General features: G+C 42.0%; 1 protein-coding gene across 2 annotated transcripts; it reads right to left on the bottom strand.

Moving 5' to 3' along the window:
* Positions 1-19,393: 19,393 nt before the first annotated feature.
* On the bottom strand, positions 19,394-112,128 carry CSF1R (colony stimulating factor 1 receptor). Of its 2 annotated transcripts, XM_033926910.1 has the most exons (21): positions 112,027-112,128; positions 97,915-98,172; positions 89,270-89,533; positions 88,268-88,401; positions 85,616-85,775; positions 76,533-76,722; positions 71,230-71,345; positions 70,060-70,171; positions 59,647-59,834; positions 58,803-58,915; positions 56,717-56,843; positions 53,956-54,060; positions 48,766-48,876; positions 45,990-46,152; positions 45,406-45,476; positions 44,736-44,845; positions 40,359-40,481; positions 34,259-34,370; positions 28,137-28,236; positions 22,353-22,464; positions 19,394-20,101 (listed from the first exon to the last, which is right to left on the bottom strand). In XM_033926910.1, exons 1-21 carry the CDS (start codon positions 112,073-112,075, stop codon positions 19,964-19,966), a joined length of 2,856 nt encoding a protein of 951 aa, XP_033782801.1. In that variant the 5' UTR covers positions 112,076-112,128; the 3' UTR covers positions 19,394-19,963. The 2 variants fall into 2 exon arrangements, with proteins under 2 accessions (XP_033782801.1, XP_033782802.1); XM_033926911.1 differs by lacking the exon at positions 89,270-89,533.
* Positions 112,129-115,338: the final 3,210 nt, after the last annotated feature.

Here is a 115,338-nt window from a genome sequence, read left to right as displayed (position 1 = left end):
CCCTTATGAAATGTGTAAGGACGTAAGAAGACTTGAAGCAGTCCAGAGGAGGGCGATGAAAATGATATGAGGCTTGCGCCAGAAGACGTATGAGGAGAGACTGGAAGCCCTGAATATGTATACCCTAGAGAAAAGGAGGGACGGGGGAGATATGATTCTGACGTTCAAATACTTGAGGGGTATTAACATAGAACAAAATCTTTTCCAGAGAAAGGGAAATGGTAAAACCAGAGGACATAATTTGAGGTTGAGGGGTGGTAGATTCAAGAGCAATGTTAGGAAATTCTACTTTACGGAGAGGGTGGTGGATGCCTGGAATGCGCTCCCGAGAGAGGTGGTGGAGAGGAAAACAGTGACTGATTTCAAAGAATCATGGGATGAACACAGAGGATCTAGAATCAGAAAATAATATTAAATATTGAACTAAGGCCAGTACTGGGCAGACTTGCATGGTCTGTGTCTGTATATGGCCGTTTGGGGGAGGATGGGCTGGAGAGGGCTTCAATGGCTGGGAGGGTGTAGATGGGATGGAGTAGGTTATGACAGAGATTTCAGCAGTTGGAACCCAAGCACAGTACTGGGAAGAGCTTTGGATTCTTGCCCAGAAATAGCTAAGAAGAAAAAATGTAAATTGAATCAGGTTGGGCAGACTGGATGGACCATTCGGGTCTTTATCTGCTGTCATCTACTATGTGTACCAATGTGAGGTAAAGCATGAGATCCTCCAAACTCACTATGGAATCCCATTTTATACAATTGTACATTTGTTCAGCTTACCTACCCAGTTTTATCCCATGGCAAGGATACATGCCTAATGAGAAATCTGCCCCAGGAAAAGGAGGGATGGTAACTTAAAGATTAATAGATTGAGTGTAATTGTGCAGGCCTTCTCTACAGGGTGGTGAAAGAGGTCTTCTCACTCAAGAAGATATTTGGAAGTCGAAGTGTGGTTTACAATTCTTGGCAATTTGTTTTTTCTTTGGCAAAATTTTAGAAAGAAGTTATCAGCATGGGCTGCTGTTACGACATGCTTATGTTACTGTTAACTCTAGTATTAGTAACTAGGTCTCGTTGCCCTAAACTTGGCTCAATTTATTACATATTGCAATGATTTAATTAAGGGGGGAAGTTATCAACATGTGCTACCATTAGCTGTTAGCCCCAATGAGACCTGTGCTAAAACAGCACAAATTACTTTTAAAATAATATGGGTTAATGATAACTCATCTTGATAACTACATTTCCACTGTCTTCCTTCAATGTGCTAATTCTTTTTGAGCCATATTATCAAGACAGTATTGTTTCACATTTTTTAACCATTTTTTAACGTATATATACGTATCTTCAGGTCTTCAGAAATGTCAGTATTAGCCAAGTGTGTTCAATGGCTAAAATATTCCTTTTGCACTGGCCTCGTCATCAGACCCATTTTAATATTTTAAACAATTATAAAGTTCTATGTGCTTTGTGCTCATTTAATTTGTATTTATAAGTTAAACTTATCTTATCTTTAAAATTACTCGTATCGGGAAGAGATAGGCTGTATCAAGAAGAGTCCCTTGCAACATAAATCCATATCTTAAAATATAGAATTCATCACCTTATGAGTTTTGTTAATAATATAAAAGAGTAAAAAAGCAAATTATGATTTAAAAGTGGAAATTTACCCCTCTGTAGCTTATTGTAGCTTTTTGAGCATCATTAACAAATATCAAAGGAAGAAAGTCTCTCAGCTGTTGGTTTCGGTTTAGAGGATGGTGCCAGAACGGACTGGAGATAGCAGCTAAGGCTAAGATCGTGATGTAATGCTTGGTCTCCAAGCTGGATGAATGATCATAGGTTCAGCCTTCCAGAAGCCTTCTCAGCTGTTCTGAGGTGTGAGCATGGCTGGCCCAACCACTATGCAGAATAGTGGTCTGTCTAGAGTGGCACAATTTGAGGGTGTAGCAATAATGCAGCAGTTAGTGTAGCTGCAGAAGAGTCATTGTGGCTGGCATAGAGCCTTGCACATATCTGCATGCTCAAGGCCTATGCTTCCATCCCCTCTGAACTTCCTGTTTTGCAGTGTTTGGGACCCAGAAGGTCTTGAGCATGTATGCGTACTCAAAGCCTTGAACCACCTGAAGTGAGCTTTCTTTAACTAGACTGACTGCCATGTTGGTGTCACCCTGTTAGGGAAGGGAAGTCACTGAACACCTCGAAGGAGGGAAGAGGAAAGAAGAGAGAGAGACAGATTCTGGACATGTCCAGTGAGGGGAAATTGGGAAGGGGAAAGCTACCGGACACCTTAAGGAAGGGAGGTAAAGAAGAGGAGATGCTGGACACATTGGTGGGGGGTGAGTAGGGAAATGGAGATGCTATGCCATGGGGAAGGGCTTTGAGCCACCCCATTGATAGGGATGTGCAGGTGTGAAGTTTTGCCTAGAGTATCAGAAATCCTTTGGCCAGCCCAGGGCAGAATTGTGGGTTTAGCCTGCAAAGGGTGATGTAGAGGTCTCTAGAGGAAACACGTAGTACCCACAACTGGTGATTGAAGGACCTCCAAGGACTGCTTTCTCCAAATGGAATATGTGGCCATAACTATCCCATACAGCCCACCATTAAAATACTGGGTGTAACTCTGGACCAATGCCTCACCATGAAAGATCAGGTGGACTCCCTAATCAAAAAGAGTTTTTTCACCCTCTGGAAACTTAAATCCATTAAAGCATACTTTGTTAACTCTGCCTTCAGAATCTTGGTACAATCCCTCGTATTAAGTCAACTCGACTACTGTAACATTGCCTACTTAGCAATCCTCCAAAAGAATATGCGACGATTACAACTAATGCAAAACACTGCGGTCAGACTAATCTTCGGTCTAAAGAAGTTCGATCACGTGACGCCATACTTCAAACAGCTACACTGGTTGCCGATGGAAGCTCGTGTAAAGTTTAAATTTGCCTGCCTCTGTTTTAAAGTTTTCTACGGTCTAACCCCTAAATACATCACTGACCTATTCTCCTTCTCAGCCAACAAACACAAGAGAAGCTCCCACTCGCACTTCGTTTCTCCCCCGGTTAGAGGATGCAAACTAAAAAAACACCATGAGCATCTTCTCTCACATCAGGCTGCCCTATGGGGTAAAGACCTAGAACAACTCCTATTGCCCACCACTTATGAGGTATTCAGGAAACGCCTCAAAACTCACCTATTCCTGAAATACCTAGACAGCTGACCCACTTCCCTCCTTCCCCTCTCTTGCCCTTTCTCCCCATTGTTCCCACATCCCTTAAGTTAACTCAACTTGTACATCAACTCAACTTGTACCCCACTAATCTTCTGTAAACCGCATAGAACTTAACGGTATTGCGGTATATAAACTGTTATTATTATTATTATAAGTGAGATAAAGAATCATGGATGTGATTGTATGAATTCCTCAGTGTATCAGAGATTTCCTCTGTTTAGTAGAAAGAACATCTGCATTAGGCACCTTAACCCGGTCTTCATTCATCCTTTATCTGTTTATCAACAGTAAAGCACAAGATACTCACATGGGTAAGAAAACTGCCAAGTCAATATCTGAACCCTATAATTAGTGTTAGCTGTAGAAGCAGTGGCATAAGAACATAATTGCCGCTGCTGGGTCAGACCACTGGTCCATCATGCCCAGCATTCTGCTCACGCAACGGCCCTCTGGTCAAAGACCAGTGCCCTAACTGAGACTAGCCCTACCAGCGTACGTCCTTGTTCAACAAGAACTTGTCTAACTTTGTCTTGAATCCCTGGAGGGTGTTTTCCTCTATGAAAGACTTCAGAAGAGCATTCCAGTTTTTTACCACTCTCTAGATCAGTGGTTCCCAAACCTGTCCTGGGGAACCCCCAGCCAGTCAGGTTTTCAAGATATCCCTAATGAATATGCATGAGAGAGAGATTTGCATACCTGTCACTTCCATTATATGAAAATCTCTCTCATACATATTCATTAGGAATATCTTGAAAACCTGACTGGCTGGGGATCCCCCAGGACAGGTTTGGGAACCACTGCTTTAGATGAAGAACTTCCTTACGTTCTATACGGAATCTATCCCCTTTCAACTTTAGAGAGTGTCCTTTCGTTCTCCCTACCTTGGAGAGGGTGAATAACCTGTCCTTATCTACTAAGTCTATCCCCTTCAGTACCTTGAATGTTTCATAGTAACATAGTAGATGACGGCAGATAAAGACCCGAATGGTCCATCCAGTCTGCCCAACCTGATTCAATTTAAATTTTTTTTTTTTTTTCTTCTTAGCTATTTCTGGGCGAGAATCCAAAGCTTTACCCGGTACTGTGCTTGGGTTCCAACTGCCGAAATCTCTGTTAAGACTTACTCCAGCCCATCTACACCCTCCCAGCCATTGAAGCCCTCCCCTGCCCATCCTCCTCCAAACGGCCATACACAGACACAGACCGTACAAGTCTGCCCAGTAACTGGCCTAGTTCAATCTTTAATATTATTTTCTGATTCTAAATCTTCTGTGTTCATCCCACGCTTCTTTGAACTCAGTCACAGTTTTACTCTCCACCACCTCTCTCGGGAGCGCATTCCAGGCATCCACCACCCTCTCCGTAAAGTAGAATTTCCTAACATTGCCCCTGAATCTACCACCCCTCAACCTCAAATTATGTCCTCTGGTTTTACCATTTTCCTTTCTCTGGAAAAGATTTTGTTCTACGTTAATACCCTTTAAGTATTTGAACGTCTGAATCATATCTCCCCTGTCTCTCCTTTCCTCTAGGGTATACATATTCAGGGCTTCCAGTCTCTCCTCATACGTCTTCTGGCGCAAGCCTCCTATCATTTTCGTCGCCCTCCTCTGGACCGCCTCAAGTCTTCTTACGTCTTTCGCCAGATACGGTCTCCAAAACTGAACACAATACTCCAAGTGGGGCCTCACCAATGACCTGTACAGGGGCATCAACACCTTCTACTGACTACGCCTCTCTTTATACAGCCCAGAATCCTTCTGGCAGCAGCCACTGCCTTGTCACACTGTTTTTTCGCCTTTCGATCATGTCCCCTCTCAATTTCCTCTGTTCGAGGGAGAAGAGGCCCAGTTTCTCTAATCTTTCGCTGTACGGCAGCTTCTCCAACCCCTTAACCATCTTAGTTGCTCTTCTCTGGACTCTTTCGAGTAGTACCTCTCGCCGCAGCCCTTCACCCTCTGCCTCCTCTTCTGTCCCTTCTGCCTCCTCTGTCCAATTCCTCTTCTCTCCCTTCTGCCTCTCTCCTCAGCCCGACTTCTCCTGTTTGCCTCGATCTCAAGAATAGCTGGCAATATTCAGTTGCTAACAGTATAGCTAAGTATTTTAACATATGACAATCTTTCTGATGCCTAATTAGAACTCTTAGCTATATGGATAATAGCTGAATATCACCTCCTGTGTGGATAGTTAGGCAGAACCCTCATTCTACCTTGGCACCAAAGAGAACTTTAGTGGATTATAATATTGCACAAGTTCTTTAGAGTTATTACTTCTGCTAATGTCAGTTTTGTTTGGAACTTTGATTTTATTTGGTAGGGGGTGGGGACGGTCGTTTTTCCATAAGCACTGGATTATTCACATACTCTCTGTGGGAAAATTTCTGCAAAAGGACAAAAAGAGGAACATCAGCACCCAGATAAGTGACAACTTAAATATATTTATAATCCTTGCAAATTTATTTTTAAGTTATTGACTTAACATCTATTCATTGGGTTTAGGGAGGAAGGTGATGTACTGTAGATCTCACTGCTCATTCAGAACTTAAAATATCAAAATATTAGATAATAGAAAGTGAAATTTAAAGATAACATTTATAAGTGTATATGGTTCGGGATTGTTTATATTTACTATTTGGACAATACCAGAATGGTATTTTTTTAGTACTATTTGAAAATGGATGGGGGGTGGGGGCTAATCCATATTGTGGCAGCTGCTATAGAGGCAGTTCTGTGAAACAGGTGCTAATAAACATACTGTTCCCCCCAACCCGGTGTTCAAAGTTGCACGTGTAATTTAATTGGAGTAATTAGTCAATTGGCACCAATGCTAGTTGGCAACAATTGCTTTTACGCATGCATACATTTTTTAGGGCGCAACTGAAATGGGAACATGGCAATGGGAGGGTCAGGGGTGTTCATTAAAGATGCATGCAACATTTTTTTATTTTTGTAATATGTTTATTGATAGCCAAAGAAAGTATTAGAACATAAGAACATAAGCATTGCCTCTGCTGGGTCAGACCAGAGGTCCATCGCGCCCAGTAGTCCGCTCACGCGGCGGCCCATCAAGTCCAGGACCTGTATAGTGATCCTCTATCTATACCCTTCTATCCCCTTTTCCTTCAGGAAATTATCTAATCCCTTCTTGAACCCTGATATCGTGCTCTATCGTATCACACCCTCTGGAAGCTCATTCCAGGTGTCCATCACCCTTTGGGTGAAGAAGAACTTTCTAGCATTGGTTCTGAATCTGGCCCCTTTTAATTTTTCTTGTAGTTTTCAAAAGTCTGAAGAATCTGTCCCTCTCCACTTTCTCTATGCCTTTCATGATCTTGTAAGTCTCTATCATGTCCCCTCTAAGTCTCTGCTTTTCCAGGGAAAAGAGCCCTAGTTTCTCTAATCTCTCAGCATATGAAAGGTTTTCCATACTCTTTATCAATCGTGTCGCTCTTTTCTGAACCCTCTCGAGTATCGCCATATCCTTCTTAAGGTACGGCGACCAATATTCGACGCAGTACTCCAGATGCGGGCGCACCATCGCCCGATACAACGGCAGGATAACTTCCTTCGTTCTGGTTGTTGTACCTTTCTTGATAATACCTAGCATTCTGTTCGCCTTCTTAGAGGCCGCTGCGCACTGTGCCGACAACTTCATTGTCTTGTCCACCAGTACACCCAAGTCCTTTTCTAGGCTACTTTCACCCATTACCAGCTCTCCCATCGTATAGCTGTACATCGGGTTTCTGTTTCCTACATGCAAGACTTTACATTTCTCTACATTAAACTTCATCTGCCATCTTTTCGCTCACTCTCCCAGTTTGTTCAGGTCCCTTTGTAAATCTTCACAGTCCTCTTTAGTCCTAACCCCACTATAGAATTTGGGAGATCCACCCAAGGATTTATACCAAGTTTTAGTTGGTAGAAACCCTATCACCCAGAGTTGGGTGTGGATACTGGCTCTACTTGCTGATTTGTAAATGGCACCCAATGGAATAGCGCTCTGCTCATTTTTTTTTTCATTGTGAGAAACATATGAACCCGCTAGTGACAGAGAAAATACATGCATATAGGAAGAATTCTACAAATGGCATCCAGTTAGGCAGTGAGAAGATCCACACTAAGGCCCTCTTTTATTAAGCCGTGATAGAGGTTTTTATCGCGGCCCTGGGTGAACGTAGTAAATGACGGCAGATGAAGACCCGAGCGGTCCATCCAGTCTGCCCAACCATACATGCTCCCTCAATTAATTAATTAGTTTAAATGTCCCTTTTTCTTAGATATTTCTGGGCCGGAAACCCAGAGCACTTCCCAGTAGTGTGCTTAGGTTTCATCTACTGGAGTCTCCATCAAAGCTCACTCCAGCCCATCTTAATCATCTCAGCCATTGAAGCCCTCTCCAGCCCATCCTCAACTGAATGTCCATATACAGGACACAGGCCGTGCAAGCCTGCCCAGTAGTGGTCTTAGTTCCTTCAATGTATACCAATGCTAAATGCTCCCATACTCATAGGAATTCTGAGCATTGGAGCATTTAGCGTTCTGGGCTAAGGTAAAAAACCTCTATCAAGGCTTAGTAAAAGTGAAGTGGGGGTGTTAAATAAATATTCTGTAAAGGGCACTCTGCACAGGGCAACCTTTATAGAGGGGTTTCCCAAGTCAGCCTTGGAGTACCACCTTGCCAGTTAGGTTTTCAAGCTATCTTCAGTGACTACTTTATTCTGATGGTGTAAAGTAAATCACCACCCTTAAAGACCTTATCTTTAATTACTTGGCCCCAGATCCTCAGAGACAACACACTAGGCTCAAATTACAGCATGCAAAATTGTCATTTATATATTTATTGCTTTTTTATTTGGGTTTGAATAGGGAAGTAATTTTTGTTTTTTTATTGCAGGGATTTGTTGTCTTGAAAAAACATAACAGTGAAACATGTCAACAGTATACTTATCCCTAAACTGACCACAAAGCTAAGCTAAGTACAAATATCTTAAAAATTAATAATATAGTGAATATTTGTGAAGTAATTAGGATTTAGAAGAATTGAACACAGATTATTTTGATCCAGTGACGAAGCGACATGCTTATCACTAGGTATATGAAAAGTTTGAGCCTAGTGTGTTGTCTCTGAGGATCTGGGGCCAAGTAATTAAAGATAAGGTCTGTAAGCATGGTGATTTACTTTACGCCATCAGAATAAAGTAGATTATTCTTGGACCTTTTTCAATACAATTAGTGCATAAGTCATCAATTTGATCCACAGTGACTCCTAAGTGGGATGTTGTGTTAAACTTTCAATTAACTAGAGTTGCTACTTTAACTTGAAATATAACAAATAGTCCATAGTAAATGACGAGGTTCTATCTTTACTGTAGATTTCAGACTTAGAAGACCTCTATAATGCTCTTTGATATGACATTGAATGCAGAATGAATATTCTTAGAGGAGACATGATAGAAACCTTCAAGATCCTGAAGGGTATAGAAAAGGTAGACAGGGACAGATTTTTCAGATTATGGGGAACCACAAGTACAAGGGGGCACTCGGAGAAATTAAAAGGGGACAGGTTTAAAACAAATGCCAGAAAGTTCTTTTTCACCCAGAGGGTGGTGGATACATAGAACGCGCTTCCGGAGGCTGTGATAGGCCGGAGCACGTTACAAGGCTTCAAAGAAGGTTTGGATAGGTTCCTAGAGGATAAAGGGATTGAGGGGTACAGATAGGAGTAGCGGTAGGTTATAGGGATAGTCTGGGACCATTGCTCAGGCAATTGGCCTGATGGGCCGCCGCGGGAACGGACCGCTGGGCGAGATGGACCTCTGGTCTGCCTCAGCGGAGGCAACTTCTTATGTTCTTATGTTCTTAATATAGGAGTGTTTGTCAGCTGAGCGGCTTGATTGATGAGGAACATTCTTGCTGCTGTTTAATTTTAACAAGGCTGATAGATGAGCCAAGGTCAACTTCCCTTCTGAGGTTAGTAACCTCGCATGGTGCCACAGAAGCTGGATACAATGAAAGGGAGGCAAGTACTGAAACATTACTTCTGCTCCAAAGGACAAGGAAATTATTCAGCTGTTGTACAGTATATAAAAGAGGGGGCTGATAAAGCTGTTTCTTAGTTTACACCAAGGCCTTTGAACGGCACCTCCCAAGTACACATTGGTCGAGGAAATCATTGCTGTAGAAGTTATTAGCAGTAAAGATTTTTGTTGGAACACTGAAGGGAGATTGCAAAACCTAGCAGTGGAATTTGCACTTGCTTGGCTAGGTTTGAAAATTTCCCCAGTAGATAACATAATTCACTCGGAGGTGTTTATTGTTTATTGAATGCTTCTATACTGCTGCTAATGACTGGGTGGGGAGGGGGGGGTGGTCAATTCAGAGCGGTTTATATGAGCTTTGTAATGGTGTTATTTTTTAAATTAATTAGCTGCATTAGCGTGATCAATTACTACGTCATTAATTGAAGTACTTAAGGTTAGGCACAGATTTTAGTTCGGGCACCTAACTAGAGCACCATTTATAGAATCTGGTCCTAAAGGACTCCCTTGCTAATTAGCTGGCATGCAGTAATGTAGCTGGGCTAGTTGATTAGTGCAGAACATGACTCCCAAATATGCCCCCAGGGCTAAAACATAAAGAGCATTTTTTTTAGCACTTGAGAAGCGTGTGCAGATGCCAGAAATGTGTCTTTGCTGTAGTGGTTTTTAATCTGTGATAAGCATGCATTAGTGCTCACCACAGCTTACCCCCTCTGCAAAGAGCCGTACTGAATGGCCCGATCTGCTCCCGATGCTCATTGAGTTCCTATGAGCGTTGGGAACAGCGCGGGCCATTCAGCGCGTTCTCTGCACTAAAAAACACTAGCGCGGTTTCGTAGAAGAGGGGGGGTGAGTAAAACGGCCCTATAATTACATGCAGCCCATGATTATTTTTTTAATGCCTTTTCCCAAAAAAAATTGTTACTACCTTAAAACTAGCCTAACTTTCTTAAAAGCAAAATGACATCTATTTGGGTTTCCTTCCCCAGGACTGGCAGAATTTAATTGGTTAAATAAATTAAATAAATATATTTTAATCTTCAGTATACGAGAAAAGAGACACAATTCATGCTTTGTTAATAAGGTTAGTTTATTTTTGCTATTAAACTGCTATGTAAGTACATTTGGAAAATGTCATACATTTAAGTGATCCATATAATGTTGGAGAACTAAGAATACAAAATACGAAATCAATGATTAACATATATATATACTGTATATAAAAAGCTCAAGCTACTGAAACGTTTGCTACCTTAAAGTATCTCGTGTTTTAAGTAGACATACATAATCTGCTAACAACGCACACCACGTCAGTATACTGGTCCCTATAAAGCAGTCTATTAAGGTTGATGCAACTAAACAACCTGGGCCTCTTTTCTCCAACCAATCTCATCCCAAATTACTGAGCACACTCAAACAATCAGGCAAATTCTCTATAGTGTGCCTGGTTCAAGCATTTGTAAAACCTCCAGGAACCTAGTATCACAGAGTCCTGCATCTACCCACTCACTCCTTACCTTCTGTCCCACCCCCAAACACTATTCAATTCTTCATCATCCCCTTCTTTGTTTCTATTCCAAGCTTGCTGGGATTCTGTCAGTTTTGGTTCCTACTGGTAGGTAGTTCCAGGCATCCAAACCCTCTCATTTCCTCAGGCTACTTCTTTCCAGCTTCTTAAGGAAAATACCACTATTTTATACTTTATTGAAATATCTTGGCATTTCCCTCCTTCTAGGCTTCTAATCACTGATGATGAAACAATACTGTTATGGAGGGCTTGACATGTGATCTAAATTGCTTAAACATATGCTTAAAAATAAAATGAAAAGACGCATTGGCATTCAACATTGCAATATTGTTATGCTTATCAGAGAGGCAATAGTCGTGGTGAATGCCGCAGTGTTATCAATTCAATAAAAGCCATTACACAGATTTAATACTATTTCTTGAGAAAAGCTGCCTTGTTTTAAATCACATAAGATTCTTATTGGCAAATTCTGTATAGTGTGCCTAAAGTTAGGTGCCTACGAGGGCCCACTGAAAAGTTCTCAGCCCAACCAAGAAGAGAATGATGTGGAGCCAAGAAACTTACAAGTTGATCCACACTTCTCTTGACACTTTTCATTTCAGTGAGGCAAATGCATCTAGTAAATGGGCACAGGTATAGGGAAACCAAGCCATTGTGACATCACCGATGAGGTTGGCTCTTAGGCATTGGTGAAATGAGGCATTATGACATCACAATTCAAGGAGCTGCTGAAAAGTTCTCAGCCCAACCAAGAAGAGAATGATGTGGAACCATGAAACTTACAAGTTATTCCACACTTTTCTTGACACTTTGTTTCAATGATATGAAATGAAAAGTGTTGAGAAAAGTGTGGAAATACTTGCTTCATGGTTCCACATCATTTTCTTCTTGGTTGGGCTAAGAACTTTTCAGCAGCCCCTCGTATTGTGATGTCATAATGCCTCATTCCACCAATGCCTAAGAGCCAACCTCATTGGTGATGTCACAATGGCTTGGTTTCCCTAGACCTGTGCCCATTTATTTATTTAATTCAATGTATATCCCGTCCTCCCCAAGGAGCCCAGAACGGGTTACAAACAGCAAACAAGATACGTAACAATTAACAACTGGATGCATTTGCCTCATTGAAACAAAAAGCGTCATGGAAAGTGTGGAATAACTTGTAAGTTTCATGGCTCCACATCATTCTTTTCTTGGTTGGGCTGAGAACTTTTTAGCGGCCCCTCATACATTGGCACGCCTAGTTGATGTAGGGACCTAACTTAATTGCTTAATAGACTTAATCGGCACCAATAATTGACAATCAGTACCTTGTAATTGATATAAATGGCACTTAATTGGATGTAAGGCACCTAACACAAAGTAGGCATAGATAGTGGGCCTGTTTTGTATAGAGCAGTGGTCTCAAACCCGCGGCCCGGGGGCCACTTGTGGCCCGCCAGGTACTATTTTGAGGCCCTCGGTATGTTTATTATAATCACAAAAGTAAAATAAAACAGTTTCATGATCATATGTCTCTTTAGCTATAAATGACAATATTATTATTAAGACTTAGTCAAAAGGAAAGATTTATAACTATAAAGAGTTTTACCTCATGCAAAATTGTCATTTCTTTAATAATTGTTTAAATAATCACAGCTCTAATATATGGATAAATCCTATATAACTATTATCCTTATTATAATGAGAAGTGCTCAGACCTTATAACCAGTGTTTTTAGTGTTATCACTATAGCGAGGTTAACAAGGGGACCATCATCGCCTTCATTGGTTGAGTGAATCACACTCGCTTGAGGATTTATGATACACAGTATTGATTCATATAAAACATTTTGAAGGAGATCTTTTTAGATTATTGATTCAGAAGGAACAACGTTTTATTTACAATTGGCAAACTCTTACCCCAGAGGGTTTAAATTCTGATATAGAATGGCTATTAGTATAAAGGATTGTAATGATGTCATTCCTTTCTGTTTGATCTCATATCCGGTTCGGTCTAACATAGCTTTTCCGGTTCCCTCCTTTATAAACCCATTGTCCTGGGCTCAGGGCTTCAGTTTTCCCAACACTTTGGTTTGGTCCAGTCCCAGTGAGCCAGTAATTGGTATGTAAATTTATTGATTATATTTGTAATATTTTTCATGATATAATAGAAGTAACTACATTGTAACTAATTCAGACCCCTTTAATAGTAGTTGAGTTAAAAATATGTTGTTTTTATGAATTTCTTTCAGCATCAATGTCCCTCCCTGACGAAGACACGAAACCTGGGACAGGGACTATAAGTCGAAAGACACATAGTGAATGATTTTAAGCTCACATCACACGGTTTTTGTTTTCTTCAACGAGGATTAACATTACCAACAACCACCTGGCAAAGATAAGTACATCATATATTGTAGCAATTCACGTGGAGTGTTTTGTTTACATGATAAAGGTGGTCTGGGGATGGTGAAGGCGATGATGGTCCCCTTGTTAACCTCGTTTTAGTGATAACACTAAAAACACTGGTTATAAGGTCTGAGCACTTCACATTATAATAAGGATAATAGTTATATAGGATTTATCCATATATTAGAGCTGTGATTATTTAAACAATTAAAGATTTTCATCACAGAATATAGTTATTTATTCCTCCATTGATTGGTTGGTCATTTCTTTAATAAGACATTAACTATTTTTTTCTGAGGCCCTTCAAGTACCTACAAATCCAAACTGTGGCCCTGCAAAGGGTTGGAGTTTGAGACCACTGGTATAGAGGCACTTAACTTAGGTGCATGCATTTAGACCAAGAAAACCCTGGTATGTATAGGGTGTGCCTACATTTAGGACACCTAGCGATGCCTAAGGTGGCACTAAACATGGTTCTATAAAGTGCACCTAACTTCTATAGAATTGCACTTAGTGTAACACTAGTCGTTAACTAATTTTTAGATGCCATAAATAGAATCAGACCCTTATTGTTTCATTCTGTTCTGGATTTCTATAGCGTACACTACCTGAAGCTTTTGTATTCCTTTTCAAATGTCCATTAAGAACTTAAAGAGAAAGATGTGCTAAATCTAAAAATAATTTCTATTAGTTTTCAACACATAAATTTCTGGTTTGACTTTCAAAGATAAATGCACTTAGTTTCATTTCTTCCATTATGGGGCATATGATTGTAGGGTATTCCACACCTTTGAAAGCATTTGCAGATGGAGAAATGGGATGAAAGCTCTTTCACATTTCTCACACAAAGATTCGTGTGTTGAAACAAATAGTAAAAAACTTCTTGATCCATTATTTGTTGCTAGTCATTTTTAATATCATTACACTACATAAGAACTTAAGAACACTAGAATTGCCATACTGAGTCTAGCCCCGTGTCCTGTTTCCATCACTGCTCAAGCCAGGGCACAAGTACCTGCCAGAGTCCCCAAAATATCAACATTTCAAACTACTTAACACCGGAAGATAAGCTGCGACTTTTCCCAGGTCTGCTTTAATACTGGTTTATGGACTTCATCTCCAGGAAGTTATCCAAACCATGTTTAAACCCAGGTAAATTGCTTTAACCCCATCCTTTGGCAATAAGTATCAGAACTTAATTAACCCATGAATAAAAAAACATATTTCTCCTATTTGCTTTAAGTGTATTACTAGACAATTTTTCTGGCATGTCCCTAGTCGTTGCATGTTTTGAAAAAGTATACAAGCAATTCATGTTTACCCTTTCCACTCCACTTAGGATTTTGTACATGGGGGGGCCTGATGTTCAGCCGGCATTATACCTAGAAATTCAATGTCAGGCCTTGTCTGGGCTGCAGTGTTGAATTTCTGGGTTTATGGAGCTGACGAAACCACAACTGGTTAAGTGCAATATTCAGCACCGATACGGCAAAACCATATTAAGGTCCCGTTTTGCAAAGGTGATTATCGCAATGGGGGATTCAATGGGTGCTGGAGCGTTTGCCGTGTGGCAGCCACCACCATGTCTTTGTAAAAGCGGGGGAGGAATAAGGTCTGACTTTTATGTGCTCCTATTTATGTGGTTAACATAAGAACATAAGAACATAAGCAATGCCTCTGCTGGGTCAGACCTGAGGTCCATCATGCCCAGCAGTCCGCTCACGCGGCAGCCCAACAGGTCCAGGACCTGTGCAGTAATCCTCTATTTATACCCCTCTATCCCCTTTTCCAGCAGGAAATTGTCCAATCCTTTCTTAAACCCCAGTATTGTACTCTGCCCTATTACTCCCTCTGGAAGCGCATTCCAGGTGTCCACCACTCGTTGGGTAAAGAAGAACTTCCTAGCATTCGTTTTAAATCTGTCCCCTTTCAACTTTTCCAAGTGTCCTCTTGTTCTTTTATTTTTCGAAAGTTTGAAGAATCTGTCCTTCTCTACTCTCTCTATGCCCTTCATGATTTTATAAGTCTCTATCATATCCCCTCTAAGTCTCCTCTTCTCCAGGGAAAAGAGACCCAGTTTCTCCAATCTCTCAGCGTATGAGAGGTTTTCCATCCCTTTTATCAAGCGTGTCGCTCTCCTCTGAACCCTCTCGAGTAACGCCATATCCTTCCTAAGGTACGGAGACCAATATTGGACGCAGTATTCCAGATGCGGGCGCACCATCGCCCGATACAATGGCAGGATAACTTCTTTTGTCCTTGTTGTAATACCCTTCTTGATTATGCCTAGCATTCTATTTGCTTTCTTAGCGGCTGTTGCGCACTGTGCCGTCGGCTTCATTGTCATGTCCACCATTACCCCCAAGTCCCTTTCTTGGTTGCTCTCATTCAATAATATCCCTCCCATCGTATAGTTGTACCTCGGGTTTCTGTTTCCAACATGCAATACTTTACATTTCTCAACGTTGAACTTCATCTGCCATCTCGCCGCCCATTCCCCCAATTTGTTCAAGTCCCTTTGCAATTCTTCGCATTCCTCTTTAGTCCCAGCTCCACTAAATAGTTTTGTATCGTCCGCAAATTTTATTATCTCACACTTCGTGCCTGTTTCTAGATCATTTATGAATATATTAAATAGCAGCGGCCCTAGCACTGAGCCCTGCGGAACACCACTCGTGACCCCCATCCAGTCCGAGTAGTGGCCCTTCACCCCTACCCTCTGTTTCCTTGATCTTGCACCTGGGTGCACCAATTTACACCTGCCATTAACATGGGCGTACCAGTACTGACTTAAACCAGTATTCTATATTGGTACCCTACCTTAATGAAGCTAAATTAATATCTATACACTCCTAAACCATAACTCACATCGTTATACATATATGAACCATATCATTTAAATAATTACAAAATTGTTACAAATAGTTATCAAATTTAATCTCAATAAACCACTTTACTCATAAATCACATTCACTTTACATTCCCTAAAACTTCTTAGGAAGTCAGCACTAAAATGTGCCAACTGCTTGAGCAGAGTCCTTAAACTACATCTAGCTGTCCCTTTGTTGTGTAAACAGCAAACAGTGCAATCCGGCAACCATGCAAACTTATCACATTCAATAACTAACCAGCATGTTCTCATAAAAGTCATATACAAGTCTCTCAACCCCCACAGAGGTCATGCATCTCTTCCTCATCCTACGTTGAATGTGATAAGTTTGCACAGTGACAAACTTAAAGGGTCAGTAGGCCAGTAGGAAACAGGAGGTATTGATGCCCCTGTATAAGACTCGGGTGAGACCTCATTTAGAATATTGTGTACAATTCTGGAGGCCACACCTTCAAAAAGATATAAAAAGGATGGAGTCGGTCCAGAAGAAGGCTACTAAAATGGTATGTGCTCTTCATCATAAGGCCTATGGGGACAGACTTAAAGATCTCAATCTGTATACTTTGGAGGAAAGGAGGGGAGATATGGTAGAGATGTTTAAATACCTAAGTGGCATAAATGCGCATGAGTCGAGTCTCATTTGAAAGGAAACTTCACAATGAGAGGGCATAGGATGAAGTTAAGAGGTGATAGGCTCGGGAGGAATCTAAGGAAATATTTTTTTTACAGAAAGGGTGGTAGATGCATGAAACAGTCTCCCAGAAGAGCTGGTGGAGACAGAGACTGTGTCTGAATTCAAGAGGGCCTAGGATAGGCACATGGGAGAGAGAAAGATAATGGTTACTGCGGATGGGCAGACTAGATGGGCCATTTAGCCTTTATTTGCCATTATGTTTCTATGTTTCTAAGGTTGATAGATTGCACAGTTTAGTGTTGACATCCTAAGAAGTTTTAGGGAATGTAAAGTGAATGTGATTTATGAGTAAAGTGGTTTATTGAGATTAAATTTGATGATAATAATCATCTATACCAATTTTGTAATTATTTATCTAAATGATATGGTTCATACATGTATTGTGATGTGAGTTATGGTTTAGGAGTATGTAGACATTAATTTAGCTTTATTTAAATAGGGTGCCAATTGAGGTGAAGATCCTGGGTAGTGTTTCCCTATATTGTATTAATTAAGTATTCTATATTGGAGTCAGTGGCGTAATAAGGGGGGGCAAAGCACCCCGGGCACTGACTTGGCAGCATCTCTCCTCCTACCAGCGTATGAAGGGTATCTCTTAAATGCATTCCCCCCCCCCTAACTGTATCTCTTCTAATTGTCACTAGCAGCAAGCAGGTTCTTCCTCCTCCCCCACATTGCTCACGCCATCCATTCTCCTCCCTCTGATATCACTTCTTCACAGAACATAAGAACATAAGAATTGCCGCTGCTGGGTCAGACTAGTGGTCCATCGTGCCCAGCAGTCTGCTCCCGCGGTGGCCCCCGGGTCAAAGACCAGCGCCCTAACCGAGACCAGCCCCACCTGCGCACACTCTAGTTCCGCAGGAACTTGTCTAATTGTCTTGAATCTCTGGAGGGTGTTTTCCCCTACGACAGTCTCCAGAAGAGCGTTCCAGTTTTCCACCACTCTCTGGGTGAAGAAGAACTTCCTTACATTTGTACGGAATCGATCCCCTTTTCAACTTTAGAGAGTTCCCTCTTGTTCTCCCTACCTTGGAGAGGGTGAACAACCTGTCTTTATCTACTAAGTCTATTCCCTTCATTATCTTGAATGTTTCGATCATGTCCCCTCTCAGTCTCCTCTTTTCAAGGGAGAAGAGGCCCAGTTTCTCTAACCTCTCACTGTACGACAACTCCTCCAGCCCCTTAACCATCTTAGTTGCTCTTTTCTGGACCCTTTCGAGTAGTACCGTGTCCTTCTTCAAGTACAGTGACCAGTGCTGGACGCAGTATTCCAGGTGAGGGCGCACCGTGGCCTGGTACAGCGGCATGATAACCTTCTCCGCTCTGTTCGTGATCCCCTTCTTAATCATTCCAAGCATTCTGTTTGCCCTTTTTGTCGCCGCTGTGCATTGCGCGTACGACTTCATCGACTTGTCGACCAGTACTCCCAAATCTCTTTCCTGGGGGGTCTCGCCGAGTACTGCATCAGACATCCTGTATTCGTGTACAAGATTTTTGTTACCAACATGCATCACCTTACACTTGTCCAGAAAGTGATGTCAGAGGACAGGCTCAGCCTGCAAGAGTCATGGATAGGAAACCCTGCTCGCTTCCCCCACCTCCACCCCCACCATGGGTGAGGATGCAAGGTACCCCTGCCTCCACCCCGGGTGCCAGCTTCCCTCAGTATGGTACTGATTGGAGTCTTGGTACAAATGTGCCATTATTAACTAGAACTAAGTACACTCTTATTATGGCACTTTGACTGAGATGCCCATTTATAGACTGGTGCCATGTTTTATCGCATACAGTGGGCACACTTATTTCCTTTTTCTAGACCTAGGCTTTTGTCAATGAAGAGGGGTTTTTTTCCCCCTCCTACAGGCAGAGAGCATCTCTGCAAATTACACAAAGACATATCCCTCTCACCAGGATCAGTGGCATAGCGAGGGTGAGTGGCACCCCTCTCTCCTACTGCGCACATCCCTTCCCTGTACCTTTTTAACTTTGGCACTCTCTGACGTCACTTCCTAGGTGTGAGTCCTGGAAGTGATGTCAGAGAGAGAGCTGAAGCGGGCAACAAGTTGGTAGCTGCTTGCACTGATGTTAAAAAGGTTTGGGGGAAGGGAAGGGGCTTGCATGCGGAAGAGGGTGCTAGCGCCACGAGCTCGATGGTGCCTTGGGTGGACTGCCCCCTTGCCTCCCCCTTACTATGCCACTGACTAGGATAGACTCTCACTAGAATTACAATTTTAAATAAGCCCTTAGAGATGCCACCATTATACTCCATTGTCGTTTCATAGTATATGGCTTTACGCATCAGGTCCTCGTCTGGTCCATTTGTTTAGCAATGCTTCCAATAAATAAAGTGAACCCACATTTTTCAAAAATGCATGAATTATTTTAAATATTTTGGTATAACTTACCGAGTGGTCGACATATGGGCAATAGTTATGAAGGGATAATAGCCTTGAAAAAAACCCCCAGGGTGAAACTAAGCTAAGTATTTAAAATAATTCATACATTTTTGCAAAATGTTGGTTCACTTTATTTATTGGAAGCATCGCTAAACAAACGGACCCGATGAGGACCTGATGCATAAAGCCATATACTATGAAATGACAATGGAGTACAATGGTGGCATCTCTGAGGGTCTTTTTAAAATTGTAATTCTAGTGAGAGTCTTAAGGGATGATCGTATAGGATCGTCTTTGTACTGTGTGAATTATAGACCCACTCTCCTAATAATATTATTGGCGAAGCACACTGTTGGAGATTTTCTACTACCTTGAAAACCAGTAGCTAAAACCACGGAAGCACCTCCTGAATGAGCCTAAAAAAATGCTCGTTAGCCTAGCCAGGTAGAGTACAACTTTGGTGTGTTAAAACAGCAATGTTGAGAGAACTTGCAGGAAGCAATTTGCTTCTAATGCAAAGGATGAGTCATTCAAGTCAGTACAGTATTCATGGCGAGTTTGCTTTCCAGTGAAAATGCTACACAATCCATTACTTAGTCAATTTTTAAGTAGCTTCATTTAAAAATGCCCCTTTCAGCCAGGAGGTCTTAAGCTCTCAGACTCCAAAAGAACATGCAAAGAGATTTGCACCCCAAGAGTTTTAATCAGGATGCACAGTCACAGAAACTCCGGCCCGCAAAAGAGACGGATAAAATCCAGGCTGATGCTGAAAGTTTTTCTTGTAGATCCTTTCGAGCTAACAGAACTGATAATTGTTGCTTTTCTGAATGGAATGACTGCACTCTTGTTGGTCACAGGATTCTTCCCCATACTTTGCAGCTTTACGTTCCTGGTTTTGCTCTGCCACTTTCTCACTTGATAGGTTTTTGTAGTCCTGAAAATTAAAGAAGACCAATTTTAATCAGTTGGAAAGCTTGTGCAATGAGCTAACCCACCCGGACACTGACCTAGGGTTACTGGACATCTGGATTTACCTGGACATGCCTTCTTTTTAAAGGGCATGTCCAGGCGTCCGGATGGCTTTTCAAAACCTAGCACTTTGAGTTTTAAAAAGCAGATTGGGTCGGGACGGGCTTCTGTGCATACGTAGAAGCCCTCCTGACTGAGACGAGCAGGCTGAGGGGGTGAGGCTGGGGGCATGGCGTGGCCGTAACAGGGCAGAGCTGGGTGGAACTGGGCGGGCCTGGGGGTGGGCCTATGGGTCTAGATTTTACATACGTAAAATCTGATAACCCTACACTGACCAGCTAGTCTTGCCTCTCAAGTACCTCCTAGCATAGGGCTTCGCAAGCTGTCCTAGAGTTCCCACTGCCAATTGGGGATATCCACAATGAATAGACATTAATAAATTTGCATACACTGAAGACTCAGTGATGATATGCATGAGAAAGTTTGCATACCATGGGGGCAGCAGGACCGTCCCATCCTGGAAACATGTCCTGTACGACACACCTCTTAGAGCTCCTAGCCCGACCACTGCATTGCCTCAAAGCAGGGAAAGCAATGGGCAGGACCCAATTTTGGAGTCCCTGACTCCCTTGTGCCCTGCCCGCACATAGCTTGCTACGGCCCTTGGTAGTAGGCCTGAAAATTTTTCTCTCATGTATATTCATCAGGGTTATCCTGAAAACACGATCTGTTGATGAAGACTAGGAGGCTATTCTGTTATTGGCTGTATACTGGCATAAACCCACACGGGTGCACTCAGACGTGCTCAGAAACACTAGGTCAATGGCTGGTGTAAACTGGTGTGCCTAAGTGCACATGTTACATATGTAACTTACAGTATTATGTAAGCTATGCACATAAATAATAATAATAACTTTATTTTTATATACCGCCAGCTATCTTGCGACTTCTAGGCGGTTTACAGTAAAAGAGATTGTGAATACAATAAAAGAAAATGTAAATACAATAAAGAGAAGCTTTACGTACAATGAATTAAGGAGTTTAGCAGTGTACATCTCAATACAATAAAGAGAAACTTTACGTACAATGAATTAAAGAGTAAAGCAGTCTACATCTGATAATATTAATAATGTTAACAACAGTTTGTGTGTTGCAAGGCCCGGAAGTGCCAAGCTGTTTGCTCAGAAGTAGAAATATTCCGTGACTTGAATAGAGTGTTCGTAGTTAGTGATTAGGGGTTGGGGTTAACAGTTTGCAAGTTTAGTTATGTGATGATGTTGCGAGGGGGTTGATGTTCCGGTTCGTTGCCTAGGTGTTTCAAGAATAGGTAAGTTTTTAGGTGTTTCCTGAATTCTTCATAATTGTTTGTGTGTGCAATGAGTTTTTCTAGGTCTTTACCCCATATGGCTGCTTGAGACACACCTATGTCACTACCTTATAGATATGGCTATCTTTATTTAATATACTGCCTTTCCTCTGCAGCTATCAAAGTGGTTTACAATACATCGAAGAAGAAGCAGTTACTCTAAGTATTTTCCCTATCTGCCCCAGCAGGCTCACAATCGAACTGGCAATGGAGGGTTAAGTGACTTGCCCAGAGTCACAAGGAGTGGTGCTGGGATTGAACCCATAACCTCAGGGGGCTGAGGCAGCAGCTCTAACCACTAGGCCACAGTTACAGAACTGCCCTTCACGGGAACAAAAAATTGTTACAAGTAAAGTGTTCATTTCTAACTTGCTGATCTACCTGGCTAGGGGTTACCAGATTTTCCTGAAGGAAAATCTGGACCCATGGTCACGCCCACAGGCCCGCCCAGTTCCACCCTGTTCCGACTGCGTCACACCCAGTTCTGCCACCAGCCCCACCCCCCCAGATGGAATCCTTGCATGCGCAGATGCAACGTGATGATGTCGCCACGGATGACCTGATTTTTACAGGAAGCTTTTCAAAACCTGGACAAAGTGCTGGGTTTTGAAAAGCCGTCTGGACCGCTGGACTTGTCTGGGGAAATCCGGACATCTTGTAACCCTGTACCTGGCTGCAATGATTTTCACTGAGATAACATTTCTGTTGACAACAAACTTGATCGACTGGGCTTGACTGTCCATAGAAGGCAACTGGAGATGCATCGGCATGCTCTGGAAAATGGAAGAAAACCTGTTCTTTGTCACTTTCACCTTGCTCCCCAAGTATCTTTTGGCATTTGTATTCTCACCTGATCTTTGTCGTCGCCTATTTGCATTTCCTTTTGGATGAAACTGCAGATCTGGTCAAACATAGGGCGCTGGATGGGTTCTAGGCTCCAGCAGGTCTTCATAATCTCATAGCTTAAAGAAAAAAAGGAACCAATTCTTATGAATTACACAGACTCATTTACATAAAGAAACAACTGTTTCACTCCATTCCCTGATTAAGAGGATACTTTTTATCATGGGTGGAAAAGGAATGGGTGATATGCATAGTGCAAAAACTTCCCAGATCGGTCTTGAAGACACCACCATCATCTGGGAATTTAGGGTATCTATCATGTCAGAAGCATCCCGGGGGGGGGGGGGGGATTTCAAATCTCTTGTGGACCAATGGTCCTGAAACATTCTCCAAACCCAGATTACTGCCTTTCTCCCCAGATGCTCCTTTGTATTTATAGCTAAATTTCACAGAAAACAGCCTACTTATTATTTCTGATTGTGAGGGAGTCTATAGGGCACTACCATTCCCTCTGCTAGATACTCCTGCACAATGCCAGAGCCATCTTAATATAGGTAGCTCCTCCTTAGGAGGAAGTGACATGGGAAGGAGGAGTCAGGGGACAGGAAGCATAAGAGGCCTGGCCAGAACTAGCTAGAGGGGGCCCAGGGGAAAGAAGGAGGAAGAGGTGATTCCTGTATGCATCGTGATAGCTTGGCTGAGGTAAGCCAATCTAGTTTTTGTTGCTGAACACCTGCGATTTTGCTGAGGTCTGCCTGGGGCCAGACTGGGGAAAAACTGTTGAAAGACTCTGTATGGAGTGTGGTAGTTACAAGCCATGGCCCATGCTTTCGGTCCTGTCAGCTACAGGCCCCTCTCAGATCTTTTTTTGGACAAAAGACTGTTCTGTGCATGCCTGGTCCTGTGAAGTAACAGGGTCCAGGATTTCCCTTTTCGAGTTAATAAAGAAAGGGTTGCAAGTTAGATAGTCCCTGCTCATAAAAGCTTACAAACTATAAAATGTCAAAATGTAAAGCGTTGCCTACGCCTTTCAGCGCTATATAAGTGATAAATAGTAGTACACTTCTCCCTCCGTATTCACGGTTTCAGCAGTCGCGGTTTCGATTATTCACGGTTTTTAGATTGCCGGCTCCTCCCACCAAATTACATCAGCTTGCATAGAGAAATCACCGATTCCCAGCACTTTCTTCACCGTGTTTTGCCTCTCCTTCAGGAACAGGCCAGGTCTCCCACCATGTTATTTGTGGTTTCACCATATTCACAATAGTTTTTAATAGAAAACAGCGAATGACATATGAAAAAGTTATTTGCGGTTTTTCTGTATTTGCGGGTCTGTTAATCCCCTATCGCAGCGAATACGGAGGGAGAAGTGTAGTAGCCCTGCCCTGTTCTGCCCCCAGCCGGACCTCCTGCCTGCTTCCCTGATGTCTAGAGGGACTCTGCACATCTGCAGACATCAACATGATGATGTCATACGCATATGACATCATTGTGTCGGCATCCGCGCACGTGCCGAGGGACTCCAGATGTGGCCCTGAGCTTGAGGACTTCCAAAACCCAGACAAACTGCCAGGTTTTGGAAATCTCTCCGGACACCCGAACAGTCCTCTAAAAAGAGGATATGTCTGGCTTTTCCTGGATGTCTAGTAACCCTAAATAAAGAAGTTTTCCTTTACCTTCTCTGCTTGTGTCTAGCTGTTTGTGCACTGGCCCAGACCCCACCCTGCTTGCGCTATTACACTGATCTTACACAGATACCCCCAGATTTGATAAATTGTGCCTGGGTTTGAAAATGATCTTGAGACACATGCACAAAAAAATTAGATAACAAGCCATTATCAATTAGCAGCTCCTTGTGACTCTGGGCAAGTCACTTAATCCTCATTGCTCAAGGTTCAAAGTAAGTACCCATATATAATATGTAAACCACTTTGATTGTAAGCACAGAAAGTCGATGAAACCTCCCATGGGGGTGGGTTTCTGAAAGCTCGAAAAGAAGAGCAGCCAGAGTGCCGCGAGTGCAGGAAATCACTCGCGGTTCACTCCGACTGCCTCTTCCTGCATGAAGTAGGGCCTTATACAATCAGGAGCTGCATGTCAAAGCAGAACTAGGTGGCGGCAGAGACTTGGGGAGGGCAGGGAGATAAAGACAAAGAAAGAAAGGGGGCAGGCAGGGAGACAGAAAGAAAGAAGGGAAACAAAGAAAGAAAGGAGGGACAGGGAGCCAGAAAGAAAGGGGGCATGGAGAGAGAGACACAGACAGAAAGAAAGAAGGGGGACAGGGAGAAAGAAAGGGGAGGGGGCAGAGAGAGAGGAAGAAAAAGTTGAGGGAGGGAATGAGGTCTGGAGGAGAGGAAGCATACAGGAGGCTGAAAGAAGGGAAGAAATATTGGATGCACAGTCAGAAGGAAGTACAACCAGAGACTCGTGAATCACCAGACAACAAAGGTAGGAAAAAATGATTTTATTTTCAATTTAGGGATCAAAATGTGTCAGTTCTGAGAATTTATATCTGCTTCAATTAAGAATGTTAAGTCAGTTTAAGGAACTCACTAATCAGTTAAAAGCGTCTCTCTAAAGGAAACTTTTTAGTTTTGATTTAAATTTCTCAAGATTTTTTTCTTATCTGAGCGGGTAATAAGTTCCACGTTTGGGGGAGCGGTAACAGAGAAAAGTGTGATATGTCTGGTATGTATGGTTCGTAGGGATAGAACAGTAAGTAGATTTTTATCCTCAGAGCGGAAAGGAGAATACGGAATGATAATGTAATGTAATGTAATATATTGAATTCCTTGATTCAGATATCTTGACGCGTGGGTGCTGAAAAATTCTCAGCTCAAACAACTTCCTAAATTCTGAGCGTTATTTTGCCACTAACTGAAAAGTGTTATTTTATTTTGCAAAGTGCCAATTTTCAGAATCGTAATACTATGTTTTGATGTTGTTTCAAATCATTGATTGAACCATATCAACAAAAAGTACGGCATTTTCAAGTATGGAATGCCAAGTCATCATGAAGTTCCTATTCCTCCAGAATAAAACTCAAAGGAAAGCCATGAATGTATGTATAATGCAAACATTAAGTGACACATGCCCATCATACTCCACAGTGAAGAAGTGGTGTGCAAACTTTCAGCAAGAAGATTTAGAGACTGAAGATGCAGCAAGGTCTGGGAGGCCTCAAACTGTCAATTCCTGAAATTATTGATCATGCCCATGATCTGATTTTGGCAGATCGGCGAATATCAACTAAAATAATTGCTGAGACACTACAGAAATCCAGGGAACATGTTGAGTGTATAATCCACAAGCAGCTGGGTATGCAGAAGCTGTCAGCCAAGTGGGTGCCCATAGGTTTGAATGCTGATGAGAAATGACATTGAGTGGACACTTCCAAGTTGATTTTGCAGCATTTTCAGCAAACTGGTGCCAGCATTTTGGAACAGCTGGTTAGTTGATGAAACATGGTTATATCACTATGATCCTGAGACAAAACAACAGTCCATGCAATGGCAATGCAATGGTTCTCCAAGGCCAAGGAAATTCAAGACCCAAAAGTCAGCAGAAAAGGTCATAGCCACAGTGTTTTGGGATCAGGAAGGTATTGTAACGACTGACTTATCTTCCAAAGGGCCAAACAGTTAATGCGGAATAGTTCTGTAAGTTACTGTGCCGATTAATGGAGGCATTGGAAGAAAAAAGGAGAGGGAAGCTGTGGAAAGGAGTTCCCTTTGTGCAAGACAATGCACCTGCTCACCAGGCTGGCAAAACGATTGGAGTTTCGGTACATAGACTATCCACCCTAATCACCAGATGTTGCTCCATCTGACTAGTTTTAAAAAGAGTTTTAAAGGGCAACGATTTTCGAGTGATTCGGAGGTGATTGCAGCAGCGGAGCAGTATTTCAGTGACCAGCCCTCAGAGTATATTTTGGAAGGGTTACAGAAACCTGGGCTCTTTCCAACTATTCCGAAGACACCTGAAAACTTGGCTATTTTCATAAATGTCAATTTCCGCTTCCCCCCCACCCACCAACTCCCACTGTACTTCCCTTTTAATTTTTGTAAACCGTGTCAAGCTCTATATTTATAGAGAAGATGCGGTGTATAAGCTTACGGTTTTGTTTAAGTTTCAGACACAATGTGCCAAGTGTGTTGAACTTAAGGGGGAATATGTGGAATAACTCATACGTTTCATGACTCCTTGTCATTCCTTTCTTGGTTGAGCTGAGACCTTTTCAGCATCCCCTCGTATGTTTAGTAAGTGTGACTGGAACAAATTGGATCTGTTTACCGATTCCTTGATATTCAGCCTGCGCTTGTCACCAGTTCTTAAAATGACAGCCACTTTGTATTTTTATACCAGGATCTTTCAGGTTTCTTTCTTCTTTTTTCAAGCTTTTTTTTCTTATTTGATATTCTGCCCATTGACGCAACTATCTGAGCAGTTTACAAGGGTTTACAATCTAGTCAAGTACTGTAAGTATTTTCCCTCTTTGCCCCAGTGGGCACACAATTTAACTATGGTACCTGGGCGAATGGAAGGTTAAATGACTTGTCAAGGGTCATAAGGCATGGTGCTGGGATCAAATCTGCAACTTGAATATACAAGGCAGGAAATGCTATTTCTTTGCTGCGGATTCATTGTGGATATCCTGTAATCCAGATAGGCTGTAAGTATTCTAGGACAGGATTGAAAGCCCCTGGACCTGATGTCACAGCTTTTCTAACCTTTGAAGAAACTTTGAAATAAGTCTCTCATTTTTGTTGTGATTTTCTTTCTGTGAAAATAACCTTTGCATTGCACTAAGTAACATCTAGCAATGTTGTAGCAGAAGTCCGAAGACCCTGTGGTCAGTGGCAAGCACAGACAATTTTCACTTCTGCTGTCTTGGTCCTAGCTGTAGGTAGAACCAATGAAGCATGCTGCCACTTTGTAGCATCAGCATATTCAGTTCAGCTTTTTTTGTTTTTTTACAAGTGCTGAACTTTGGTTCCTAAATAAATATGGTCTACTCAATACTTTCTACTAACTAGACTAGTTATACACTGCATTATAACTGTATAGTTAATACACTGCATTTGTGACACTCTGCCAACAGAATAGTGGAAATTTGTACACTCTAATGATGAGCCAAACAACGCATGAAATTGAAAACTCCAATGCAATTATAAACAATAGGGACTAAGCTAACTGCTTTTACCAAATCCACATGTACTAGTACTTGGTAAAAGCAGTTAGCTTATCAGGGTTTAAAAAAGGTTTGGATAATTTCCTAAAAGAAAAGTCCATAAATCATTATTAAGATGGACTCGAGGGGAGCCTAAGTGCCATTACTGAACTGGTGCTAAGCACGCCTCACTAAGGAGCCTAAATCAAGGTGCCATTACTGTGTAAGAACATAAGAGTTGCCATATTGGGACAGACCAAAGGTCCATCAAGCCCAGTATGCCCCTTCCAATAGTGGCCAACCCAGATCACAAGTACCTGGCAAGCTCCCAGCAGCTTATCCTAGGAATGAGCAGTGGATTTTCCTAAGTCTATCTCAATAATGGCTTATGAACTTTTATTTTAGGAAATTATCCAAACCTTTTTAAAACCCTACTAAGCTAAGTGCTGTCACCACATTCTCCACCAACAAATTCCAGGGTTTAATTACACGTTGAGTGAAGAAATATTTTCTCTGGTTTGTTGTAATATTTTTGTAAACTGTTTTGGTTTAAAACAGTATATAAAAATTTTTAATAAAATAAATATCTGTATATCCGTGGATCTCTAAACTTGTACTTACATTTCGGGAGGAGAGAAGTCTGGTCTGGCCATCTGATATCCCTGCTTTACTAGTTTATAAAATTTACCATCCACAATTATCCCTGGGTATGGACTCTTACCTGGAAGCGAAAGAGATTGGTTAGTACCTAACTTTCTAAAGCAAACAACCTTCCCAGAAATAAATTTCAGCTTTGGATAAATATCTGCAGATCTGAGATCTTTCTTGAAATCCAATTTCTCAGTTAGTGATACCTCCTCCACCCTTGCATCTATTAGGTTGGTGACATGGTGGGCAGGTACTCACGAATGATCTTATAGGCAGATAGCACTCTGGCATTGACCATTTCCTACGCTTCCGCTTGTACTCGGGGATGGAAAAAGATTCCTAGTGAATGTATCAATCATTGGCATAGTAAGGGGGGGAGGAGCGATCTGCCACTGGTGCTTTCATGGTGCAGTCGCTGGCTCCCCTCCTCCTTTCTACCCCACCATCTCTTCCCACTCCTCCACCAGCCCCCGCCACGCACGCCCCCCTTCTTTTTCCTTGTACTTCTAGTTATTCACTCCTGCGAGCAATAACTTTAGCGTGCGCCTCGCGACCGCGTCGGCTCTCGCCGATGTCGCTTCTGGGTGCCACACATAGGAAGTGATGTCAGAGGGCAAGCCGACATGGTCGTGAGAAATACAATGAAGTTGTTGCTCACAGCGGTGAACAACTAGAAACATGGCGGCAGATAAAAGCCAAATGGTCCATCCAGTCTGTCCATCCACAGTAACTATTATCTCTTTCTCTCTCCGAGAGATCCCACGTGCCTATTCCAGGCCCTCTTGAATTCACATACAGTCTCTGCCTCTACCACCTCTTCCGGGAGACTGTTCCACGCATCTACCACCCTTTCCGTAAAAAAATATTTACTCAGATTATTCCGGAGCATATCACCTCTTAACTTCATCCTATGCCCTCTCATTGCAGAGTTTTCTTTCAATTCAAAGAGACTCGACTCATGCACATATATATTTTGTAGGTATTTAAACAACTCTATTATATCTCCCCTTTCCTCCGAAGTATACAGATTGAGATTTTAAGTTTGTCCACATACGCCTTATCACGAAGACCACACACCATTTGGTTCATAGACAACCCCACGAAAGACAAAGGCGCGCGCCGACAACTGAGCGCAAGACGGAGGCGCGCACCAAAGAAAATTACAGTTTTTAGGGGCTCCAACAGGGGGTTTTGTTGGGGAGCCCCCCCAGTTTACTTAATAGAGATCGCGCCGGCGTTGTGGGGAGTTTGGGGGGTTGTAAACAGGGAAAAAGTGAAGTTTTCAGTAAAATGTGGGGGGTTACAACCCCCCACACCCCCCACAACACGGTGCAATCTCTATTAAGTAAAGTGGGAGGGTTACCCCCCCATACCCCCCCCCGTCGGAGCCGTAAAAACTTTTCTGTGGTGCGCGCCTCCGCGCTGTGCTCAATTGTCTGGGCGCGCCTTTGTCCTGGCGCGCTTTTGACCTGACACCCACCATTTTAGTAGCCTTCCTCTGGACCGACTCCATCCTTTTTACATCTTTTTGAAGGTGCGGCCTCCAGAATTGTACACAATATTCCAAATGAGGTCTCACCAGAGTCTTATACAGGGGCATCAATACCTCCTTTTTCCTACTGGCCATTCCTCTCCCTATGCACCCAAGCATCCTTCTAGCTTTTGCCGTCACCTTTTCAACCTGTTTGGCCACCTTAAGTTCATCACATACAATCACACCCAAGTCCTGCTCTTCTGTCGTATGGCGGAAGGAAAGGGGGGCATGCAGCGGGAGGTGGGGGGGTGAAGGAGCAGGGGTGGGGGCAGAAATAAGGGCGGGGGAGGGACACCACCATCTCGGGCGCCTCTCACCCTCACTACGCCACTGGCATCAATTGCTCACTGCACATGAGAAATTTTTTTTTTATTTTTTTTTTCAATAAACCAAATATTAGTCAGCCTTTAGCTCCTTTCTGCCTTTGTACAGTGAGGAATTCCTGATGTGTACCGTAATCTGTTTAAATCACAGAGAGATTCTGTCCAGTTTATGGGTCTGAGTCCTCTAATTAATGATCTTACAATTGACCGAGGAGCCTGAAGGCAGGTTATTGACCAACCAATTCATCGAGGCAGTGGCGTACCAAGGGGGGGGGTGGGAGGGGTGGTCCGCCCCAGGTGCCAGCCCTGAGGGGGTGCTCCCGGCCTTGCCGTTCAGTCCCCCCCACCCTCGAAGGACCGCTCGCCCCCCTGGCCTCCCTGCACCACCTATGAAGCAGCTGCAGCAAGATCGCGACGTCAGCGATCCCTATGCTGCTTCGGCGCTGCTTCCTGCGCCGCGATCCCGCCCCTCCTCTGACATCAGAGGAGGGGCGGAACCGCGGCGCAGGAAGCAGCGCCGAAGCAGCGCAGGGATCGCTGACTTCGCGATCCTGCTGCGGCTGCTTCATAGGTGGTGCGGGGAGGCCAGGGGGGACGAGCGGTCCTTCGGGGTGGGTCGGGGCATCAGGCCTTCAGGGTGGGGCGGGCGGGCAGGCAGGCAAGCAGGCAGGCTTTCAAGGGGGAGGGGGGTGACAGGCAGGCAGGCAGGCCTTCAAGGGGGGGGGGAACAGGCAGACCTTCAAGGGGGGAGGCAGGCCTTCAAGGGGGGCCTTCGGGGGGTGTGCAGACCTTCAAGGGGACAGGCCTACAAGGGGGTGGGACAGGCCTTCAAGGGGGGACAGGCCTTCGGGGGGGGTGCAGGCCTTCGGGGGGGGGTGCAGGCCTTCGGGGTGTGCAGGCCTTCAAGAGGAGGGGACAGGCCTTCAAGGGGGGGATAGGCAGGCAGGCCTTCAAGGGGGGGGACAGGCAGACCTTTAAGGGGGGACAGGCCTTTAGGGGGACCCTGGTTTAGAATTACACGGAGGGAAGGGGGTGTTCAAAGAGACGTGCATATGCCAAACTTTGGGGGGGGAAGAAATAATGGGTCTGAAAATAGATGAGAGGGAGAGAGATGATGGACCATGGGATTTAGAGAGGGAAGGAACAGAAAGGGAGAGAAATTGGACACAAGGGATGGTGTGGAGGAGGGATAGAAATACTGGATAGGAGGGTAATTGGGAAAAGAAAGAGAGAGATGGTGGACCCTGGGGTGGTGGGGAAGGAGGGAGAGATGCCGGATGAAAGGGTAGTTAAGAAAAGGTGGATCTGTGGAGGGAGATGAAAAAAAGGAAAGATACCAGACTTCCTGGGGAGGGAAGGGAAATGGAAAGAGAGGACAGAGTTGGTAGATGGATGGTTAGCATGCAGAAAGAAGGAGACCCTGGCAAGCAAGTTATCAGAAGAAAACCAGAGCCTTGGACCAACAAGATTTGAAATATAACAAGACAACAAAAGGTAGAAAAATTAATTTTATTTTCTGTTTTGTGGTTACAATATGTCAAATTTGAAATGTGTATCTTGCCAGAGCTGGTGTTGGACTGCAAACGTGAGCTAGGATTTAACAGAGAGAAGAAAAGTCCTTTTTGTTTCTTTATTTTATTTACACCACAGCGCCAGTGTGGTTAGGAGAAGCCAAAGGGGGTGGAAAAGCTATAAAACCCACCAGGAGTTTTGAAAAAAATCACCCAACTGGGCAGGAAAATCGAATTGAAAAACCAATTCAATAGGCTGAATCGAATCGAAATTTTTTTTCCTGAATCTGGCAGCATTAGTTTGCGCTATTGTCTTAGACTTTAGGACCTGGGATTGGGGAGAGATGGCATCCTCAGTACTTTATAATGCAAGTGAAACGAGGATTTGGTCAGACTTTTGAAGGGTCTGCAGAAAAAAAATATTGTATAGGCCGGGGACATGAGACAGCAGGAAATGGGAACTTTTCTTCCTTCTATTTTTGTGAATGGAAAGGCTGAGGATGTCAGAGAGTTCAGTTAAAATATGTGCTTTATAAGAAAATATAATAATGTGTTTTATAAAGTTTATAGCATTACTGGCCTACCCAGTGAGGTGTTCCTAGTGGTGGTGGTGGCAGCGTGTCAATGTGTTGAGAGGAAGAGGTGGTCTGGGAAATTCTGCTGAGCAAACTCCGGGCCCATTTCCACCCCCCAGTTAGTCCACTCCACTCAACTGGTTCACACACTAAGTGGATCTTTAGGTGTTGTTTTGGAATCTCTTCCAGTGGTTTATCAGTATCTCCTTCTGGTCCAAGGAAGGAAACTTTGTTATCCTTAGCATTGACCTACAGAATATGTTTGTAACAGCGCTGCTTGTGTGGCATTAGGCTATGTAGTGATCGAAAGAAAAAAACAGACCTTTGCACATTTTTGCACTATATGGTGGGTGTATGAGGAGATTCACATTTCCTGCACAGCTAAGTCCATGTGAAGTTACCTTGTGCTGTATTTGACATCTAGCAAGGTCTCTGTTTGAAAGGAAAGATCTAAACTTAAAAATGAAGTGGCCAGAAGTTATGGTAAAAGCAGATAGTGTAGCTGGTTTTAAGAAAGATTTGGACAAATTCCTGGAGGAAAAGTCCATAATCTGTTATTAAAACACGGGGGAAGTATCTGCTTGCCCTGGATCGGTAGCATGGAATGTTGCTACTCTTTGGGTTTTGACCAGGTATTAGTGTCCTGGATTGGCTACCATGAGAATGGGCTACTGGGCATGATGGACCATTGGTCTGACCCAGTTAGGCTATTCTTATGTTATGTTCTCAACTGTAGGGGCCTTTGTTTTCACTTCTTATTTTAATGTATTTTTTTTCTGGGAACTTATCAGTGTTTTTTATAATGGGAACAAAAATGGAAGAGGATTAATGTGTGTGGGATGAGGGGGTAACTAATTTTTTCAGCTAAATAATTCAATCCACCTCAAACAGACATAGGAGAACTCACGCACCATTCACACACCCTCCAACCAAAAACATCAAAAGAAAAAAACTGTTCGACAACCTCCTAGCCATTCGAGCTGCAACACTCGACCCCCCACTCTACAACCAATTGACATCGACCACAGACTGCAAAACCTTCAAAAAGAAATAAAAACCCTTCTATTCAAAAAACACATAAAACCGAACTAACACAATCAGAACTGTCCCAAGCATCACCTGCAACTACTCCATATGTACTTCTGATGTCATGACAATTCAGACATAATTTATGCTATGTTATGTTTGGAATATAAGAAAATTTTCACTGCCTGTTTCTATTCTGACCATTTATTCCGTTTCATGGTCATTACAAAAAATGATGGGCCCCGGGTGCCACATACCCTAGGTACTCCACTGCATTGAGGTTTGAGTTTCTGAGGATCTGACAACTGCTTTGTAGGTCTGGTGTAGGGTTACCAGATGTCCAAATTTCTAGATGTCTGAATTTCCTTGTCGAGGACATGTCCGGGGGTCTGGACGGATTTTCCAAAACCTGGCAGTTTGTCCAGGTTTTGAAAAGCTTCCTCTATCGCAGATGCCTTCCTGCCCTGAGATTATCTCGGAGAGAGCGAGACCAGAAGGCTTTGAGCATGCGCAAATGCTCAAAGCCTAGTCCAGCCCGGCGCAGGAAGAAGGAGGATCTCTCTCGCACCGCACCGTACCGCCCAACCCAGCCCAACCCAACGAGGGAGGATCTTCGGGCACTGGCACTGGCACATCCTGTGCATTGGTGCCGGTGCCCAATCGGGTAAGAGATGTTTTGCGGTGTTGGGGGGGATGTAGGATCGCGGGGGAGGGGGGGGGTGACGCGAGCGGGGGGGAGGATGCCGGTTCGCAAGGGGGATGCCGGATCGGATTGAAAAAAAAAAGTTGTAAAACGCACTCACACGTATAACGCGCACGGTTATGCATGGTTTGTAAAAATCGTGTATAACGCACGCGTTATATGTGTGAAAATACGGTAGTCAATTAAGGTTTGAATGTAACTAGCAACATTCTATAATCTACGCGTGCTAAGTGGGAAAATGTGTGTGCAAGATTACAGAATTAGAAGGATGGTAATGATAGCAGAGTAAAGACCAGCATTGTCCATCTAGTCATGAGGTCCACTTGTCGGGTCCTTGTTTAGAGCAGTACCAGCTGTTCTGGGCAGATTACAGTGTTCTGTGCCGTGGTTTGCAATTGGTTCTTTATTGTTAGTGAAACTTACCAAATGAGAAGATCTCCCAGAGGAGAATTCCATAGGACCAGACGTCACTCTGCACTGTGTAAATACAGTCAAAGATACTTTCCGGAGCCATCCATTTGACTGGCAGACGGGCCTGGAAGTGGAAGAAACAAAGATTCTGCAAGACACAGCTTATTTCAAGCGCAAGTTGGATGCACATCTTCTTGAAAATCATATTGAGGGATACGAGAAAACCGGGTCTCCTAAAAGGTGAACTTAAAAGGGCTGCCGCGTGCGCGGTTCGCCGGACAAGATGGACCTCGGTCTGATCCGGTGAAGGCATTTCTTATGTTCTTATACCGTCTAATTTCTAGGCGGTTTGCAATATATCCACATATATAGTACTTAAAAACAGTACAAATGAAAAGCAAAACATCAAAATTTAAATTCACAGTTAATCTTCGCTCAGGACAAGTAAGACCCTATATAAAAAAAGCATTAATGAACAATTGTGTTTTGAGAAATTTTTTTCTGAAAGTTCCTCTGTCAGCACATTTCCTTAACTTCCCTACCAGCGAATTCCATAATTTTACCCCAGCACAACAAAAGGTCATTGCACTAGTTTCTCCATATTTCAGAATAACATTGGCCTTTAACAGAGCAGAATTTTCAGCACGCAACAATCTTTTAGGCTGATAAATGGTCTTCTTACTCTTGAAATACTCTGGAACAGGGCTGCCCAATTCCAGTCCTCGAGATCTACTGGCAGGCCAGGTTTTCATGCATGAGAGAGATTTGCATACCAAGAAGGCAGTGCAGGCAAATCTCTCTCATGCATATTCATTGTGGATAACTTAACATAACTTTATTCTTCTATACTGCCATAATCAGACGATTTCTGGGCGGTTTACACTGAAGAGAGATGAACAATCAGCGAAGTACAAAATACAAATAGCAAGAATACAACAATTTCCTAAGAATAGTCAGAGTAGAATTATTGTTAATATAACTTCTATTTAGGAAATACATTTATCAAACAGTACAGTCTTAATTTCTTTCCAAAATGCGCCATGGCTCCACTGAAAACCTGGCCTGCCAGTAGATCTCGAGGACTGGAATTGGGCAGCCCTACTGTGGAATCTCACCATACAAAAATTGATGACAGATCATCACAATCTTATGTTGTACTCTAAATGCTATTGGCAGCCAGCGCAATTGCCAAAGACAAGGTGTAATATGAGAATATTTTGATGCTCCTGTAATCATTATCATTACAGAAAAGATTAGTTCCGAGAAAGGAGCATAGTGTGCAGTGATTAATGTCTGCTGTGGATATTTTGCGGCAGGGCATGGCTATATTACATTACATTATGGATTCCTATTCTGCCATTACTTTGCGGTTCAAGGTGGATTACAAATGGATTGTCAGGACATTAGAAGTATTTAGGGAGTAGTTTGTATATTTCTTTGAGTTGCTAAGGATTACATTTGAATTGTCATGGTATTAGAAGTACATATGGAGTAGTTGCAGGTGATGCTTGGGACATTTCTGATTGAGTTAGTTTGGTTTTATGTGTTTTTTGAATAGAAGGGTTTTTATTTCTTTTTTTTGAAGGTTTTGTAGTATGTGGTCGAGGTCAATAGGTTGTAGAGTTGGAGGTCAAGTGTTGCAATTTGAGTGGCTAGGAGGTTGTCGTACAGTTCAATATGTAACACAATTGATGTGTCTGGTGCATTTGACTCTGCAGATTTAGATCTGCTGCTGAGGATATTGAAAAGTTTAGGATTGGATGGTATGCTATTACACTGGTTCAAATCATATTTGTTTGATGGTACTTTCCAGATATATGATGGTATTAAGGCTTCAAAGGATGGCACAGTGGGCAAGGGTGTACCTAAAGCATCTGCATTGTTGGCATTTTTATTTAATGTTTATGTGGCATCACTTGGAGAAGTGTTTGCTCAACTGCAGGTTTCCTTTCGATGATACGCTGGTGATATTTTATTTTTCTTCCCGGTGCATAAATGGGGAATGGATTTGTAACAGTTTAGGAATCAATGTATATTAAGGATGGAAGGTTGGATGGGTGATCAGGGATTGTACTTGAATGTGGGAAAACCAGAGGTGATGATTGTCGGAAGGAGTGGGGAAGATTTAGGGCCTGATTCCTTAAGTGTATTAGGAGTGACATTACCTGTGAAGAAAGAAATGACTGTTTTAGGGGTTGTGTTGGATTCAGGCTAATAAAATGGAAAATAGCTACAAAGGCATATTTTAGCCAACTTCACATGCTATATCATTTGAAATCATTGATCTCCCCCTTCTGACTTTAGAACTGTTGTTCAGGGAATGGTATGGTCGAGACTAGACTACTGTAATGCTCTCTATCTCGGAATTTCAGAAGCAAGAGGGAAAACATTGTAGTTAGTACAAAAGGCTGGGTATGGGTGTTGATAGGATGGTACATATGTCCTTTTTGAAGAAATTGTATTGGCTGCCAGTTGCATTCTGGGTTCACCATAAGGTGATTTCTGTGATTCATCAAACTAAAGTAACATGCCGATTTTCCGAACTCTGATTATCTAGATGCCCAATTATCTGGATTGCTTCAGGGGTCTCAGTTTATAGTCGAGTTTCTCCTGAAGTACCATTCCTATCAATCTCCCTCACACTAGTGTTCCTTCTCTGCTTCTTCTGCTGCTGCCATCAGCCCAGCCAACCCCTTACAAGAAAATAGCTTTTGAGACTTCCAGCAGCAGTCTCGTAAGGCTACTCATAGCAAGTTTTTCAAGTTTTATTAAAAGTTTGATGAATCGCTAAATCGTAATGCAAAGCGATGTATAAGTCTAAAAACATATAAAAACATTTTGCAATTCAGGGGGGCAACCTGATTGATATACACTGAACAATAAACATGAACAGACCCAGAGGTGAAAATGGGGGAAGAAATGCAATATGTGATAGGAAAGCAAGACGAAAAGGGAAAGAACGATAGGGAGGGGGAACGATATGAGACTGCCGCTGGAAGTCTCGGCAGCTATTTCTCATCGGTCAAAGAGCATGGGCAGGAGTGAGTGGGAATCGCTCCAGTCCCAGCACACCATTAGACCACCAGGGAAACAAAGTAAGCCTGGGGTCCTTCCTCTGGGTTTGGGAGGGGGTTAGTGGTATTTGTAAAGGGAGGGAGAATTTCTCTGGTGATTTTATTTTTCTAATCATCTTTTCCCAGGCTCTGGTTGCTCTTAACTGTGTTTCCAGGGTCTTATCCATTTAATGTTTTCCTCTCCTTCACTTTCTGCCTTACATCCATCTTTGGTATTAACTTTTAACATTCAACTTCCTTCAATTTTTCTACTTTCTTCTCAAAATCTATCTATTTTTCCATGTCTTAACTCCCCTTCTCCTCCATCCCTGTGCACCATCATCTTCTCCCTCTCTCCTTCCCCTCCATCCCCATGCACCATCATCTCCTCCTTCCCTTCTATTCCCTGGTTTGGAATCTGACATTTCTTCCTCCCTTCCTCCTTTCTGCCTCTTGTAATGCAACATCTCCACCCCCCCCCCTCCAGTCTATATTTCCCCTGCTCTCATCCCTCCCCACCCCATCCCTGACTACCTTAATACAGCTCTAGGGGGCTCCACTGTCCAGTCATTTCATCCCCATCTGCCTATCTCCCTTCTCCTCACCTTTCTGGTCTCCTTTCAAAGTCAAAATCTTATTTTTCAGAGGAGTCCTGGCGCAGCAGCCATTCTCACAGGCTGCCGGCACTGCCCCGAAGCTTTCCCTTTGCCACGATTCGTCCTGGTGGAAACAGGAAGTTGCTTCAGAGGGAAGTGGATTGCGGCAGATGGAAAGCTTTGAGGTGGCACCAGTAGCCTGTGAGAATGGCTGCCACGCTGGGACCCTCTGGAAAATAAGATTTTGATTTTGAAAGGAGACTGGAAAGGCAGTGACGTACCTAGTATATTTGACACCCGGGGCCAATCATTTTTTAACACCCCCCCCCCTTTATATGCTCATCCTTTGTAAAATTAAAAAAGCGTTGTTTCTTCCTCCTTTTAAAAAAATTTTTGCAATGGGTCTAGCCCCAAAATACATTACAGACCTCTTCTCATTCCCAACCAACAGACATGAAAGAAAAACACACATGAAGTTTGTCTCCCCACCGGCTAGAGGGTGCAAATATAAGAGACACCATCAACAACTGCTATCATATCAAGCAGCCATATGGGGTAAAGACCTAGAAAAACTAATTGCGCACACATACAACTATGAAGAATTCAGGAAACACCTAAAAACTTACCTATTCTTGAAATACCTAGGTAACGAACCGGAACATCAACCCCCCTCGTAACATCACCACATACCTGAGCTTGCAAAATGTTAACCCCAAACCCCTTAATCACTAAATATGAACACTCTATGAACTTACGGAATATTTCTACTTCTGTGTGAACAACTTGGCACTTCCTGGCCTTGCAACACACAAACTGATGTTAACATTATTAATGTTATCAGATGTACACTGCTATACTCTCTAATTCGCTGTACGTAAAGTTTCTCTTGATTGTATTTACAGTTTCTTTTATTGTAAACCGCCTAGAAGTCGCAAGATTGTTGGCGGTATATAAGAATAAAGTTATTATTATTATTGTGCATAACTGAAAGGTTACTAGTTCCTTTGTTACATTCTGAATGCATAAACTTATAGCTACTTGGTTTTATCCTGCAACTCACTATTTGGTTCCATGAGCATTTTGCCATGTGTAACCTTGATGGAAAATCACCATTGTTTTAATCACCCACATATGGAAAACTGGTTCTTTACTTAATGCGTCTCTACATGCGTGTATATATATGACATCATATATCATTATTTGCATACACATATTTATTTATTTTCTCTGTTCAGTTTATGTCTTCACAATATTGGCACACTGTAGCTCATGCACATGTCTTGATACCTTGACATGTTTTACATAAGAATTGTCGCTGCTGGGTCAGACCAGTGGTCCATTGTGCCCAGCAGTCCGCTCATGCGGCGGCCCCTAGGTCAAAGACCAGGGCTCTAAATGAGTCCAGCCTCACCTCCATACATTCCAGTTTAGCAGGAACTTGTCTAACTTTGTCTTGAATCCCTGGAGGGTGTTTTCCTCTACAACAGACTCCGGAAGAGCGTTCCAGTTTTTTTTAATGTCACATATTCCTGATAGTGTCCCCTGAGGAAGGCATCTACCACACGCCGAAATAAGGATCCTTGTTGGGACTATTTGCGTTGATCATTGGTTGAAAAGACGCCTCCCTTGCCTTTCTCGCTTGTTTGCTGCACTATATCCTGGAGCAACCTGCCTGGATCAGTAGGCCGGGCTCTACCTTTGGCGGTATTCAAATCCAGGCTCAAAGCCCACTGTTTTGAAGCTGTGCTTAGGTCTTAACCCTTCCAACTTATAATACACTAGATCTGTTTCTCATTCCCGCTGTAGACCCTACCCTCTCTACCTCTTCATCCCTTTCTATTTCCCTTCTTGAGCAGCATATATTGATGCACCCTTTGTCCTGTGTCTTGTGTGTCTGTTATATTTAGATAGTAAGCTCTTTTGAGCAGGGATTGTCTCTTGCGTGTTTAATGTACAGTACTGCTTGCATCCAGTAGCACTACAGAAATAATAAATAGTAGTAGTAATAATATAGTGTGAACTATTGATGAATGACATTCATGTCAAACAATAGCCTATCCCTACTCCTTATGTGCTAGCCTTGTATAGAGCTCTTCTTATGTCTTTAGATTAGCACGTACAGAATATCTGCCAACTCCTCTCACATGGGCATCTCACAAAAATCCATGGGCCCCTTTTGCAGCCATGACCAGCAGTGCATCACATTCGTTGCATCAACAGAGACTCCATGAAGGCGATCGTAATGCTATCATTGCATATACAGTTTTAGAAACATTAGCAGAAATACTTTGGATTTTACATAGAAATTTGTAGCTTATAGAAGAAGAAATCCTCACTATAGTTAGCTTGTAGCAAATACAATTTCTTAGGGATGTTATCAAGCTATAAATGAGAATGATTTATGCAAGGAACTAGGATTGAAGGACCCTAAGAAGATTGAACACATGGTTTGAGATCACTTACATTGCCTTTGACAACATAGTTTGAATCATTCATGATGTCTCTGGCCAGTCCAAAGTCGCAGATTTTGGCAACACGTCCATGGGTAACTAAGATGTTCCTTGCTGCAAGATCTCGGTGGATGCACTAGATAGAACAGAAGCCAAACAGAATCCAGTTGCGAGTATGAATGTACAGAATGCTAGCATTTTCATAAGCAGCTGTACACTTACATGTATAAGTGGAAGCAAAGCAGCTAAGCATAAGAATATAAGAATTGCCATACTCCTGTTTCCAACAGAGGCCAACCCAGGTCCCAAGAATGTGGCAGAAACCCAAAGAGTAGCAACATTCCAGAGCTCAGATTGTGATGCCATAAAGCCTTGTTCCACCAATGTCTAAGAGCCAACATCATCAGTGATGTCATAATGCCTTGATTGTTCTGTACTTGGCTCACATAGGAGTTGCCATAGGAATTGTCATACTGGAACAGATCGAAGGTTCATCAAGCCCAGTATCTTGCATATTTTATGAGCATTTTTATGCTGCTGATGTAATGGATATTCCTTTATGTTTGTTATTTAGTTTATAGCAAATATATAAAAAAGAGTTGCCATACTGGGACAGACCAAAGATCCATCAAGCCCAGTATCCTGTTGAACCTTTGTTTTAGGAAATTATCCACACCTTTTAAAACTTACTAAGCTAACTGTTTTTACCACATTCTCCGGTAACAAATTCCAGAGTTTAATTATACATGCTGACTGAAGAAATATTTCCTCTGCTATGCTTTAAATCTACTACTTAGTAGCTTCATCACATGCCTCCTAGTCTTAGTATTTTTGGAAAGAGTAAACAAGTGATTCACATCTACCCTTTCCACTCCACTCAGTATTTTATAGACGTATTATATCTCCCCTGAGCTGTCTCTTCTCCAGGCTGAAGAGCCCTGGCCTCCCTTTTATTATTAACAGAGAAAAGGGGGTATAAAGGATAATTTATGATATTCACTTTAAACAATCTTCTTTTGCACATCAGTGTCAATTTGTTTATATTAATATTTCATTCTTATTCACCCACTGTCCTAATCATTTAGATAATACCCTAATTGAACAATAGAACTCATCTCCAGATTTTATAGAGAGGTTGAAGTATCATAAAATATCCATTGTTCTCAGTAAAGAGACCTCATAACTTAGATCAGGGGTGTCCAACCTGTGGCCCGAGGGCCGCATGCGGCCCCGGTCGAGGGCAATGCAGTGTTTTCCTCTGCCACCCCCGGGTGTTTACCATCTTGCCAGCTCCCTCCCCTGTCTTGCTGCAGCATTTGTGCGGCCCCAGAAACATTTTTTTTCAACCAATGCGGCCCAGGGAAGCCAAAAGGTTGGACACCCCTGACTTAGATGTTATTTCAAGTCCTCATCCTGAATGCATGTGGTATAATCATTTACTTCAAAACCTTAATTATTCCTTCATTATTTATTTATTAATTTTTAATTAATTAAAAGAGCGGTCTAACTAACTGGGGGTGCAACCCTTTAATCAATTTTTTAAAATATTATTTCATTTATTAATGTGTTATCAAACCTTAAAATCCATGTATTAAATCATATGCTTCTAAATGTATACTTTATAGAAGAGCAACAACACTTATCTTAGTGGCCTTTCAGCCAGACCAACGTTGGGGGACCATGAACTACCCAATGCTCAAATTAATCTTGGAGCATTTCAGCTATCAAATAGCCTTCATCAGGGGACAATATTATTGTTGTGCTACTTCCAAGTTTGTGAGCCTTTTAGACTAAATAATAATTAAGGTTAGGAAGGAGGTTTTGAAGTAAATGATTAAACCACATGCATTCAGGATGAGGACTTGAAATAACATCTAAGTTATAAGAGGTCTCTTTACTGAGAACAATGCATATTTTATGATACTTCAACCTCTCTATTAAATTTGGAGAAGAGTTCTATTGTTCAATTAAGGTACTATCTAAATGATTAGGATAGTGGGTGAATAAGAATGAAATATTAATATAAACAAATTAAGACACTGATGTGCAAAAGAAGATTGTTTAAAGCAGGGGTGTCCAACCTTTTGGCTTCACTGGGCAGGCTGCATTGGCTGAAAAAAAATGTTTCTGGGGCCGCACAAACTTTCAAACACTGCAGCAAGACACAGGAGGGAGCCGGCAAGATGGTAAACACCCGGGGGCAGCAGAGGAAAACACTGCATCGCCCTCGACTGGGGCTGCACAAAATGGTTGGACACCCCTGGTTTAAAGTGAATATCATAAATTATCCTTTATATTCCCTTTTCTCTGTTAATAGATATATTCAGTTGTGGGTTGGATAATCTAGAAGTTGATTCGTGTGTGTTGTTGTGAGCACCATTTTATTATTGACATCAATCTTCTTTGTACCTTTTCTAATTTCACTAGATTTTTTTTGAAATGTGCTGACCAGTATTCAAGGTGTGGTCGCACCATAGAGCGATTATAAAGACATTATAACATTTTCATCTTTGTTTTCTATTCCTTTCCTGATAATTCCTATCATTTTATTTGCTTTCTTATCAGCCGCCGCCCTCTGAGCCGAGCGTTTCAATGTATCCTCATTGATGATACCTAGATCTTTTTCCTGGGCAGTGCTTCTTAACATGGAACCCTGCACCATGTAGCTATAATTCGGATTCCACTTTCCCACATATATCACTTTGCACTTGCTCACATTACACGTCATGCGCCATTTTGATGACCAGTCTTCTCCACTGACTGATGGAGGACTCCCACTCAACTTTGAGGGAACGCTGGTCAGAACTGCAACCTAGTGACTGAGATGTTCTTCTCCCCATTGTGGGAATCTTGTATCCCCTGCTCAAAATCTCTGATTGCAGGCCTCACATAATTGTACACTAGAGGAGGCTGTACCGGCTTGCTCGGAAATGGAATAGGAACAGTTGTGAAAGGAGTTGGGGGGAAACCAAGGTTTAAAATAGCCTAAAAATATGGAAGTGAAGCAATCTGACTCATCATGTCCTAAGAAAGCCGTCAACTTCTGGAAGCATCAAGAAATGATTTCTGTTCCCCTTTTCTGCTACAGCTTGGGGATGGTGGGCCACTGAGCCATTCTCCTCATTCCTGATCAGTAGCATTAGAGCGATAAGAGGATCTGTTTGTTTAGTAAAAAGATGAAACACGAAATGCAGTCTATGGAGAGTTTGATGTATCTCAAATTGCTCAGGTCTCTGGAGACTGACTGGGGAATATTTGGGGTTGGTCAGCACATTTAAAAAAAAAAATATAGTCGGAGAGTGTAGTATCCATATATAGTGTCATCTGAGACCAGGGGCATTGTGTTCAGTTTTGGAGGCTGTATCTTGCTAAGGATATATTAAAAAAAAAAGCAGTTTAGAAGAAAGCAATTGAAATTGGTATACGGCTTGTACCAAAAGACGTATGAGAAGAGTCTGGGAAATCTGAATATATATCCCCCTAGAGGAAAGGAGGGTTGGAGAGATATGATACAGACGTTTAAATACTTGAAAGGTATTAATATAGAAACAGATCTTTTCCAGAGGTTCAGAAATGGTAAAACTAGAGGTCATGAATTGAGGTTGCATGGTGTGGTAGACTAAGAAGTGCGGGGAAATTATCTTTATCCCTATCTCTATGCTATCAACATTGTAGCCCTGGAATATTATTTTAAAAATACAATATTTGATGGAAGCCAGGTGAGGTGAACAAAAGAGGTATAGAGGGACATGTTCAATATAACATCTAAATCCAATTTTGGGAAAAAATATCCAAGAATCCAGTAGAGAAAATGGCCATTTGCTAGACATTGTTGAGGTCAGTGCAACTATCTTTTAGGACCATTTTTGGGACGCCCCCCCCCCCCAAAAAAAAAAAAGGAAGATACTGCTTGTACAGGCAGATGTTTAAGGAGGTATTGGGGGGAGGGGGAAGAGGAGAAGAGATGCAGGTGCCCACAATGAAGATGGCATCCTTAGAGGTCTGCCTCCCCCTTTACTACACCACTGAATAAAGGCAAATTTATCTCATGCATATTTATTGTGGGTATCCTGAAAACTGACTGGCTGAGTGTGAGCTGGAGACTAGGATGAGAACCACTGGTATAAACTGTCATGGATTTAAGGGTAAACTAGATGCATATCTCCTTAAGAGTGGCATAGAGTGATACGGGTATGCATATTTCCCTAATGAGAAGCATAGAGTGTTATGGGAACCAAAACTATGCCAGGGTACTCCTGGCGGGGCCTTCGTGTGTGCGGATCTCCGGACTTGATGGACCTAAGGTCTGATCCGGAGATGGCAATTCTCATGTTCTTATGTTCTTAATTCATTTTATGTACTTGTGTATGGTCATTTTCTTTACACTTACATTCTTGGAAGCAAGGAAGGCCATGCCTTGTGCCACTTGGCTTGCGAAGTGTAGCAGATCATAGAGGTCGAGAGGGAGGGCGTCCTCATTCTCCTCATCTTCAATCAAGCCTGAAAACAGAAATGTCTCGTAAGCACAGCTGGATTTTCAGCTGAAAATTCCTCCATGCAGTCGCTTAATTCTAAGGATCATAATTTAAGTGCGCAATTTGTTTGCCTAGATTTTGACACCTACTTTAGGTGCTAGTGCAGGGGTGTCAAAGTCCCTCTTCGAGGGCCGCAATCCAGTCGGCTTTTCAGGATTTCCCCAATAAATATGCACGAGAGCTATTAGCATACAATGAAAGCAGTGCATGCAAATAGATCTCATGCATATTCATTGGGGAAATCCTGACAATCCGACTGGATTGCGGCCCTCGAGGAGGGATTTTTACACCCCTATGCTAGTGCTAAGAATAAAGGGCTATGTGCCTCACTTTCTTCCCTGTCAAAGCTTCTTCCTCTTCTAGCCCACTTTCTAGTTGCCCACATGCCTAATGGAAATAATGTGCAAGTTTCAGAATTTGGGCTTAGTCAAATCAAAGGAACCAATTTAGGTGCCTTATTCCTTATCTTACACACCCAAAATGTCTTGAAAACTGACCCAGAAAAGTTGCTTGAATATTTCTTACCCTGTACCATGCTGGATTCTGAAAGGACAGGCTTCATGTCAACATAGTTGTCTGTACACTCGCTGGATAATCTGTCGTGAGGGATCCATAGAAACAAAACCAGGGCAAAAAAAGTTCACAACAGTACATCAACTTATAATTTTAAATACCATTTCTGGGAAGGAAGGTTGCTCTGTCTTAATGTAAACCACATCTAGCCCTCTTTTGCAGGGATAATGTGGTATATAAAATGAAGGATTAGATTAGATCTTAGATTTGTCAATGAAATGTGAAAAGCTGCACCTTTACTGTGTCTATCTTCAGAACGAGCCCTTAGTTTTCTAGTCGTTTTTACTTTTTCCACACTTTCTTTCATTCTTTTTTTTTCTCTTCTCCAACTGTTTCCTATCTATAAAGAGTTGGTTATGCCAAAGAAATACATGTCCACAAGAAGATAAAGGAAGAAAGAAGAAGGAGTGAGCAAAGGATGAGAATAAGGCAAAGGACAGATAGGATAACAGAATAAAGTAAAGAATTAAGAAGATAAAAGGGCCAAGGGAAAACGGGAGAAAAAAAAGAGGAAAACATGGATCTTCTGATTATACCTTTTGGTGTACTTCTTATCTAAACAAACATTCTTGTAATTGAGGTGACTTTCCAAAATGGATTCCTTCACTGGGTCCTTTATGACAATGGACTCTGCCTTCGTCCTCAAGAAATTGAGCAAGTCTCCATAGCAACAGTACTCCGTGATCACCAGGATTGGTCCTATCAAACAGGAACAGCACTGTTACCATTTGTCATATTTATGACATACTTATCGTGGGATGATATTAACTGCCAGGAATTCCATAATATTTTTCCTGCATTTGAACTCATGTAGGTTTTTCCGTCTCCACCTCTATATAATTTGTAAGCATGGTGTAAGGGCAAGTTTTTTTTGTTGCCCCTGGTGTACATATTCAGAATTATGCCCTATGCCCCCATTCCTTGACTTTCCAGTGGCTGTTCAAGCACTGTGCTCCCTCCTTTGTTGATGAAGATACTACTGACCCTCTGGTGGCAGCAGCTATGTCATAGTACTTTCTCCCTCTCTCAACTCATACCATCAAAGTGGCGCCTTAATTGGCATTTGGGTGTGTAAATGCACCAAGTTACCTGCTATTCTATAAAATATTTTGACACCTATCAGACAGGGTTTAGCAAAGATCTAGGCTTCCTTTCCCACTACAAAGACATTAAAAACTGCTTTGTCATCTCTCTGTCTCCTGCCTCCCCCCCCCCTTCCTATCCCTGAAATGCTTTCATGTTTTCCTTTTATATACTAATAAATGAAATGATGTGAAATTGGGGCATTCAATGCATTAGGTTCTGGAAGAGTTGATTGCTTGATGTATATTTTATATTTTGGATGTCGATTGTACACTGCTTTGGTTTAAAGTGGTATATAAGTTTATAAATCGGAGGTGTGTATGTGTGTGTGTATGTGCCGCGATCACGCAAAAACGGCTTGACCGATTTGAACGAAACTTGGTATGCAGATCCCTCACTACCTGGGGTGATATGTTCTGGGGGTCTCGCGGCCCACCTGCACACGTGGGCGGAGATACAAACAGAACATCAGATTTCACCCATTCATGTCAATGGAAAAAATGTAAAAAGCTGCCATTATCACAGTAATTCAAAACCGGCTTGACCGATTTGAACGAAACTTGGTATGCAGATCCCTCACTACCTGGGGTGATATGTTCTGGGGGTCTCGCGGCCCACAACTCTATGTTGCTTGCTCAAGGCTGGGTTCACCCAAGAATTTATATGTTCTTGCTCCAGGAGGTGAAACTAAAAATGTTGTTTATAATCACGTTTTGCGTTAGTTGTATTGTATTCATTTTGTCAAATATTTCACATTATAATTTGAATATTGTACTTTTTATTAAGCTGTAAAAAAATAATTTCATTCACCACTATAAAGTATCTTTATTTGAATCCATTTACAGTGTTATTGCTATAATTAAATACCCGTGCAACGCCGGGGCATCAGCTAGTAAATAAATAAAACAAAATTTTGGCAACATTTGCTTATTTCTGATCTGAATAAGAAGGGTTACTTTCGAAAGTTATATAGTAACATAGTAAACGACGGCAGATAAAAACCCGAATAGTCTATCCAATCTGCCCCACCGTACATGCTGTATAAATTAATAATTTAGTTTAAATGGTCCTTTTTATTAGATATTTCTGGGCCGGAAACCCAGAGCACTGCCCAGTAGTGTGCTTAGGTTCTAGCTACTGGAGTCTCCATCAAAGCTTACTACAGCCCATCTTAACCATCACAGCCATTGAAGCCCTCCCCAGCCCGTCCTCAACTGAATGCCCATATTCGGGACACAGACCGTGCAAGTCTGCCCAGTACTGGCCTTAGTTCCTTCAATATATACCTATTATTTTCTGATTAGAGATCCTCTGTGTTCATCCCATGCTTATTTCCTCTCCACCTCCCTCGGGAGTTCATTCCAGGCATCAACCACCTTCTCCGTAAAGAAGAATTTCCTAACATTACTCCTGAGTCTACCACCTCTCAACCTTATTTCCTTTGAGATTTTATGTTTTATTTCTATATACAGCAAAACCTTGGATTGCAAGTAACTTGGTTTGCAAGTGTTTAGCAAGACGAGCAAAACATTTGATTAAATTTTAATCTGATATACAAGCAATGTCTTGCAATACAAGTACATACAGTATACATGTGTCACATCATCACAACTGAGCCAATGGGTCTTCTCTCTCTCACTGATGCTGCAGGAGTGTAGTGACTGTTCGAAATGAGCGAGGTCTTGCAATACATATAAATATAGTATTTTGTATTAAAGTTTTTGGGTTGTAGAACGAATCACCTGATTTTCCATTATTTCTTATGGGAAAATTTGCTTTGATATACGAATGTTTTGGATTGCAAGCATGTTTTCGGAATGAATTATGCTCATAAACCAAGGTTTTACTATATTCTATAAGGGAGTGAATAAGTACCATAGTATGTAACTGGAAGGGGATGTACAAGGCATTGGAGCATAGAGAGGACATGGGTTTGTTTCCTACTTATGCACATATGTTCACGTTATAAAATACACTTAGGGATGTCAACTTATGTCAGCTATAGACCTGGGCTAACTGGACATGCCTAAATGTAGATGCATCAATGCCAACTTATGCAAGTGTTCTAAAACAGCAAAAGTAAATAAGATACTCCTCCCCCCTCCCCCCCCAACTACTTTAAAATGGAAAGAAATTATAAAACCTGACCTTCCAAATGATAGAGAAAAAAAGCCCTGCATAATCTTCCAGAGCCCTGCTAAGGAATGACCTCTCCCTCCAAGTGCTCACCTCCATACGTGCATGCTCCCAGCAGGTTGACGATATTCTCATGGTGGCCCAGGTGACTCATGATCTTCAGCTCAGACATGAGGGCTTCTTTCTCATCTACATGGGCGCTTGCTAAAGCAAAACAGGGGGGGGGGAAAGTCATTTAATTTACAGCCGAGTGAGAACAAATTTGAGAAAGCTCATCTCACAACCGCAAGGGACAATTTTCAAGTTGTTCATGTTGGAAGAGAGACCACGAGCAAGTTTAACAATGGTGGTAATTCTATAAGATGGGTACTAACTTTTAAGCACCAAATATGCACATTAATGACCGGATTACTGGCATATACATGTGTATATACACACATACACATAATTTAAGTGCGCTAACTTCTAGGTAGGTAATCCATATTAGAAACAGGAACACTCAAATGACAATTTTTTTTAAATCTTTATTCATTTTTAAACTTATAATAAGTGTGATAACATATCCATACAAATAACCATAAATATATCACTTAATAATCAACAATGATACATATAACATTCTCTTATCTCCCCCCCTCCCCACCCTTATCTATCATATAATCAATACTTATACAACATGTACCAATAAAAATACCCTCCCTCCCACCCCATAATTGAACTTGTAAATTTAAGGGAAACAAGATTTTTCTAATCATTACAATACTTTGTTAATGGCTCCCAAATATCTTGAAATTTCCTGAAACAACCCTGTTGTATTGCAATAAGTCTCTCCATTTTATAAATATGACATAAGGAGTTCCACCAAAAATTATAATTTAATCTATTCCAATTTTTCCAATTATATGTACCGTATTTGCCGGCGTATAAGACGACTGGGCGTATAAGACGACCCCCCAACTTTTACAGTTAAAATATAGAGTTTGTTATTTACTCGCCGTATAAGACTACCCCTTCTTCCGATTCGCGACCCCCCCCCCAAGCCGGCAAAAACAGCTTTGCACCGCAGGCCCAGCCGCCCAAGACGAGTCGGAGGCCCCTACCCGCCGCATCCTGCACGTGGGCAGACTCAGCACAAACGCTGCTGATGGCCCCAATCGACACGCTGACCTCCACGCGCACGCTGACCATCTTCTCTCTGCCTGCACTTTCCCCGCGGCCCTCTTCGGCGACTCAGCAGGGGCAGCGATCAAGACAGGCTGCAAACGTCGGGACCTTCCCTCTCTGAGTCCCGCCTATTTTGTTTCAACTTCCTGTTTCCGCATAGGCGAGACTCACAGAGGGAATGACCGCCTGTCTTGATCGCCCAAGGCTGGGAGGAACAGAAGATTTCTGCAAACACCATCGGGGCAGAAAATTTAACGGGTCCATCTCGCCGGTCCTGTGCGGACCGGCAGGAATTTTCTGCGGACCGGCACCGGGTGATGTAAACAGTACCCGGCGTATAAGACGACCCCCGACTTTGGGGAGGATTTTAAGGTACTGAAAAGTCGTCTTATACGCCGGCAAATACGGTAATTTGTTGAATGGCAACCCCAGTCATTATAAGTCTCAAATGACAATTATAGAATCTCTTTTAAATACAGCTTAAGAAGTTCCAAAGGTGATTCAAAAAAAGTAATGGGAAAATTCAATAATCTTAAATTATAGGCCCTTGAAAAATCCTGCAAAGACTTCACTCACATATGGATAGAAAGACAGTCTTTAGTAGTAGCAGAAACAGCTGATTGTGTAGAATCTAATTGAGGTAGAAACAACGAACAAGCAAACAGTGGAGACTTTCAAAACACACGTGTACGCGTTTAATTCAGAACTCTGTTTATTTGTGCAGTGGCTCGACACGTGTGTGTTTCGGCCTAAACGGAGCCTTATTATTAGCACAATATATTGTGCAGAATACAGCGTATTACAGGTAAGGGCAGAATCGGAGATACGCCTATGCATTCCCCCCGGAAGGTCCCTCCTCTCAGACACCGCCCGCAAACGCTCCTACAGCCACTTCATTTCCCATCTCTGGAACCAACTCCCCCCGCAACTCAGACTACAGAACTCATTAATGACATTCTGAAAAATGGTAAAGACCCTCCTCTTCAACTAAAGGTCACCCTCAGTCTACACCCCCCCCCTTAAGCCCCACCTCTACTCTTCTCTCTCCTGTCTATCTTCTCTCTAAATTTCAGTATAGTCCTCTCTCAGTCTGTACTCTAATAAATTGTATTTAAACTCAAATAACTTGTATTTAAACTAAACTACTTATACTTAAACTCTGCTCTTAATTTGCTGTATACTCCCTGTATTTAAACTACTGCACAGTCTTGTATGTCCAAACATTTAAATCTATTGTATAATCTTATATGTCCAATTACACTCCATTATGTATGTTTACTTGTAGACCGTTCTGAGCTACTGGGAGGACGGGATAAAAATCTAAATAAATAAATAAAATAAAATTCTCAAAGGACACAATCTCTCTGGAGGAACAAAACACATGGCCAGGCTAGGTTCCGACCTGTTCCAATAACATAAATCCAGAGACTGTATCCTTTCCAAACTGTTTGCTGTGCTTGTGATAGAGCATTCAATTAAGCAGAGTGTGTGTTTGAGGGAGCTCTGTTTAGTCTGCTTATCATATCTCCGACTGCTTTCTCAGAACAGCCCAGTCAACATGGAATGAGGCAGGCCATGTAGGCCGAAACACGTGCGTGTCGAGCCACCACACAAATAAAGCAGAGTTCTGAATTAAATGAGTACACTTGTGTTTTGGAAATCTCCACTGTTTGCTTGTTCGTTATTTGATTGTGGAGGCGACCCGCCTGGTTTTTCTTGTCACATTCACTTTGGAATCTAATTGAGGCTCCGTATTTTCTATCTGTTGCTCTGATACTAGCATTTTAGATTCCTGGTCTATTAAGTTTGCAACAGTTTGCTCTTCGGGCAGACTGGAATAGGCAGGTTTTTCAATGTCCAATGACAAAGGCTGACCATCTCACAGGTCCTTGCCTAGGTACCTATGCCTAGTCTATTTTATAAAGAGGGGGAAGGACAAAGGGGTCTTATACACATATCTTATAATTAGAAGTTCTGATATTCAGATAGTTATATATCATTAGGGAAATATATATATAGGGGTCCATAGTTATGTATATAGTGGTCCATCTTGGGTGAATCTCCATATATAGGGGTCCATTTTGGGTGAATCTCTTCATAAAGGTGGTTAATAAATCCCCAATAAATAATAATTATAGAAAATTAAGAAGGGTCGATATTCAGCACTGGTTATCCAGGTACCTGCTTAACTAGCATTCACTGGGCCAAATCCAGTACACTCCTTGATAGCATCACTGAAAATTTGAGCAGACCACCTCAGCACTTTCTGGTTAGTGCCAGAATAGGCCGGGAGTGGAACTTGGAGTTTTCTGGGCACCTCTGATATTAGTGGTGGTACCTGGGTAATCCTGGAGTCTATCATGTCTCCAGATATCCAATGCTGATGGAAGCCAGCATTTAAAGAAACACTTTCCACCCCGACTGACAATCAACCAGATCATTTCTATTTAAATATTCAGCAGTGCTAGCTATACACTGTTCCCTCTAAGCTGAGCAGAGGCCCTTTACCTACAGTCCTGCCGGGAGAGGGGTGCTGTTTCACCATCACATTTTCAAAAGTGAGGGGCCAGAAAGCTCTGTAGCACTCCAGGGAACCTCCCTGTCCCTAATGATTGAAAACATGCCACCTCCTACTGGTAGCAAAGTAGTTGGAAAACACCAGCTCAGCTTAGAGCAGTAGTCTCAAACTCACAGCCTGGGGGGCCACATGCGGCCCACCAGGTACTATTATGAGGCCCTCAGTATGTTTATCATAATCACAAAAGTAAAATAAAACAGTTTCTTGATCATATGTCTCTTTAGCTATAAATGACAACATTATTATTAAGGCTTAGCCAAAAGGAAAGATTTGTACACTGTAAGAGTTTTACTTCATGCAAAATTGTCATTTCTTTAATAAGACATTAACTACTTTTTCTGTGGCTCTCCAAGTACCTACAAATCCAAAATATGGCCCTGCAAAGGGTTTGAGTTTGAGACCACTGGCTTACAGTTAGTGTACAGTGGTAGACACCTACCCTGTTTCCCCCAAAATAAGATTTACCCTGAAAATAAACCCTAACATGATTTTTAAAGATGCTCCTAATATAAGCCCTACCCCAAAAATAAGCCCTAGTTAAGATCAACCCCTGAAGCAACCCCGACACTACCCGACTCTATCCCTGACACCAGTGTTGCCCAATTTGCCAATCATCTTTCCTTCCTCTCTTCCACCCCAATTCTTCCTCTTTCCTTTCTCTCCCCCTCCATGTGCAGCATCTTTCCTCGCCTCTCAACCATCCCCTTGTGTAGCAGTTCCCAAGCCCCCATAAAACAGTGGCAGCGCTCTGAACGGGCTGCTTCACTGCCTTCCCCACCGGGCCTTCCCTCTTCCGCATCACTGATGACTTCATCAGTGACAGGGCAGAGGGAAGGCCCCTGCAGGGAAGGCAGCAAAGCAGCCCGTTCAGAGCATTGCTGCTGCTGTTTTGGATTCTTTTGGAATAGAGGTATGTCAGGCTCATAGTGAGAGGGTCAATGGGGCTTTGCTGCACAGATGGATGGGAGGGATGAAAGACACTGCAGAGGGAAGGCCCGGTCTTGGTGGGGAAGGCTACGAAGCAGCCAGTCAGAGTGCTACTGCTGTTTTGGAGGCCTTGGGAGCTGCTGCAGAAGGGAATGGGTGAGAGGCGAGGAAAGATGCAGCACATGGGGGGGAGGGGAGAGAGGAAGAATTGGGGTGGAGGAGAGGAAGGGAGAGATGATTGTTGTACAAGAATAAAAATAAGACATTCCCCGAAGAAAAGTCCTAGTGCGTTTTATGGAACACAAATTAATATAAGACTCTGTCTTATTTTCGGGGAACCATGGGTATGTACCTTTGTAAAATACCATGAGCAAAGCAGTAGACATTGCACCTAGATTGAAGCCATGCACATGTATGAAGGGTGTAACATATGCACATGAGATGGAGGTAGAGTAAGTCAGGAAGATTTTAAAAAATAACAACATTGTTCTGAGAGAAAGACTGAAAATTACTGTCCCAACTCATGCCAAATCAAGGTGCCTTGAAACAAAATAATACTTAACTCAGCAAAAGAAAACTTCTTTGAGTTGTATGGAAACATCCCAACAACTTACATTTCAGCATCTTCACAGCTACTTTAAGAACAGATTCTTCCTTCCCAAGGCCAAAGGCAGTGGCTTCCAGCACCTTCCCAAATGCTCCTGCTCCAAGAGTTTTTCCTGTAAATATTCATTTAAATTAACATACCATACTATCCTATGGAATGATTCCTTGCATGTGGTGAAACCATTTAATGAACAGATGTAAGAATTGATCAGAAATGTTGCATATTAGCTTTTGATCCCTTCTATCCTAAAAAAGAATACAGTTTTCTTTAGTAAAATCAAGATGACAGGAACTTTGGCCAGCATTTGTTAAAGCTGAAAAGCCTCTGACAGACTAAGGGCCCCTTTTTACAAAGCCATGGTAGCAATTCTCCAGCAGCAAATGCACCGAAGCCCATAGGAATGGGCTTCAGTGCATTTGCTGTGGCAGAATCGCTATCACAGCTTTATAAAAGGGGCCTTAACAGTTTATGCAAGTGTTGAAAAATAGTCTTTTAGGCTATGATCACTTAAGCATTGCTTTCTCATTATGTAAAAACATAAGGATGAGCTGACAAGAATCTAACACTGCTTGGATGGACAGTAGGGACTTCGCTGGAGAGATCAGAGACAGCTCATCACAAAATTTGGATCAAGTTTCAAACAGTGCTGCTTAATTTCCTTCCCTAGGATTACTGTCACATCTGTTATTCCAGTGAAATCACAATGTCTTAAAACTAGCAAACAAAGCTGAAAACACAATTTGGAATCTGACGAACTTGGACTTCAGAAATGATGAGCAATTTGTTGCTTGGAGATGAATGGATTGCTCAGTGGAAGGATATATTTGACAAGAGAACACTTGAAATAGGATGCAGTCAATTTATTGATTGTGAGATAAAAGTACCTAGAAGAGACTGGATCCAAGATGGCCGCCGGCTATCTGCACTGAGTAACACACCTCAGAGCATTTCTTCTACTCTCAATCTTTTTTGGAAGCTTAATCGCTATTATCTGTTTGAACGATGCCAAAGAGAAGAGGCCAGAGTGCGGCTGATGCCCCGGATCAGTCAGCTTTGGCAATATTGAGGAACTTGTGAAGCGGATGCAAAGTATCTCGAAAGCATCGGTGGCTAGCCCACTGGAGATGCTGATGAAGGGCGGGACTGAATCGAACACCCTTGGCCTGAATACAACCTTGAGCCCCGACGTAGGAGCGCCACCCCTGCAGCCTCAGACTACCAGCTCAGAAAACCTGGAGCTTGGGTTGTTCCTCTCTCCGGAGACAAATGAGGTAACAATGAGGAGTCTGGAAATGGGCTTTCCTCAATTGCAGGAAAGCCCTAAAATGGAAACAGGTTTTTTCATCCTCGAGGAATGGACAACTTCAGAATAAGGAGCAACAGGAAGGACAACAGAATGGTGAGCATTTGTCTACAATGCAACAACAATTTTTTCTAGCTAAACCCCCATAAGTGACACTTGAATCTTTGTGGGATCTTGTGGCTAATTTGGGTAAGTCCATAAATCCCCATTTTCAATTTAAAGACAAGAAACTTAATGAACATACTGAAGAGATTAAAAACTTAAAGCTGGAAGTGAATGCCTCTAAATCGTCTATGGAAAAATCTGAACAGAAATGAAGGACTCTTAAACAAGTTCAAGAGACTTTAATAAAAGATAATACAAATTTAAGAAGAAAAATTGAAATGTTAGAGTATAATTCTCGAAGTAATAATTTGAGATTGATTAATTTCCCTAGGGTTACTACTGTAACGCCTAGGGAGATGTTAAAAAGATATTGAGACAGGTAAAATGACTTTCTGCTGTGCAGGAGTTAAAATATGGAACTCCCTTGCATTCTTCTAGTTAATTGCCCTCCTTGGCAAAGCTGATGAACTGTTTACGACCTTTTTTAACATGGTTTTAGTTTGTAGACATGATTTTTGAGGATTATTTGTATGTCTATGTTATGATCTAAATCTAATCTAATCTAAATCTTGGGTTTATATACCGCATCATCTCCGCAGATGGAGCTCGACACGGTTTACATGGTTAGGGAAGGAACGGAACTCCAGTGGAATTATATAAGTATGAGAGAAGAGAGGTTGGTGTGAGAGTGCCAGGAGCGGGACGGGGTGATGATTTTGGTTTTAAATTATGTATGTAATTCTGTAAATCGTTTAGTTTTAAACGGTATAGAAATTTTTTAAATAAATAAATACATATTTGTTGGAAATCTTAGAGGTACCTGAAGAGTCTATACCCCCGTTTTCACAAATGTATTACATACCAAACAAAGATCAAGATAAGCAACAGATTATAAATCAAGAACAATTGAATATCTCAACTTTGTTGGAAATGTCTGATAAAGAGACAGCAAGACCCGTTACGATACTCACAGTGGCCTTTTGAGGACATGCCTGGGGGTCCGGACAGCTTTTCAAAACCCAACACTTTGTCCGGGTTTTAAAAAGAAATTGCATCGGGAGGGAGCATCTGTGCATGCGCAGAAGCAATGTGGTGATGTCACGTGTACGCACGCATGCGCTAATGCCTTTCTGCCTGATGAAAAGGCAGTGGGGGGAGGGCAGAGCTGAGGGTGGAGATGGGTCACAACGGAGCGGGGATGGGTGAAACTGGGTGGGCCTGGATTTTAGTTCAAGTTTCAAGTTTATTTATAATTTGATAGATCGACCATGTAAAATCTAGTAACCCTAGTCATATATCAAATCCTTTCCCTGACCCTGATGTTGTAAAGTCAGTTATGCAGGGAGGGGCCTTCTCTTACCAAAGGTCAAGTTGGTTCTGGGGAACTCCCACTTCTCATTGTATGGTAATTGTGTTGGGTCAATGATGATATAATTGTTGCCTCCACTTGAATCAATGATTTGCCAGCGGGTTTCATATTTTGGTTTCTGTTGTGAGAGAAATTGAACACTGGATGAAATGCAAAGTCATCTTGTACCATTCTTGTTATTTTAATTTAGCTTAAAATTAATTTAAAACAGTATTTATGACTTTCCATTCTTAGCACAAAAACAATATAGAATAATTATCCTGGTTGCTGAGAAGCCAATGAAACATGCATAAAACAATGGCATTGCCATGTCATCACTGTTGTTAGTGTCCAGAGAGTGCCGGTCTGTAAAATTAAAGCAGTTTTGATGCAAATAAAAATAATTGTCTGTAAAACTGTACCATGCTGGCCAGAATCTATTCAGTGGCAGTTACTCTAGGACTAGGGGACATGCAATGAAGCTACTAAGTAGTAGATTCAAAACAAGCCAGACAAAATATTTCTTCACAGAACACATAATTAAACTCTGGAATTCGTTGCAGTAGAATGTGGTGAAATCAGTTAGCTTAGCGGGGTTTTAAAAAGGTTTGGATAATTTCCTAAAAGAGAAGTCCATAGGCCATTATTGAGATGACTTGAGGAAGTCCATTGCTTATTCCTAGGATAGGCAGCATGGAGTCTGTTCTTCCATTTGGAATCTAGCTAGTTACTTGGGACCTGGGTTGGCCACTGTTGGAAACAGGATACTGGGCTTCACATTTTAATTAGTTTTAAATGATGCGGTCATTTACTGTGCCGATTAAAGCCAATTAAACCAAATAATTTAGACAGTGGTAGGGTGCCCACTGCCACCTAACTTACGGCCTATTCATAGACCTCAGCGGTATAACTCTGTGTGTAGTAGTCTCCACACACAGGTTAGCAACACCAACCTCTTCATCGGTCTAATATTCTTTTTTTATATATATATTTCAAGCTATTTCTTCTTCTTTTAAAGTGCTAGTGCTTAATAGTGCATTTAAATTTTTAATAAATACTCATAAACATGGCTAGGGGTACATATTCTGACATAGGACTATGTTTCACCACAGGCTATTTCAAGGAAATCCCCCTCTAGATTGCCGGTTCCATGTTACCCATATCGTTATGTTCTATCTGGAAACGATCATGAAAACACACTTTCACAAAAACCACCTTAGCTCAGAGATGAAAACAGATATCAACAAACAGGAAAAAGGATGTTACTCGTGAGGTTTCAAGCTACTCAACGACACCTAGCGTGTCTCAAAAGAACTTCCCATTGGTGCACAATTCAAATTGTTCTGGAATTTTTTGAACAGACCTTGTTTAAATAAATAAGAACATAAGAATAGCTTTACTGGGTCAGACCAATGATCCATCAAGCCCAGTAGCCCGTTCTCACGGTGGCCAATCCAGGTCACTATGTGCCTGGCCAAAATCCAAGGTGTAGCAATATTCTATGCTACCAATCCAGGGCAAACAGTGGCTTCCCCCATGTCTTTCTCAATAATAGACTATGGACTTTTCCTCCAGGAACTTGTCCAAACCTTTCTTAAAACCAGCTACGCTATCTGCTCTTACCACATCCTCTGGCAACGTGTTCTCCGAGTGAAAAAAAAAAAAAATTTCCTCTTATTGGTTTTAAGAATATTTCCCTGTAACTTCATCGAGTGTCCCCCTAGTCTTTGTAATTTTTGACGGAGTGAAAAATTTTGTAGACTTCCCTCAACTGTCTCTTTTCCAAGCTGAAGAGCCCTAACCATTTTAGTCTTTCCTCATACGAGAGGAGTTCCATCCCCTTTACCATCTTGGTCACTCTTCTTTGAACCTTTTCTAGCGTCACTATATCTTTCCTGAGATAAGGAGACCAGAATTGAACGCAATACTTCAAATGAGGTCGCACCATAGAGCGATACAGGGGCATATAGGAATAAACTGGAATATCTAGAGTAGACATCTTTAATTATTCCCATGCCAGTACAGAATTAATCTGACCTCGACTGTTCATAAATACCTTTGGTGTGTGAGAAGCCAAATAAAGTGAGCAGAGACTTACTTGCTTGTATTTGTAAAGCAGCACGATGAAGAGAATGAGAAATAATACAGTTGTTATTACACATCCTATGAGGACTGGGCTAAAGAGCTCATTTGGGATAAGGCGAACTTCTCCTAGAGAAAAAAAAAACCCACACAAAATAAAATCAGAACTAGACAGAGACAGCATTAATCTTCATCGTTTCTGATTCAGAGCTATTTTCAACCTTTTTTGGATACAATGGTGTGGTAGCCATGTCAGTCCAATGTTAAAGGTAATAAATAGAAATAAGGAAAACAGACTGGCTGATATTCAACCCCATGAGAGAGATCTGAGCTGCTCACAGGCTGGTGGGTAGGGGGCAGGGAGAAGGGAGTTTCTTTAAATCTAAAATATAGTTATGTGGGTACCAGCGATATTCAGTGCTGGCACTTGCATGGCCAAGCAGGAACGTTACAGAGGTATGGGGGAAGAGAAGCGGTGCACACGCACAACAGTGGATGGGGGTCGGGGGCAGGGAAGGAGTAGGGGTAGGGACAGAGAGGAGGACGGGTGCCTGCACCCTCACCAAGACAGCGCTCGGGTCGGACCTTACTACGCTACTGCAAGCGCTGGACTATCAACTAGAAACATGGAGAGCTGAGCATTTTAACGTGTACCCATGATTTTCTGTTCTGATGTCATCAGGAATTTCCTTGTCTTGTCTAGATTTTTCTTAATTTTTTTTTTTTAAAATGGAAAAATTGTTTATTTCTGTACATTAGTCAACTGACCCAATTTTAATTGTATCTCGCTTAGTAGTTTTTGATAAGCGAATGTATCAAATTTTTAATAAAAACTTTAAAAAAACTTGAGTACAGCTTACCAAGAACCACTGGGCTGAGTGTCTCTGAGTGGTTTCCCACACTATTGGATGCCACACATCCATAGGTAAGATTGTCCTTGACCTCCTTGAGAGCGAGTGTGCTCCTCACGGTGACCTTTCCAAAGGGGATCTTACTCAACACCTGGACATTGGTATCCTCCATTATCAGCATGTCATCTTGATCACAACTGAAGAAACAAAGAAGAACATTTTTAGAAAATGGTTATCCAAATGAGGCATGACCGATGTACCTTCATCTTTGCTTATAAGATCTATTTTAGAAACAGTTAACCTATTTTTCAGGCTTTTATGCTTTGATACTCAATCAGAAAATTATTATGTATAAAAACACACTTTATAAAATATTATGTTTATGTAAACTTTATATACCGCCTTTACTGACAAGCAGGCCAAAGAGGTGAATGGAATCTTTTATTAACAGAGATTTCCTGACGAACATTCTTGAATTATACCTTGCGTTTGAATACATTTGAATATTTATTTATTTTTATTTATTTTAAAAAATTTCTAACCCACTTAATCCTAAACGGTTTACAAAATACAAGCATAATCATAATCTGACATACAAAAATTAAAACAAACGCAGCATAACATCTAAAATTCATCTCAACCAGTAATAAACGTGAAGATTCCATACTGACAGATTAAAAGTTCAGAATCACGCTTTTGGGGACTTACAATGTACTGTAGTGTTCTATAATCTAATAATTTGGACCTTAAGGGGTGGAGATTCAGGTTCTGACACAAATGGAACAGTTCTGGAGTTTGAAACACAAAGGTCAAGATGGAGGGAATTCCATAAGGTAGAGGTAGTGACCCTAATGCAGGAAGATACTATACCATACCATATTGTTTCTTATTCTCCCCAAATGTCAACTAGGAATCATTGCGACTTACATAAGATTAATAAGGTTAGCAACATAGACATTATGAATCATAGCAAGACTTTAATGAAAACAAATGTGATTTTAGCACCTTCCTAAACTTAAGATAGGAGGAGGTCTGATGTAAGCAGGTTAGGAGGCAGTTCCAAATTTTGGGCCTTGAAACTCGAAGGTGGATTCGAAGAGTGATTTCCTCCAAACTTGACGTGAAGAGGGAAGAGGCAATTTATAGCACCGAGTCATTCTTGAGTTATAGAAGGAGTGTGAAACTTGGATGGCTGAAGTTAGCTCAGTCAAGCTTTCTCTATATGTAGCCCCGTGAACCATACATGCAAGATCAGGCAGAATGTGATTGAATTTGGAGGTGAGAGGGAACAACTAATAGATGGCGAGAAGAGGTGTGAAGGAGGCGAATTGGAGTACATGGAATCGGAAAACTGTCAAGGAAGGGCAGAAGTCCAGAATGAACAATTTGGTGAACTAGAAACAGAATCTGAAAAGACATATGCTAGGAAATAGGGAGCTGTTGCTGGTACATGAAAAGTGGGGAAATTCATTGCCTCTTACCATTACAGTAGTGGTTCTCAACCTAGTCCTCTGGGCAAACCTGACCAGTCAGGTATTTAAGATATCCGCAGTGAATATGCTTGAAAAAGTTTTGCATGTACTTCTATGCAGATATATCTCATCAACATTCATTGTGGATATCCTGAAAACTTGACTGGCCGTAAGTGACAACCCTAAAAAAAAATGTGAAATGCTGTGGGTATGTTACTCATTTCATTGAATGTACCAAACTGATAAATATTGCTCAGAGAGTGAATCACTTCCCCTAGCTTCAACAGCAGACTTCAACTCCAGGGTACACTACTTCTCAAATCTAACCTATCAGTGCTTACTTTTGGATCAAGTTTTGAACAGTGTTGCTTAACTTCCTTCTCTAGGATTGCTGTCACTTTTGTTGCATGTGCTGTTAGTCCGAAGTCTTAAAACTAGCAAACAGAGCTGAAAACCACAACTGTGAATTTGAAGAATTTTGACTAGAAATCTCTCTCATATACTTTTACAATGATTTGGAATGGGATTCCCTCTTGTGTTAGAACTCTTCTCTCCTTCCAGATTTTCTGTAAATCTATAAAAACACTGTTATGTCAACAATTCTTAGAAAATTGTTCTAAGGAAAATTAGTTATCTTCTCTGTAGGATGTTGGATGAGGGTCTTCATTAATAAGTTATTTTCTCTCTAATCTAACTACTTTTATTTTGATTATTGATTTTTATGTGAATCGAGTCGAGCTCCTTTTGGCGAGATGACACGGTATATAAATCCAAGATTTAGATTAGATTAGAAATGGTAAGTGATCTGTTGCTTGGAGATGAATACATTGCTCAGCAGAAGGATATACAGTAAAACCTTGGATTGCAAGTAACTTGGTATGCAAGAGTTTTGTAAGACAAGCAAAACATTTTATTAAATTTGAACTCAATATACAAGCAATGTCTTGCAATACAAGTTCATAAAGTATACACGCATCACATCATCACAACTGAGCCGATGGTTCTTCTCTCTTTGATGCTGTGGGAGTATAATGACTGTTCTAAATGAACGAGGTCTTGCAATACAAGTACATACAATATTTTGTATTAAAGTTTATGGGTTGTGGAATGAATCGTCTGATTTCCATTATTTCTTATGGGGAAATTTGCTTTGATATACGAGTGTTTTGGATTATAAGCATGTTTTTGGAATGAATTATGCTCGTAAACCAAGGTTTTACTGTATTTTCATTTAGGTGCTTAGATCTTTTGCATGCCACCCTCTCTATTTTGACTTTGTTTATACTTATTGGCATTTAGAGAAGTTCAGAGCAGTATACAGTTTATTTCTATCGGATACTCTAAGTATTTCCTGTATCTGCCCCAGCAGGTTTACAATCCAACTAGGGTACCTGGGGCAATGAAATGTAGAAACATGATGGCAGCTAAAGGCCAAATGGCCCATCCAGTATGCCCATATGCACCATCCACTATCTTCTCCTCTCCCTAAGAGATTCCACATGCCCCTCCCAAGCTTTCTTGAGGGTTAAGTGACTTGATTATGATCAAATGGAGCAGTGATGGGATTGAACCCATAACCACAGGGTGCTGAGGTTGTAGCTCTAACCACTAGATCACTTCACTTCACAACCAATCAAGATAACCTTTATTCTATGCAATCACTGTGGTGCTTTAATTCCAAGACATACTATTTGGAGGCTTAAGGCTTGCCCCATCTGTCTTCAACTTGCCAGTATTAAGGAGGAGCTCTGCAAACTTAAACAGGAATTGAATACAATTAAAGCAGCTTCCATCACTCCACAAAATCATACCAACTTACCACCTCTACCTCAAAGAATAAAACAGCCCAGGAATAAATGGGTCACAGTAGGCTCAGGAAGACTGCGACATATAACACAGAAACATCCACCTTCACTAATATTACCTCTACAGAATTCCTTCGCTCCACTAGTGCACTGCGATACTCAGGAAAACAGAAGGGAGGTGGGACTTGAACCAATGAAGGAAACTCAAGAGAACAAGAGCACCCTAAGTACAAATAAAAAAGCCAAAAACAGAAAACTGTTGGGGGATTCCATCATCAGAGGCATTAACCTTGGAACACAGGGCGAGGAGACCAAAATAGTGAAATGTCTTCCAGGATCCTCAGCTACCAGGAGTTCCAGGCAAATACTGACTATAATTAAGGAAGAAACTAAGGATTTTAACACTGATGTTGTTATCCATCTGGGAACAAATGACCTGGCCAACAACTCCACACTTGCAGCACAGAAAGCTTTTCGGGAGCTTGGTGAGGGCGTGAAACCTTTTGTAAAGACTTTAGCTTTTTCTGAAATACTGCCTGCATATGGAAAAGGAGAGCAAAGAGTGAAAAACACAGAGGACTTTAATAGATGGCTCAGAGCCTGGTGTCATCAAGAAGGCTTCAGGTACATAGGAGGATGGGGAAATACATGGAAGGACAAGAAGCTATATTGCACTGATGGGCTACATATTACTACAGCAGGAAAAAGAAACCTTGCAGAGAAATTTAGACAATATTTTTCTAGGCATTTAAACTAGAAGGTGGGGATGGTGTATGTACTAAGGACAATTATAGAGACCACCCCCGGCAAAAGAAAAGATGTGATAGTAGTAAAGGCTGCAACATAAGCAATATCAGCAACTCATTTCTTAATATTGCAACAGAAAGTGAAACGACACAAAAATCCATACGAAAAAGGAGATTATTGCTGAAAAATAGCTGGAAAGCGATGACCACAAATGCTCGCAGTCTAAGCAACAAAGTTCATGATCTGCAAGCCCTGATATTAGAGGCAGATCTAGATATTGTTGCTATCACAGAGACATGGTTCAGTGAATCACATGGATGGGATGCAAACATACCGGGATATAATCTTTTTAGGAAGGACAGAGATGGTCATAAAGGTGGAGGAGTAGCTCTCTATGTAAAGATCAATATCCAAGCGACCGAAATGCAAGGGACCTGGGGAGAGGAAGAAGCGATATGGATTGCTCTGAAAAGAGAAGATGGAACTTCTATCTACGTGGGTGTAGTCTACAGACCTCCGACTCAATCGCAGCAAATTGATAAGGATCTGATTGTGGATATCCAAAAGTTTGGAAGGAAAGAGGAGGTTCTGCTGTTGGGAGATTTCAACCTGCCGGATGCGGACTGGAATGTTCCGTCTGCGGAATCGGAAAGAAGTAGGGAGATTGTGGATGCCTTTCAAGAGGCTCTGCTCAGACAAATGGTGACGGAACCCACAAGGGAAAAAGCGATATTGGATCTGGTCCTCACAAATGGAGAGAGTATCTCTAATGTTCGAGTGGGTGCTCACCTGGGTAGTAGCGATCATCAAATGGTTTGGTTTGATATAACGGCTAAAGTGGAGAGCGGCCGCACGATACTTAAAGTCCTAGATTTCAAACGTACGGACTTTAATGCAATGGGAAAGTACCTGAAGAAAGACCTGTTAGGATGGGAGGACATAAGAGAAGTGGAAAGACAGTGGTCTAAGCTGAAAGGAGCGATAAAAATGGCTACGGACCTTTATGTGAAGAAAATCAATAAAAACAAGAGAAAAAGGAAGCCAATATGGTTCTCCAACGTAGTGGCTGAGAAAATAAAGGCGAAAGAGTTGGCGTTCATGAAATATAAAAAAACCCAAGAAGAGGAAAGCAGAAAGGACTACAGGGTGAAACTGAAAGAAGCCAAGAGAGAGATACGTTTGGCGAAGGCACAGGCGGAAGAACAAATGGCTAAAAATGTAAAAAAGGGAGATAAAAATTTTTTCAGATATATTAGTGAAAGGAGGAAGATAAAAAATGGAATTGCTAGGCTAAAAGATGCTGGGAACAAATATGTGGAGAGTGATGAGGAGAAAGCAAATGTGCTAAACAAATACTTCTGTTCTGTGTTCACAGAAGAAAATCCTGGAGAAGGACCGAGATTGTCTGGCAAAGTTACACGAGAAAATGGAGTAGATTCTGCGCCGTTCACGGAGGAGGGTGTTTATGAGCAACTTGAAAAACTGAAGGTGGACAAAGCGATGGGACCAGACGGGATCCATCCCAGGATACTAAGGGAGCTCAGAGAGGTTCTGGCGAGTCCTATTAAAGACTTCTTCAACAAATCTCTGGAGACGGGAGTGATTCCTGGGGATTGGAGGAGAGCGGATGTGGTCCCTATTCATAAAAGTGGTCACAGGGATGAAGCAGGAAACTACAGGCCGGTGAGCCTCACTTCAGTTGTTGGAAAAATAATGGAAGTGTTGCTGAAAGAAAGAATAGTGTATTTCCTTGAATCTAATGGGTTACAGGATCCGAGGCAACATGGCTTTACAAAAGGTAAATCGTGCTAAACGAACCTGATTGAATTTTTTGATTGGGTGACCAGAGAGCTGGATCGAGGACATATGCTAGATGTAATTTACTTGGATTTCAGCAAACCCTTTGATACAGTTCCTCATAGGAGGCTGTTGAACAAACTTGAAGGGCTGAAGTTAGGACCCAAAGTGGTGAACTGGGTCAGAAACTGGCTGTCGGACAGACGCCAGAGGGTGGTGGTTAATGGAAGTCGCTCGAAGGAAGGAAAGGTGACTAGTGGAGTCCCTCAGGGTTCGGTGCTGGGGCCAATCCTATTCAATATGTATGTAAGTGACATTGCTGAAGGGTTAGAAGGAAAAGTGTGCCTTTTTGCAGATGATACCAAGATTTGTAACAGAGTAGACACCGAAGAGGGAGTGGAAAATATGAAAAAGGATCTGCAAAAGTTAGAGAAATGGTCTAATGCCTGGCAACTAAAATTCAATGCAAAGAAATGCAAAATAATGCATTTGGGGATTAATAATAGGAAGGAACCGTATATGCTGGGAGGAGAGAAGCTGATATGCACGGACGGGGAGAGGGACCTTGGGGTGATAGTGTCCGAAGATCTAAAGGCGAAAAAACAGTGTGACAAGGCAGTGGCTGCTGCCAGAAGGATTCTGGGCTGTATAAAGAGAGGCGTAGTCAGTAGAAGGAAGAAGGTGTTGATGCCCCTGTACAGGTCATTGGTGAGGCCCCACTTGGAGTATTGTGTTCAGTTTTGGAGACCGTATCTGGCGAAAGACGTAAGAAGACTTGAGGCGGTCCAGAGGAGGGCGACGAAAATGATAGGAGGCTTGCGCCAGAAGACGTATGAGGAGAGACTGGAAGCCCTGAATATGTATACCCTAGAGGAAAGGAGAGACAGGGGAGATATGATTCAGACGTTCAAATACTTAAAGGGTATTAACGTAAAACAAAATCTTTTCCAGAGAAAGGAAAATGGTAAAACCAGAGGACATAATTTGAGGTTGAGGGGTGGTAGATTCAGGGGCAATGTTAGGAAATTCTACTTTACGGAGAGGGTGGTGGATGCCTGGAATGCGTTCCCGAGAGAGGTGGTGGAGAGTAAAACTGTGACTGAGTTCAAAGAAGCGTGGGATGAACACAGAAGATTTAGAATCAGAAAATAATATTAAAGATTGAACTAGGCCAGTTACTAGGCAGACTTGTACGGACTGTGTCTGTGCATGGCCGTTTGGAGGAGGATGGGCAGGGGAGGGCTTCAATGGCTGGGAGGGTGTAGATGGGCTGGAGTAAGTCTTAACAGAGATTTCGGCAGTTGGAACCCAAGCACAGTACCGGGTAAAGCTTTGGATTCTCGCCCAGAAATAGCTAAGAAGAAAAAAAAAAAAAATTTAAATTGAATCAGGTTGGGCAGACTGGATGGACCATTCGGGTCTTTATTTGCCGTCATCTACTATGTTACTATGTTACTCTTCCAATTGTACCTCACAGGTTTTTATTTTTTTAATTTAGCATTTATCTCACGTCTTTTCAGTAATAGTTCAAGATGCATTACATTCAGGTACACTAGGCATTTCCCCATCTCCAGAAGTCTTGTGATCTAATTCTGTTTCTGAGGCAATGGAGGGTTAAGGCCCAAATTCTATATATGGAGCCAAAAATCAGTGCCTGAAAAAAAATGAGCACTAAGCTTTATTCTATAAATGGTGATCTGAGCTGGGCGCTGTTTAGAGAATAATGCCTAGCTCTGGGATCTGTGCCAAACTTTTAGGCGCAAGGATTTAGGTCAATGGAAACCTGGGGTAAATCCCCGATCTAAATTACAAATTCATGGAACCCACATGACCTGCTCATACCCATAAACTAAACTAAACCTTAGGTTTGTATACCGCACCATCTCCATAGTCATGGAGCTCGGAACGGTTTACAGAAATTGTGGTGAGAAAGGAACTCCAAGGAAAGGATGAAGATCAGAGGAAAGAAGAATGTTTAGAGCAGTGATTCCCAACCCTGTCCTGGAGGAACACCAGGCCAATCGGGTTTTCAGGCTAGCCCTAATGAATATGCATGAGAGAGATTTGCATATGATGGAAGTGATAGGCATGCAAATTTGCTTCATGAATATTCATTAGGGCTAGCCTGAAAACCCAATTGGCCTGGTGTTCCTCCAGGACAGGGTTGGGAACCACTGGTTTAGAGGACTAGAATGTCAGAGGAGGAGGGAGTGTTAGATTTTTGAGAAAAGCCAGGTTTTCAGATGTTTACGGAAGAATTGGAGAGAACTCAGGTTCCGAAGAGGGGAGGTAAGGTTGTTCCAGAGCTCGGTGAATCTGAAGGGGAGGGAAGTCCCCAGCTTTCCTGGGTGGGAAATGCCTTTTAAAGAGGGGAAGGATAGTTTCGATTTTTGGGTAGGTCTGGTGGTATTAAGATTTGAGGAGTTCCAAGAAAGTGGAATTAATGGAGGAAGGATGCCGTGGAGGATCTTGAAAGTTAGGCAGATGCATTTGAAGTGGACTCTGGAAATTATCGGAAGCCAGTGAAGCTTGGATAGGAGCGGTGTCAATCCCATGTCAATCAAAGTACAGGCTCGCAAGAGGCACAAAAAGAGGCACAAGGGGTCTTCAAGTTCTGAGCAACCCAATTTCTATTTATTGATGGACCCAACACAGGCTGCGTTTCAGCATATCTGCCTGCGTAAGGGGTTGTTTAATATAATCCTCATGAGAAATCAACAAAAACAGCCGATCAAATCAAACCAGGATAAAGGCTTTAGAGTTGCTGAAATGAAAGTCTGTTCTCCCTCCCCCTCCTATGGCCATGATCCATTTTTCATATCTACGCATTAGAATTTACATGCACATCTTTGTAGAATACGCCTAGTAAGATGTGTGAATAAATTCTAATTGTTGTCAATTAGCGCTGATAATTGATTATTAGCGCCTAATTTTTTGGCATTAATTGGTTTGCTATTCAATTAAATTGTGCATGTAAATTGGGCACATGTCCAAATTTGTGTGCACAATTTTATGAGGCCTTATATAGAATCTGGGGGTATGCGATTTGGCTGAGGTCAAAAGGAGCTATGGCATGATAAGAACACATTAGAATTGTCATACTGATCTCTAGCCAGTGGCGTAGTAAGGAGGGGCGCGGTCCACCCTGGGCGCTGACTAGAGAATGACACGGGGACAAATTTTCCCCGCCTGGCAAGTTCTTTTCCTGCCGCTGCCCCATTCCTGCGAGCTCCGTCCTCATCTGCACAAGCCTTAAACACTTTAAAATCATAAGTAGCAACATTCTAGAGCTCAGACTGTGATGTAATAATGCCTCATTCCACCAATGCCTAAGCTCCGTCCTCATCTGCACAAGCCTCAAACACTTTAAAATCCTAAGTAGCAACATTCTAGAGCTCAGATTGTGATGTCATAATGCCTCATTCCACCAATGCCTAAGCTCCGTCCTCATCTGCACAAGCCTCAAACACTTTAAAATCCTAAGTAGCAACATTCTAAAGCTCAGATTGTGATGTCATAATGCCTCATTCCACCAATGCCTAAGCTCCGTCCTCATCTGCACAAGCCTCAAACACTTTAAAATCATAAGTAGGAACATTCTAGAGCTCAAACTGTGATGTCATAATGCCTCATTCCACCAATGCCTAAGCTCCGTCCTCATCTGCACAAACCTCAAACATTTTAAAATCATAAGTGTCCGAGGCTTGTGCCGTTAAAGCAGAGCTTACAGGAATGGGGCAGGGACAGTGACGGCAACAAAACTCGCAGGGACGGGATGGGGAAATTGAGTTCCTGCGGGAATGGGGAGAAATGTGTCCCAAAGTCATTCTCTAGCGCCGACTTGGTGGGAGTGCTGGCACCCCTCCTCCTCTCTGTCGCCCCCCCTCCTTCCCCCTCCCCCTCCCGCACCTTCACTTTCCCCCTCCCCTCACCGTACCTCTAGTTCTTGGCCGGCAAGAGCAGCAAGTCCAACCTGCTGCTCGCAACAGTGTCGGCTCTCCCTCTGATATCACTTCCAGGTCCCGCGCCTATGAAGTGACATCGCAGGGAGAGCCAACGCGGGCAGCAATTTGGTGATGCTGCTCACGCTGGGGAATTTAAAGAAGTAGAATGGGAAGGGAAGGGCGTGGCATGGGGGGCTGGGAAGGAGTTTGAGGGGGCAGGGAAGGGGGCGCTACTGCTCTGGTTGCCTTTCGCTCTCGCTATGCCACCGCCCCGGCTTCCATTGATTCGCAACCCGCTGCTCTAACCACTAGGCTGCATCTCTACTCCGCAAGTGCATGGTCTAATTATAACTGAGATATTTACAGTGGTGCCTCGCATAAAGAACGCCTCGCACAGCGAACGCTGCACACAACGAACTTCATGTCATGATTCATACAACTAACTTCGTTTCACACAACGAAGTCGCCCGAGCTTCCACGATCGCTGCCGATGTATTGCAGGCACTGCAGGCAATCGTTAGTCACTGCGCTTAACGCGTTTCACATAACGAACTTTTCGCATAACAAACTTGCTCCTGGAACGAATTAAGTTTGTTGTGTGAGGCACCACTGTATTTTTATTAGACTAGAAGATAACAGAGGAAATGGTTCTCTTACCTATCTACCTGTCCAGGACACCGATACCATCTTATTTTTGCAGCAGGGTAGCCAGATGCTTTACAGTGAATCTCATATGAGGAGTTGAAGCTCATAGAAGCAACAGGAGGCTCTGAAACAAACAGGGACATAAAGGTCAGTTCCTGTTACACAGCTCTGATTATCCAGTGGCTACCTGTTGAGAAGAATCAGAAATAATTGCTATTCACGTCTAGTTCTGTGGTCATGTAAACAGATTTCCAAAATCACATTCGCACATGCTTGGAGGCCCTCCAGATGTGGCCCCGAGCTTGGGAAACCCAAACTATCAAGCTTTGAAATAGAGAATGACACGGTGACTGTTTCCCATGGCTAGCCGCGGGTAACCTGCAGTAACAGCAGGGGGTGGGGGGAAATCAACTGGTTGCTGCGGGTACGGGGACAAGGCTTTTCACCACCCATACCTGTTATGCCCCAGTCCTGCCTCCCCTACTGCCTGCTCTCGTCGGGCAGGAGGGCATCCTTGCACCCGCCCAACGGTGATTTCGTAGAAGCTTTTCAAAACCCGGACAAAGTGCTGGGTTTTGAAAAGCAGTCCAGACCACTGGACATGTCCTCAAAAGCCCTACCCATACCAGAACCCGTAATATCAAGACTAGAATGCCAGATATAGCCAATCTTTTCTCCAAACTATGTACCATAAGCATATGCCTACACAAACCAAATTATCTGTGTCATGAACCCTTTTGAAATAACATAATCCCTGGATATGGTCAGGCTCTTCTAAATGATAAATCACATTGAATTCCTTCTAATCTAGTATTTCTGAGTCGCCCTATGCCTAAACGGGATCAAGGTGACTTACAATATGAGGAATTACAGAACATATATGCTACATTATAGCAGTTTGAGGAGGGCATAATTATGAATGAAATAACAGGGAAGAGAGAATAAATACTAATGCATTGTAATATGTAGGTCTTTGTCAGTTACTAATTGTTGCAAGTGGATTTATTTTGGAAGGAACCGATATTCAGATCAGCCAAACATACTGCATTTGGCATGGTTTAGAAAGGAATGTGAAGATGCCTTTGTTATTACCTCCAATGTCCTCACCATAGTCACCACCTTAACATTATGCTTTTTTTTTTTTTTGCCTTCTAGAGCCCTTCACCTTGACAAAAGACTTACGAAGTAGGGAGACATTGTAAGTAATCGAAGCATTGGTTTCAGAGTTTTCAGCATAAAAAGTGTACAGTCCACTTTCAGTATCCTTCAACCGATTCAGGAGGAGGCTGAACTCATATCTGAAAGGAAGAGAAATGAAAACAAGAAGTTCCCTCTAGTTTTACCATTTGCTTTTCTCTGGAAAAGATTTGGTTCTATATTAATACCTTTCAAGTATTTAAATGTCTGTATCCTATCTCCCCAGTACATATTTAGGTTTCCAGGTTATAAATTGTGTCTCTACCTGACCCCACCCCCTGGCACTATCTCAGTTGCATTTTTCCAGGTGACAGGTGCTACTACTCTAATGCTTTCACCTGTGTTCATGCTAGATACCTTTGCTTGGATGCAATGGAGTAGCAAGGGTAGGAGGCACTTGGGACAGTGGCCCATTCCCTCCTCCTCTCTGCCATCCCCAGCTCCTTTCGTGCCCCTCACACCACACTTGCGCTCTCCCTTCCCACCCCCATACCTCTTTAAATCTTCACCAGCAGCTTTTTCGGCCTGCTGCTTGCGCCGGCTTTTCCTCTGATGTCACTTCCTGGGCCCCACGACCCGGAAGTGATTTCAGAGAGATCCAGGCCAATGCGAGTAGCAGACTAAAGTAGTTGCTTGCGCTGGTGAACATTTAAAGAGGTATTGGGGGAGGGGGCAGGGATGGGAAGGCACAAGCGTGGCATGTGTGTGAGGGGGGGGGCGGAGCGGTGATAGCGTCCCCATCAAAAAGATACCCGGGATGGTCTGCCCCCCCCCCCCACACACACACACACACTTACTCCGCACTGTTTGGATGCTTGTACAAGGAGCAGGTACAAAGTACACATGCCACGTGAAAGTTAACATGCACATGTACTGTACATTGTACCTGCTCCTTGCGCAGGCATCCAAACAAGGGTATCTGGCATGAACAGAGGTGAAAATCAAATGGCCAATAATAAAAACCAATAGAGTAGCAGCACCTGTCACCTGGAAAAATGCAACTGAGAAAGTGCCAGAGGGTCGAGTTAGTTATAGACACAATTTATCGGATTAGTGGCCGTTTTCGGGGGCTGAATATCGTCGTTATTGGACAGTGCTTGTACCTCTATTCTCCCTTTCCTCGTCACCCACTTGTCTCAATTATGTCTTTGTCTTGTCATTAACTTTCCCCTTAGCTATTTATGCAATTTTAAATATGTTACTTTTTTTTTTTTTTAATTATTGTAACCCGACCAGATACTTGTGATGGTCGGTATATCAAATTACAAATAAACTTGGACCAAATTCGGCAAATAGGGCTCAAAGATAGGTGCCGTTGAGATCCACGCTAAGCGCCAATTCTATTAAGGTCGCGTAGCATTAAATAATCTTTTATAGAATAGAGTTTAGAGCGGGATTCCCGCATCCTGGACTGAGGACGTATGCCTGCTGAAATCAGGTGGAAATCTCGGTGCCCAACTGATAAGTAGTCAAGCATGCAAATCCAAGTATTCCGTAACATCACGCCTAACTTCTGGGAATGCCCCTGCCCCACCCATGCCGCTCCCAGGGCCTCACCTCCTTTTGAGTTGCACACTGAAATTTAGGTGCCTATGTTATAGAATAGTAACATAGTAGATGACGGCAGATAAAGACCCGAATGGTCCATCCAGTCTGCCCAACCTGATTCAATTTCAATTTTTTAATTTTTTTCTTCTTAGCTATTTCTGGCCAAGAATCCAAAGCTCTACCCAGTATTGTGCTTGGGTTCCTACTGCCGAAATCTCAGTTAAAACCTACTCCAGCCCATCTACACCCTCACAGCCATTGAAGCCCTCCCCAGCCCATCCTCCACCAAACGGCCATACACAGACACAGACCGTGCAAGTCTGCCCAGTAACTGGCCTAGTTCAATCTTTAATATTATTTTCTGATTCTAAATCTTCTGTGTTCATCCCACGCTTCTTTGAACTCAGTCACAGTTTTACTCTCCACCACCTCTCTCGGGAGCGCATTCCAGGCATCCACCACCCTCTCCGTAAAGTAGAATTTCCTAACATTGACCCTGAATCTACCACCCCTCAACCTCAAATTATGTCCTCTGGTTTTACCATTTTCCTTTCTCTGGAAAAGATTTTGTTTTACGTTAATACCCTTTTAGTATCTGAACGTCTGAATCAGATCTCCCCTGTCTCTCTGTGTTCATCCCACGCTTCTTTGAACTCAGTCACAGTTTTAAGACATAGGACATAGGACAGATGCATGCATAAATCCTAATTACAGCCAATTAATCTAATGTAGTATTTCTGAGTCGCTCATTGCCTAAACAGGTTCAAGGCAACTTACAATGTAAGGAATTACAGAATGTATAGCTACATGAGGAGGCTAGAGTTAGGAATAGAGACCTAGGGACAAGAGAAAGGAAATCAGGTTGGGCAGACTGGATGGACCATTCGGGTCTTTATCTGCCGTCATCTACTCTACTGGTATAGCACTTGAGCAGAGCGTGGCATTTAAGGGCAAATTCTATAAGAAGCGCCCAAAAGTTAGGCGCCGAATTAGGCACCGTTCAGCGCGATTCAAGTAAAACTGGGTGCTGTTTAGTGAATCGCATCGAGCGGCACCTATTTCGGAGGCACAACCTAAAATTTAGGCGCCTATGCGAGCGCTTAAGCACGCTTAAGAGCAGCGATTCTGTAACAAGTTGCCCAACACAAAGCCACGCCCACGCCTAACATGCATAGCGTCTATTTTTTTGAAGGCCGCCTAAATTTTTTTAGAGGCGCCTTGTTACAGAATCGCTCTTTCTTGATAGGCGCTTATGTTTCAATTAGGGCTGATTAAAAAGTTTAGGGAAGGGGTAAAACGTGGACCTCACAGACCTGACGGACCTTGCGGGTCTAAACCTGCACGTCCTTAAAATTCTGAGGTCCGTGCCGATTGTACTTATTTTCTGGCTCTGACAGACCTCAGTGACAGTTTAGGGCAGACGGATCCGTCTCAGCCTATGCTGAGGGAGGGAGGGAAAAGTATTAGGATCCGTCAGCGCTACAATGCCACCGAGGTCTGTCCGAGCCAGAGACTAGTGCTGGAGCGGCTCTAAAAGAATCCTTTAAACTGGTTTCCTGTAGCCCCAGTAAATCGGCTCTGACAGACCTCGGTGACATTGTTCCGCTGACGGATCCTAATACTTTTCCTTCCCTATGCTGAGACGGATCCGTCAGCGCTAAATTGTCACCGAGGTCTGTCAGAGCCGGAAAATAAGTACAATCGGCACGGACCTCAGAATTTTAAGGACGTGCGGGTTTAGATCCGCGAGGTCCGTCAGGTCCATGTTTTACCCCTTCCCAAAAGTTTAATTGAGTTTGTTATTCAATTTAAATAGGCGCTTATCTAGTTGGGCACCTCCAAAATAGGTGTCTAACATTAGGCACCGGTTACAGAATTTGGGCCTTAGTGACTAGGTATTTTGAGTTAGTTGTCTATGGCATGTATGCTTTCAAAGAAGAGAGTTTTTAATTAATCTGTTGTAGAATGTTTTCATCTTAATGTCAGCCGGGAGATTATTTCAGATCTTGATGCCAAGATATGTGAAGAGCGAGTCGAATACACATTTGTATTTAACCTCTTTGGGAGACAGGAAGAGCAGCGGAAGTGATTTCAGTTTTCTGGTTGACGTAGACCAGGAATTGACGAATATGTTTATGAACAGTTCTGCGTTGTTTGTGTTTAGGATTTGGAACATTATGCCTGATAGTATGAAGGTGATACGAGTTTTGATAGTTTGAAAGTGATACGCGTTTTGATAGGCAGCTCTTGTACGTTTTTATAGTCATGGGGGACGGAGTCATCTGCCATGATGAAACATACGGAGTTCTTCCTCTCACTGTGACCCAACAATGAAGACTATGGCAGTCCAGCAGCAGATTCAGAAACGTCGATGTATGAGCTTCACAAGAACCCTGATCCAACCTAAATTCTCTCCTTTGCCCTTCACTCTATTTCCTTTTTGGAGAATAGATTCAATTTTCACCAAATAAGAAATTTGGTCTCTGTCTTCAGTTCCGCCACATCTATTAACTAGATTGGAACTTGTTCTAAAGGGAAAAGACAGTCTCTCATGTGTATGTGTAAACTTTGTTACTCCATATAAATGCTTAGTAGTAGTAGTGAGTTTGAACATTTCTTTCTAAGGGGAAAACTATCAATGTGGGCTACTGTTAAGTCAAATTATTTTATCTCAAGTTGGGCTATTTTAACACAATGTCTCATTTTATGCAATAAGGCCTAAAATATTTCAATTTAACAGTAGCCCATATTGATAACTTTCTCTCTAAGTGCAGCGGCATACCAAGGGGGAGGGGGGGGGAAGAGGTCGGTCCACCTCGGGTCCAGATCATAATGGGGTGCTCCCGGGGTCAGCATCATTGTCCGGGAACTTCACTCTCTGCCAGCATTGGGCCTTCCTCTCTGCCGGGTCCTGCCTTCGCGGAAGCAGGAGGAAGGCCTGAAGCCGGCAAAACAGTGAGTTAAGACTACCGACAGTGAGAGAACGCTCTGAACAGGCTTCACTGATGATGCGGCAGAGAAGCCCTGGTGGAGCAGGCCACAAAAAATCTCACGGTGGGATGGGGCCGGTTGGGTCTGGAGGTGCTGCACGGGGATCCCCCCTGGTGAGCGAGTAAACAGAAACCTGAGCCTGGGACCAACACGATTTGAATAATAAAATGACCAGACAACAATTTTATTTTCTATTTTGTGATTACAATATGTCAGATTTGAAATGTGTATCCTGCCAGAGCTGGTATTAGATAGGGAGTGTGAGCTGGGACCTAAAAGAGAGAGGAAAAGTCTTTTTTGTTTATTTTGTTTACACCACAATGCCGGCGTGGGGTTGGAGAAGTTGTAATACTGCGAATGCTAAACTGTAACCTATTCTGAGCTCTCTGGGGAGGACGGAATATAGTATGGCGTGTGTGTGTGTTAAAAAAATGATTGGCCCCGGGTGTCACATACCCTAGGTCCGCTACTGCCTATGTGTATCATATGGGAGGGGACCCTATGTGATGCCCTCTGTCTTTACAGTAAAGTCCTAACCACAGGACTCGTGATAGGCTTCTGCAGCTATCCATAGGTCTTTTCAATGAGGATTTCCCCCATTGATACCAGGAAAGAAAAATGCTTCCTATTTGCAAGTAAGATACTTAGCAATATTTAAAGATTAAAAATATCTCAGAGTGCTTCATTAATCAGCAATATTTCATACAATTAAAAGAAATAAGCAAGAATTCAAACCAGTGAACTGGTACCTGTTGTCCTGAACTGTCTTCATTATCCCATGCTCAGATATATCTGTGTCCTCCAACAGAAGTTCATGTCTCCAACTCCAGTTGATAATTTTGGGGTATGCATCAATACGTACTTTCAGTTTCAAGCCCTCTCCCACCTTCACCTCCTGGGTTTGGTTCTGCACTGCATAGACATGTATATAGCCTTGATCTGAAGGACAGATAAGAAATAGGTCACGAGTGGCTCTGTTTGAGATGAACGCTTGGAGTGTGAAGAACTTCGATGGGCTCGGATCTTCTCGTTCCATCAGACTAGTCAACCTTTTAAAAGTTACACTAGTTCAGCGTTATATTACCAAGAATTCCAGTGACCTTCTTCCAGAGAATTTTGTAGTTCTGGGTTAATGATGTTTAGAACTATTAAAAGAAATGCACAGAATTCTAGAACTGAGGATGAACAGCCCCCTGCATGGGGTTAATAATATTTAAAAAAGAAACGGGAAAAACCAACACCACAGACACAAATATGTGATGTGTCAGCAGACAGCATTCGTTTTCCTCGTGGCATGACACTCTTCTTTGATTGATTTGTGGTCAAATTCATCATCATTAGTGACTTTCAAGACTCCTGAGGCAGGCCTGATGGCCGAAACATGCGCATGTCGAGTCAATTTGTCAATTTGATGTTTGAACAATAAAGATCATCATTTCACCAGACGAAATGAAGGGCACTTCTTTAGTACACATCATTCTTTTTTGGACAATTCCACTCTGGTTGCTGCATGTTAATAATATTTAAACATGTGTCTATAAGACTATCTTTTTGAAAGCATTTTTAAAAAATATTTGCTCAGGTAAATAAGGAGTCAGGGGTTTACTGCAGAGTGGTATCACTGGGGTAGGTGAAAGGCAGAGCTAGCAAGAAAAGCATGGAGGATTTCATGTTTACTTTACAGCGTAGACTTTGTGCTTGCACAATTTGGGGTTAGTAAACTATTCTTGCTGCTGCCAGTTCTGGAATTTTCCAAAGGGAAACTTCCTGCTAGTAGATCCACAGGTACAAAGCCCGGCTTACAGTACATTTTTAAAATGATTCCATATAACATTAGATCGCTGGGACAGAGCTCATGAGAGAGGGTGGCTCTGGAGTTCTAACCTAGCATAAGCAGGACGCTCCAGAGAGTGGCTTCCAAGGCAGGCCAACAGCAGCAGGCCTACCTCACTGCTGCTGTCGGCTGGCCTTAAGATTCAATTTCAGCCAAGTCCAGAGGTAGGTGAGGGACAGGGCAGACAGGCTAGGGTTCCAGAAACTTTCTCCCTGGACAGAGGAGGAAGCCATCTGGACACCCAGGCAGTCCTTTAAAAAGAGGACATGTCTGAGTAAATCCAGACTTATGGTAACCCTAGACCAGATATTCAGTGTTGGGCTGTATCCGGCAACAGGCATTGAATATCTGGTTTAATTTTTGACCATGCAAATTAACCAGTTAATCCAATATTCAGCACTAAACAGTTAAATGCTTAGTGGTTAAAGGTAAACCGCATAAATAGCAGGCCTATCTTTAACCATTAAGCACTTATGGTTAGCGTTGAATATTGGCTTAACCGATTAAGTTGCCATGGTATATAGTCAACTCAATAAACATTAATATTAATTTTCAGTAAACCTACTCATGAATAATAATCCCCAATAAACCCACTTTGAAAATATCCCTCATTATAGTGGATTTTCATTCAGTGCAATATTTGCATCACTGTGGGACAGATATTAAAGCCATGGCTGCCCTATGGAATCAAGAGTTACGGGTCTTAAGACCAAGAGACTGTCTAACTATAGGTCTGCACGGGAACGGGGATTGCGGGAATCCTGTGGGTCCCGCAGGAATCCCCCCTAACCCACGGGACTCCCACGGGGACCCCCCTCTGGCCCACGGGACTCCCACGGGGACCCCCCTCTAGCCAACCAGACTCCCACGTGGATGGAAGGCTTTGGAAGCAGGGTTCATCCATATAATATAATGGGCACATCAGCCTTAGTAAAAGAGGGGGTTTATAAGTTAATTACCTGAACAGAAAACAAAAAAAAGGGTTCCACCAAAGAGATTCCACAAAGAAAACAGCAGCGCAAACACAAAAGAAACTGTGGAATTGATGATCCTGTCAGAAGTAATTGCTGCTTTTTATGGGGACAGGCGGGGATGGAAGTAATTCCTTGCAGGGACGGGTGGAGACGGAGAGGATCCTGACGGGGACGGGCGGGGATGGGTGGGATTTCTATCCCCGCGCAACTCTCTATGTCTAACTACAGGAATGCGTAGGACTACAAACTGACTGTAAACCAAAGAACTATTTAGTTACCTGGGCATGAAATCTAAAACCGCACCTGAAACAAGGGCAACAAATAATTGGGACTTTTAGGTTATAAGTCTTTGTTGTAGGTTAACTGGATTAAACTGACAATTACCAGCTTGCATGTCCAAAAACTATTGTGAGGCTGGAACCTCCCCAGGCTATCTGTAGTGGTGTTGATGTTTTTTAAAAATTCGATATACTCCCATAGTTTACAACCGATCACAGCGGTTTACTAAACAATAATAAAATAAAAAAAGAACTCATATGCTGAAAGATTAGAGAAACTGGAGCTCTTTTCTCTGGAGAAGCGGAGGCTTAGAGGAGACATGATAGAGACTTACAAGATCATGAAGGGCATAGAGAGAGTGGAGAGGGAGAGAGAGAGAAATAGAGAGAGGGAAAGAAAGAGAGAGAGAAATAGAGAGAGATAGATAGAGAAAGATTGGAGAAAATGAGACTCTTTTCCCTGGAGAAGCGGAGGCTTACAGGGGACATGATAGAGACTTACAAGATCATGAAGGGCATAGAGAGAGTAGAGAGGGAGAGAAAGGGAGAGAGAAAGGGAGACAGAGAGAGAGAGAGAGAGAGATGGAAAGAAAGAGAGAGAGAAAGGGAGAGAGACAGAAATAGAGATAGATAGAGAAAGATTGGAGAAACTGGGACTCTTTTCCCTGGAGAAGCGGAGGCTTAGAGGGGACATGATAGAGACTTACAAGATCATGAAGGGCATAGAGAGAGTGGAGAGGGAGAGAGAGAGAAATAGAGAGAGAGAGAGAGATGGAAAGAAAGAGAGAGAGAAATAGAGAGAGATAGATAGAGAAAGATTGGAGAAAATGAGACTCTTTTCCCTGGAGAAGCGGAGGCTTACAGGGGACATGATAGAGACTTACAAGATCATGAAGGGCATAGAGAAAGTGGAGAGGGACAGATTCTTCAAACTTTTGAAAACTACAAGAAAAATTAAAAGGGGCCAGATTCAGAACCAATGCTAGGAAGTTCTTCTTCACCCAGAGGGTGGTGGACACCTGGAATGCGCTTCCTGAGGGTATGATAGGACAGAGTACGGTTTTGGGGTTCAAGAAGGGATTAGATGATTTCCTGAAGGAAAAGGGGAATGAAGGGTATAGATAGAGAATTACTGTACAGGTCCTGGACCTGATGGGCCGCTGCGTGAGCAGACTGCTGGGTGTGATGGACCTCTGGTCTGACCCAGCAGAGGCATTTCTTATGTTCTTAACTCCACAAAAACGTAGGATAGAATAAAATCGCAATCAAAAGAGCACAGCCAATCTGGAATTTTGTTGTATCTAAGAGGAAAAACCTTGATTATTTATTTAAAATTATTTATAACCCACCTGTCCCTAAATCTAGGCGGGAAACAGAATAACTTACAAAATACGCTAAAAACTATCAACAAGTGCATATCAGCAAGATAAGCGCAATGTAAGAAAGAACAGAGCAACTCAAGCATTCTCATGGCCCAAGCCAAAGAAGCGCTCAAATAGCAAAGGTGCGTTAGGGCCTTAACGTGCGGAATAGCATGCGCTAAAATGCCGCGCGCTAGCCGCTACTGCCTCCTCTTGAGCAGGCGGTAGTTTTTTGGATAGCGCGTGCGCTAAAAACACTAGCGGACCTTTGTAAAAGGAGCCCAAAGATTTTTCACCCTTTTTCTAAAATGCAAAAGCATTATAGTATATTTTTTAAAAAATTCTTTATTTATAAAGTTTTCAAATAAAGATTGTGGTTCATCCCCCTCTCCTTTTGTATCTGTAATTATTTGTACGTATATACTGTACATTTATTTGTATAAAATTGTTTTATTTTTTTGTCTCCTATCTTTAAATTGTCATACGCATTGAAGTACTTGACATTGCGTGTACAACAAATTTTTAATAAACTTGAAACTTGCAAGAATACATCTTGCTACAGAAAATCAGGGAAGAAACACAATTAAGAACATAAGAAGTTGCCCCTGCTGAGTCAGACCAGAGGTCCATCTTGCTCAGCGGTCCGCTCCCGCGGCGGCCCATCAGGCCTAGTGCCTGAACAGTGGTCCCTGATTAATTTTGTAACTTACCTCTAATCCCATCCCTATAATCTACCTTTACTCTTATCTGTACCCCTCAATCCCTTTGTCTTCCAAGTACCTATCCAAAGCTTCTTTGAACCCCTGTAGCGTGCTCCTGTTTATCACATCCTCTGGTGGAAACAAAACCTCCCTAATAAAGAAAAATATTTTTTCACCCTTTCTTAGGTCACTACTTAGTGGGAGAGTCAACTTTTCAAACTGAAGAAAATAAAGATAATAACTTTTAAAGAAAAGACTTAATATTATGGCAGCTGCTAATAATATCAAAAACCCTTCTCAATTAGTCCTTAATGATTTTCTTAACATGTAGGAATTCCTTAAGATGTTCCTGGGTAAAAAAAAAAAAAGGTAAATTGGATTCCCAAATACTTTACCAAGCATTTGCAGGGGTACGCTAAAAGAAATGTGGCACCCAATTTGATTGTATCTTGTCGAAAAGAAAGAAAGTCTTTCCTTCGCTCTTGCATTGTTTTTTAAACATCAGGATATATCCATACTTTTCGATCTCCAAATAATTTTTGAGCATGCTTAAAGCAGAACTTTAAAATCATGTTAAGATCCTGCTCAAAGACCAGGGATACCACCAAAGTGGTTCTATCGGAATCAGATGTTATAGTTTGTTCTAATAGAGCAGTTAAGTTACCAAGATCCGTCTGTTTGGCATTTCCCGTGTTTTCAGAGGCAATCTTTTTGTTTGGCAGGAAATATATATCTTGTAAATCGGTGGTATTTCCTTCTCTGAAAGGTATTAAAAGTACTGGGAAGCTTAGTAAATCTTTTACTTTTAAATTGGTGAGAATTTGGAATAGACTTCCAGATTCTCTAAGACTGGTAGATCAAATATTTCAGTTTCAAAAAAGTTTAAAAACCTGGTTGTTTTCATAATTAGTTAATCTGATTTTAGCTGTGGTACAGTAATTTTAAGCAATTCAACATACTTTTTTCTAACTTTTTCCATCCATCTAATCTAACCAATTTCTGTTTTTCTGTTTTATTTTTTAACGAACTGCAAACCGAGTCGAGCTCTTTAGGGAGTAGATTCGTTATATAAAATGAAGATTAGATTAGATTAGATTAGATTGAGGAAATATTTAAATTTTCAATAAGATATCTCAAAGAGGTCAACAGGCGAAATACCTAAAACAACAGAAAAATGCAAGAGATGAAGGTTTAACCTGCGGTCGAAATTCTCAATCTGTTCCAATTTTCTGTGGATGGAAATATTGCCCTGAATTGTGGCCAATTTAAACTGCTGTAAACTTTGTATATCCTTCTGAGTTTGCTTGGCTTGGTCTGAAAAGCCTTTTTTCATAGTCTATTGATGGAGCCAAAGTTTCTATCTGAGAAGAAATTTTTGATTCCTCTTGAGTAGACTTTATTGAAAAAATTTCAAAAGCATTATAATATTTAATGCCTTTTTTGACCCAGCCCAATTGGAAATATTTCTTCAGGGTAAACCTAAAATAGATTCATTACCTATAACAAGTTTAGAGGTTGAAAAGTGAAGCGATATAAAAGATGATTAGATTGTACCTGATTTCAGAGAATGATAAGTTTATTTTTCCTCTATTGATGCGATTCCTTCAGTCGATATCTAGCCCCAATAATAATGTGGTTGATAATAATAAGTTATTTTGAACAGTGTGTAATTGCCTGTAATTGTTATATGTTTGTAACAAATGCATAAATTTATAAATAATAAATTAAAAAAAGTATTTAATGCAAATTAATATATATGATCAGTGGGATAGTAAGAGTGAGCGGCGCCCGGGGCGGTGGTGCCCCCTGCGCTCTTCCCCACCCCACCCCCCTGCCACACGTGCTCCTTTCCCAGCCCCTTTTTAACCATGCCCAAGTCGGTGTTGGCTCGCCCTTTGATGTCACTTCCTAGGTGCGGGCGCCAGAGAGTGCGCCAATGCGGATGCAGAGGGTAACCTCACGCTGGGGAACTAAAAAAAAGGTACGGGGAAGGCAAGAGGCGCGCGTGGCGGCAAGGAGAGGAGCGGGTGGGGACGGAGAGGAGGAGGGGCGCCGCGCCCTTAGGAAGACCGCACCTGGGGCGGACCGCCCCCTTCTGCTCCCCCTTACTATGCCACTGTACGCAATCATTTAAATCAGGGCTGCCCAAGTCCGGTCCTCGAGATCTACTGGCAGGCCAGGTTTTCAGGATATCCACAATGAATATGAATAAGAGAGATTTGCATACCAAGAAGGCAGTGCAGGCAAATCTCTCTCATGCATATTCATTATGGATATCCTAAAAACCTGGCCTGCCTGTAGATCTCAAGGACTGGACTTGGGCAGCCCTGATTTAAATGATTGCGTACAGTGGCATAGTAAGGGAGAGCAGGAGGGGGCGGTCCGCCCTGGGTGCGGTATACCTAAGGGCGCAGCGCCCCTCCGTCTCTCTGTCCCCACCCTTTCCAAATGCTAATTCAAACAAAGTGAGTTTTTAATACATTTTTAAACGCTTTGAAATTAGATTCCAGTCGTATAAAATTTGGTAGTTGGTTTCACAAATGCCTTTAATCGAGTAGTCTTCCATCTAGTTCTTTTGACTGAAGGAATAACCAACCTGTTATCCTGAAATGATCTTAAGAGCCCACGACGGTAAATATTAAATAGTCAATGAGTTCAGATATCCTGTTTGTGATATACAGTGGTGCCTCACACAACGAACTTAATTGGTTCCAGGAGCAAGTTTGTTATGCGAAAAGCTCGTTATGTGAAACGCGTTTTCCCATAACAATACATGTTAAAAAAAATAATTCGTTCTGTAGCATAAAATATGCTAAGATGACATAAAAAAAAGATAAATTTTTTGTTATTATTTTTATTTAGATACATCTAAAAACATAATTGTTTTTTAAAACAACACACATTTTTTAAATTTAAAGACAGACTAAGTAGAGTCTAATTTTACAGTGAGAGAGGGCAGAGTCTCAGCGGCAAAAACTGGGACTTAACTGTTCATTTTTTTTTTCTAGCATCGGGGAAGCGGCGAGAGTAGCTCCGCCCCCCCCCCCCAACGCATCAGCAGTAGGCGCCGGGCCCCTGCGAGCCGACGGTCCGCCACTGCACAGGGAGCCAGGCGGAGAGAGGGCAGTTAAGCGCAGTGCCTGCGCGGAAGGATGCAGCTCGGGCGACTTCGTTGTGTGAAACGAAGTTCGTTGTAGGAAGCAAGACATGAAGTTCGTTGTGCGCAGCGTTCGCTGTGCGAGGCGTTCGTTACGCGAGGCACCACTGCATTTAAAGATTTATAGGTATTTTAAACCGTATTCTACCCTTAGGGAGTACCTAGGGTTACCAGATCTTACGACAGTAAAATCCAGACCCCTAGACATGCTCCCAGGCCTGCCTCATTACGCGCCAGCGTTGCCCTCAGCTCCGCCCCCTGCTGCCTGTTCATCCGCGCATGCATGGATGCGACACAATAATGTCGCGCGCAGGCGTGTGTGTGCATGACATGACTGTGCTGCATCCACTCATGCGCGGATGCCCCCTCCCGATGTGATTTCTTTTTAAAACCCGGACAATGTTTAATTTATAAATATGAGAAAATGAATGCTGATTTGTCGGGGAATATAAAAATTTTTAAATTAATATGGGGCCCATTGATGTCATTTGTAGAATTATTATAGTTTTGAATTTGTTGATATATTACATTACATTAGGGATTTCTATTCCGCCATTACCTTGCAGTTCAAGGCGGATTACAAAAGAATTATCCAAGATGTATTACAACAAGAACTTACAAAAAAAAAATAAAAATTGATCATTTTCAAAAAGAGTGAGAAATGGGTAAGGTTATTTGTTTGGGGTAGTTGGCTTTAGTGAGAGGTGGAGTTTGAGACTTGCGGTATTATTTCTTTTTTCAAAGTTTTCTTTATTTCTTTTCTAAAAGTCTTGTAGTCGAGGGATGCCATCAGTAGATTGGCGATTTGGTTGTCTAGTTTGGCTGCTTGAGTGGCCAGGAGGCCATCATAAAGTTTTTTCCGTTTGACCTCCTTAATTGGGGGGTATGAGAATGTGGTGTGAGTTTTCCTATGTCTGGTTGCGGTGTTGTGGATGAGGCAGTTATTCAGGTAGTTTGGACTGTCTCCTTATAAAGTCTTAAATAGAATTTAAATTGAATTTAAATTGAATTTAAATTGTTATCAAATGCACATCTAGAGGGAGGGGGATGGGGTGGATTTTTCTTTGAATTTAATTTTTGAATTTTTTTTATTGATTGATGGGGTGGGTTGGATTGGTTTGGGTTTTGAATAATTAAATATTTATATAGGAGCTTACTATTTCCTTATAAAGATAAAAATATGCTATTTGCACTTTTTGAAGGATATGAATATATTTCATCAATAACTATATAATAATTTTTGATGGGAAAATGTGTTGATCTATTTATATATTTTAAGGATTTTAAGTGATATATAAAGTGTAAAATGAATTTTTCTTGTATTCATTTAATGAAAGTGTTAAAAATGAATAAAGATATTAAAAAACAAAAAACAAAAAAAAAACCCCGGACAACGTGCCAGGTTTTGAAAAGCCGTCTGGACCCCCAGACATGTCTTCCCCATGTCTGGGGAAATCTGGACATCTAGTAACCCTAGGGGTACCAGTCATTCCATTAACCAGACAATGCCCTTAAGGGCCTGCTTACCTACAACCTTCAAGAATGTTGACTTGCTGTCGGATCCACCAGAGTTTGTGCCAACACAAGTGAAGTTGCCACTATCCATCTTATTCACTGCAGGTATTGTTAAGTTAGAGATGCTAATCAATATCTGGTCTTTGTAATCATTTTCTTTCCTGACAATGACCTGCAGATATAAAGAGAGATTAAGAGATTGCACTGATCGATAATTAAAATCATCCGGGCGATTAGTGCTCTTTTCTGATCTGCTAAATATACCTGCCCAAGGCATGAAGGAATTTTTCTTGTCCCTCCATGAAGCCCTACTCTGTACTGCCTCTTCAAACCACCTCCACCCCAAGACCCCTCCTCGAGGCCTCTGCCTGACTCCTCCTTGTGACAAGGTGCTTGTAAAGCTCGTTGCTTGTGCAGGTTGAGGGGGTGTGGCTAGCCAGAATGGGGTGGGCCAGGGGGGTCGAGGCCATGGGTCTGGTTTTTCTGTTTGGAAAATATGCCAACCCTATTTAAAACTGATTTAGAAGCTTATGCAAACCACTTTATTTATTAGCCATACACTCCTCCCTCCATATTTGCGGGGGTTAGGGGCAGAGCTAGCCCGCAAATACGGAAAATTTGCGAATAACTTATGGGCCAACTCTGACCCACCCCCGCCTCCCTCCTGCCTCCCGGACCTTACCTGGTGGTCTAGGGTGACGCGGGGCAGGAGAAATCTTCCTACACTCCTGCCCCATACAGAGCCATCATCAAAAATGGCTCCCGTGAGTTCCCATTGTAGTCTCCTGAGACCAAGGGAACTCACGGCAGCCATTTTTGATGATGGCTCTGCATGGGGTAGGTGTGTAGGAAGATCGCTCCTGCCCCGCATCACTGCTAAACCACCAGGTAAAGTCTGGGGAGGTCGGAGAAGGCGCGATTCACTAGGGGGGGTCCCAGGCCCAAAAACCATGAATAATCAAAACCGCGAGTGCTAAAACTGCAAATACAGAGGGAGAAGTGCAATTAAAACTTGGCAAAGGTTACCAGATGTCCAGGAAAACCAGGACATGTCCTCTTTTTTTCCCGGACAGACTTTCCAAAACCCGGCAGTTTGTCCCAAGCTCCAGCTGCATCTGAAGGGCTTTCAACAAGCATCCGTGGATGATGTCACATGCATCTGTGCAAGCTGAAGACCCTCCAGACATGGCCTGGAGGTGGGAAAAAAAGAGCTATTCAATGGAGTATTTCTTCCCTGCTAATTGCTTCTTTGTTTACAAAAGAGCCCAGGAGATTGAAATTCTTTACAACTTCTTTTCTCTTCAAGTTCAAGATTTTTATCATTTTCCAAGTTCGTGCTCTGGATTCTGGATCCTTAAATAGTACTGTATGTTTTTATTTGATTGTAACCTGCATTAAGTTTTTAGCCTCCATTTCATTTCATTATTATGTTGATACTTGGCTATTTAAACATTTCTTGCCTCCAAATATTATATTAAAATTAAGTGAGGTGTGTGAGGGCAACCTCCAGTATTAAATGTGCCTGCTTAACATTCAAGATCTTGCATGGCATCCTTCCCCCCCTTTAATTCCCCTGTCTTGGAATTCTGTAAGATCTATATTGGCAAATTAGGGAAATCTCTACTTTTCAAAATTACTGAGTTGTGGAATAATTTTTCTGTTCAATTGCGCAATTTGCACTCTTTCCAACTACAGTGGTGCCTCGCATAACGAACGCCTCGCACAACGAACGCTGCACACAACGAACTTCATGTCTTGATTCACACAACGAACTTCGTTTCACACAACGAACTTCGTTTCACACAACGAACTTCGTTTCACACAACGAAGTCGCCCGAGCTGCCGATGTATTGCATCCTTCCGCGCAGGCACTGCAGGCTGTCGTTAGTCACTGCGCTTAACTGCCCTCTCTCACTGTATACAGTCGTCCTTTTAAGATAAACTCAATATTTTTTATATATCATGGCTTCTAAAAAAAGCAGGAAGGTGATTTCTGTTGAAATGAAACGGGAAATAATTAGAAGGAGTGAATGTGGGGTCAAACAGTGTGACATCGTCAAAGAGTTTGGCCTCAGCAAGACCACCATTTTCACCATTTTGACAAATTTATCTTTTTTTATGTCATCTTAGCATATTTTATGCTGCAGAACGAATTATTTTTTTTAACATGTATTGTTATGGGAAAACGCGTTTCACATAACGAACTTTTCGCATAACAAACTTGCTCCTGGAACGAATTAAGTTCGTTGTGTGAGGCACCACTGTATTTCAAAAACATCTGAAAACTTGGCTATTTTCAAAATTGTAAATTTCGCTCCTCTCCATACTATTCCAAATTCATATTGTACTTGTTCTCTTTTCTAATTTTTGTAAACTGTGCCGAGCTCTATTGTTATAGAGAAGATGCGGTATATAAGCCTAAGGTTTAGTTTAGTTGAAAGCATTAGATGTTTTCAAGCTTATTTGAGAACATAAGAGTTGCCATACTGGGACAGACCAAAGGTCCGTCAAGCCCAGTATCCTGTTCCAATGGTGACTAACCTAGGTTGCAAGTGCCTGGCAAGATCCCAAAGAGCAAACATTTAAAGATCATGTGCTATTATTAACTTTACTCAATACATAAGAACGTTAAAAGTTGAAGAAACCATTGTTAAAATGACTTACATTATTTGCAGGGTATTTCCATTCTACTTCAGTCCTGAGTTCGGAACTGGTCACTTTGCAGTTGATGTTGAAAGACTCTCCTTTTATTCGTACATGTTCTTTATAGTCCAAAGTCACAGAGGGAGGCTTTGAAGCTAAAAAATAAATAAATATGTATATAATTGGGTTACCTTTATTGTATAATTCAATAGGAAAAGCTTTTGGGCCTCTTCACTGCCAGTGACATTATTGTTCAATCTTTTTACAAGCAGGCTAATATAGCATCATCTCTACAGACACTGTCCATACCATCAGAACTGGCTTTCATTCACTATCAATGCTTTATTGCTACCCATTGAAAACCAAAAAAAACTCTGTGGAGTGACGATGTTCCTAAATGGACTTTATTTGAAAGTGTCAAAGTTCCAAAGGTACACTGAAATCATCCACATAAAATAATTTCATCCACATAAAAATAAATCATCCACATAAAAGCCTTAAAGAACCTAGTCCGCTAGCGATACAGGACCCAACACGGTCCGCGTTTCGACAAAAAGTCTTCTTCAGGGGTCCTATAAAGGTGAATACGTGGGAAACAATTGTGTGGTGAGCCAGAAGTGAGACACTGCTTTTATGTGGATGATTTATTTTTATGTGGATGAAATTATTTTATGTGGATGATTTCAGTGTACCTTTGGAACTTTGACACTTTCAAATAAAGTCCATTTAGGAACATCGTCACTCCACAGAGTTTTTTTTTGGTTTTCTCTGGATTTTCTTCTTTGTGGATATTTTGGGGTCAGTTCCTTTTGTTTTTTGCTTATTGCTACCCATTAGCAGAAGGGTAAACATCTGGTTGCACATTTTCATCTGTGCTTCATACACACCACACTGATTTCATGAAAACTATCTTTGTTCTAGCTGAGACAAGGATAATAAGTAAAACATTGCCTCTATCCAATTCAAGAAGCATCCTTAGAGAGGAATATCACAGAACTTATGAAGGTGAGCTGAAATGCTTACCCTTTCTAACTAGCAGAAAGACTTCTCCTGATGATTTATTGAGGCCATTTACCAAAGCCTGACATCTATAATGTCCAGTATGAGATATCTGTGCATTCTGGATAGTTATTCCAGTCTCAACGCTATAGGATGTGTTTCCTCTGGGGACTGGATTAAGAGAAACTTGAGAAATTGATGGGTCAGTTATAAGACATGGGATGAGAGCATCTGTGCCTTCTAGAGCACTCACTTTCCAGGCAGGCATATACCATATATGCTTCGGATCTATAAAAAAAAAAAATAAAAAAAAATAGTAACATAGTAAATGACGATAGGTAAAGACCTGAATGGTCCATCTAGTCTCTTCTTTGGTATTTCTGGGTCATAGACTATAAGCCCACTTGGTATTATCCTAGGTTCCAAATGCTGAAGTTGCCATCCAAGCTCACTTCAGCCTATCCAATCATCCTGTTTGCAGCATATCTACCATAAAGTCTGGCCAATAACTTCCTCATGTTCCAAGTTAGTGGAGTTCCCATTGATGCCCTTCCCAGCCCAATCCTACATTAAATCATCACATATGGGACACAGACCGTGCAAGTCTGTCCAGTACCGGCCTTGGTTCTTTAATGTACATCCTTTGTTTTCTAATTAGAGATCCTCTATGTATATCCCATGCTTTTTTGAATTCCGTCACCATTTTCCTCTCCACCTCTTCCCTCGGAAGGGCATTCCAGGCATCTACCACCCTCTCTGTGAAAAAGAATTCCCTAACATTGCTCCTGAGTCTTCTATTGTGAAATTAGAGTGAATGAAATGCAGATTGATTATTTTTAAGCCTAGTAGGCCCGATTCCATAGATGTTGCCTATAAAAATGGCGTTGACTATTGCGGTGCTAAGCACGATTCTACAAAAGTTAGGTGTATTGTATAGAATCGTGCCGATGGCCAACTCAGTGTCACTATGCATTCATTTAGGTGCGCCCAATTTATGCCAGGGTTTTATACCTAAGTTGTGCACACAATGATGCCTAACTCAAAACCAGGCGCATAACCCGACTACACTCCCACGATCTGCCCCTACTTTTGGGCAGGCGCTTTGGACTAGGCGCTTACCACTTTATTTACTTTGATATATATTCCGTCCTCCCCACAGAGCTCAGAATGGGTTACATGGTAACATACGTAATAATTTTACAAGCAAGACAGAGAAGACTAAGGCTTTATGGGCTACAGTGGATATCGTGTGCTATGCGCTTACCAAGTTGTGTGCCTAATTTTCAATGAAGTCCAATTAACACGAGTTGTTATGTGCCAGTTATCTTATTGCTGACCTACCAGTGGGTTCGTTCTGCTGTCCCTCAATATCTCTCCTGGCTTCTCTCTCCCTATACACCTCCCAGAAAACTCCGTTCCTCAGATAAGTCACTCTTAACGTTACCCATCTCCTCCACTGCCAATTCCAGACTTCGTTCCTTTCATCTAGCTGCCCCCTATGCCTGAAATAAATTCCCTTCCCTTGCTTAAAAACAGACTGAAAACCCACCTTTTTTGATATAGCTTTTCAATTCTTAACCCTCCAACTCAGCCAGCTGATTAACTGTTCCTGTTTGTCTGTCATGTCTGTTTCGATTGTAAGCTCTTTCAAGCAGGGACTGTCTTCTTCTTTGTGACTCTGTACAGAGTTGTGTATGTCTGGTAGCGCTATAGAAATAATTCACAGTAGTAGTGTGAAGAGTTTCAGTCTTTGGGGAAGCAGAGCTGAGATTGTGATGTCATAATGCCTCACTCCACCAATAAGAGCCAACCTCCTCAGTGATGTCACAATGGCTTGATTGTCCTGGACTCCCCTCTGCCCTCCAACCCAGCCAGCCGATTAACTGTTCCCCTTAACCGCATCCATGACATCCTGTTTGTCTGCCTTGCCTGTTTAGATTGTAATCGCTTTCGAGCAGGGACTGTTTTCTTACTCTTTGTGACTCTGTACACTGCGTGCGACTGGTAGCACTATAGAAATAATTCATAGTAGTACTGTGAAGAGTTTCAGTCTTTGGGAAGCAGAGCTGAGCTTGTGATGTCATAATGCCTCATTCCACCAATAAGAGCCAACCTCCTCAGTGATGTCACAATGGCTTGATTGTCCTGGACTCCCCTCTGCCCTCCAACCCAGCCAGCAAATTAACTGTTCCCCTTAACCGCATCCATGACATCCTGTTTGTCTGCCTTGCCTGTTTAGATTGTAATCGCTTTCGAGCAGGGACTGTTTTCTTACTCTTTGTGACTCTGTACACTGCGTGCGACTGGTAGCACTATAGAAATAATTCATAGTAGTACTGTGAAGAGTTTCAGTCTTTGGGAAGCAGAGCTGAGCTTGTGATGTCATAATGCCTCATTCCACCAATAAGAGCCAACCTCCTCAGTGGTGTCACAATGGCTTGATTGTCCTGGACTCCCCTCTGCCCTCCAACCCAGCCAGCAGATTAACTGTTCCCCTTAACCGTAGCCATGACATCCTGTTTGTCTGCCTTGCCTGTTTAGATTGTAATCGCTTTCGAGCAGGGACTGTTTTCTTGCTCTTTGTGACTCTACACAGCGCTGTGTATGTCTGGTAGTGCTATAGAAATAATTAATACTAGTAGTAGAAGTAGTATTAATTCTATTAAGTTAGGCGCCTACGTTAGGCAAAGCGTGCTGATATAGGCGTCTAACTTCTTGCAGACTTTGCAGAATTTGGGGGAGTAGGAATAAAGATCACCAACTGCATCAACTCTACGGTCTGGCATGTTTGTAATTAGAACAAAAAAATCTCACAGTATTACTTATTCAACAAAATTAGGACATAATCTCTAATTGTCAAGTGGAAAATTATTTTTAAACTTCTTAACCCTTTCAGGACCATAAGGATCGTAGGCCAATTTTTGTGGTTTTGACGACATTTTTATGGTAAAAAGGGCTTGCAGATGCCAAAAAATTGATTTTTTTTGTGAAATATCATTATTTTTATTTAAAAAAATCACACTTCTGGCTTATGGACAGTGTGGCAAGTGAATCTTCTCGTCAATCTGGCAACGACGCTAATGAATGAATGTCGGAACCAGTTTGTTTACATAAAGGCAGTATCCTATGGAATCCGTACATATCAAATTTAGAACTGTAGACTATCCCAATCAAAATTTATAGGATTTTAAAGTTATGGGACAAATATGTCCCTTGGTCCTGAAAGGGTTAAGGACTTCAAAGGTGACACTCTTAGGACATTGTCATTCGAGTGAAAATTCACCATGTCTCTTCACTGGTCCATACATTTTTATATATTTTCATAAATAGTAGTATGATTCTTTGTAGCTATATAGCTTAAACAATATAACAATGTAGCCTTAAATCTCAGATTAATTTATCTGTATTCAAGTTGGGGAGGGAATATTGTTGCCGGCACGATCATGTTTCGCCATAAAAGGCTGTTTCAATGTTTACTCCCCCCATTCAAGCAAACTATATTTCAAAGTTGAAATGCAGTTTACTTGAATGAGTAAGCTTCTGAAATGACACATTGGATTTAAATAAATTAAAAAAAGATAAATTAATCTGAGATTTAATGCTACAACTCTCAGAAATCCAAACCATGGACCAGATTAACGTCCACTGGTTGTAACTGGATTGAATTTTGTTTCATTGATTCAAAAAAACCTTCATAAAATCCTTTTTAGATGTATTACTGCAAAAAGTCTTACATTAAACTTTTTTTCTTTTTCTATTTTATAATTCTTTTGATTATGCTTGTATGGCAAAAAACATTAAAAAAATTATCTGTTTTTATTTTTAAATAACATAGGAAAACCCACATGCCATTCACGTACCCTCCAATCAAAGATGTCAAATGGAAAAAAACTATAGGATGGCCTCCTAGCCACACAAGTAGCAAAACTCGACAACCAAATTTCCAATCTACTAATTATGACCCCAGACTACAAAACATTCAGAAAAGAAATAAAGACTCTACTCTTCAAGAAATTCCTGCAAATGACATACCCAATCTTGTTCAACATCTTCATAAGGGACTTGGCTGAAGGGCTTCAGGGTAAATTAACGTTATTCGCCGATGATGCCAAATTATGCAATATAGTGGACAAGAACACAACAGGACCTGACAACAAATCCAAGACCGATAGTATGGCACACGACCTCCTCCTACTGGAGAATTGGTCCAGGACCTGGCAACTAAACTTCAATGCCAAAAAATGCAAGGTCATGCACCTTGGCAACAAAAATCCATGTAAGACTTACACTCTTAATGGTGAGATCCTAGAGAGAACTGTAGCGGAACGAGACTTAGGGGTAATCATCAGTGAGGACATGAAGACTGCAACTCAGGTGGAGAAAGCTTCATCTAAAGCCAGACAAATCATGGGTTGCATACGAAGGAGTTTCGTTAGCCGTAAGCCCGAAGTCATAATGCCATTATATAGGTCCATGGTGAGACCCCATCTGGAATACTGTGTACAATTCTGGAGGCCACATTACCGCAAAGATGTGCTGAGACTTGAGTCGGTCCAGCGAATGGCCACACGGATGGTCACGGGGCTCAGGGATCTCCCGTATGAGGAACGGCTGAATAAACTGCAGCTCTACTCCCTTGAGGAACGCAGGAAGAGGGGGGACATGATCGAGACATTCAAGTACCTCACGCGCCGTATCGAGGTGGGGGAGGATATCTTCTTCTTCAAGGAACCCACGTCAACACGAGGGCATCCATGGAAAATCAGGGGAGGGACATTACATGGCGACACCAGGAAATACTTCTTCACCGAGAGGGTGGTGGATCGATGGAATGGTCTTCCGATGCAGGTGATTGAGGCCAGCAGTGTGCCTGATTTTAAAGCTAAATGGGATCGAAAGGTGGGATCTCTTCGCAAAGGGAGGTAGGGGAGGGTCATTGGTGTGGGCAGACTTGATGGGCCTTGGCCCTTATCTGCCGTCACCTTCTATGTTTCTATGTTACCACTAACTCCTTCCCACTTCCCGATACCACTCCCTATTACCTTCCCGATCCCCCAAAACAACCTCATCTACTCCATATCTCCTCTAGAAATTACTAGATATCTTCTTCATGTAAAACCTTTGTTGTAATTCTTTTGTAATCCGCCTTGAACCGCAAGGCAATGGCGGAATAGAAATCTCTAATGTAATGTAATGTGTTGGATGGTAACCATTGTTGATATAAAAGTGCAACAGAGTCTTTGCGGAAAATATAGAATGACTAGCAAAAACTCCATGATAGTTGCTGTAAAGCTGTAAAGTTTGTGCATATATTAGTGCCTCATGGAGTTTTATCTTTTGGACTTTTAACTTTTAGCTCTTGTTTCAGCGTTGCTCAATGCAGCAGGTGATATAAGTCTGTCCCACGAAATAAAGGCCTTGTCGGATAATGGAGGAGTGTGTGGCGCAGTGGTTGGATCTACAGCCTCAGCAACCTGGGATTGTGGGTTCAAACCCCGCGCTGCTCCTTGTGACCCTGGGCAAGTCACTTAATCCTCCAGAGCCCCAGGTATGTTAGCTAGATTGTGAGCCCATCGGGACAGAGAGGGAAAATGCTTGAGTACCTGATTGTAAAAAACCGCTGAGATAACCTTGATAGGCGGTATATAAAATCCTAATAATAAACTTAAACGTTACAGACAACGATGCTGGCTGTTGTATCGAGCAATTTGAGCTAAGTACCTGAAAAAGCATATGAAACATTTTATTGAACTGAACCGAACGTTACAAGTTGAAATGAATTGAACGTTTTAAAATGAATTTAGTATGAGTTGAAGAAATGAATTGCTGAAATATTTACAGCATTTTTAGCATTCACAGCATATGAGTATATGAGCACTTTTCACTACGCACTACGTATCTTAAGCACTTTAAGCACTTTCAACTGTTGATGAAATTGAAGGAGGTGTAGGATATATGAATTAAGTAAGGAAATGATATGCCACAAAATATATAAATGAAATGAAATGTATTGAAATGAAATGGAAGAAGGATTTTAGATGAGATAATTCTGAAGAAGAATCATTAGATGAATTGAGAAGATCAAATATGGGTTGGTTTCGAGTTTCAAAGATGGCATACTGATTCGTTAGAGTATATGTGTACCCCATACCAAAATAATTAATGAAGTTTGTTTAAATTTAATAAATTTGTAAGGATTAAATTATTTAATTAGTGGGAATAAAATTAGTAAGTATTTATATGAGAAAATTAATGTAGGTTAAACAAATTTAAAAAAATAAGTTAATTAATTAATAAATTAATAAGTTGGTAGGGAGGTGGGTAATAAGCCAGTGATGTTATAAGGAGGCAAGAGAATAAGTCATTCTTCTCTTGAAGAAGTCCCAGCATGGGAAAAATGTACTCCTAAGTCTGAGGCTTATCCCCGTAGAATTTAAAAACAATAAATTAATTTGTTTAAAGTTTAATATTTAAATTGAATTAAATTAATTTAAATAAAGGTTATTCTTTATTCATTTAGTAAATTTAAAATCAGTGTTCATTGTTAATTTTTTGCAAATGGTCTTTAATATTTGTTTATTTTGCCAATAGATTACCATTTGATTTTTATGCTGTTTTGCTGTAAGCATACAACATTCAATTATATCCAGCACTACAAACATCTATTCATCAAAAATGGAGAAATTGAGTTTTTGACCAAGGATGTGTCTGTTGGTCTCAAAGTTGGTATTTTGAGACTGGCTTGTCTATATGGGAAGATTTTTTTGTACCCCTATTAGACACTGAGGTCTTTTCTCCATTTTTGATGTATGGATGTTTGTAGTGCTGGATATAATTGGATGTTGTTTGGGGATATATAATTTTTTGGACATCCTTTCTTGGTTGGGAGAGTTTTGCTGTAAGCATACAACATCTAAATCTACACCAAGAACACTTGTGTGTACTGTTGAGCAAATGCGGTACACTTGTGTGTACTGTGGATTGCGGTTAAACAATCAAAGTACCAATCAGGTTTTCAGGTTTTTATTTATATTTGATGAATCGCTTATTCCAGTTACTAAGCGATTTACAATTCCATAAAACAGGTTTACATAAGTAATAACAATAACTTAAAACTAACACTATTGAGATATACACGAAACGAGAAGGCGAAAAGGGTAAAGTTACATCATCACAGCTTAAGAAAAGAAACAAAACAAAGAATGAAACAATAGGGTGGGGTAATAGAACTGAGCCCTAGTATCTGCATCTAATAGAAAAAAAGCTAGAGATTGAATGCATCTTTAAAAAGATAGCTTTTTAGTAGTTTTTTGAATTGACCGAGGTCTTTTTCTTCTCTGATATGTTGGGGAAGAGCGTTCCATAATTGGGGGGCCATTATTGAGAACATATCATGTCTTCTAGTACCAATGATTTTTAAGGAAGGGACAGTTAGGAGGTACTGAGCTGTCGATCAGAGAGGTCGGGAAGTGTTGTGGGGGATAAGCATTCGGTTGATAAAAAGAGGTTCTTTAAAAGTTAAGGTTTTGTATGTTAGAATTAATATTTTATAAGTAATACAATGGCTGATTGGGAGCCAGTGGGAGTTAATCAATAAGGGGGTGACATGATCAAATTTTTTCCCATTGTGTATGAGTTTAACCGCAGTATTTTGTATAATTTGAAGGCGTCTTTTTTTCCTTTTGCGTAATATTAATTAATAAAGAGTTGTAGTAGTCGAGCTTGGCGATGACCAGAGAGTGGATTAATGGGTCCCGTTTCGCCTAATAGGCTTCTTTAAGGCAAGCGCCAATCTAGCTTTTTGTCAACCGTTACCTTACAAGGCAAAGATATAATGCGCCTAAGTTAGGATGCCTAACTAGGGTTACCAGATTTTCTGTTTGGGAAATCCAGACCCCTAGACCCGCCTCCAGGCCGGCCCAGTCCCATCCGCACCAGGCCCACCTCCAATCCCATCCTAGTCCTGCCCCAGCCCCATCCCCCGCTGCCTGCTCTCATTGGGCAGGATCAATGAAAGAAAATTCAATCCAGTTACAACCAATAGACGTTAATCTGGTCCATGGTTTGGATTTCTGAGATCCTTTTCCTTCACATATATCTGTGCGCTTGACATCTTCTATTTCCAAATACCCTATGATATTTAAGCACTTATGGAACTGCAAGTCAATTTTGAAGGAGAAAGTCCATAAGGAGACTCCTTTGAAAATCTTTGGTCCAGTGGGCAAATCTGGCAAGACAAGTTCAAAGGCTCCTGTAAAGTTTATAGGATATAAAAATGGGAAATTAAAAAAACAAACAAACAACAACCCAACAACAAACTTCTTTTATGTATTTTGCCAAGGTGACTTTGGCTGTAGCTGCACTACCAACCTTTCTCCTGCATTGGGGGAGGAGCAATTGTCCAAGGGCTGTTCTCAATATACTTCTCCAGGTACTCTGCTGTGACCAGTCTAGCCTTCAGAAAAAGATCTGCGACTGTCTACTGTAACCTATTTGTTGTGCTAGTCTGTTTTCAAACGATTGTAAGAATGTCAATTTGTAACCCGTTCTGAGCTTCAGGGAGAACGGGATAGAAATCAAAATAAATAAAAATCACACCTTACAAATTTGATATATTGAAACGCTGCTCTATGAATGCTATATTACATGATAAGTAATGTCTCTTTCACCTTTTACAAAGATGTGTATCTTTGCCACTCCCGGATCGCTGATATTGGTGTATCGACACCTGTAAGTGCCTGTGTTAGAGTAAGCAGTTTGCTTAATAATTAAACTGCTGTTACCACCCACGGTGATCACATTGTTCTGCATGAGTTTCGACACAGACCATGTCACGTTAGAACTCCCCCAGCAATGTAACTTTAGTGGCTCTCCTTTGTTCAAGACAAGTTCCTCCACAGCAGGCTCAATCACTGGAGATCCTGTCCCTAGAACAAGAAGGAAAGGGCAGGTAAGTCAAATATCCAACACATACCACCTCTTGTCTTGATTGTAACGATTTATCAGGTGATATTGAGCATCATTGGTGAGAAAATGCTGTCTCATGGAAAAGTGATATTTTCTATAGTTAATATGGAGAAAATCTTCTTTGCAATATTCAGTTGGTTTCCTGGTACCACATTTCCCCCCAATTTCTATAAAAATTGTGTGTGCAAATTTGAGCAATTTGCATGTGCAACTGGGATCTTAACAAGAGGGTTAGCGGCAGGGAGCCTGTAGGAATCGCTGCTGCTGACCTTTTGAAGCTGTAGAGCTGTGTAGAGCTGAAAGGAGGAAGATACAGGGACTACGGGAACTCAGCTAGCTCCGACGTCGGTAAGATAGAGTTGTGAATGTGGTGGGGGAGGGAAGGAAGGAAATGTGCTGCATGTGGGTTGAGAGGGGCAAGAGAAGGAGGATTATAGGACATGGGGTGGAGGGGAGGAAGGGAGAGATACTGCAAAGGGGTAGAAAGAGGCAAGAAAGAGAAAATGTTACATTTGGGGTGGAAGGGACGGAGAGACACTACATGGAGAAGAGAGAGAGGCAAGAGAGGAGAAATGTTGGGGAATAGGGGTTGAGGGGATGAAGAGATGATGCATGGGGCGAGAGGGAGACATTATGGTGGAAGGGAGGGGGAGAGAGATGGTGGATAGTGGGAGAGAGGCAAAAATGTTGGACAGGGCAGTGAAAAGGAGAACTGGAGAGAAAGCTGTATGGGGGAAGGGCAAAGAGATAGGTTGAATGAAGGGTGCAAGGCGATGCTGGACTTAGGGTGCAAGGGACAGAGAGAAAGCTGTTGGCATGGGGTTGTATAAGAAGGAAGGAGAGATACACAGCAGCTGGAGAGGAGTGAAAGAGGGAGATGGGTCCAGGAGCAGAAGGGAGTGATGGAGAAATGCCAGACAATGAGAGTGAGGGATGAGAGAGGGAGAACCATGGGGGAGACAGCAGGAGGGAAGAGAGAAGGGACAGGAAAAAGTCAGGCTATGAGGGCAGGGAGGAAGAGAGAGCACATGCTGGGCTAGAAAGGTGGAGGAAGGAAGAGGCTGGGAGGGGGATGAGAGGGGTGGCAAGGAAATGAATGAGAGAATAGTGATTACAGAGGGTAGAAATGTAGTAATGGAGAGTAGATTAAAGATGAAAGGGATTGGGGGGTTCAGGAAGGAGTGAGATGGGGAATAGGAGAGCTAGTGAGTAAGCAAAGATGGAAATTTGATAGGTTAAAAGGAGAAGGATGAGAAAGAGGCAGAAAAGAGCTAAAAAGGAATGAACAATATGTCAGAGGCAGGTGTAATGAGGGAATAGACAGGAGAGAGGAGAAAAGGCAAATGGACAACAGACACGTGACAAAAAATTAGTAGACAGACAGGACAGCAGAAAAGAGAAACTGGAACCAACATGATGGCAAAATAAAATGTCCAGTCAACAAAGGTAGGAAAAAAGCATTTTATTTTGAATGCTTTAAACAGAATGAGTTCCAGAGGATGTGGTAACAGTGCTTAGTGTAGCTGGATTTAAGCAGTGTTGACAAGTTCCTGGAGGAAAAGTCCATAGACAGATATGGGAAAAGCCACTGCTTGCCCTTGGATTGGTAGCACGGAATGTTGTTACTATTTGGGTTTCTGCCAGGACATGGATTGATCACTGTGGAAACAGGATACTGGCAGGATACTGGGCTAGATGGACCATTGGTCTGACCCAGTATAGCTATTCTTATGTGGAATATGTTAGCTTTGGAAAATGTGCATAGCAAATGTTTTTTTGTATTGTGTTCAGCAGAAAAGGAAATATATTTTGAGGTGGGCATAGGGCGGGGCTGAAAAAATTTTGTGCCTTTAGGCTTGGGCCTGCCCAAAACTGGCTGGCTATGCCACAGCTTCAGTGCTATGCAGTCGTACTAACCTGTAGGGGTTTGGTATGTATGGGAAAGTTGATCTGTATAGCGCTGTGTAAACAAGATGTTCAGACTTCAAACCTCTGGGATAGAAATTTTTGCATTGTCAGCGGATAGAGGAGGAACTGAGAACCAAATGAAATAAGTACTTGCAAAAAAAAAAAATATATATATATATCTCAATGTGGTAAGCTTTCTAAGTGACAGGAAACACATTGTCCAGAAAGGCTCCCCTCTCCCCTTCTATGGTTCTACTTGCTTCCACTTCCTCTTCTCATTCCTGAGAGTTTCTTTTCCTCCTTCAAGAAACAAAAGATTATGGTTCATTTGCAAAGGGTTTAGAAGTCGATTGCTGTGATCTGGGCACTAAGCTGCTATAATATCAAATTATGGGGTCCTTTAACTAATGTAATGTAATGTAATGTAATTTATTTCTTATCTACCGCTACATCCGTTAGGTTCTAAGCGGTTTGAAGAAAATATACAGTGGTGCCTCGCATAAAGAACGCCTCGCACAGCGAACGCTGCACACAACGAACTTCATGTCATGATTCCTACAACGAACTTCGTTTCACACAACGAAGTCGCCCGAGCTTCCACGATCGCTGCCGATGTATTGCATCCTTCCGCGCAGGCGCTGCAGGCCGTCGTTAGTCACTGCGCTTAACTTAAGCACGTATCACGGCAGTCGTCCTTTTAAGATAAACTCAATATTTTTTATAGATCATGGCTTCTAAAAAAAAGCAGGAAGGTGATTTCTGTTGAAATGAAACGGGAAATAATTAGAAGGAGTGAATGTGGGGTAAAACAGTGTGACCTCGTCAAAGAGTTTGGCCTCAGCAAGACCACCATTTTCACCATTTTGACAAATTTATCTTTTTTTATGTCATCTTAGCATATTTTATGCTGCAGAACGAATAATTTTTTTTAACATGTATTGTTATGGGAAAACGCGTTTCACATAACAAACTTTTCGCATAACAAACTTGCTCCTGGAACCAATTAAGTTCGTTGTGTGAGGCACCACTGTACATTAAGATTATAAATGAGAAGTAAGAAGGTACTTAAAAAAATTCCCTTACTGTCCCGAAGGCTCACAATCTAACTAAAGTACCTGGAAATTAATAAAGAAGAGAAAATAAAGATGGTTGAAAAAAGAAAAATTCTATGTGAACTTATAGGATGGAAATTAAACTGCATTAAGTGCTAGTGTGTGCGTACTGCAGCTTAAAAGGGCTTACCGCAGGATGCACTCAGGAAAGTTCCAAATGTGCACACGCTACCCACACACTAGAAAATATTTTCTATATTTTTTTGTTGAGGGAGAATGTCTGTTTCTATGTTTCTAAGTATTTCTCAGGGATCATATCAGGTATGCAATCTTATCTTTCATCGGCTTCCAAATTATATGCACCAGTTTGAGTTCATCATGACACAATGTGAAGTGTGAGTAAAAATATAGAGATTTATTTTTTATTTAATTTTTATTTATTTATTCAATTTTCTATGCCGTTCTCCCAGGGGAGCTCAGAACGGTTTACAGGCATTTATTCAGGTACTCGAGCAGTTTTCCCTCTCTGTCCCGGCGGGCTCACAATCTATCTGACGTACCTGGGGCAATGGGGGGATTAAGTGACTTGGCCAGGGTCTCAAGGAGCGGCGTGGGTTTGAACCCACAACTTCAGGGTGCTGAGGCTGTAGCTTTAACCACTGCGCCACACTCTCCCCCTTATATAAGAACATAAGAATAGCCTTACTGGGTCAGACCAATGGTCCATCAAGCCCTGTAGCCCGTTCTCACGGTGGCCAATCCAGGTCACTAGTAGCAACATTCCGTGCTACCGATCCAGGGCAAGCAGCGGCTTTCCCCATGTCTTTCTCAAAAACAGACTATGGACTTTTCCTCTAGGAACTTGTCCAAACCCATCTATGTTAACTGCTTTTACCACAACCTCTGGCAACACATTCCAGAGCTTAACTATTCTCTGAGTGAAAAAATATTTCCTCCTATTGGATTTAAAAGTATTTCTCTGAAACTTCATCACGTGTCCCCTAGTCTTTGTAAGTTTTCATGGAGTAAAGAATTGATCCACTTGTACCCGTTCTATACTACTCAGGATTTTGCAGACCTCAGTCATATCTGCCCTCAGCCATCTCTTTTCCAAGCTGAAGAACCCTAACCTCTTTAGTCTTTCCTCATACAAGAGGAGTTCCATCCCCTTTTTATCCTTTGGCTGCATTTACATTCTCGGAATAGCATTAACAGTCTCTGGATATTAGGCTATATCATAACTCAAAATCACATAATGCAAGATTTAATGTGATGACGTAATTATGCGCAGCCTCTCAGGTGCTGAGGAATCTCACCCGCAAGAAAATATTCTTCACCCACAATCTGTCAGTTACGTGCGATGGGCCAAATTTATCTCAACTTTTTTTTTTTTTTCTACAATGGAAGAAAAAAATGTATAACTATTTCCATAAATGTTTTCCCTTTATTGCTTCTCCTTGACCATCTTACTTAAATTCACACTTTAAGCAATAGTAATGTAATGTAATTTATTTCTTATATACTGCTACATCCGTTAGGTTCTAAGCGGTTTACAGAAAATATACATTAAGATTAGAATAGTGTCACTAAACCCTTTCTTCCTACAACCAATTGCAACACACCATGAGAAAAGCAGGTAATTCAGGCCAGCAGCACTCTGGACTTTAAGAGAAAATGGGATAAGCATGTGGGATCACTTCAGGGAAGAATTTAGGTGGTGGGTCATTAGAGTGGGCAGACTTGTTGGGCCATGGCCCTTTTCTGCCATCATCTTCTATGTTTCTATGTTCTGGCCTTTTCACTGCCAAGTGGGCAAATGGGTTGAGAGAGATACCATTACACACACACACACACACACAAAAACAGTGATACCTTGGAATCCAAACTTAATCCATTCAAGAACCCTGTTCGAGTTCCAAAGCGTTCGAGCTCCAAGACAATTTTTCCCATTGAAAATAATAGAAACTGGATTAATCCGTTCCTGGGTCCCACAAACTCAAATTTTAACAGTAAATACAATGGATTTTAAGTTTAAGGTAAAATATTAACAAATATTCCAAAGCAGCATTCAAATCCTGGGGCAGAAACACACTCATACAATGTGCAGGGCGTTCGGATTCCAAAGCAGAGTTCGGATTCTGGGGCAAAATTTGCTTGAATTTTTAGTTCAGATTCCAAGTTGTTCGAATTCTGGGGCGTTCGGATTCCAAGGTATCACTGTATTGCAGTTTTAATATCAGAAATTTCAGAAACTTGGTTGCCATGAGGCATCATTACTCTCCTAGTACAGAAACCAAGAAACAGGAACAGTGCACTCTGCACAAATCCAAGGAATCCACACAAACGAAGGTGTTTTACCGACACAAGGCCCGTGTTAGGTCCGTTCAATACAAATGTAGATAGTGCTTTAAGTTTTCTTGAAAAAATAAAACGAAGACCTTGAACATTGTTTGTTTCCACATTTCTGTTTTGTTTGCCGTACAGTGAGAGATTAGAGAAACTGGGCCTCATCTCCCTTGAAAAGAGGAGACTGAGAGGAGACATGATCGAAACATTCAAAATACTGAAGGGAATAGACTCAGTAGATAAAGACAGGTTGTTCACCCTCTCCAAGGTAGGGAGAACGAGAGGGCACTCTCTAAAGTTGAAAGGGGATAGATTCCGTACAAACATAAGGAAGTTCTTCTTCACCCAGAGAGTGGTGAAGAACTGGAACGCTCTTCCGGAGGCTGTTATAGGGGAAAACACCCTCCAGGGATTCAAGACAAAGTAGATAAAGACAGGTTGTTCACCCTCTCCAAGGTAGGGAGAACGAGAGGGCACTCTCTAAAGTTGAAAGGGGATAGATTCCGTACAAACATAAGGAAGTTCTTCTTCACCCAGAGAGTGGTGAAGAACTGGAACGCTCTTCCGGAGGCTGTTATAGGGGAAAACACCCTCCAGGGATTCAAGACAAAGTAGATAAAGACAGGTTGTTCACCCTCTCCAAGGTAGGGAGAACGAGAGGGCACTCTCTAAAGTTGAAAGGGGATAGATTCCGTACAAACATAAGGAAGTTCTTCTTCACCCAGAGAGTGGTGAAGAACTGGAACGCTCTTCCGGAGGCTGTTATAGGGGAAAACACCCTCCAGGGATTCAAGACAAAGTAGATAAAGACAGGTTGTTCACCCTCTCCAAGGTAGGGAGAACGAGAGGGCACTCTCTAAAGTTGAAAGGGGATAGATTCCGTACAAACATAAGGAAGTTCTTCTTCACCCAGAGAGTGGTGGAAAACTGGAACGCTCTTCTGGAGGCTGTTATAGGGGAAAACACCCTCCAGGGATTCAAGACAAAGTAGATAAAGACAGGTTGTTCACCCTCTCCAAGGTAGGGAGAACGAGAGGGCACTCTCTAAAGTTGAAAGGGGATAGATTCCGTACAAACATAAGGAAGTTCTTCTTCACCCAGAGTGGTGGAAAACTGGAACGCTCTTCTGGAGGCTGTTATAGGGGAAAACACCCTCCAGGGATTCAAGACGAAGTTGGATGGGTTCCTGTTGAACCGGAACGTAAGCAGGTAGGGCTAGCCTCAGGGCACTGGTCTTGACCTGGGGGCCACTGCGACAGCGGACTGCTGGGCACGATGGACCACTGGTCTGACCCAGCAGCGGCAAATTTTTATGTTCTTATGTTTGGTTTATACATGGGACGCAGCACAGACCGTTTTTCGGCAATTACGGTATGTCTGCATCAGGAGTCCTAAAACATACAGTCCCATGTATATTTTATATATATTGGTTGATATTAAAGTGTGGCTTGTCTCACCCTCTTAGCACATAGACTTAGATCCATTGACCCTCTTACATTAAACAAGTGTTTAAGAAACTAGATTAAATAAAATATTTTCATCTTTCTCGCCTAAAACAGAACCTAGCAGATGAATGGAAGTCTGCTATGCTTTGCAAGAGGGTTTTGTTTTCTATAATATTGAATATTTTCCATTGGAAAGAGTTTCCATACAAGGAGTCACCGCTATACCACATTGTTATCTTGGAAAATCCAGTGCTGTCAATTTTTGCCAATATTTGTACTATTGTCCCTGAGTCAGATGTTCCTTGTGATCCACTATCTTCAAACTTCATTCTGCCTCATTTTTTTTTCAACAGCAGAGCATGAGATAAGCAACAAAGATTTTATTATTATTTTTTTTTTTTAAATCAAATTCACACTACAATATAATGTATTTCAAAACCTAGACTGGGTCTACCTGTCCTGAAAATCCTCCAGCCAGCTGAGTTTTCACACCTGAAAATTCACCTAAAGTCCAGGAAAAGTCTCAAGATTACCACAGTAAATACAGTAAAACCTTGGTTTACGAGCATAATTTGCTCTGAAAACATGCTTGCAATCCAAAACACTCTTATATCAAAGCAAATTTCCCCATAGGAAATAATGGAAACTCAGGCGATTCGTTCCACAACCCCAAAACTTTAATACAAAATGCTATACGTACTCGTATTGCAAGACCTTGCTCGTTTCGAACAGTCATGACACTCCCGCAGCGTCACAGAGAGAAGAACCATCGGCTCAGTTATGATGTGTGTATTCTGTATGTACTTGTATTGCAAGACCTTGCTTGTTTATCAAGTTAAAATTTAATCAAATGTTTTGCTTGTCCTGCAAAACACTTGCATACTAAGTTACTTGCAATCCAAGGTTTTACTGTATGCATGAGATAGATTTGTATATATTGAGCTTCGAAGGGGCTGGGGAGTTGCCATGACAGGTTTGAGAAGACCCAACCAAGCTCTAGCAGCTCAACAGACCTTATCCAGCTCTGTCGGCTGTGCTGCCAGGATCCTCTCCTGCTAGCTCTCCTCTTTTATACATGCCATTTTTTAAAATTATTTTTAAAATATGCATCAAAGATGCATTTTGAACAAGCGAGAAGCTCAAATAGGCAATTCAGATGGCGCACGCTGGTAAATAATATATCTTATGCAGAGGTGGAAGGCCAGAATCAGAATAATTCAGTTTCTCTTTTAAAAAAAGTCTATAAAATTGATCTTTTAAAGTTACAGTTAACAGTTTAGAGAACAGAGGAGCAGCTCAGTGGTTAGTGCAGTGGACTGTTAGTTTTGGAACGTTCAATAGCCTTAAATTCAAGCTTCTTTTTTTTTTTTTATTGTAAATTTAATGATTAACAATATCAAGTGATACCGAGGAAAAAGGTTTCTTATACAAAGTTATAAATACTTATACAAACCCAAAACAATCCTTTTCAAGCCCACAATATTGGGGAGACATGCTACTTTTCAACCACTTAAATAAAAGAAAACAAAGAAATTGGTTTCGATTCATATGAATCCTAACCTTTCCCTACTATATGGAACTCTAACATCCACTACGTTCTACTACGCTGATAGTTCAGTCCATGATAGGACTATGCGTAGGCTCCAATTCCGAGGCCTTTTCCTGGATTAGGATTTAAGTTTGTGTTGCACTTTCCATATCTAGTGGGTTATATTCTTTATACATGATTATTTATAATTTGGACCACTAGGGTAATTGAGATTTAGTTTAGATACTCTAACATCCTACCATTTTCTCAGTAATGAATCTTAAAGGCAAAAGAAGAAAAAGAAAAAACTCACTTCTGTTCTCGAGCTAACAAAAATTGTTGCAATTGAATAGGATCCCAAAATACATATTCAATGTCTTGCACCTTGGAAATTTTAAGTTAAAAGATGCCTCAAGAGCTAGGACTCTTAATTGCAGAAATTCTTTCCTCCTGAGTTGCGTAGTTCTTGAGACATCAGGAAAAACTCTAACCAAATCTCCACAAAATTTAGTCTTCTAGTAAAGTTCTCAAAGCTTTCTACCTTTCGATGAACCACCATTTTGTCTTGAGTTGTTTGCTTGAATTACTCATACCTGAACCTGTTGAACACGAGAGTCCAGTGATTTAAGGCTCCTTTTACTAAGGTCCGCTAGCGTTTTTAGCGCACGCACAAAATGACCGCGCAGTACGCTTCTAGAATAATGCCAGCTCAATGCTGCTGTTATGGTCTAGCGCGTGCGGCAATTTAGTGCGCGATATTCCATGCGTTATGGCCCTAACGCACCTTAGTAAAAGGAGTCCTTAAATTTTATAGGCTGGAAATAATTTTTTTTTTTTTGGGGGGGGGTTCCACAGTGACTTTGGATGCCTCTCTAAGTTGCAGGACATGCATATTGCCATATATCACACACACAAGCAGGTTTAAAAAAATGCTAGAAGACTGCTCCACGAGAATTCACCCTCATGTTAGCACAACTCCAGACCTGCCAGAAAAGTTTCAACGCAAAAAGGTAGGCGTTCCTCTCTGTGCATTACATGGAATGCTCATTTTAATACCAATGATCTCGTAACGTATTTGCATAAGATTATTGGAGGCTGAGATAATTTGCATGCTAGACTGGCTTTCAGTATCAGGACCTAAGTTAGGCGGCAGGAGTGATGGACACTCCTCCTTCTTAAAAAAATAGTGGCGCCTGATCCTATGTGGTGTGTTCCTGCCAAACAAGGCAATAATTGATCATGTGACCCTGCTTCTAAAATCAACACACTGGCTTCTCATAACACACAGAATAACCTCTACAATTCTACTACTAGTATTGAAAACCTGCCAAACACATTTTCTACCCTATTGTGATAACATAAGAACATAAGAATTGCCGCTGCTGGGTCAGACCAGTAGTCTGCTCATATGACGGCCCTCTGGTCAAAGACCAGCGCCCTGAGACTAGCCCTACCTGCGTACATTCTGGTTCTGCAGGAACTTGTCTAACTTTGTCTTGAATCCCTGGAGGGTGTTCTCCCCTATGACAGACTCCGGAAGAGCGTTCCAGTTTTCTACCATTCTCTGGGTGAAGAAGAACTTCATTACATTTGTACGAAATCTATCCCCTTTCAACTTTAGAGAGTGTCCTCTCGTTCTCCCTACCTTGGAGAGGATGAACAACCTGTCCTTATCTACTAAGTCTATTCCCTTCAGCACCTTGAATGTTTCGATCATGTCCCCTCTCAGTCTTCTAATTCTATATCAACTTTCCCAAACTCTCCAATCTTTGCAGCAAAACTTGCTAGTCATACCCGCTATCAGACAGATCTTCTCGGTCATCGGCTCCTTCTTCTGGAATCCTTTCCCTTCTCACCTCAGATTGGAAACAACACTTAGCAGATTTAAATCTACCCTTAAAACTTTGTTATCCCAAAATGCCTTTGAATGGTAATCTTACTAACTTCCCCTTCTGGTTCTTTGTTGCTTGGGAGTGGGAAAATGGACCTGAATACTGCCTTTTTGTGGCTTTAGCATTCAAAGTGGTAGGCAATGGAGAATTAAGTGACTTGCCCAGAGTCACAAAGAGCAGCACTGGGATTTGATCTCACAACCTTCCTCCAGAGTTTCCAGAGTGAATGGGATGACGTCATGCCCACAGTGCAGTGCGTACCTTTACTGCTATTGCTCCCTATCTCTACCCTATCAACAATTGTAGTTCCCTTTCTCCTCCTATTTCCCATTTCCTCTCCTCTTTTTACTACTATCTAGAACAGTGTTTTTCAATCGCTGTTCCGCGGCACACTAGTGTGCCGCGAGATGTTGCCTGGTGTGCTGCAGGGCCGCCATCAGGGCAGTACTACCAGTCCTGCATTCAGGGGCCCGGAGCTGACAGGGGGCCCGAGGCAGGGGCGCCAGTAGCTCGCCAAGGCAAAGTGAGTCGATCACCCAGGACTCACTTTGTCTTGACGATCTAATCTATCGAGCCGATAAGTCTTCTTCTCCCCGACGTCAATTCTGCAGTCGGAGAGGAAGTTCGGGCCAGCCAATCGCTGCCTGGCTGGGCGGAACTTCCTCTCCGATTGCAGAATTGACGTCAGGGAGAGCATGCGTCGGCGTCGGCTTTGGGGCCTGTTATCCATTGGTGGGTCCTGTTCCCCGATGGCAGCGGTAGTGGCAGTGGCTTGGGGAACGGCAGGGAGAAAGAAAGAAAGGGGGCAGGCAGGGAAACAGAAGGAAAGAAGAGAAACAGAAAAAAAGAAAGAAAGGTCAGGGAGAGAGGAAGAAAAAGTTGGGGGAGGGAATGAGGTGTGGAGGAGAGAAAGCATACAGGCTGATAGAAGGGAAGAAAGATTGGATGCACAGTCAGAAGAAGAAAGTGCAACCAGAAATCACCAGACAAGGTAGGAAAAATGATTTTATTTTAAATTTAGCAAAGTGGAGGCAGTATTACCACAGTTTTCAAAGGAATTTGCCCAAATAACTTAATAGTTAACTGGGTAAATTCCCAGAGATGAAAACTTCCCTTCACTTACTATGCACAGTTCTGAATTTATATCTGCTGTCTATATTTTACAATATGGTCCCCTTTTACTAAACCGCAATAGTGGTTTTTAGCGCAGGGAGCCTATGAGCGTCAAGAGCAGTGCTGGGCATTCAGCGCAGCTCCCTTCGCTAAAAACTGCTATTGTGGTTTAATAAAAAGGATGGAGGGTATATTTGTCTATTTTTGTATGCTATAAAAACCAAATACAGAGAGAGACTGAGAGCTGTTGACGAAGAGCTACGTGTGTGTCTTTCTTCGATTCCAGCCAGAATATCAGCTTTGTGTTCAGCCAAACAGGCCCAGGTTTCGCACTGAATAAAGTATTTTATAATTTTTCACTATTCTGTTTACTTAATATTTCATAATAAAGTAATTATAAAATACTTTCTTTGTATTTATTTGATTCCTATTCAAGAGAATTACTTTATATATAGTCAATATAGGCACAGAGTTAAATTTTTTAACATTTTCTAATGGTGGTGTGCCTCGTGATTTTTTTCATGAAACAAGTGTGCCTTTGCCCAAAAAAGGTTGAAAAACACTGATCTAGAAAATGTACTATCTAGATCAGGGGTGCCCAAAAGGTCGATCACGATCGACCAGTAGATTGCAAAGGCAACACGAGTTGATTGAAGAGCCTATCTTGGGCTCTGCGATAGACTAGCGTAGCCTTTACATTCTGTTCTTCCTGCTTCCCTGATGACAGGCCAGGCGCGAACAAGTGCCGGGCCCATAGCATCCCCCCTCCCCCCCCCCCCGACATCAGAATTGACATCAGGGGGTAAGGCTTGTGGGCCCAGTGCTTGTATGCGCTTGTCCTGGTGTCGGAGAAACAGGGAGAAATCATCGGCGGTGGCTTGGGGGGCAGAGAGAGAGAAAGAAAGAAAGAAAGGGAGCAGGGAGAGAGATAGAAAGACAGAAAGAGGAAGGGAGAGAGAAAGAAAGACAGAAAGAAAGAAAGTGGGGGCAGAAAGAGAGAAAGAAAGGGGAGGGGGCATGGAGAGAGGAAGAAAAAGTTGGACTCATGGAGGGACAGAGAGAGATGTTGGTTGGGGAATGGAATGAGGTCTGGAGGAGATGAAGCATGCAGGAGACAGAAAGAAAGAAAGATTGGATTTACAGTCAGAAGAAGGAAGTGCAACCAGAGACTCATGAAATCACTAGACAGCAAAGGTAGGAAAAATGATTTTATTTTAAATTTAGGGCTTCTTTTACTAAGGTGCACTAGTGTTTTTAGCATGCGCTGCTCCCCCGCGCTATGTGGAAAAACTAATGCCAGCTCAATGGAGACGTTAGCTTCTAGCGCACGCAACATTGCAGCGTGCGCTAAGCATGTTTTAAAACCGCTAGCGCAGCTTAGTAAAAGGAGCCCTTAGTGATCAAAATGTGTCCGAATTTATATCTGCTGTCTATATTTTGCACTATAGCCCCCTTTTACTAAACCGCGATAGCAGTTTTTAGCGCAGGGAGCCTATGAGCATCAGGAGCTGCGAGGGCATTCAGCGCAGCTCCAAGTGCTAAAAACCGCTATCGTGGTTTAGTAAAAGGGGAGGGGGTATATTTGTCTATTTTTGTATGGTTGTTACTGAGGCGACAGTGCGTAGAGTCATCTGCCTTGACCTCTTTGAAAAAATCCAAATATAAATGATAATTAACATTTTCTCTGCGTACAGTGGGCTTTGTGTTTTTTAAAAAAATTATTGTTGGTAGATCATTTTGACTTGGTCATTTTTTTTTTTTTTTTTGGTGTTCAATCATCTTTATTAATTTTTTTTAACAAGCGTGCAAGCCAAAAAAAATGTGGGCACCCCTGCTCTAGGTTGTGTAATATTTGCAAACAGCATAGATGCACACTACATGGTATGGTATATCAAGCTGAAATAAACTTGGAAAACTGGGAAACTAAAGAAAAGTTGAAAATACGGTGCTAGATTTGGGCAGCTCTTAATTATGCAGCATTATGCATGTCCACTGTTACCCTCTTTAGCACTGAAATACCTTTGAAAATGACTTTGCAGTAGATAGAGGCTTAGATTAAGAGAAGATAAGATGATTTTTTTTTTTTTTAAATAACTCATAGATCTTCTCATACAATCACTAGCATAGATTCCTAAATACACTCCAAGACAGGTCATTAAAAAGAAGCCACCGTGTGCAGATGTCCTAGAAGACTGGCACTAGAAAATGACACGGGGAACATATTTCTCCCCTTTCCCGCAGGAACTTAATTTCTCTGTCCTGTCCCTGCAAGTTTTGTCGCTGTCCCTGTTCTTGCCCCATTCCTGTAAGCTCTGTGTTAACTGCATAAGCCTCGGACACTTATGATTTTAAAGTGTTTGAGGCTTGTGCAGATGAGGACGGAGCTCGCAGGAATGGGGCAGCGGCAGGAAAAGAACTTGCCGGGACGAGAAAATGAGTTCCCCGCGTCATTCTCTAACTGGCACATCAGAGTTCTAAGCCTGCCCTGTTTAGCTGTTTGAACATTTTCTTTTAAACCCCACAGACTTACCGTGCTGGATGAAAGATACAATGAGCAACATCAGACCTTCAAGGTTCATCTCTCCTGAAGGATGAGGCCCTTCCTGTATAAGTCAGTTACTGGAGGCCAGGAACAGGAGTCTTCACGAGAGATCTGCAGAGAAAAGGTCCTATTTTGAAATGCTTGTGGACTGTGCACCCAGCTACTTTCTGGGCAAACTTCTCCTTTTTTTTTTTGTCTTCCCTGATATGCTAATCACATGTTGCTATAGGAAATGGATGGGGAAAAAGCATCTGGATGCAATACCACTGGGGGAGAAGTGTGTAATATGTTTCATTGTGGTTTATCAGTAATAATGGTCCCTTTAATGCTTTATCTGCATGTTCTTTTCTGAAAGGACATTTCATTCTGAAAAATTAACTATATAGATTAGACAATTGAACCAGGAGAATGCTAGGGAACAATCGCATCTAGTTTTCAGTGTATTTATCTCAAGGGACAAAAAGAGAATATAACATGACGAGTACCGTATTTTCACCTAGATAACGCGCATCCGTGTAAAACGTGCACCCGGGTATAGCGCGCAAAAAACACATATTTATGTACATAAATTTTTATATACCGTGCACACCCGTATACCGCGCATGCTGCCCGACTCTCCTTTCGCCCGCCCCGACTCTCCTCTGGAGACCCTGACTCTGTTTTCGCCCGCCCCGACTCTCCTTTCCTCCTTGAAGTCCTGTCCCTACCCTGAAAGCCTGATGCTCCCTCCCGACGTCCGATTCACCCCCCCCCCGCAGGACCGCTTGCACCCCCACCCCAAAGGACCGCTCGCACGCACCCGCACCCCCACCCTGAAGGACCGCTCGCACCCCCACCCCGAAGGAGCGCTCGCACTCCCACCCCGAAGGACCGCTCGCACCCCCACCCGAAGAACCGCTCGCACCCCCACTGCCTCCCCCCCCTCCCCCTTGGAGAAGCTGTCTACCTTGTTTCCGGATGCCAGCGAGCCCAGCTGTTTCCTTTGCCGACGGTCCCGCCCCTTCTCTGAGCCCTGCTGTGCTGCTTTTTCTTCCGGTTGTCCCGCCCTTTCTCTGACATCAGAGAAAGGGCGGGACCGCCTGAAGAGGAAGCAGCGCAGCACAGGGCTCTGAGAAGGGGCAGGACCGCCGGCAGAGGAAGCAGCTGGGCTGGCATCCGGAAACAAGGTAGACAGCTTCTCCATGGGGGAGGGGGGGAGGCTGTGGGCGTGCGAGCGGTTCTTCGGGTGGGGGTGCGAGCGGTCCTTCGGGGTGGGAGTGCGAGCGCTCCTTCCGGGTGATGAATCGGGCGTCGGGGGGAGGGGAAACTATGTAAAAAAAATTTTGTACAACGCGCTCACGTGTATAACACGCAAGGGTATGCGCAGTTTGTAAAAACCACGTATAACGCGCGCGTTATATGCGAGAAAATACGGTAATAGAGATTGGAAGCCTATATAATTATGCCTATGTGAATGGAATTCCTTTAAACTTTAAAGATAGTATCCTGTTAGAATACAATTTACCATTTATCTACTTTCTTTAAAAAAAACAAAACCAAACACCCCTCCCTAATTTGCCCACCCCCCTTTTACCAAACTGTGATGGCGATTAGTAGCACAGTGAGCCACGCTGCTCCCAATATTCATAGAGTTCATATCAGCATTAGCATCAGGAGCAGCGTGGAACATTCAGCGCGGCTCCCTGCGCTAATAACCGCTATCGTAGTTTAGTAAGAAGGGGGGGGGGGGGTCGGTTTGCTATTTTGAAATTTATTCCTCTCCTATTATCTCCATTGTCCTGTTGCATCAGTGTATATATTTTATTTACCTTTTTAAAAAAAAAAATTTTTTTTACTGTAAATCGGTGTTGTCAGTTCTCTGAATTGCAGTATAGAAAGAAATCATAAATAAAATACTTCAAAAGAATGGGCTTCATTTAACGAGGGATCCTGGCTGATTCTGCTAAGACAGTGATCTCCAATGCATCGCCCCAGAGCCGCATGCAACCCCCAAAGTCCTCTATTGTGGCCCTCAAACAGATGACTGAAATGCTCTTCAAATCCCGTAAATGTATTTGTTTCAATTTTGCTTACTTGATATACTGTAGTAACTGCAAAACAATCTCTTAAGTGTGTTTACTCAGGAGTCTCATTTACGGAATTTGTTTCTGTTGACAATCCAAAATAAAGTTTGTTTAAAAAAAATATATATATATCCTTGAAGTGTTGTCAAATCAACATTAGTATTCATTTCTAATATTTAATACCCCAGTCTGAATAAGCAGGTCAAGGCGATTTATAAAATTAAGTAGTATATGGAAACTTGAAATCTTTAGTGATCCTCAGAGCTTTCTCGTGCTCACACTGCGGCCCTTTATGTGGAAAAACTTTTGAGACCACTGTTCTAAGGTTTAAGAAGGAGACGGGAGAGTATGGGGGTATGGATCAGAATGAGATAGATCTTCAAAGGATACTTACAGAACAGGAAAATTAGGGAATCTGAAAAGTGAGGTTTCAACAGAGACAAAAGGTTGCTATGTGTTTAGATTTTATGTATGTTTTATCTGTAATATTCACCACACACTATACAACGCCACTATAACTATACTCTACTACTGTTTATTATTTCTATAGCGCTTGAAAGGCATACGCAGCGCTATACATTATAACACACAATAGGCGGTCCCTTCTAAGAAGAGCTTACAATCTAATTTACACAGGACATTTCAGGGTTGGGGAGATTATAGTGGGTATAGGTACCTGCCAGCAGTGAGTGGGAGTTAAGAGTACTCGTAGCACTACAATCTTTAAATTAACAGATGAAAAAGCCTCAGGATTGGGGAGCCCTGAAGAAGTGGCGGTTGAACTATGAAACGTAGGTCCACGTGGCGGGGGATGTTTTTGAAATGGAGGTTGTATTGTTTTTTATGTTAGCAATTATTTTCAGCATTCCAGAGGGTTTTTTTGTGCCTCTGATGTTTGGGAAGTTGAGCTAACTTTGTGGCTCTCTCCAATCCTGAGGCTTTTTCCTCCATTAATTTAAAAATTGTCTGTAGTGCTGCGAGTGTAGTTATAATGGAGTTGTATAGTATGTAGTGATATCTTTGTTCCTTCACTGTTTCTCGATTCTTGTTTATCTGTAAGCCACATAGGTATAAGTTAGTTAAAAAGTTTATAAATGAATTTTTAACAGAGAATGTGAGCTTAGTCATTGGGCGATCCATTACAGCTACAGTACCCTGCAAATGTGCAGTGGTTATTTCTTCTGAAAAAAAATGTTTTTGTTGATCGGGACCAGTTGCAGTTTCTCTTGGAAGCAAA

The sequence above is a fragment of the Geotrypetes seraphini genome, chromosome 18 (genome assembly GCF_902459505.1).
Source record: "Geotrypetes seraphini chromosome 18, aGeoSer1.1, whole genome shotgun sequence".
In the NCBI taxonomy this organism is placed as follows: Eukaryota; Metazoa; Chordata; class Amphibia; order Gymnophiona; family Dermophiidae; genus Geotrypetes; species Geotrypetes seraphini.
This window is presented reverse-complemented; position numbering and strand designations above follow the sequence as displayed.

Excerpts from the sequence above, each read along its gene's own strand:
- CSF1R (XM_033926910.1), bottom strand. The coding sequence starts at position 112,075 with ATGAACCTTGAAGGTCTGATGTTGCTCATTGTATCTTTCATCCAGCAC. Across the intron at positions 58,916-59,646 it reads ACTCAGCCCAGTGGTTCTTG|GAGAAGTTCGCCTTATCCCA; the intron begins GTAAGCTGTACT and ends TTTTTTCTCTAG. Across the intron at positions 45,477-45,989 it reads GATAAGAAGTACACCAAAAG|ATTATCCAGCGAGTGTACAG; the intron begins GTATAATCAGAA and ends CCCTCACGACAG.